The sequence below is a fragment of the Liolophura sinensis genome, chromosome 4 (assembly GCF_032854445.1).
Source record: "Liolophura sinensis isolate JHLJ2023 chromosome 4, CUHK_Ljap_v2, whole genome shotgun sequence".
NCBI lineage: Eukaryota > Metazoa > Mollusca > Polyplacophora > Chitonida > Chitonidae > Liolophura > Liolophura sinensis.
This window is the reverse complement of record NC_088298.1, coordinates 11,250,772-11,394,950: the sequence shown is the minus strand read 5'-3', so window position 1 is coordinate 11,394,950 and position 144,179 is coordinate 11,250,772. Positions and strand designations below refer to the sequence as shown.

The following is a 144,179-nucleotide window of genomic DNA, read 5'->3' as shown; positions in this document are numbered from 1 at the left end:
ACACAACCAAAAAAAAAAGAACTAACAAAGTGTATAAAGTACGAAATTAGGACGGAGTCATGCAAGAGGAGGTGTCAACAGCTTTCAATGGTGTTGGAAAAGCGCAAGGTATGTTCTAGGCGAGTGAGTGAAATCAGTATTCAAATCGAATACCACCTTGTTTATACGTTGTCAAAAATATAAGTTATATGTTGTAATAACACACATTATGTTAATGTTCCACGAACTCTTTGTTCCAAACCGATCATGAATGAAGTGTATTTCATCGTATATCTTACTGGCAATCTTCCCTCGTTAATAGCTAACATTTCTAAATCTTTTGGCAAACGTCCATCCACAAGGATTCAACCGTTCGTTCAGAGGTGGAATGATTGATTCGTCCATAAACGATATAAGGACTCTGTAATCATTTGTAAAGAGGTAAATAAACTTACAATTCGATCTTTTGCTGTATTGTGTCCAGTGAATTACTCTCTTGGCTAAAACGGTCTCGTTGGACTTCAGTTGTCAGCTGTAGGCCTATACATGGCTCGTCGCACACAGCACTGGGCACGGTCTCTAATGGCTACAGCCTCGTAAGGTACTTTTCTTGCAATCCTGTACGGCTTTGGAATGAAAGGGCTTTTGTTAATATGGCTATGAAAAGTTGTCCCCTAGTTTCCGACCTTTCACAAAACGCCTGCGGGCTGAGAGGAGCTCTGACGGGTGGAAGGGGGGAGGGGGGGGGGGGGGGGGTAGTAGAGTAGAAAGTCCAAGACCTTGGCAACTAAAAATTGGTACCCCGCCTTAATGCCACACCTAAAGCCACCCTGCGTGCATACTCCCACCCTACTGGCCACCCCGCCCGCCGGCCATTCTCTTTGTCTCCATACCCCAGCTCTCTGCACCCTCATTCTTTCCAGTAATACAAATAATAAGAGACCTCCATTAGCCCTATAAGGCTTTACAGGTCCTAACCACTAAATGATAAGCAGCTTTTTCAGCCAAAAAGATAGCAGAGATTTAAATCACAAAATTACAATATATTATATTACATAACGCAAAGATCAAAAATTGGTCTCAATAAATAATTCGCCCTCCATCTATGTTACCTTAATCTTAATCTTATCGTAATCTCACGTCGCACCGCCCCAGTGTCTTACATTTTTGTGGACGTACAGGGTACAGAAAAGGAATCGATCTATGCTGTACAGATTAGATTTATTTATTTATTTCATTGGTGTTTTACGCCGTACTCAAGAATATTTCACTTATACCACAGCGGCCAGCATTATGGTGGGAGGAAACCGGGCAGAGCCCTGGGAAAACCCACGACCACCCGCAGGTGGCTGACAGACCTTCCCATGTACCTGTACAGATTAGAGTAAATATTATATCAAACATCTTAAATATTAACTTGTTTACAGTTCACCTTAATGTCTTCGTTGATTCATTAGGCTCTAAAGCTCTCGATCTTTCCTCGTCAGCATCTGGCCGACCCTTTACCAGTGAAGCCGGGGTTCAAGCCTAGTTCCCGCCAGTTCGGGTATTTTTTTTTTTTTTTGGTATAACTAAAAGGGTTTTCAGACATGTGTGGAGGGGTGGATGTTTTATCCAGTATGCAGAAACAGCGCGGGCTCTGTCCGGTTTCCTCCAACCATGATGCTGACCGCGGTCGTATTAGTGAAGTATTAAAGACCTTTAGTTAGAACTTAGAAGTTCAATTTGTAAGTTAGAACTTAGAAGTTCAACTTGTAAGTTGTAACTTCAAACTAGAATAGGGAAATTAATTGTATTTTCAAGTTACAAGGTAAAAGTTTCATCTTGTAACTTGTAACTAAAGGTTTTATTTTAAATTTTAAATAAAAAAACTGGTAATGTATCATCCCTTTTACATCATTAAAGATAGACAAAATGAGGGAGACTGTCAAACAGATTTTACAACCTATATAGCGTTTGTTTACTGAGAAAACTGTTTGTTAACTGTATGTTTAACATTTCCGTTAACAACGTGACTCGCGCGTATAGTATGGCAGACAACAGGGACAATGAGTTCGTCCGCAGATAGATGGATGGACAATGTCATTCACTATAATTTTTAACACGTCGCAGTATTCCATGTTGTCTGATTCTGAAGAATAGACTTGGATTACATTATTAGAATTATTAATCTGATCTTTTACAGATTTAATCGTTCTTCCTTTAAAATATATTTTTGAGAACGATATATATATATATATATAAATAAATTCAACTCGCTCTGCATCTTCCGTGCCAAAACTTCGACCACCATTTTCACTGGCCTAAAGGATCTCATTGCTAAGATGTGTACTCAAAAGCCTGCAGAGTTTCCTTCCTCCAAAAATCGATTAACATTTTCCACGGTTTGAAATGAAAGAAAAACATCGGATAACATTCCTTTATTCCTTAAATTCAATTATAAGTATTTAAGTTTGAACGTGGGTTATGTAAGTTTGCAGAGTGTTTGTTTTTTTTTTTTCGTTTTAACCCCAAAAAAATTTAAAAAAACCACTACAGTCAATCCTTAAGTAAGTGACTTTGAAAACAAGATATGACATGCCTTTGTATGTGTTAACTACAATTATAATTTAATATTACAGCAAGTTGAGTTTTGGGCATGATTCAGTTCAGGGTCAGACTTCTGGCGATTTATGTGGTTTGAAGACACATGTTTCATAGGCTGTGCAAAAGTTCAGAGTTGTCACGATGTCCTCACGACCACAGGGGGTATCTACAAATATAAGCGTCATGTCTGACATTCGTATACCGTTCATAGTCCGTAAAGGGCGTTCCAAGTCGATAATCGCAAGATCCGTTTCCAAAACAACGTTTAACACTATCTCCCAAAGACAAAGGTGTGTAAGAAAGTATACAAATAGGAAATAAAGCCGGTAACACACAAGAGAGAAGCGGTCATCGGTTTTCAATGATGCCGGGTAGACTGTGGATATTCCAAGCATGAATTCCATATCAAAGTTCAAATTCGTAGTCCATGAATGAGTTCCAGGTCAAATAACAATTAAACAAGGTATCTCAGTCATGCTTTGATTGCAACTGTTCATAAAGGCATCATGCAGATGTAATGAGCATGGCTACCTTTACAGCCCCTACCCCAGGTTAAGCGGTATTAGATACACTCTGCCCCAAAATTGAGGCCAGTTTTGAACCCCGACCACGTGTGTCCTACGGATTGAAAGATAAGACCCTCTAGACTACTCTCCGCTGTCTAAATTGTTCTTTAATTTAACTTGAATTGGTCTCACTTCACAGAATAAGGCGATTACTACAATGTCACTCAGCATTGTTCATGTCTATTTTTGATTTCATGCTGTGTGTCGTCTGCTATATACCGTGATAAAATATGTCAAATCCTTAACTAGTTAAACACATTGTGCATGTCATACTTGAGTTTCGCTGAATCTTTGTAGGTGTCCTACTGGGAATTCACTGAGAGCACAGCTGATTCACCACAGCGTTTACAAAATGTGTCCGCGTGTATCACATACAGTAATTCGCACGACCTATTGTGTGGTGTTTGTTGTTAATGGGACTAACGGTTCATCAGTCTTGAGGATCCTTAAAAACACTGTTCGGAACAAATCCAGTGTGTCGCAATCAACAAATCAAGAAGCTTGGAGCATAATTGCTTTCGGCGAAAAAGAGCTTCTTATACAATAACCAACTCCGTTTAACTGTTTACTTGGCTGCACCCAGAGGAGTTAAATCGATCCAGCCATTTTGTTCGCTCAGGTGGTTTGATCTTGATGACTGGCTCGTGACCTCGAAACAACAATTTCGGCTTTTGAAATTGTATTCCAAACTATACAAGCCAAATGCTTTTGTTACTATTTAGGATAGTGAATGTTTCACATTGTTTTGTTACATAATATAATTTTGTATTACGTCGTAACTGCTCTTCTGGGTAAAAGTCATAACTACACGGATAACAAGAGCGGTATAATATCGTCACTGGGCTACAGAGACTTGGTTCTTTTGGCTCAGGGGTCGGATGTTCGAATCCACCTCTCTCTATATACTCGGTCTGTCACATGCGGAGGCTTTTTACGGTTTCCTTCATCATTTAACCTGGTGACCGTAATAATAGTGCAACAATGATTTTTGCCATAATGAGGAAAATACGAGGAAAATAACTACCAAACGTAACTTCTTTTGTTTCACCAATGTTATTGGTACACGAGGAAACCTGATATCTTCAGTCAGAAACAGAACTGTGTTCTTGAGTATGGTATAAATACTTTCATGTAAAAAGAGCCTATAGAATTAGCACAGTTTAATTTGGTGTCAGTCGGAAGACGTCAACATATTTCACAGTTTAAAAAGGAACAAAGACACTTGAATATATAAGGTACCTGGCCATGTAAACAGGACATTGGTCAACTACCAGATACTTAGTGCGGCATGACGAGGTTTTACTCTGCACTCGGAGACGGATTTCGTGAGTCACAATTCAGGAAACCGCAACTTGCATGTATATATATATATAACCCCGTGTGAACGTTTACTTGCAAAGTTACAAAACATTATATACTTAATAGACCTTGTATTGGCAATGCAGGCATGAGCGACAAACAGCTTATATGCAGCGGAAATCCCGTGTACGATCCCTTTATATAGTCTAGTCACTCCAAATATATTTGGTGAAAGTAGGTTTGCAATATACCTTTCCGAAGTGTTAATCAAGAACACGCAGTTGAGCAGTCATAAGCAATATTGTTGGAAATAGGTCAACCGGATGTCCCACACATTGGTTACAAATGTTCAATCTCTCTGTGACGTCATTACGTCACAACTGCTTTCACCGGAAGGGAGTGAAAAGTAACGTGAAAAGGGATGGTGGGACATTGGATGTGTTGGCACCATTCATTAGACCTTATGGTGGCATATGAATCCTATTCATAAAAGCACACCGTTTCCCTGTGGAATTTTTTATCACTGGGGAGAAAATAACAAACGACGTGACTTTGTCTGCTTATAATGTCAAGCCTATCGATCCAAGAAACCCCTCACGCATACGAGATCTGGGTTCAATCCCGGACTGGGGTAGTGAATTTGTAGATTGCCCCGCTTGCAGTGTTCATGGAGCATTGATGATAACAAGCGGTTGAAGAGTACAAGTCTTAAGTAACGCATAGGGAAGTTCGTCAGTAACTTGTTACAGGCCGGTGGTTTACTCCGGAGACTTCTGTTTCCCCCACCCACCATCACGCGAGTGAGAAATTTTGAGTTCAACCTTAAACAACAATTGAATGAACATATTTTCATTCAGTTGGAAAGCGGTTTGTACGTATACTGTACCAAAACTCTTCAATATTCTTTAATGAAACGTTTATAATTCTGTGTGAATTTCAAGACAATATGCTTGGAGTAAACATTGTCCTATTGACATACCTCAAGAAAGTACCAGATAGATCAATTAAATGTACATTTGAGTGAAACAAAATTACATACAGAGAGTAATTATGTAAGGCTCTTCCATATCAAAGGTAGGAATGGCGTTGGAAAAACTACGGATTGTTAACAAAGTCGTTGTTCATTTAGATCCGTGCAATATACATTTATTGATGAATTCTTTCCTTGACAAATTATGTGATAGTGTGTAGAAGATTTCTGGAACCACTAACTACAGTTAGCAGATATACTCAATACTTGATACTTATCCTATAACAGTACAGACACCGCCACAGTTAACAGATATACTCAATATTTGATACTTACTCTATAACAGTACAGACACTACTACAGTTAGCAGATATACTCAATACTTCATACTTATCCTATAACAGTACAGACACTACCACAGTTAACAGATATACTCAATATTTGATACTTACTCTATAACAGTACAGACACTACTACAGTTAGCAGATATACTCAATACTTGATATTTATCCTATAACAGTACAGACACTACCACAGTTAGCAGATATACCCATTACTTGATACTTACTCTATAACAGTATGGGCACAACCACAGTTAATAGATGTACTCAGTACTTGGAACTTACTCTATAACAGAACTCCATAACAGTAAGCCACTCCATAACAGTACACCACCGCGGTTAGCAGATATACTTAGCACTTGATACTTACTCTATAACAGTACAGACACTACCACAGTTAACAGGTATACTCAGTACTTGATACTTACTCTATAACAGTACACTCACTATCACGGTTAGCAGATATACTTAGCACTTGATACTTACTCCATAACAGTACAGACTACTTGATGCTTACTCTATAATAGCACAGACACTACGACAGTTATTGGGTATACTCAATACTTGATACTTGATACACTATAACAGTACAGACACTATAACAGTATACTCGGTACTTGTTACTTTTATTATACTCCCGTGCACAGTTCGGTCTACAGCCAAAAATATTGCTGAAACTTGTTCAAATACACAAAATCACGATATTGTAAAAAAATGAATAATAAAAAGAATATACCATAGTGAATGTTGAATATCATAAATACTTCCGCGTCTCGTGGGTTGTCATTTTCACCTCTCACTTGAAAAATATTTATGATATTGAACCGTCACAGTGCAACGTCCTCTACACTACCACGTTTATCCAAGATAATCGATACTTAATACTTAATCTATACAATGGTATAATCTAGATACTACCACGCACAGTAATAAATTATGCTCAATATTTTTTACGAACTCTACACTGTGACATTAATACACTTATCCAACATATTCAGTATTTGATACTCACTTTACCACTGTGCAGTAATCAAGTATACCGGTACCCAGCATAATGCTTACTCTGTAAGAGTATATAGGCACCACCACATTTATCGGGCATAGTAATGACTTGATGTTTACCCTGTAGTAGTCCACATACAAGTATGCCTAATCATCAATATAGTTGATATTTACTGAATAAGTGTATGCCATTACCACAGTAATCAAGTGTATTCAACTCTTGGACCGCTTCGGTTGGCTCCAAGGAGAGAAACCTAGGATCAAACCCGGACCGGGTCACACCAAAAACTAAAAACCGTACCTGTTGCTGCTTCGATTGGCGAGGGGTTAGAGCAAGGAATAAGAGCTCATTGGCCCGGTGCTAGTATAATCTGACTGGGTGAGATGCCATGTCTGATATCTTTTGAATTATACTTGAGCCACGGCAACACCTTAACGGCTTGGACTCGCCCTACCGCAATAAGACGCAGTATATTTACTAACACTTTATAATTCCTCGTTGTCATATGAGTGAAAAATTGTTTGTCATGAAAATTCAGTTCAATTTTTTGCACAGAACCACACTTGTTTGTAAAGAGAAAAATGAGACAGAAAAATGCTGGCCAACAGCGTACTTCTGTAAGCTACCTGAAGTACCGATTTTACAGTATTTCACAATGGAAAGCGTGCAATTTTGACCTTCGCATGCTAGGAGGATATATAAGATCCTCAGGACATGGAGTTTTAGAATATCACTCACATGGTTTGGTGTATCACAGACGGAGTTTAATACATCGCTGAAATGCATAATTTAGTGTACTAGTGATGAAGTTTTGGTGTGTCACTGACATGCATAATTTAGTGGACTACTGATGGAGTTTTAGTGTGTCACTGACATGCATAATTTAGTGTACTACTGATGGAGTTTTAGTGTGTCACTGACATGCATAATTTAGTGGACTACTGATGGAGTTTTAGTGTGTCACTGACATGCACAATTCAGTGTAATACTGATGGAGTTTGAGTGTGTCACTGACATGCATAATTTAGTGTACTACTGATGGAGTTTTAGTGTGTCACTGACATGCATAATTTAGTGGACTACTGATGGAGTTTTAGTGTGTCACTGACATGCATAATTTAGTGGACTACTGATGGAGTTTTAGTGTGTCACTGACATGCATAATTTAGTGTACTACTGATGGAGTTTTAGTGTGTCACTGACATGCATAATTTAGTGGACTACTGATGGAGTTTTAGTGTGTCACTGACATGCATAATTTAGTGGACTACTGATGAAGTTTTAGTGTGTCACTGACATGCACAATTCAGTGTAATACTGATGGAGTTTTAGTGTATAACTGATACAATTTAGCATATCACTGATAGAGATTAGTATAACACTAACAGTTTACCAAATAATTAAGTTTAGTGTATATCAGAGATTAGTGTATCACTCACGGAGTTAAGTGTAGCATTCATGGCGATTAATGTAGCAGAGATAGACTTTAGTTGTATCACTGATTAAGTTCAGTGTATCACTGACAGAGTTTAATGCATCAGTGGTGCAATCATGTGTTTCATTGATATAATGTAATGTATTACTGAAGGGGTTAATTGTATCAGTGACGTAGTTTAGTGATAATGTTTAGTGTATCACTGACAAGGTTCAGTGTATCACTGAGAAGGTTTAGTGTACCACTGACAAGGTTTAGTGTATCACTGAGAATGTTTAGTGTATCACTGAGGTTTAGTGTATCACTGAGGTTTAGTGTATCACTGACAAGGTTTAGTGTATCACTGAGAATGTTTAGTGTATCACTGAGGTTTAGTGTATCACTGACAAGGTTTAGTGTATTACTGACAAGGTTTAGTGTATCACTGAGAATGTTTAGTGTATCACTGAGGTTTAGTGTATCACTGACAAGGCTTAGTGTATCACTGACAAGGTTTAGTGTATCACTGAGGTTTAGTGTATCACAGAGAAGGTTTAGTGTGTTACTGACAAGGTTTTAGTGTATCACTGACAAGGTTTAGTGTACCACTGACAAGGCTTAGTGTATCACTGACAAGGTTTAGTGTATCACTGACAAGGTTTAGTGTACCACTGACAAGGTTTAGTGTATCACTGACAAGGTTTAGTGTGTTACTGACAAGGTTTTATTGTTTCACTGACAAGGTTTAGTGTATCACTGATAAGGTTTAGTGTACCACTGACAAGGTTTAGTGTATCACTGACAAGGTTTAGTGCATTACTAACAAGGATCAGTGTATTACTAACAAGGATTAGTGTATACCTGGTGTGCAGCTTGTCTTCCAGGTTGTATGGGTCAAAAGAATATGCACAAAGATAGTTTAAAAAGTGGATGTGAATAAAGCACTACAGCTCGAGGCCGACACCAACCTGCTAGGAATCTGCGCAGAGTCCTGTCAGATGATGACCACGGTAAGTCTTTACTCGTTTTTCATGTAATTTATTTATTTGACTGGAGTTTTACGTTGCACTCAAGAAAGTTTCCGCCATACGACGGCACCAGCATTATAGTGGTAGGAAACCGGCCAGAGATCACGGGAAACCACCCACCCACACGCAGGTTGCTGGAAGACCGTCACTCTTACGGCCAGAGAGGAAGCTAGCATGAACTGGACAAGCCACAGGGATCGCACTGGTGAGTGCCTCTCGTAGGCCCCTTTTTTCTGTAAGGTTGGTGATCATGATGGCATTGTCTTAAACGGCAATGCATGTCGAGGGGTTTGTTTATAGTGCTGATTAACTGAAACATTATAAAAACTCCAGGCATGACATTTCCACCAAGTCAATATAGTTAACTGTCTTACAAAGATTTGTGCATTCTTACTTTGTCAAGTTTTTAGTTTTGCCTACATTTCCGGCTTAAACCCAAATTGACTACCTCGTCCAGACCAAACTGGGGCGTTTTGGTAAGGTAGATAACTAGCTTTTTGGTAAGATAAGTCATTGTGAGAAAATGTCAAATTGCTGTGTGAGGAAATTTGGTTGATTGGTTGAGTGTTATTTCATGGAGTCCGTGATGGTTAACTGGTTAACACTGGTTAACAGAAAAATAAATCAAAATGAATTGGAAGACAGAATGTAAGAATACTCAAATGTTTTGAAAAGATAGTTTTATTGCTGTTTAACAAAATTCAAGGCAACAATGTTTTGAACAGATTAGCGTCAATCTCCTCACATTCCTTGGAAATGACATATATTATAAGCAGAGATCCACTAAATTGTATTATTATTAATGAATGAATAAGGGGTGCTCTTCAATTATCACTCAAAGTTCCTGGAGTTAATATTATACCACCCCTTATTCTAAATCCTCCCCTCTCTCTCTCTCTCTGATATAGTTTTGTAAACTTGCTTGAAGTAGATATGGAAAATGGAAAAACACATAAACATCGTAAAGCGCATTCTTTATCAAAAAACACAATGAGAATACAATGTTGTATTCAAATAACATGGGGACAAATTCACAAAACTCCAAGAATTCCTCATATTGCATAAGAATTTTTGAAATGTAAACAACGTGCACAAGCAAAATATGTACTGAAGATCAAATCGGATATGATGGAAGCGATATGAATTTGGTTTACATCTATATTAAGGCAACATTTATTCAACAATGAAACGTAATTCAAAATGTTTAACATCAAAAAGTTTTCAACATCAACAATCTGTATGTACATCTGTGAACGCAGAAGAAAACAAAACTTGTATACTTTTCTCCTGGATAAATGGAGCTAAACCGTGTCTATCTCAGAATTCCGAGCCTAGACAGTAAAGCAAATGTAATCAACGTTCCTTGCATGAAGGACATACGGGCTGAACAGAATGGAAGACGCCAAAATATTGAAACATATGCTACGTCTGTGGAGGAGTCAAGTATCACATAAATGCGGATTTGAAAGACCATTTAAAAAAGGTACATTTTTACCGATGGTAGGAATTATTTATTTGTCAGTTTATATTGTTTTAGCACCTAGTGTGTTCAGGTACCGTCACACCTTAAGGAATTGAAAAACCTAAGGTGGGAATCTCAGTGGGAATGTGGACATTTTTCGAAGGGGAACAGGGAATAGGAAATGCGGGAAGTTTCGGATGTTTAATAAGGACTGTTGGAATTTTAAAGCTTTGGAAAAGGATCTGTGTGGAAATTTTCCAATGTGTGTTAAAAAAAATAAGAGACGACATCTGGGTAAAGATTGTAGTACAATTTGGGAGTGGGGGTGGGTGGAAATTGAAAGTAGTCATCAAGAACATTTACATCAAGAAAAGTTCACTCATTTAGTATACAGGTGTAGGCAAGACCCACATATTTCAGCCAGGTGATATGTTACAGGAATTAAGGAACGCGACTGTAAATGAATGGGTAATGACCTTTTTGGAAATGGAATATTAAGTCACTGAATAATTTGACAACATTGGTGGAATAGCAGTTTTTGGAATTCTCGATTTTACCGTCATTGCATGTATTGTTCGCGGTAAAACTTTAAAAATCGTGTGGTGAGATGTGTCAGTCATTGATATGGATGTAATTGACAAACCAGGTTTAAGGTAACAACAGCACAGCGCATGAATTGCTTCTAGGAAAAGATTTCACATTTGGAGATCATAATTAGTCTTTCAAATACATTGATAAATGCTAGAACCCAGTCGATACCAACCCGCCTAATCAACATCACTTTAAGAACGTTTTGTGGAAGAACGTGATAACAGAAACCCGATGAGTTCAATGACCAGTTCTCATTATTTCGAAAACAGGACCACTTAATAGCTGACCTTCTGTCTTGCGAAACTGTAGGATCTTTGCAATGTCCAAAGTTTTGCACAACCATAAGTTGTTGTCCTATTCTGTGGGAGATTAAAAGATATCCTTAAGAAAATGGACGTTTTCACATAAGCCACACTGAACTAAACACAAACCTTCCATACAATAAAATTGCTTTCAATCAGAATTGATAATATGACTTTATCCTGAAACCAAGCATTAATTGTCATACAGAGACAGGAGCTGGAATAGGTTAAGCTGAACTCAGAGCGCAAGGTCACACAGGACTAGTACGGTATCAATCCACCGCCAGATCCAGAAGAAAAAAATTCCTACGCATGCACAGTGTAAAATATTGCTTAATATTTTGCTTAATTTACATGCTTAGTATTGCATAGTTGGACAAGATGAAACATTCGTTGCTCAAGATCACAAGAGAAAAACATTCGATGGGAAAAATGTATAGTTTTGCAAAGCTACTCCGGCTTGCAGCCCAACTGTTCAAACCTGTACAATTTGTTGACGACTTCTGTAAGTAACAACCCTTTTTCTAGGTCGTTCTACTCGGAGCGTTACGCGATAGTTCTAAAGCATATGAGCAAGCAGCCAATACACTATGCTTTTAACACAGCATCAGGTTGAAATGTAGACAGTCTGTGCCACACTACACTGGAAGAACTCTCATTGCAAAGGTTCACACCAGTTCTGTACGGTGTTGCCAGATGGACATGTAAACTCATAGCTCAATATCTCTAGACAATCAACAATGAAGGCAGGCTTGGTTTCAAGTCGCTCATCGATTGTGGTATTGTCCGCAGGTTGGTTTCATCATTTTCAGATGCCCACTCACGCTACTTAACAACGTCGTGAGAAAATAAGACCGTCTGTATATTAAAAAAAAGTTTTTCTCTGCAGATTGTGAGTCACAGTTTCTTTTGGTCAACATCGTTTGTCCAAACAACGACAACTTTATCGCATGAGAGCCTCTTTCTCGTCGTCCTCTGGTAATCTAGATCGATTGTAGGGTTTATCTTTGTAGATCTTCCAGAGATGTGCCAAAAGGTCAGCGGTCACCAGATCCGTGGAGTTCTTCGTCACTAAGCGCAGAACAAAGATACCATCATCTCTCAAGTAATGGTTGGCGAAATTCATGCAGAGCTTTTTGTCTTCACCTGTCTGGATGAGATCCAGAAGCTTCAGGTACCTTTTGCAATAGCGATTTTTGTTCTGGAGGAAAAAGACACGCCACAACCAGAAGATAAAACTGGCGATGGTAACCGTGGCAACCAACACCAACCAAAACCAGAAGAAGGCGAAGATCTTCTCGTTGAAGAGGTTGATGGGAAGAACGCACTGGACAGTGTAGCGAAGAAGGTTCTGGAGCTGTCGAATCTGGAAGTCGCACAAGGTCACACGCGGAAATCTTGGGGATTCTCTAAGATTGCCTTTCTCCGACAGGTAATTAATGACCTCGGCGCCGTACAGGTTGTACTCCATGGCGAGAAAAGCGTTGAGAAGGAAGAACTGGCCAATGACGTTCACGCAGAACAGGAGCTTTATGAACATGTAGAATCCTGTCAGGTACGTGCCGTCTTTCTTAGCACAGAAGAACATGCAGTATTTCGTCAGGCGTTGGCGCACGCGCACCACCACATTGTACTTGGTCTCGCGATTCGTCTCCAGCCACCGGTCCATGTAAATGGCGATGTGTTTGATGCACTTCTCGCGATCCTCGGGACTTCCCATCTGCGTGGCTTCGGCCAAGACCACGACCTTGTCTACGTTGACCCCTGATCCGTCGTTGAAGATGTTCCACAGAACATTCGGGAACTTAAACATGAGGGCCATGAACAGGAGAATGATGGGCACCCACTGGTAGTACTGCAGCTCCTGTTCTGTGCGCTCTGGGATGTGCACGGGGATCACCTCCTTCATGGGAATGTAGTACGTGTTGGACACCCAGCATATTGACTTCGTGTAGTCCACCCAGTGGTCCTTGAACTCAGCGGGCGCCCAGCAGTAAATCGGATTTCCCACAAACTGACTTGTGCTGACGAAAATGGCAAACAAGGCCAGCAGGAAGACGGTCCACAAGTGATTCAGGCGGTCAATCCAATCGTCGTTCGGCGTCCCTTTAAACTTGGACCAGGAGACATAGCCTCCGAAAAGGCCTCCTAACCTGCAATCATAAGAAAACAGAAGATTAACTGACGTACATTTGGATGCCATACCCATACCCCATGTTAACCAAAACATACTTTCAAATCAGCGTGTAGATAAGTTGTGGAAATGAATTTATTTATAACTTAAAAACTCAGAGATGACTTAGATCACAGAAAACCAAGCCATATTCTCTCTCCCTGTTACTCTACACGTTATTTCTCTTTCCTGTTAAACTATAAACAAAGGCTAAGATAACTCACTGTACACGTTATTTCTCTTTCCTGTTAAACCATAACAAAGGCTAAGATAACTCACTGTACACGTTATTTCTCTTTCCTATTAAACCATAACAAAGGCTAAGATAACCCACTGTACACGTTATTTCTCTTTCCTGTTAAACCATAACAAAGGCTAAGATAACTCACTGTACACGTTATTTCTGTTTCCTGTTGAATCATAACAAAGGCTAAGATAACTCACTCTACACGTCATTTCTCTTTTCTGTTAAACCATAACAAAGGCTAAGATAACTTAGTCTACACGTTATTTTCCTTTCCTGTTTGGTTTATTGCACAATGATCATGCACACAAGTTAATTACGATTTTTTGCAGGGTGATTCCTTGAATATTAATTCTAGCAGCTTGTAATGACTGCACGTGTATAATATTTATGTAGGCGATTGGCTGGACACTTGACAGCTTAGTTTGCTAATTAGATTAATACCGTTCTTCACCAGGACGCCAAATCTTTAATGTCCTTGCCAATAACTCACTGTCGTCCCTGCTCTGTTTTTTTTTTCTATGCTGCATGTCTTAATGATATTTGATGTAGAATTGTCTTTTCCCTTTCTTTTTGCTATTAGGCGAGTTTAATTTCGTTATTATTCGGCATTTTCGCCGCCCCATGTATACCTATTTATGGTCAGATTTGTTGCGGTTAGCCATCAAATTCTTCATTGTCTTAGACGGATAACAATAATAGATTCATGCTGAGTTAAAATAAAGGACATATCTATACATATACATTTGTTAATGAGTCATACGTATCTTAATTATTTTCATTCAAGTTGACACATTTACTTTATATTGCTTATTCCCCAGCGTACATATGGCTAAGCTCTTTGTTCGGCTTCCTGTATCAATTACATTTGCATAGTATGGGGCTTAATATACTTTTACGTGCTCCTTAAACATGTAACAAAAATGGCGACCATGAAGGCGTACATGCAAGCCTGCCCTTAACGCGGACACCTGCACGGCCCCAGCTGAAATGCGCATACATGTATGTACATAAACACAAATGCGGATTCTCATATAATACGTACAACAGGTTTCATACTGTGTGTATACCTGCTTTATTCGCTAGGGCACGTTTGTACTTTTCATCCATTTATGAATTCTGACTATGCAGAAAAGCACAAATCTACAGATTGTCTGACTGACAACCTGAGACGCGCGTGAAACAGGTCATGTCGTTACATGCAGGTCTACCTATGTAGGTAAAGCGTTCATAAAAGTCAATGTTTGCCGGAGGTGAAATCCACCCTGGCTGTGTCAGATTTGTTAGCATTGTATACAATTACTTACATCTACGTATATGTATGTTTTACATAGACATGCTCTACACGATACCCAGATATGCGTATGTAGGGCGATGTGTGTATGCTTAGCGTGGTTCAGATGTACCCATATTTACAGTATGGGAGACCGGCGGGCCATTTTAATAAACCTAGTAGACACGTATTGTCTTTTTTGTTGAGTGTGTCAGACTGATGTCAATTTCGTTCGATCTCTTGAGCAAGTTGGTATTGTAATTTTTGTTGAGAGTGTCAGATGGGAGCTTCATTCAATCTTCATTGGACCAGGGTAATTTACTGTGGAAAAGTTTTCACGAGTTTAAAATGAACCACCTGCGTGTTTGTGCGTCAAGCTGAAGAAAAATGCTCCAATGATAAGAGCTTCAAAAAATAATAATTAACATTTCAAACTAGCGCAACTGGCAATGTACCAAAAACTGATTCACTGACCGGTTCATAATTGATCGGTCGATTGTATTTAACACAGATGTATCGATTGCATTTTAGGGCACTAGGTGCATTCAGATCACGTGTTTCACAAACGCGAATGAACAGCGTGTAGAAAATAAACACGACGCGTCTGTACAACGCGTCATATTGGTTTTAGTCCTTGACATCTTCGTGTTTTATTACTTCGTTTTCTGAGGGAAAAGTATTACAATTTTAAATGTATAATTGTGCTTTCTTCCCTCAAAAGGATCTACTGCATATGTTTGTACTGAACAGCCTTTCATATATTGTACGACACTTTCCTTGTGCATTTGACAGTATTCAGATTTAGTACATGTATCAACAATATAAAGGCCTTTATATGTAACGAGCGATAAGTCGTCAGCCGTATGCATGTCCTATATGGCATGTAAATGCTCGTCATTCAGCATTAGCTTAAAACGATTCTCTTTGTGCTTTTATACGTAAAATATCACGGTTTGTGCATTTTTAAGTTAGATTAAGCTGAAATAAGCCGAGTGCGTGGATAAATAGAATATAGACGTGGTCTTCTGAGATGTGCACTGCGTTAAAACGCACAAACTTGGTGCCAGAAGTAAGGAGCGTGAACTTTTACACATCCGCTGGCGCAATATCATTTGACCCAAGATAATATACATATGCATCAGTGCATACTGTTGAGCATGGCCATACGGCCTACCCGTACGAATCTGCATACAAACATGCATTATTAAATTCCACTAACAGAGGGCATGTCCCAACACATATACGTATCCAACGTAAAAAAAAAACAGAGAAGCGACGATCGTGTGTAATCGTTGGCGAATGGTCACATACGGTCAGAGTTCACCTCAGTTAAGATTCTTTTCTAATTTAGCAAGGGGAGCTCAACACAAGCGCCGATTACTGGTGGTAGTTGTATTTTAGCACATCCAGCCAATTTTAACCTACTACACTAATAGCAGACGTTTTGTGTCATGATTTGACAGTTTAATAATCTGTTGCCATTGGATAGATATGTCATCAGCTGAAAATTTTTCTTCCGGGTACCTTTGCACCAGCTGAGTTTCTAAAACCCGAGTTATTGCCCTTGGCGAGAATATGGCTGATGTATTTCCCAGAGTCGCTATCTCCGTGTTGATTCACAGTGGTCACTATTTTAACATGACATGACCTTGACATAATACCATACACATTGTGCTGTGACAGTCAACAGTCAAGATAACACCCACATTATCTTTCTGATTGTTCAAACATGCACGTTTACTAGTCTAGGCAAGTTGTGCTATATTTGACATAAATCCACTCTACGTAGCGTAATGCCTGTGTCATTTCATCTGGGTAGCGGTTGTTATTTACCAAGGGTTATAAAAGGGTGCAAAGGTTATGCCCAGATTGCTAAGTTGGTCTAAATGTCCTTCTCTTTGTCGGTGACCCTCGTGAGGTCACTGGCGAGGTTCCCAGAGATAAGGGGATAAACTGTTATAAACCAGTTGACATTACGGAGGAAGACAGCTACGCAAGCACAAACGGACCACAATGACAACAATTCAAAGATGAAAACTTGAAATGACATATTATGGCGATAAATTGCGTACATAGCCTTTTTGACTCTCTTTTCTGAACATTCAAACACTGCAAAGTCGTATGCCAAGATATTTCCAAAGAAAACCTAAAAATGATCTTTGTTGGCTGGATTAAGAAATTAAGTTCAAATAGACACAAAAATCGTGATAAAAGTTCCAATATTCATATGTCGTGCATTGTAAATGTAACTTCACTTGTTTAGATTTGGTCTTACTTTACCAGCTGTATAAATCAGTGACTGTGTGTAAAACTTTGTCCTTTTCATATCATTTTTCATATCATTTCTTCATAATATTAAGAGCCGTCCTCCCAGCTGGTATTCCGGGAAGAACATGTCCTTCGCAGATTATATACATATATACCTTGTAAACTATGAACTATTATGTACTCCAAGTTGGAAAACGTGTGTCTAGAGCTCGGAGATTATAAAGGGCATTGCTAATAAACTCAGGGGCGTCCGTGGCTCAGTTGGTTAGCGCGCTAGCGCAGCGTAATGACCCAGGAGTCTCTCACCAATGCGGCCGCTGTGAGTTCAAGTCCAGCTCATACTGGCTTCCTCTCCGGCCGTACGTGGGAAGGTCTTTCAGCAACTTGCGGATGGTCGTGGGTTTCCCCCGGGCTCTGCCCGGTTTCCACCCACCTTAATGCTGGTCGCCGTCGTATAAGTGAAATATTCTTGAGTACGGCGTAAAACACCAATCAAATAAATAAATAAATTAATTTGGTAATAAATTAAAACTATAAGATGGTTTACAATCTTTGAGGTAAGCTTGCGTATATTGCTCACTGTATGGCCTCTTTCCAGCTTGTGACCACTCCAACAATAGACACCCATTGGGCAATACACAATCTTACGTCAAAGATGGCTATCATTGCAAACCGCCTATAGTCAAATCGATTTGGTCAATTAACAGCCTAAACTTACTATTCTTTGCATCTTAATTTGGAAGTCGTCAATTATAATCACTTCACATGATATAAATATTGCCATAAGACTGAGCACTGGTTGTATATATATAGGTATATATAAGGGTGTGTATTTTAGATATTTACATTGCGTCAGCTAATTGCCATCAACACATCACTGGCACAGAGTTAGCTGTACAGTCATTATCAAGAGTGTCATCTATTTAGCTATAGGCGTCGGAATCAAAATGCCGTACATCCGTATTTAAACGCAATGAGTACGTTATGCGGATTATCTTAGTATACGCCTGAAACAGGCATGATTGCAATCATTGTGCAAACTTTCCTAGCTTTAGGCTCGCTCAAAATTAGCACTTGGTAGAAGTGTTGTATTAAGCAACCTTTTGACAACGAGAGCTTCAGTCTTAACAGTTAATTAGCCGTGTAACGCAGATATTAACACTAATTTGATAGATGCATTTCAACGGCTGGGAGAAAATCTGGTTTGCAATGTATAGATGGTGAATGCGCGGTGCAAATGATTGCCTGGCCGCGTCCTTGAGTTACTGCATGGCTATGTGATAGAATGACTTTTTTTCTTAACTGCATGACTGATTAATTCGTATAACTATTTAGTGACTGATTCGTTGATTTAGCTCATTACTGTCATGATTTTATTTCAGCCCTCCATTACAATCACTCATTTGATTGATACCTGATTAATTGATTGACCTAACTCGCTTACTCAGTCAGTTAAGCACTTCTACAAATATTCGAAACTGAAATGTACAGCTGTGCTCGTGTATACGTTATCCGTGGACGTCTGTTTACCCATCCAGGTATTATATCAGAGTACTGCATTACTCTATGACCTAGTTTATTTCAAATTGTCCCAGGCTTGGTATATAATTTAACATCATAGCGAGAACGTACCCTTCTCACTGGGCCTGTTTGTTCAATGGTTTATCGATAAGTCAGGTTTAAATCTAAATAGTAGCCTTGACGTTATATAAAAGAATTACCGATATAGTCCAGACCAAAGTTAATACAGAGCTTAAATACCGAAGTCCTTCAGAACAGCTGGGCCCTGAGAACGGATGGGACTGACAGTGTAGGTGCCGAGGGCTTGTGGGGGTCATGTAATATCGCACTCTTAACAAAGAGGAGACAACCCCTTTCGATTGGTATGCCACTACCGCTGTAACATGCCTCTTGCTTGTCGTATCAAAGAGTTAAATCCTGTCATTGACAGTCCACTATAAGCAATAGCAAACTCCACTAAACCCACCAATGACAACAAAGCCTTCTCGAGAAAGACAAAAATCCACAGCAACAGCAAAACAGCAAAACCCTCTGTAACTATCAAACCCACGCATTGACAGTAAAAGTGAACATGGGCAAAAAACATTATAGCTAAATTGACCCTCCAGATAGCAGAAAAACTTCCACACTAACAGTAAAACCCACTCGAAAACAGCAATATCCGCTCAGTAGGAACAACAACAGCAAAAATGCACCGAACGGCATAGTCCACTCAACAGTGGTGGTAAACTCACTCAATGACAACAAATTGCGCCCTGCAATACCCAAACTCACAAACTGGCAGCAAGAACTGCTCAGTAACAGCCAGATTTACTCCCACTGACAGCAAAACCCACTTCCAAAAGCAACAAAGGGCACAAATCCCCGTGTAAACGAGAAGCTAAGCGACGAGTGACACAAGTAGGCCGGCATTATTCAGAACGAGATGCCTGCGGTTTTCTGTGATGTTGGAAACGCCACAGTCGATGGATTCGTCAAACAAACCATGTCAGGTCAGAAAAAAAAATAAACATAATGTCTTTGTCTCGTTATGGCTGTCTCTCTGTGTCGAAATACAAACACCTAAAATGAATTTTGGTATAAATTTAAAACAGGTCGCCATCTATAAACGTTCGTCAACAGAAAATGATGCTAGAATGTAGTCTGTTATTATAACACAATTTTCTGTCATATTCAACATAATAACCTGCTAGTCTAACAGAATCTTTGTGTTGACAATATAATATGAATGTTATATTTAACAGAACAATCTGTTGTAATAACAGAAAACTTATTTTAGCATCACTCAGACAACAGACTGTTAGAATCTACCCATTAATTTTTTAGTGTATTGCACACTCGGTCTCCCCACATCAGAAGCCTGCCAACATTAGAATTTTCACGCGTTACTGTTTCGGATGAAATAAAATAAAAAAATCAGAATTGTATATGGCAATCAAGCTGGTTACCTCTAAAACATAACGTTGGCAAGTATAGACATCCTCCGCGTAAACAAAACAAAACTGATACCAACAGAATCAACCCAAACCAACATGCACCTTGAAATCAGAGCTTTTCACCTTCTGTCAACCCAGAGAATTCAGCTAAACTGATTTCACCCCATTAAAAACCCAGTGTGAAACTGTCATGTTTTACTCCTGATTCATATTTTCAAGAGGGAGAGACAGCTGGTCTTATTGGCTAAGATGTCTGACGTCAAAGAAAATACGTAGCAGATTTCAATGTTTCTGCCCTCCAACGCTAAATGTAAATGGCGTTTCATACTTTAGAAAAAAAGATAATATAATTAAAAGTAAATACATACACATCAAGGCCCATGTCTGTTGTAATGACCTCGCCTCTTTAGAGGGCCTATGTCACAATGTAAGTCCAGTCTGAGGAACAAGACGTCCAGAGTGGGCATCTAAACTTGTTCCAACTGGACAACCACTACAATGGTCACCCTTACTGAACAGCCACGGGTATTATTATGTGCCTCAGAATGACCAAATCAGGCTTGTTTTGAAAGGTAAGACCCGAGACTGGATTTTAACACTATACCCAGGCTGCGTGGCTTCACCTATATTGGACTACACAGTTCAAGCTCTCAGTGGTTTATACATGTCGATAAACAGCTGGGTTTATAGCGTGTTGGGTATAATACAATCGACCGGCACAATGGCGGCTTGATTGTCGTGTAATCCTGACGAGTTAATCCTATAATCCTTAAGGACCATACCGTTATGTCACTTAATTTTGCCCACCCACTGCAAATGCTCGAGCGAATGTCATTAACAAATACTCTGGCTTGGAAATCGGAAATATGGCTTCCAGTTCTAAACAAATTCTTTTTTTAACTGCATGATAGAAGGAAAACGTCAGGATAGGCTTTGATCAACAGTTGCACCCTCTACCCCCACCCCCTTTAAAAAGCAATGCATACATGCAAGCAAATTTACTGGTATGTTTAATCATAGAGGGCACTGCTGCATTATGAGCTAAATGATTAACTTCCCTTTGTATAAGGCGCGAGAACCCCATTGCAGAAGCCTGTATGGACCTTTCTCACCTCCGGCTAGAGTTAAGCAATGTCATTTAGTTCGCACATATCCGGGTCTGACATTACATGCAACTTCTTGTAAATTCACGAGGCAACTGTGAACCGACTGACGGTGCATTTGGGTAGAGTATTGGGTTTAAAAGAAGAGTGACTGTTTTTTGGGCTAAATATCGGAGTTGTAGAATAGCTGGACAACTAACTATGATAGAATAGCTGCGGTCTGACTGCATTCCTACCCCCTTAACTGCCCATGTAACTGCTCGACCGATATATTGTTTGTCTAGACAACTGCCATGTAACTGATCGACCGATAGATTGTTTTTTTAAACAACTGCCATGTAACTGCTCGACTGATTGATTGTTTGTCTAGACGACTGCCATGTAGCTGCTCGACATATCGATTTTTTGTCTAGATGACTGCCAAGTAACTGCTCGACTGACTGATTGTTTGTATAGACGACTGCCATTAACTGCTCAACGGATTGATTGTTTGTCTAGACGACTGCAATGTAACTGTTCGACGGATTGACTGTCCGTCTAGACGAATGCCAAGTAACTGCTCGATGGATTGATTGTTTGTCTAGACAACTGCCATGTAGCTGCTCGACGGATTGATTGTTTAGCTGTCTAACTCACTAACTGATTTGAATTATGCTCCAAAGGCTAACTGACAGACTGATTGATTGATTGAGTAGCAGACTGACTAATATACATGGATTATTGGCTATTTGGTAGATTGTTTAACTGACTAAATGACTGGTGTACTGGTTGCCTGATTGAGCGGATTCCTGTCTGATCTGCTTTGCCGACTGGATGGATACCTTACTCACCGAGAGTATGATTGACTAACTGACTGGTTTACTGATTAGCGCACGGAACCCATGAAAATACTCCACGTCTTTAATTATATCCATACACGTGCCATTTGGACAGGCATTTTTATCGTTGATCACAAAGCTGACTAGTCACACAAATCAGTTCAAATTTGAATTACCGATTATACGGCTAGTTTTTACGTCACAGTAACAGCATTGGGGCCATACCAGGGTAACGTGTAGATCAGATACATAATCGACGTGCCTCGAAAGTGTATCGTGTTTGTCTATCCGTCAAAACTATGGAACAAAAAATTCTATCTGTATGTGAGCGCTACCCATATTGACAACTCCTACAGCCACATTAAATGTGTTCTCTCTCATACACAACTTGTCGGCTATTTACTTACACGCCCTCTCCCATGGCCAATCTTGATCACTCTTCTTTCAAAACTGGTAGAAAATCCAGGTAAACGACTAGCGCAGAAGTGGCTGGGAGCTACCTCTCTCTGATCTGCTTTGCCGACTGGATGGATACCTTACTCACCGAGAGTATGATTGACTAACTGACTGGTTTACTGATTAGCGCACGGAACCCATGAAAATACTCCACGTCTTTAATTATATCCATACACGTGCCATTTGGACAAGCATTTTTATCGTTGATCACAAAGCTGACTAGTCACACAAATCAGTTCAAATTTGAATGACCGATTATACGGCTAGTTTTTACGTCACAGTAACAGCATTGGGGCCATACCAGGGTAACGTGTAGATCAGACACATAATCGACGTGCCTCGAAAGTGTATCGTGTTTGTCTATCCGTCAAAACTATGGAACAAAAAATTCTATCTGTATGTGAGCGCTACCCATATTGACAACTCCTACAGCCACATTAAATGTGTTCTCTCTCATACACAACTTGTCGGCTTTTTACTTACACGCCCTCTCCCATGGCCAATCTTGATCACTCTTCTTTCAAAACTGGTAGAAAATCCAGGTAAACGACTAGCGCAGAAGTGGCTGGGAGCTACCTCTCTCCTTTCTGTTCTATGTCGCAATGACAGGCAATGGTCTGGTTAAGGTGTATGTGTACACACTTACAAGGATACCGGCCAGATATAGGTCAGTTAGTGTGATATCACAAGAAGACAGCGTATCTATTTCGTCTAGGTGGAAAGTGAAACTACTCTGCAGATTTTTTCAAAAAGGCAAAATTTCACTGACATGTAACAAAACATTCCATTAATGAATCCATGCTTGAAACAAGAAATGTTTCACTTTAACTCTACCATGTTATACACCTTTGTGTAACAGAAAAAAAAGGAGTAAAGTTATAATATTACTAATATTACACGCTAGAAGGCAGTGGAATACGTCTGAAAGAATTCTCAGCTGAGCAGTTACTGGTCAGTTGGATAACAATAATGCCAATTATGAGCTATTAAATGGACATCACGGGTCAATAATTCCAAATTGCCACCCTTGACATAAATAACCTGGGCAAATGATTTCAGTCTGAAAACCATTAAATGGACACGTTGGATCAAAAATTTCATTTTGACAACCATTAAATAAACACGTTAGACCAATGATTTTCCTTTCGACAACCATTAAATACACACGTTAGATCAAGGATTCCATTTTGGCAAACATTAACATCCTAAATCAGTAATTCCTGTTCACAACATAATAAACATCGTGGATCAGTAAGCCGTATTCTCAAACAGAGTAATAAACATCGTGGATCTGTAAGCCGTATTCTCAAACAGAGTAATAAACATCGTGGATCAGTAAGCCGTATTCTCAAACAGAGTAATAAACATCGTGGATCTGTAAGCCGCATTCTCAAACAGAGTAATAAACATCGTGGATCAGTAAGCCGTATTCTCAAACAGACTAATAAACATCGTGGATCAGTAAGCCGTATTCTCAAACAGAGTAATAAACATCGTGGATCCGTAATCTCAAACAGAGTAATAAAAATCGTGGACCGGTAATCCTTGTTTCCAATACACTAATAAACATCGTGGATCGGTAATTCCTGTCCCCAACAGAATAATAAACAAATATGGGCATCGTTGACAAGTAAATTCCCATCAGTACAACAAGCATCGTGAATCAATATTCCTCTCGGACAGTCGATAAATGAACACGGTGAACCAAACATCCTCGTTTTCAGACATTGAATGCTCCAAGAAATAAGACATTCTGGAGCGATATTGCCATGGGGTAGGTATTTAGAAGTCGCCGTCCTCATCGCTGGAGTAATCCACCTGTCGTTGGTTTTAAATTGACTTATGCAAGTTAAACTTCAGATCGTACAGGTATTTGCGGTGGAATTTTCTTAATTACTTCACAGAGAGGAACATGAATCGCGATCAAGGAAATGATTACGGCTGGTGCAGATATCGTCAGTATTGCACATTTTAATCTATTAGCAGCAAAGTACACAGATAAATACAAAAAACAAAATCATTGAGAAGACACCTACCGACGCCATAGAAATGTCACTTGATCAATCATGATCACGCGGACGCCATTGTAACCCGTTCACTAGTAACTGGTGTTTGGATTTAAACATTTCCAATCACGTGAAAATCATCAAATAGCTAAGGACAGCAAAGGCTATATACTGACCAAAAACAAACTTGACCATGCCGTAAACTTTGTGACTAGATTAAACAATGATTAATTCAGTGGTCTCAAACTTAATCTGTATGGGGTGTAGAAAAGCCCGACTCCCTGCATCCAATGACCTCATCCTTGAGCCAACAGGTGTCTTGTAAAAGCAACAGGGCTACCAGGCGGACTTCCCTATTACGGAATATTACTTACGGCCCTTTGTATTCCTCTTCCCTCATTGTCAACTAGGTATAATCCTGGTAGACGTCGGTCACGTAAAACTTTCTAATATCCCTGCGACGCGATCCGGCCCGAGAGTGATTGTCTAATCATTACCCAGAAAACCGTCTGATAGATTCATAAGTAGGTTGAGTTGTGCTATTTTTAATCATGATGTTAAACAATGGTTCAAAATCGAAACAAACTAATTATAGGTTACAGGCCTACTCGGTTTTGAGACTTCAAACTACGTGAAAGTTCATTATTTGTTTTTGTTAAAGATGCTAATAATAATGTTTGTGGCAATTACCAAACACAGAATCGGACAGAGTTCTACTGGAAGGAAAGAAACAACCGATTGCACGACTACATGTTTAATCAGAAAACCCCACCCTTCGAACTATCTATGCCTCTGCTGAAACAAACTGCAAATCTTCATTCTGTGACGTAGAAAGAGCCAATTAACATAATCCAGACTGACCCATTGAAACGACCGAATTGTAAGCTGTGACAGATTGTTGTTGTTGTTGTTGTTGTTGTAAAGCTATGACATGTCACATTGCCCTCAAGTAAAACCACTGACCATAAAAAAAATATCTTATTCCCAAATAGGGACCCTATAAAGGAAAAGACAGTAAAGGGTTAATTCGGTATACTTCAAAGGCAATTGCATATAGGTTTTTTTTTTCAAATATGACATTTTTTCCACAAACATGCGAAAGTTGAGAAGACGACACGATCCCGTGAATCATGTCCAATCAACGTGACGCATTAAGCTCGGCATGCGCGAGAGTTTAAGATCCAACTCGACTCAACTCTACTGTTGCGTCGGCTCCTAAGCGTGTATGCGAAAAAACAATGCGACTAGACTGGAGTTGTACTCTAGCCGTTACGTGTATGCCAAGTAAACTTCAAGCTGTAAGGCCATCAACGACTGAAACCAACTGCGCACGAGCTGGGTTCAATGGCGTCTTAAACCTTCGAGTGTGCAGAGCTTTAAGTTTCAACAGGCGTACACGTAACGACTGGAATGCAACTCCATTTGTGTCTCGTCCTTAACTGACGCAATGGCTGAGTTGAGTTGCGTTTGAATCCTGAGTTCTGGTGTATGCCGTGCTTAAGCGTGCAATGCCCATGGCAGGAAGTGACGTAATCGTTGCCGTCATACTGTTTTGTGTGTTACGAAAGTATTACAGCACAGTAACCTCTGAAGTGAACGAAATGATCAGGATGTAATTCCGAGAGTAAGATCTGAAGTGAACGAAATGGCTGGAATGTAATTCCGAGAGAAAGATCTGAAGTGAACGAAATGATCGGGATGTACTTCCAAGAGTAAGATCTGAAGTGAACGAAATGATGTAATTCCAAGGGTAAGATCTGAAGTGAACGAAATGATTGGGATGTAATTCCGAGGGTAAGATCTGAAGTGAACGAAATGACTGGGACGTAATTCCGGGGGTAAGATCTGAAGTGAACGAAATGATTGGGATGTAATTCCGAGAGTCAGATCTGAAGTGAACGAAATGACTGGGACGTAATTCCGAGAGTAAGATCTGAAGTGAACGAAATGATTGGGATGTAAATATAAGCGTCAAGCCCGACATTCATATACCATTCGTAGTCCGTAATGGGCGTTCCAAGTCGATAATCGTAAGATCCATTTCCAAAACAATGTTAAACACTAACTCCCAAAGACAAAGGTATGTAAGAAATTATACAAATAAGAAATAAATCCGGTAACACACAAGAGAGAAGCGATCATCAGTTTTCAATGATGCCGGGCAGACAATGAATATTCCAGGCATGAATTCCATATCAAAGTTCAAATTCGTAGTCCGTGAATGAGTTCCATGTCAAATAGCAATTAAACAAGTATCTTAGTCGCGCTTTGATTGTAACTGTTCATAAAGGCATCATGCTGATGTAATGAGCATGGCTACCTTTACGGCCCCTGGCCCCAGGTTATGCAGTATTAGATACAGTTTGAAAATGACGAGCGTTACATACCCTAACCGACCAGACTGTGATTCAAAAGTAACGGACGATAACGTCTTTCCTGTTAATATGTAAAGATCTCATGCTACAAGAGGCGCCATCTATGATGTTACACATTCCGAGGGTAAGATCTGAAGTGAACGAAATGACTGGGATGTAATTCCAAGAGTAAGATCTGAAGTGAACGAAATGATTGGGATGTAATTCCAAGAGTAAGATTTGAAGTAAACGAAATGACTGGGACGTAATTCCGAGGTTAAGATCTGAAGTGAACGAAATGACTGGGATGTAATTCCAAGGGTAAGATCTGAAGTGAACGAAATGACTGGGACGTAATTCCGAGGGTAAGATTTGAAGTGAACGAAATGACTGGGATGTAATTCCGAGGGTAAGATCTGAAGTGAACGAAATGACTGGGACGTAATTCCGAGGGTAAGATCTGAAGTGAACGAAATGACTGGGATGTACTTCCAAGAGTAAGATCTGAAGTGAACGAAATGATGTAATTCCGAGAGTAAGATCTGAAGTGAACGAAATGACTGGGATGTAATTCCGAGGGTAAGATCTGAAGTGAACGAAATGACTGGGATGTAATACCGAAGGTAACATCTGAAGTGAACGAAATGATCGGGATGTGAACCAGCACTTGTGAGGAACTTGTCTGCCAAAAGAGAAACATCCAGAAGCGATATCACTAATCAGTTCATAATTTCACAGAAGAAAATAACTTTTCACATCATTTCTTGGACGCTACAATAGTTCAGCTGTAGCCCTGAGATTATTCCTGGCTCACAGTTGTTGTTTCGCGCTAATGCGCTATCTTTTCGTCCCAGAATATGAAGAAACGTCAAAAAAGTCGTGTGAAATCTGAACACAGCTTTTGCGCCAGCAGTAGAGATTAAATTTCGCATATTGTTCACAAAACTCTCTACACAAAAACCGCACGCTAGGTAATATGATCAAAGCTTAACAGTAAACGACCGGCCCGGATAGCACAGTTGGTAGAGCGTCCGCTTCGGGACCAGTAGATCCTTGATCGAGTCACACCTAAGACTTTAAAAGAGGAAGTTGTAACTTCCTCGCTTGGCGTTCAGCATGAAGGGGATAGTGCAACCCGTATCAGTATCAGTAATGGCGAGGCGGTGGAAATCCGTCCTGCTACAAGGAGGCACATTACGCGTACATGCACCCTAAGGATTCCTTCGTCGTCATATGACTGAAAAATTGTTGAGTACGACGTTAAACCCCAATCACTCACTCACTTAACTGTAAACATGATATAACGGTTTTTCGACTTACGTAATTCATGGCCTGCATTTAAATCAAAGATAACTGTTACAAGGTAAGGGGCGTAACTCTCAAATGATAACATCAATTTGTTTTTGGTTGTTGATGATGCTAACGGTGAATTTTATTCGACCAGGACGTGTCTTTTTGTTACATGCACGTCAGCGAATTGGTCGTGTATAGTACAGCGTCAAAAAACAATTCAACTAAAAATTATCGTAGATATGTATAACAAACATGTACATCTCACTGTTGGCTGTGGGCGAGGAAGTTGTGCGAGCAACCCGCAGATGGTTGTGTGTTTCCCCGGAGTTCTGCCCGGTTTCCTTCCACCATAATGCTGGCCGCTGACGTACAAGTGAAATATTCTTGAGCACAGCGTAAAACACCAATTAAATAAATAATAACGGAGTAACAGCACCGATAAAATAGATAAATGTTTCAACAGTTAATCGCCATTGTCGTATGATACGTGAAATACTGAGTGCGGCGTAAAAACACCAATCAAATAGATAAATCAATCAAAACGTTGATCACACTCAACTTTACTCGCTCTTCTTTCGCCAAAGACATTTTATCTTTGTTTATCAGTTGAAGTTTCTGTTCTAGTTCCGTTGAACAATTTTCCCCTTTAAATTCAAGGTATACACGTGTGTGTCTAACACATACGGCTCTTGAGAGTCCCACACGTAGAGAGCCTCTATAAAGGTGATTTCCTCAGACAGTCCCATATGTTGAGATCCGATATAAGTGTAACTTTTCCTCTTATGTATCTATGTATGTATACATATGCCTGTATGCCTGTATGCATGTATGCATGTATGCATGTATGTATGTATGTATGCCTGTATGCTTTTAACGTCGAACAACACTTTTTCAGTCATATGACGCCAAAGAGTCATTATAGGCATGTGCACATTGTGTTTTTTTGTGACAGGGCGAGTCCATGCCGCCAACGAAGTATCATGACGAGGGCACCTGACATAACACCCACAAGCAATACATTATACTGACATCGGTCCAACCAGTACTGTTTACTTGCTCTGACCTCCCAGTGCTGAGCGCCATGCGAGACAGCAACAAGTACCATTTTCAATACTTTGGGAAAACGCGTCCCGTTGGGGGCCTCTCCAAACGTGACGTTTTCCTCGTAGTAACCCTCTATAAGCGTGGCATTTTCTCTTGAGCTCCCCTTCATAGAGACCCTCTAGAAACGTGACATTTTCTGATCCGACAAACACTTCACAGACAGAACGTTTTTTACGGGTTTGCTCAAACATAGCATGTCTCAAGTTCAGGACGATTTTCTTTGCTGTTCAGTTGAACAGAATACTTTCTCAATGAACATTTTTTACTTTATAGAAAGTTCAGCTCATTTCGCACATGTAACTTTTGTTCTTTAGAATATCCAAGAGTATTTCAATTATATGTACACGGCGAAGGTAACATTCAAAACCGGCAAAAATCCAGGGAAATCACTGCGCGCTATAAGCAATTGCGTACATGTGTTATCCACCTAATTGGGTGGATTTCTGGGAGAGATAATTTCCAATCTATGAGAATAATATCTCCCGCTGCCAGGTGTTGGTCGGCCCGGTGTTAGTATCCTGTGTCTGGGTGTCTGGTGTAATGGGATAAGCCAGATGCTGGTCGGCCCGGTGTTAGTATTCCGTGACTGGGTGCCTGGTGTAATGGGATAGGCCATGCCCGGTGTTAGTATCCAGTGTCTGGGTGTCTGGTGTAATGAGAAAGGCCAGGTGCTGGGCGGTCTGGTGTTGGTATCCTGTGACTTGCTGCCTGGTGTCATGGGATAGGCCAGGTGCTGGTCGGCCCGGTGTTAGTTTCCTGTGTCTGGGTGTCTGATGTAATGGGATAAGCCAGATGCTGGTCGGCCCGGTGTTAGAATCCTGTGTTTGGGTGTCTGGTGTCTTCGCCAGAATGTTCCAGTGATGCAGCACTATATATGTGCCTTTAACGGAAATGACAAATACAGCTACACGAGGAAATACTGTTTTGTGCGACAGTTTCTTCCAGCCTGTGCCCTATTTTCCTCTTTTGATTGCAAATGATATTGCCAGCACAAATGCTCTTTGGGCAAACACCAATTACACGGCTCAACAGAGTACATGCTTATTCAAGGTTGTCTGTTGTATACATGCATGGTTTGGTTGTCCGTTTCACGAATAACACGGCTTAATCATTTATTTATCTTTTTTAATTTGTGTTTTACGCCGTACTCAAGAATATGGGTTAATCATTGTTTCAGTAGTATTAAAACGATGTCCTTGAAGAAGGTCGGTCTGGTCCAAAAATCATTCCAAAGACACCAGATATGATACCTCAAGCAGTCTGGTTCACTGATACGGACCAGTTTCCATTGCCACACTAAATTATGATACCGAAGACACCAGTAATGACACTCCAAGCAGCCTCAGTATGGCTCACTCCATTACCGGGCGGTCCCCAACGCCTCACTAAAGTATGATATCAGAAACATTAGACATGACACCCCAAGCACCCACAGCATAACCTGCTGACACTGGTCTGGTATCAGTACTATTGTTATTCCTTGATAGTATTTCATTTAATTATAATGTCAAAGACACTAGACGTGACACCCTGTACGGTCACGATATAGCCAGCTGACACCGGCTCCATTAACTGTTGTGTTTTTCAATCAAATTCTTGTTTATTACGGATCGACTGGTGTTTCGTAAAGAAGCTTGCCTTAGTCACACGCTTGCATTATAGAATTATCTGAAAAATCTAGTGCAGGTAATATATTCTTACTTGGTATAGATAAAAAGGCTTTTTAGGTCATTGTCGTTGTTGTTAATGTTTATTAGTGTTACTCGTGTTATAATCGGCAAGCTATAAATTATAGAGTTGCAATGACTATGCCCAAAGAAGTATTACGTCATTGCTTAGGCTGGTGATATTTGTTTGTAATATTTGTGTAGACAGGTTAGATGAAAACAATATAGTTCCACAATAACAACTACAGCAAGTAGGGCAAGTTAGAACATATCTGAATCAATGTGAGCGGAATGTGAATAAATATAAATGGAATGAAAACAATTTCCAATGGATAAGAACCTGACTGACTGATGGATCGATCAGTTGATTGATTAATTGATAGATTGATTCTGAACAGATCAAAAGTTGCGGTGAAACTGCAATTGCATTTCATCCGCACCAGTTTATACACTGGTCCCATGCACTGCATTCAAATGATTGTAGAGGTTACCTTTATGATAAGGAACTAGAAAAAAGATTAACGTCTTTTAAAATTAAAAATAAAATTGAGAACTTTAAGGCACAGGATTCGAACTTTCAGGCGCCAGATTTCACCTTGAGCTCATTGACCATATATACATATATCTTGATTTACACAATGGATGACGTCCCCACGTGTTTCCTTGGCGGCTGACATTCGAAGGGTGCATGTAAATCCATCACCTGAACTTTTGACAGGAGAGGACACAGCATGAAACTAGCTGTCAAGACTCAACATGGCGGCCGTCAAAACAATGTACCTGACTACAGGTGGGCTAATTGATTCCATTCAAAGTTCACTTTATTAAGTTCATTTTCAAGGGGATGGATACTGATAAAGGTATACTTACATCGACATCCTGTGGGTGGGTAGTCCTAGGTCTCGTAACGATTGTGGGGCGACGTTTTGGGGTCAAACTCTGTGATAACAAGGAGTGCGACTTCTCCGATTTCCCTTATGTTCTTTAAACCGTCCACAGCGTAGATTCTTATACACCAGGTACATGTAAGCTGGTCGACGGCTCGAGACGAATGAACCCACGTGACGACACGCCCATTCTCTTACGGTCGGCTGATTGACATGCGTCAGTTCACGCCCCCTGGCCAAATAAAGAAGCTCTAAAGACAATGTTATTTGTAGTCTTCACAACTCAAAGTTGGCTTCGGCTCTCGACTACATGTAGCTCTCATTTCCACCGTCCTGGGATTATTTATGGCCGTGTCTGGCAGCCGTCTGTTATCCCGGTATTATTCAGGCTTACGTCATGACACTGACCGTATCCGATTGTTCAATTAATATTTCACATGTCTTTTGAACCTCTTATTTTTTACTCCCAAAAAATGACAAACTGTGTAAGACAGTCAAACGCTATCCCGTAAAATGTAAAGTAATCTGAATATAAATAACAAGAAATTACCGTTATTGTTATCATTTGTTTGTTAATATTGCTCTAACAGTATGATTGTATATATTTCTGTTTGTCTTATTAAATTGTTGTTTATTAAGAGACAACTATTTGCAACAAAACAAAAGCAGCTAAACCGAGATTCGAACTCACCAATTGGACCATAATGGTACACAATTCAGCTGGTTTACAGGCTAATTTACGAGCTAACAACGGATTGTATAAAGTTAGTAGCCTGTTTAATTTTTGATGCGTTCTAGAACAGTATGAGTATCAGGCACAGCTTAAATATCATTTGAATACTAAGTGATGGGAATTTTTCGTTCTCCTATTGTTCTTATGGAAAGAAGTGGTAAAAGACACTCCCTTGTCTCGTCTTACATAAAGTTCGCGGTAGACCTCTTGCCTGCCATCAATATGACGTATGTAACACGTGAGAATGTTCCTCAGTAACTTGCCAAATGTTGGTGGCATATTCTCAATTTTTTTCCAAACTCAAAAATGAAGAATTCAAAAGTATGGCGTTAAATAACAGTCCAATGATTACGTCTCTAGTGATCTGACAAACATCAATGACCATTGCTTCATTTTGATAAACGCCATCAAACCAGACATACTTACTCACAACAAAATGCCAGTGAAAATGTTTTTAGGTACCCTCATGTTGAAAACTGAATATTCAAAAGTATATTCTCTCAGTTTTTATTTTCATTTACAAAATTATTTTGAAATTGAACTAGCCAATTCGTCTCTGACACCTCGACGTCAGGGCAAGTCTTCAGTCTATCAGATTATGCGAAAAACTCGTCACAGAGTTTAGTACAAGTCTACCGGTCTCACCCAGATGCCTTACTTCATGATAGTTTCGCAGTCATCCGTGACAAGTGTCCTAATTTCACGGATACGTCATGGTTCAGTAAATATCTTATCTCCATTTTTCTCTGTTTAATAATGTTAGGCTATTTTAGTCTCACGAAAGTTCATGGCCTTTTGGTGTAAGCTACTCAGTGACGGCTGCTGGAAATACACTGTACTTGTGTGTATAGTGCCCAGGCCTACTTCAGGTGTACAAGATCTAGTCACATACGGTATATCAAAAGTACACACATTCCTTAACATTCACCTTTTCAAGCTTACCATCATATCAGGCTGATACGTGATCTACCGTAATGGTGACAGTACTGTACACCGAGTATACGTGCTAAGTATCCATATCATCCCGTGCAAATATATATTTACCTATTCAATTATTTCACTTGTGTTTTATGCCGTGCTCAAGAATATTTCACTTATACGACGGCGGTCAGCAGTGTAATAGTGAGAGGAAATAATCCGCAGGTTGCTGGCAGACCTTCCCACTGTAGTGCAAGGAATAACATTAAAGATTCAGCTTCAGTTACATATAATCGAGGTAGTGACATCCAACGGACATTTTATAGGCCTACACACATCACCTGGTTACAGCTTCAGTACCAGTACACAGACAAACTTTGCGTATACATTAGATTTGATACTTATCGCCTGACTCCAGTTTTACAATCGCACCTACCACCTTTTTCATCCGCCATCTTTCAAAAATGGTTGTTTTGGATTTAGGCCTGACTCTACAGAACTGTGTATGATGTGTAATCAGCGAATCGTATCAAAACGACAGCGTTTCTATACAGTCATGCATATGTATATATCTTTGAATAATATGATCTCATCAGATGTATCTGAATTTGTCTACCTACTGTCGTCAACCCCCCATATCAGCTCAGGTGTGTCGACACCGTACCGAGTATACTGCAATGTCACGTCGATTCAGTTCATTACATACACCACGCACAGACTCATTTGAAAATGCAAATTGCCCTTATTACTATTCCAGTTGTGTTTCACATTTAGTCCATAAATCATTTCAGATAAGGACATTAGCATAATATAATAGGAGCAGTCATGAGAATACAATTTGCCTGTTATATGTTTTATTTACTGAATACGAATTTGCTGTGCATACAGACTTCGGACGTTTTTAAGGTAACAAGTCTTTGATCGGTTATTTTTTGTTATTTTTTGTGCAAAGGAATTTCCCCCGTATTCAAGTATATTTCCTATATAATCCGGCGCCGATCAGATTCATGGGTCAGAGTTTGGTGGAAAACCGCACCGGATGAACCTCCTGACATAAATTCGCAGTCAAGTCAGCTGAGATTCTTTAGCGATCAGCAAATACGACCAAGTGTCCTGTTGTGCACGTGGTCTCTAAACCGAATGAATGAATGAATGAATGAATGCTTGGGGTTTCAAAGCTGTACTTAACAATTTTTCAGTCATATGACAACGAGGAGTCATTAGGTGTGTGTACATATACTGTGTCTTCTTGTGGCAGGGCTAGTCTATGCCGCCAAAGTGCTGTCGCCATGCTGAAGACACCAGACACCCACCCCGCCCTGTCATATTAAAATGACACCAGGCAGACCAGTCCTGCTTCCTTGCTCTAACCTCTCAGTGCTGAACGCTAGCAAGGCAGCAAAAAATTACCATTTTTAAAGCCCTTTGACATGATCTGACCCGGGGTTAGATCCCGGGTCTGCCGACGGCGAGGCAGACGTAATAACCATTAGGCCAACGAATCAGTCATTTCTAAAAATGAAAAAAAATACGAGACCGTCGTATTGGTTTATTCATTTATGTATTTTGTTGGTGTCTTACGCTGTACTCAAGAATATTTCACTTATACGACGGAGGCCAGCATTGCAGTATGAGGGAACCGCCATATTAGCAAATATTCCTGAGATAACAATATTATAAACGACAGCTAAGCCGCCATGTTGTAACGGCGAAGAACGGAAACTTCACTCTCTTACCTTGGTCAAACATACAGTCTCAGTATTTGAATGTCAAAAATTTGCATATTGTAATGGTTATGAATATAATGTAGTAACGAGCCGGATTTTTCGATCACATACACATTAAGTTGACGGACAAGACGAATGGTAATCGACATACCCAAAGGCTGCAGTATCGTTGGACAGATTATAATATATACATCTCATTGTTAATACGTCACGTGACAGTTTGTGCGTGTTTTCCAAAGTTAACCCTCGTGATTGCCATAGTAACGAGTGATCAAGGTAATAAATGTGCTTTTCTTATCATATCCATGACTCATTAACTCTGTATATGAGCATAATAACTGGCAGTATATATGTGTTTTTTTCTTTTCTTTTCTTTATAGAATACGTACCTTTTCTTCCTTTACAATGTGGTCTGATCTCTTCTAATGCATCAGATATTTGACAATTTTGTACCTTAAAAAAATAAAAAAAGCAATTTGATGAGAAAAAGAAATGAATGATGAGCACCGTAGAGGAAACACTTTAATCTTGATTCATTGATGTACACTTAAAAAAAGAGACATATTCAAGGGGTCTATCGATAACTGAAGAGATATACCTGGCCCGGGAAGATGGATAATGAACGTCCAACGAGACGGATAAATTAAGCCGGGAAAACGCATTTATCACTAATGGGTGGAGTTAGTTGACGCATGGTAGGCGGAGATATGCTAATTAATCGATGTTGACACGAGAATGCATGTATGCAAGAAACGCATCGTGCGGACTGGTACAAGTGTCTATGGTTACATAATATAGGCCTCTGTGTTGTATAACATTATTAGACAGCAGCGTATATTCTTCGGATTTTTGGAAGTAGGAGCGCCCGGTCCTTCAGTTAAAATCGACTTTTTCCCAAATGCATGGTTCAGTAGTTTCACAGTCACACAAGTCTGCCGTGGGAAAGACAACCATGTCTTGGGGTCTGCTCATCAATATTCAGATTATATGTACAGGTTTTAGAAGATAGACCAAAAGAAAAGAGACAGTCCTGTGGAAAATATTGCCACTTTTCAGCAGTTTTTCTTGAAAGCGTGTGGTTGTTGTTGGTTTAAAGCGCCACCATTTTATATCCCTATTCCCTGAGCATGTACAGAACTAACAATGTAGTATGGTCTCATAAGGCCGTCAGTCGAAACTGAGAGTTAGACAAGAATGTCCGAGCTCGTTTAAAAAAAATAACTTTGTCAATTGACCTTGGCGTTTGATACCATGGTTCATCTCCTAATCTTCATTTTACGTACATGTAGTTGATTCTAACACTGCACTGGTTCATTGCTGCCTCTGGTATATTAGATGAAAGGTAGATTTTATTTGTAAATAGCACTTCTGAATCGCATTGAATTGTCTACTAAGCAGGCTTATTAGTAATAGTCCTTCTAAGGCACTGTTTAGAAACACGGTACTGTTGGATGTACAGGCCACTTCCCTAAATTTATTTATTTATTTATTTGATAGGTGTTTTATGCTATATTCAAGAATATTTCACTTATACGACAGCGGCCAGCATTATGGTGGAAGGAAACCCACGACCATGCGCAGGTTGCTAAAAGATCTTACTTGTTTCTGGTGATACGGACATCATGCCATATAAAACAGGGAATGTGAGAGGAAAAAACAAAAGTCGTGTCTGCGACAACTAAACACAGAAGCGCTTATATTTAATAGAATAAAGTTTTCATATAAACTAACCCATTTCCGGTTTTAAAACAAAACATTACACAATAATAACATGGTTGGTATTCCATTATATGTAGAGGCTACATGGTATGAATTGAATGCAAATTTACGACCTGAAGCACTGTATATTGTTACGGTTAATCATGTTGTATAAATGTTGTAAATGTGCACTGGTTTTGTTGGTAGATATGTAGATTTTTTAATGGTATATGTGGAAATATACTAGTATTTTGGGTGTAAATATTAAACAGCACATCTTGTAAATCTACAGTGAAAAGAACTGGTCACAAAATTGCCAGCACTTTTCGCTGTAAAATTACAGTTAAATTTGTTACAGTGTAGTCTTTCTATTATTACATCCTTCACCGTGACAGAGGCCCATGGTTCGTTACGAATAAAACTGTGGTCAAGATACAAACTGAGATTGCGGGCGGAGGTTCGAATTCTAACAATGCCACAGTACATGTCTCGGAAGTGAAATGTTTTAGCTCACAGTAACGTGTCTGTAGATCACGCTTAGACGTCTGACTGTTTTGTTATTTCAATAACGACGCTGCTCTTGAGTGTTAAGAGAGCGTTACATATAATTACTACCTATCAGGTGTGTCTAATAACACCAGTGAGTATATAAATAAAAAAGATAAATTTTAATAAATACCGATGCTAATACCAGCATGGATCGTGTGAATACCGAGACTGATCATATAAATGCATGTGTCGTAGCTGATCTTATTAAATACCCAGAGTGATTTTATGAATATCGTGGCTGATCTTATGAATAGTAATCCCATAGCAATCTTACGAACTTATGAATACTGATAGTGATCTTATGAATTTGGGAATACTGTGACTGATCTTACTGAATACGCATAGTGATCTTATGAATGCCGTGGCTGATCTTATGAATAGTAATCCCACAGCAATCTTACGAACATATGAATACTGATAGTGATCTTATGAATTTGGGAATACTGTGACTGGTCTAACTGAATACGCATAGTGATCTTATGAATACCTTGACCGATCTTACTGAATGCCCAGTGAATGATCTTATGGATACTGCTGCTGATCGCATCGCTTCCGTCGGAATGATTTTATGAATATCGGCCTATAAAACGACTGTTTTATCTTCTTGTGCGTAAGCAAAGATATCTACATACCGTTCATCAGAAATCGAGAACGAACAAACAATTTTTCTTACAAACTTTCACCACTTTTAAACATGTAGGTATATGCATCATCGTGTATCTCAAATTCAGAATTCACCCGACAAATCTAAAAATGTGTCAACCGCTATAGTGGTCATAAATAAAATGACAAATATTTGCATAAGCCTTTGTCATGCACCACCAACGGATATTTCAGTCTTGTCATAGCAATCATGCTGCCATCACCACTACGTGAGCAGATGTAATGAAAACACAAGCTGGGACTGGTCACATCCATGCTCTTGTCTAGACACCGAGTTCCCACCATGCCCGGCAATGGCGTAGCACGAGCGCCGTGCACCGTGTGAACCCTCCCAAGCCGGATGTTAGCCAGCACGCGCACTCCGCTTAGCAAACGCCCCACATTATTGCATCATGCCGAACCAAGGAGCACACAAAAAACGGGTCAAGTGTCAATAAAAAACGACTTGTAAACAAGTTAACATTCACGTGTACCTTCGCAAAGTTGTTAAGTTGCCACAACTGAATTGAAAGTGTATTGTTGTGTGTTGGATAGCTGTCAACATAGCCGTTTGAAAGGTGACTTAAACACAACAGTGTGTGTCCTCTTCTCTCAATGCTTAATGCTAGGCACCTAGAACTTATTGCGCAACACCACACATCGCGAAAAAGCATCATTAAGAACACAGGTTTTGACATGATTGAAGTTTTCCTGTTTTGGATTGTGAATGTAAACCAAGCCACAATGGAGTGAAAGTAGACAAACAAAGTTTAATTGATACATGGTTTTTGTTCTTCAGATCGGGGTTGAGATACTGCAAAACAGTGATAGGCGTATATTCATGAATTTAAACGCGTAGTAATGAGCAAGAGTGTGACGCGAAGCAAAAATAGAGCAGAAGAATGAATTCAGTGAAAGTAGACAAACAAAGTTTAATTGATACATGGTTCTTGTACTTCAGATCGGGGTTTAGATACTGCAAAAGAGTGATAGGCGTATATTCATGAATTTAAACGCGTAGTAATGAGCAAGAGTGTGACGCGAAGCAAACACAGAACAGCAGAATGAATTCAGAAGGACTTGTACTGATCATCAGTGCAGATGGGTTGTTGAATGAAATGGTTAACAAGTAAAGGAATGGAGTTTGCTAATTATCCAGCTATATACATTATACAACGTAAATTAGTTCAACTGGATTTTGTAGTTTGGGGGAAACCAGATTTGGGGTATTACAGCCTAATTCCTTACAGCCGGTATGTGCACCGTTGAGGGTAGCTGTCTGTCGCCGCAAGATACATCAGCTATGTCCCCTTTCTCGGTCAGTTCTGATATGTTCCAATTTTACCCTTAGGCTATTGCTTTCTCCTGTTTTTCATGTATTTGTGTGTGATCCTGTCTTACTGGCCAACTGTTTCAGAGGCCGGAGAATTTTCATTGGGTAAAGGCTCAAAAAAATTTTAATACAATTTTTTGCTCGGTGTGTTTTAAATAAAGCCGAACCTCTTTCTTTCCATGTCTTGCTTAAGGCCTTAGGCCAACAGTTTCTCTTAGAATACAAAATCCACTTAAACCGATCTTGTTTGTAATGTTTAGCTAGGAAACATATAAATATACTAAATGGTTATACCTATAATGAGTCAGACAAGCGAGTGCTGATTAATGTTAAAATCTCCACGAAAGACAAATGCCGTTAAATAAATGGTTTGGTCATTTTTGTCAACATAGGCAGTGATATACGAGGCAGTGATACAGGAGGCAGTGATACAGGAGGCAGTGATATACGAGGCAGTGATACAGGAGGCAGTGATACAGGAGGCAGTAATACAGGAAGCAGTGATCCTATTATCATGTTTACGGTTAATTATTTGCCTCGCAGAGGTGAGAACGGCTTCTGGGATAAACTAGGCGAATAATGAATCATTGTATTTACACTAATAGCTCTGTAATTATCATAATTATGATTACATGTGTTATTTGACTATTATCATTTGACACTCATTCTGTGTATTCGGATGAATCTGCGCATAGCAAGCTGCCACTGTGGTAATAACAAGTGCCTGTAGAAGAAATCGAGTTCATAATAACACACATTTAGATTATTTGAGTATAATCTATTCGTATCCCATTTTGACAGGAGGAATTCCGATCACAATTTAGATAAACATGTCCGGTATTACATGGAAAGGTGCAAAAATGCACGAGATTCTGTTATTTGCGCAATGACAGAGCCTGGGTGAGTGAGTGAGTGAGTGCTTTGGGTTTAGGGTTGTACTCAACCATTTTTCAGTCATATGACGACGAAGGAATCCTTAGAGTGCATGTAATGTGCCTCCTTTGTTGCAGAACAGATTTCCACCACTCTTTTATCTAGTGCTGCTTCACTGAGACGACTTACCGAAGGTAAGTAAGTCTCCCCGCCCGAGTTATTATACTGATACGGGTCAACCAGTCGTTGCACTATCCCCTTCGTGCTGAACGCCAATCGAGAGAGTTACAACTTCCCCTTTTAAGGTCTTAGGTGTGACTCTACCCAGGATTGACCCTGGATTTACCGCCTCCCGAAGCGGACGCTCTACCAACTGGACAGAGCCTTAGGACAGGCTTCCAAGGTTGAAGTGTGGCCGACAAACCATAGCATGGATGGATCTGGATTTATGCCCTGAATACAAAAGTCTATCTGAAGAACATTTGAGTTGATAGATTTTTTTTTTACAAAATTCGAACCAAAATAAAATCTAGAATTCATTTATTTATTTGATTTATTTAACACCATTCTCAAGAATTCTCCACTTCAGTATACGAAGACAGTTCTACAGATGGTGGAAACTGAAATGCTCTCGATAAACCACCGACCTTTGGCAAATTACAGGTGAACTTTGCCTTGTGTGACGTACACATATGCACACTATATAGTGGTGGGACACACTTAAATGATCTTACACTTAAAATACACTTAAATGACACTTAAAAGAACGTTACACTGCGCAAAAGATCCAACGAGTGTCGTCGCCGCTTAATGTCACAGTGACCTCACAGCATCTATACCAATACCCTGCTCAAGGCCAGATTTGAACCCGAAACTCTTGCACAATCTTTAGGGACTAGAAATGGTTACAACATCATTACCTAACAAGGCCTTCATGCGCTCTCCCACACAACCTGTATAAAAGCAGTTAGGTGGGGCGGGGGGGGGGGGGCATAAGACTAACACTGCAAAATACATAAGAGCTGAGAGCAGTGGTATTACACGTCTGTCCTACACATCTAACCCACATGTACTCTGCCGTGTGGGCTTGAGAGAGGGAGCGCTGTGTGATAGCCCAGGAATGCTCACAGGACGTATGTGACATGCTCCACGTAACAGCTCGCACAAAGACGACCCTTTGTATGAAACATTTTTCCAAGTGGACGTCTCATACGACAGCTTTCCTCACACAACACGTTTCTTTCTGTTTTTTTATTCCTATTTTTTTTAGCTTTCCGGATTATCTGGATTGTAAACCACATGATCAGTAAAACGAGATTTGACGACCTGCAGATGTAACTAGTACACACTAGTACACATCACAAATAAATGTTTCGTTTTTAAACATATTTCTGTTGCAGTTTAGAAATGTCCTGGTGCTTCTTTATTGATTTCTCTTGAAATGAGTGCCATGCCTCGCTGGCCAAGCGCACTAATGGCTTCTGTCTGTAGCCCAACAACTCTTAATTCATGAGGTCATAATTTGAAATTCAGCTCTCATGATTTGGCTGTGGTTTTAGGCGTTTTTACGTACCTGACAGGGTGCAATGAGGTTTTTTTTGTGAGTTCTGCCCGATATTCTCCAACCATTATTCTGACTGCCTTCACATAAATGACATATTCCAGAATACGACATAAATTGAACAACAAAACAAACACGTGCATAAACTCGACCAAACGCAAACTTATATTGAGCATGGTGTAATTTACACCTTATCATTGAGTCGTGTCCGATATAATTATGTATACATCAGTTCTCACTCGTTTATTTGATCTTCAGGATTAGTTGTTTTACGTTGGGCAATGTGGACAGAGATTGGCTACACTTCGCTTTGTTATCGAGTCATATTCCGCTATTGGACTGTCAATACACACTTGTATTATGGACCTTCTGGGTGTTATAACCAGAACACTTTCGCAATGTGTGCAGAATTCAGTTGCTGTTAAATACTGATAACTTAACATATAAACAGAATATTCCGTAAAATAAACAACGCACAAATGCACTCTACAAATGACAAATAGAGATGCGCTTCGAATTTATTTATTTATTTATTGATTTATTGATTGATTTATTGATTTATTTATTGATTGATTTATTTATTTATTTATTTATTTATTTATTTATTTATTTATTTATTTATCTGTTTGTTTGTTTTACTGTTGTTTAACACTATACTATAGATTTTTTCACATACCATGGTGGTAAGTTTTATAGGTAGATGAATCGGAGTGCCTGGAGAAACCACCAACTTTAGGCACGTTACTGACAAACTTTCCCCACGTATGACGGATATGATATTCACATGCACGATACCGGTGTAAGACACGTAATTTCAGCGAACGTCATGCTGCCCAACTGGCCACACACGTGCGTCGTCGACCGTTTAATGTCGCCATGCATTAAGAGAATGACACATGCAGTGAGAATGGGGGGTGGGGAATAAATGTACAATAAGACTTTTCAATTATTTACAAAACCTGCAGAATTGCCTACCCCTGGTTTTAAAATCTCTAAACCACACTGTGTCAACAAAACAGCGTTAATGGAAATGTTAAAAGCTTATACAATTTCCCGAAATTGCGTGTCACAAGTGCAAGCCTTTCATTGTTGTGGGTTATAGCTTGCATTATAAAGGATTAATACTCTGACTGAATTCAATGTTTCATCGGGAAAAGAAAATGGGAAAATGTATCTGACATTTGACTAAGGACTGCCTTAGACGGTTACCGCTTGGTAAAAAATGTTTCTGGGGTTATGGTACCTTTAAAATTATTTGTAATTGCGTTACTATGTTAGGAACTGGAAGATATTTTCTCCAGTTAGAACGATTGTATTAGTGGTATATATGTAAATTAATGTATAGTATGAAAAGTAAAACTGGGTTAAGAAATGCTCCTCCTGGAATGAAGGCTTAGAGCATTTTTCACAACGGTTCTATAAAAACGTAAAAAAATTTAAAATGACACTACAGCACATTTTGGAGATTTTCGCCTGAAACATAAGACGTATAGCTCAAAATATGAAAAAAAAAAGTCCGAAAAAATAAAAAAAATAAAAAACACCAGACGCGGTTTGATCTGTTTTTACCCTCATCCCTCCCCTTCGAAAAGCCACAACGCTAACCGTTGAGAACGTAACATGACTGTAAGACCTTCCTAAACTAATGGACGGATCCAAGCATGCTGTCTAGAACAGCATGGTACAGCATGATAAAATGTATTAAACGAAATCAACACCAGGATAACATAAATACTGGAGTTGAATTTACTGGAGAGCAAACTCATTCACCTCTCCTTTTGCGGTTTCCTTTCCAGTGATAAAAATGGTGTCATGGCGTTATGCAGGGGAGAGCTTAATTTTAGACAAATACCTTAACAGATCGTATGCTAAGTCCGGTTGTACTCGCAGATCAAAGTTCAACAGATTGTCTTCGTTAGGAGCTGGAATATCCGGTTTATCGCACATCATAGATCCTGAAACGTTGTACAATGGTGGGAAAATAGTACTGAACACGATCAACGCTTCAGAAAACAACTGGTCTGTTAAAGAAACAGCTGTATGAAAGGCGTTATACATGATTACACGACAAAATAATCTATATATATTCACCATATATCTACCTGTATTTTACAGGCAATACTGTATATATTCTACAAATACAAAGTAGGGCTACACACAAAATACTCCACAAATACAAAGTAGGGCTACACACAAAATACTCTACAAATACAAAGCAGGGCCACACAAAAAATACTCTACAAATACAAAGTAGGGCTACACACAAAATACTCTACAAAGTAGGGCTAAACACAAAATACTCTACAAATACAAAGTAGGGCCACACAAAAAATACTCTACAAATACAAAGTAGAGCTACACACAAAATACTCTACAAAGTAGGGCTAAACACAAAATACTCTACAAATACAAAGTAGGGCCACACAAAAAATACTCTACAAATAAAAAGTAGGGCTACACACAAAATACTCTACGAATACAATGTAGGTCTACACACTAAATACTCTACAAATACAAAGTAGGACTACACACAAAATACTCTACAAGTACCTGCTGTAGCTGTACATAATTGACTTACCATCGATTGGCGTGTACTCAGTTTGGTTGTAGATTTACATCAGTTTGTAGGCTCCCTATATTTGATTGATATTTGAACAACACTCAGGCTGCGAAACAAAAACAAAAAAAAATCTTTGGCAACATGCTGTACTTGAGCAACACCTAGTGTATGTGACTACGTACTTGGGTGTAAATTTATAGTCAGAAGAGAGCTATTTATCTACAGGAAAAGACACTATATCTCAAACTGCCAGCAAACTTTATTTATTTTTTTTATTTGATTGGTGTTTTACTCTGTACTCAAGAATATTTCACTTATACGACGGCGGCCAGCATTATTGTGGGAGGGAATCGGGCACCAGCCAGCAAATTTAAAATAAAGATACAAACGTGTTATTACAATTTACATTAACCAGATCTTTAGCATAACTTCAATAATTTGTAAATAAACATGAATAGCAAAACATTTCATAGCCATCAGACTTGAAAAATAGACTGTATAAGTAATTAGAGTCTTGTCTCGGGGAAAAACCGCAGTTTCTTTATTAACACGAGGAAAATGTAATGATATATATCGGTAACGTTCTCTGAATTTTTTTGTCTTTAACCGTTGATTATAATTACAATCATAAATCTTAAGCAAAATATTAATCTTAAACTAGAACACTGTCTGTGTATAAAATCGGACATGTTTCACATGTACATGCCATGACCGACTGACACGTTATGTCTGTATGTCTGGTAACCACATTGCCAAGTTCCCTTCGTGTATGTCCACTGTAGAGATAACTATGACTTCTTGTCCAAGCTACAACTCTTGTTTTACATACGCAATTTTCATTTTGTTGAAAACACTGATGCAGAAGTGGCGATTTGCCCTGTTTTCCGTAGTTGTCATGGTAACCAGACTGCAAATTACCTTATATTTGTACTATATATAAATAGGTGTATATTCGTTCGAGCGTATATGCGGTTCACCTGAACTCTTGTTCACATATATTATTATTGATATAGGGAAGCACACGACGTTCAAATATTTTACTGTATGTCAACATTACATGGATCTCAAAACAGCCAGCATCTTTGCAAGATTTAGGTACGTGTATCAACTTACGCACTTAAAATATATGGAGCACACAAAAAACTTCCTCCTCAACAGAAGAGTGCCTTTATTGTCTTGCATGGCCGTACACGCTAACAGGTTATAGGTAAAGGGTTTGTCTGTCAACGCGACAGAAGAAATATCAAGTTGTGAGTTTAAGGTTATTTGACATACATGTAAACACACTTCTCTACCTCTGGCAAGACGTCCACGCAATCTCATCTTGTTATGTAGTGTACAGCTATGACAGATTTGTACAATGCGGATGAGGTTCTCAGAGAAAGCCAAGAGACGTATTGTATCACACACAAATTTTACATTCCGTAACAGTCTAATATTTCACCCGAGATATTAGGTCAGTTTTTAAAGGTAAATAAATACTAATTAAGCTAAAACTTACATTTTGTTCATTAGAATATCATCATATCTTTCGAACAAATCTGAAAACACATTTAACTCTCAGAATTAGGCAAAATAAAAAAACTGGATCATGAACGAAATGTTAGGTCATTTACGGTACATAATGATACAGTGTTCGTACATCTGAGGTCAAGGAGCAAATGTTTCTTCGGAGATGGGTTGGAGTTTAGACAGTGCTAATTGTCAGTTGGTCTATAGGACTAGGGCCCTACGTCACAAAAGTTTGAGCGGATATGAGCAAATGAAATTCCGCAATAGCGATATTGTTTTCTAAAGTAGCTTTTCTAGACAGGCGAGCTTTCATAAGGCTTCTTATCTGAAGAAACAATACAGGCATTGTAGGGTAGTTGTCCAAGAGCTAGCTGAGATATATTTGACATGAAAGCTATAAAAGCTTTGACAATTTGGTTGGGTAGAGGTAGCCTATGTCACGACAGACACCCTTGTCTTAAGTGCAGCCAGTGATGAGTACGGCTGAGGGGCTGTTTCTAATTTCCCCCACAATTCAGTTTTATTTGACCTAGCGCCTATATATGGCTGACACCAATGCTACATAGTGAAGAAAATCACACTTCTTATGAGCCTGCAATTTAAGATTATAATTTTATGGTGTTATGACCATTCAAAACAAAGACTAAATAGCGCTAATTAGCCTAAAGATTTATTTGACATAAATCTTATAACATTGAAATCAGATGTAAAATGTGTAGCATGGTCTAATTAGCAAGAATCACCAACTTAAGACAAGATCATGTTGTGGAAAGATCACTTAAGACAAGGTCAAAGGTCATTTTGCACCGAATGACCTTTGATTCTACTTTCATTAACAAAGATTTTACAGAAATGAAAATTGGTAGAAAATGTGGGATTTGATCTCGTCATCAATAATCACCAACTTAAGACAGGATTATGCATTGGAAAAGGTCACTTAAGACAAGGTCAAAGGTCAATTCGCACTGGAAATCGTTTTATGATACGGGCACATTAGCATTTGCGTTGTACACCCTGACATCAATGTAAGGTTGAATAGCAATCGCTAAAACCGCCAACACACAACATCTTTATAAGTATGTCATTATAAGTATATAAACAGAGCATAACGGCACTGAAAATAGATATGAAAAGGTAATTAAAAGGTCATGAATAGCTTGTTGAATAATAGGATTTTTTTTTAGATATCAACGATTACATTTATGTCGTGCCAGGTTAACCGCAGGCGAGATTAAGTAAAATAGACAGAACGATTAAGGCGGTATTAATAGTTCAACTTTCCATTCATGACCAAAATTATGTTATGTTATTGTTCAAATACACATGATTGGCTTAAAAAACGAAACAGGGGGTTTCGCTCCATGCGCACAACGGGGTTTCGAACCGCGACCTTCGGGCTAAGCGCTTTGTCGTGAGTACCTCATTATTAAACGGCGAGTCTCAAGAGTGTCAAATATGTGAAATCCCCAGAGCGGCATTTTGGATTGTCAATTCACCACCGATTTTCCTCGCTTCGTTTGACTGGGCTTCAGATTTGACAACAAAAGCCAAACTGGCACAGTAAGCCGGAGATTAGGGTCGAACCTCCACCTGCTGGGACAGCCGTAGGTGCCACACCGATGAGTCGGAAAAGCGCTGTCACATTATAATGAAAATTTTGATGTTTTATTACTTGGGTGATTCAGTAACTTCCTATATGTGGAACAATAATAAGTACAAGATTGCCAGAATCATGAGTACAGTATGAAAGACAGACGAATGATAGCGAAATGGCGACATTGTTCGTGACAGAGCACGACAACCACCCCGACTGTTTCAAGGCAGTGCATGACTTGTAGATTTTTTTACCCAAAATGGCGTCCTGAGTTAGCGAACCTAAATCGTATTACCCATAACCTGAAATCTTGATGACATACATGAATGTGTTCGTGAACAATGACTTAAAGGTATTTTCACATTTAGCCAAAATTTAGTTTAAAGCCTTCTCTACAATTATGTGGTGCCAGTGGCAGTCCTTCAGTAATGTTTTAGTCTAGAGAAGTGGCGTATCGGTGGCCCTAAGCTCACTACACTATATACTATAAGCTAAGTCAACACTATAACATTGTATAGGCAGATGAATACTGTCTGAAATGAAGCTGGTTTAAACGTCACATTTTGTTATAGTTTATATACACAGATATAATAGTGATCAAATTAACATAGGTTAAGTGAGTACGATAATACATTTTGTCATAGTTTATATACAGATATAATAGTGATCAAATTAGCATAGGTTAAGTGAGTACGATAATACATTTTGTCATAGTTTATATGCAGATATAATAGTGATCAAATTAAAATAGGTTAAGTGAGTCCGATAATACATTTTGTCATAGTTTATATACAGATATAATAGTGATCAAATTAACATAGGTTAAGTGAGTACGATAATACATTTTGTCATAGTTTATATACAGGTATGATAGCGATCAAATTAACATAGGTTAAGTGAGTAAGATAATACAATTTGTCATAGTTTATATACAGATATAATAGTGATCAAATTAACATAAGTTAAGCGAGTACGATAATATAATTTCTATAATATAACAGACCACTATATAATTAAGTCTCCCCATCACAATGCTGGCCGCCGTCGCTTAAGTGAAATTAAGTCTAACAGTTAAGACCAAAATGTGTGTAAATATTCCGACCACAAAATGGGTTATCCTTGTGCGATACGTCTTGTGTTTTATTCACAAATATATTTGGTGCGCAACATAGATACATGAAGGCATTAATTCTGTATTTGTTTGTTTGTTTACTTGTTTGCTTTTCTGAGTGTTGCCATGAAGACTATAATCTTAAAGAAAACACTGGCCAGTCCTCACTAGTAACAGTTAAGCCTTATTTCCACACCATCTTCTACCTGTATTGTTTATGGCCTCTGGGTAATAACATTAAGATACATATCTATTAAAGCACATAAAGGCAAGCCGGACTATAAATTAACTTAATATTCCCAGTCTTAAACGGTATAATGGATATACTATGTAGTATACGTGTAACAACCCGAGCGTATATGAGGTTGGCAAATATATGCATAGAATCGCTGTCTCATCAGCTAAGTCTACGGTACTGTGTACAAACGGTAAATGGCCTAAAATTACGCTCACACCTAAGATGCAAATTTTGTCTCATTGGGACACTTTTATGAGCCTTGTAAAATATGGAACGTATTTTGAGGATTATTTGGAAGGTAAGGGGATATTTTACTGGAACAAATGTATGTTTCAGCACCGAAAGTAATATTTTATGCCATTTATTTGCTTCTGAAAATGTCCTTTTGACGGAGCAAACTATTTGATAATTTACCTTGTACAGACTGGTGCTTAACTCCCTTCATTAGGCTTACCCACGCCTAATCTTATATCACTCCACGTACACCATGCAATGTTCGTGTCCCATGATCTGGTTAATATGTCACAAAGTCCATGAGGGTTGGGATATAGGTCTATAGATCTACACGTTCGCCATGATGACTGCGTAGCCTAACAGCTAAGACTTGAAAAGCTATAACTTTTATGTGAATAAAATTTCACACGCAAGGTCGGATCTTACATATGACAGATTGACATATGTTCAATGTGCCTTATCTCTATCACATTACAACAGACGTCCTTACAATTTTTTGCCTTCGATCTCAGCTGCCTTATTCACGTGTACACGTAGGACTAAATGTATATTAGTTCTAAATAAACGGATTATTGAACAACCCTCCAGTGGTTTTTCATTTTCCGTGAATACGATATTTTATAAAACCTACGTTAAAAGCAATAACACTGTGATAATATTGTTAACGGAAAACAGCAGTGTAGTAACTGTATTATGTATATAAGCCTAGAGTGTTAACAACCACACAACCTGAGCTCTGTATAAACAAAAAGAGAACATCATAGCCTACGTTCTGTCACACATAACACAGCCTAAGGCATACGATGGTTGTTGATGGAACAAAAACAAAACAATGCAAACGTTTAAGCTTTGAATCATGAGCTCTGCAACATAACATGACACATTCAAACAAAATGTCATTTAAATTTAAAGATCAGGAGAACAGTTTCGAAAGTTCAGTTTTTGTTAGTTCAGTTGCACTAGGCTTCCCTCGTCGAACCTGTTTGACAGGATGAGTTCCAGATTTAAGAACTAAAGGGACGTAATTTATAAGATTTATAGTCATTAGAGTTCTGTCCCTTGATGCATTCCCTGATCGCTCGTGTTCATTAATTTAGCTTCAAAGTTGTTCTACAGGCGCCGATAGCACAGTTGGTAGAGCGTCCGCTTCGGGAGGCGGTAGATCCAGGGTCAATCCTGGGTCGAGTCACACCTAAGACCTTAAAAGAGGAAGTTGTAACTCCCTCGCTTGGCGTTTAGCATGAAGGGGATAGTGCAACGACTGGTTGACCCGTATCAGTATAATAGCTCGGGCGGGGAGACTTACTTACCTTCGGTAAGTCGTCTCAGTGAAGCAGCACTAGATAAAAGAATGGTGGAAATCTGTTCTGCAACAAGGAGACACATTACATGCACTCTAAGGATTTCTTCGTCGTTATATCACTGAAAAACTACAACGTTAAACCCCAATCACTCACTCACTCACTCAAAGTTGTTCTTGCCTTATTATTTGTATTGTGTCATAAATGGCATTTTGAACACTAAACAACTTGTGTTGTTCGATCGCTTCAGCATGGTTAGTAAAACTCAATCTTGAGCATTTTAATCGTATGGCACAGCATAAATAAACGAAAATGATGGGCACATATGTAATGTTGTATAGCCTGCAATTGTCCTTCAGTTTACACCATATTAATTGTCACGTGCATCAAAAGCGGTTCATATCCTCAAAAGTGCCAAGCAGAGCAGCTATAAATCTGGTATATACTCATGAGTACAGCAGTAACACTAATCAAATACATAAATGTATAAATAAATAAATGTAAATCTGGTCTTTTGTTGGTGCTTTACGCCGTGTTGTTGCCACTTATTATACGTCCGCCGTCAGCATTATGGCTAGAGGAAAGCGGGCGGAGGCTAAAGACGGACCTTCCCATAAACATGTACAAACGAAGAGGAAGCCATGACTAGCGTGCACAGGCTGGACTCGAACTCACAGCGATCGCATGGGAGAGAGATTCTCCAAAAATCCCACTACCCTAGCACACCAACCACCCGGCCACGGAGGCCCCCAAAAAAAATTTCAACCAAAGACTATACTTCTGGTTACTCTAATTAGGATTCTCTCACCTGGATGACTAACAGTTACAATACATTCTCACAAGTTAAGCCTTCGTTAGTAAAATAATATGTAATCTGTGCATCAAAATAGACATTCGTGCACCAGCCGTCAACGAAGCTGGACTTTCCAGGTCAATAATCGCAAGGCCAGTTCCCAAAACGACCACAAACTACCAAAGAACTAAGAAAGTATATAAAGTACGAAATTAGGACAGAATCTTGCAAAGAGAAGCAGCCAACAGTTTTGAATGATATTGGAAGGCTAGGGTATGTTCTGGGCGCATGAGTGAATCAATCAGTATTCAAATGGCTCTTTTTTTAGGGGAAATCAAGAGATCATCTCATTTCATTTAACTATATATTGGAAAACTTATTAATGGTGTTTTGTAGATTAGAAACAACTTACCTTTTTTTCTAGAGAGGAGTTTTTTTTTTCACTTAGCTAGTTTTTTTTTTTAGAGCGAAGTTATATATGAATCTTGTAATATGAGCGACGGCTACCCCTTAGGTTCTTTGATGTAGCACTTTACGGACACAGAAACAGTATCATCTGTGTCGTATGACATATAATGTATACCAGATGCTACTTTTCCAACATTTTAACTGGTTATCGTAAGTAAATGTTCACTAGATGCAGCATTTAACGCAGCAGCATACGGGTTAGCCTTATCAGTATCCGAAAATTTGTTTTCGTTTTGATATAGATTAGCATATAACACGTAGTTAAGAGTTAATTTTATTTATATTTTATCTTTTTATTTAAGTTTTTTTTTAACTTTATTTATCGCCTGCATTATATTCGCTTGGTGTATAAGCGATGTTTCCCCTATACCACGGTGGCTATAAAACCGTGTTCACGATGGTAATTCTGAAATATCTCACAAGGCCACCTCACTCACTGCGACACTTTATCTGCACAGCCTAAAGTCGCCGACGATCCAAATGGCGATAGCTGGTATGGAACCCAGAGTATGGGAGCCTGGTGGTCTCTCCCATTTTTTCTTTGACTTAAATGTAAATATCCGAAGCGACAGGTGTGTAGAACTATCAAAGAGAATCGATTTGAATATTTAATTAGAGTCTGTCACACAGTGTATCGATTAATCTATATACCTATAAGCATGCAGGTAGGAATTCGCTGTAACGTATACTGTACGGCAGTTTATGTATGAATGACAGCATGGCTAATGGTCATGTTTGGCTTACATGCCATTCTAACTATTAACTGAATAAAATTGAAAATGTTTGGATTTAAGGTGGACAAATCATAATTAAAAGGTTGTTTTATCATTAATCACGTTAATCTGTGCGATCTTCCAAAATTAACAAGGTTGGACCTACGTGAGATGGATTCAAACGCCTTAAGCTTGAAGTCGCTACAAGGGCATTGTTTTTAAAAAAAATATTTATTTATTTATTTGATTAGTATTTTACGCCGTACTCAAGAATATTTCACTTATATCACGGCGGCCAGCTGTAGGGTGGGAGGAAACTGGGTAGAGCCCGGGGGAAACCCACGGCAATCCCCAAGTTGCTGAAGGACCTTTTTAAAGAAAATAGATACCGTAATAAATATTATTACGGAAGTGGAACAAATAACCAGACACATTCGCATGATGATAGACCTACTGGGTCAGACTTGGGTTTGAACGACCAGCAACAGGCGCAAGTGCTGTGGACGAATGGGGCCTCATACATGCACCAACGTCATCGCACTGTATTATATTCACTGTTGGTTAAATCAACACCCCCGAAATCGAAATCAAAAGAAGAAAAAGACTTACCAAAGCTACAGAAACCACAGCGAACAGTGCTTTCTAATCAATCCTTGGAGTATGAACGCGACTTTCCTGATCTGAATTGTCCATTGGAGTTTAGTTTAAATATCGAAACGGTTGCAACTTTTTCGTTTTGATTTTTTTGTTTGTCACCACTGCGTTCCTTCACAAATGTATAGCAACAAAAGCAGAGAAGGAAACACATTGTACTCTACACAGAAATTTCCACGTTCACATTGCACATTTGTTGATGTGCGGTATGCAGGATCCAGAATATGAATATCTCTATACACGTTAGAAGGGAACTTCCCATCACATCTGTCTGGCGTCATGGACTCGCCTTTAGACTTTCGCGATAGCAGACACAAACGCACAGGTCAGCCGCACGGCCGAGTCAAACCACTTTCATAGGTGGGGTCGTAGGTTCAGACACCAGGTGTGACGGAGACAAGAGGCTAGGTATTTTCCGCTACAATGCGCCCAGCTGTTCAACAACATGCTATGATCGGCAATAACGGAGCATCGCCACTCAATTACCTTTATACTCCAGACAAAAGCGTGAGCTAACGGCATATGGCTAAACGACGTATGTGGTATTCAAATATACTACAGTACCTGACTATCATATATTTACATACTAAGATGTGAAGAGCAACGTCGGGAAATTTCCAAACAATAAACCATGTATAAATCTACCGGTTTGACATTACAGTTCAACATTTTCAATTATAGACCTATAAGTAATACGGAAATCAAAAACATTATATTTAATGACAAGTTGTGATATTTAGCAATATGCCTACTAATACGCGTATGTGCACTAATGAACTGCATTCTTCAGCATTACTAGAGTTCCACCATGCACGAGGTCGCTGTAATATTGCGTATGTGGTGTTCAAAGGGAACAGAATCGACGCTGATAGGCTGATAGTGGGGAATAGGATTTCCTTTGTCATCTTGGTTAAGCCATGCAGCCTTGGTCACGCTTGAATAAATCTGCCCTTCGTAAAATTCATTTTAGGCTAGGTATATCTGAAGCCTGCCAGTATCCCTTTAAAACCATAATCATTCATTCATTCTTTCAAAGCATTGTTGTACAACGGCCATGACAAACAGGTAAATATCTCGCTGTCCAACACGTCTGGATGAAGTATTTCAAGTAATACTCAAAAGAAATTGATTTATCCTGTGGAAAACTAGTGCCCTATTCATACCTGACAAATCTTAACATTTAATTAATTTATTGATTTATTTGATTGGTGTTTTACGCCGTACTCAAGAATATTTCACATATACGACGGCGGCCAGCATTATGGTTGGTGGAAACCGGGCAGAATCCGGGGGAAACCCACGACCATCCGCAGGTTGCTGCAGACCTTCTGGCATGCAGCATGCAAGACTGGCAAAATGTGACTAATCGCCCTCTTGCCTTCGGTAATTCATCTCAGTGAAGCAGCACTAGACAGAAGAGCGGTGGAAATCCGCCCTGCAACAAGGAGGCACATTACATGCACTCTAAGGATTCCTTCGTCGTCATGTGAATGAAAAATTGTTAAGTACTACATTAAACCCCAAGCACTCACTCACTCACTCACCAAGCGTCGTCAAAAGCTGTGAGAAGCACCACTAATTCTGATTCTTATTTTAAGTCATGGCTTAATTACATTTGAACTTGCGGTTTCTCACTAGTTGACGGACTGGCATCTTGGGTCACATTGGTAGTTTGCATCTTGGGCCACATGGATAGTTTCTGTCTCGGGCCACATTGGTAGTTTTTGTCTTGGGCGACATTGGTAGTTTGTATTTTGGGTCACACTAGTAGTTTGTGTCTTGGGCCACATTGGTAGTTGGTATCTTGGGCCACATAGGTAGTTTGTCTTGGACCACATTGGTAGTTTCTTGGGTCACATTGGTAGTTTGTGTTTTTGGTCACATTGGTAGTTTGTGTCTGTTTGTTTATTAGATCAATGTTGAACGAAATGTTCAAGAATGCTTCCATGAGTAACACAACTGTCGGGTAAACGTAGGTCAAGGACACCGAGGTGCCTGGAGTAAACCATCGACCTTCATTAGTTACCTAACCAACTGACTATTGACTTAAAGTCGCAGCAAAAACAGCGACAGCTGGATTTGAACTTGTGACCTGAATGGTCAAGCATATATCACAGGTGAAATGTGGGATATTGTACAGATATTAGATGCCAGTTGAAATAAAAAATACAATCACCAAGTTAAGTAAACAATGACCATATAATTATATTGCACAAAAACTGATGACAGGTTTGATAAGTAGATAAACAATAGTAAATTCCAACAAGGGCATTGTACACATATTTGTGTTGTAAATTAACACTGTAAAAACTGATGAATATTAACAAGTTTCAAAAACAGACAAAAACATACTGCTTTAGAATTGAAACATATATATACTCCAGATAGAAATTATGAAAGTTTACCTTAAATTATGTAAAAAATATATTATCACACAAACTATTAATATAGCTGAAGAATGACAAGTTAACTTATACAAAAATACAGAATGAAAACTGCAACAACATTTAGCACCTTTGTGAAAACTGTGAAAGTTCACCTTAAAAATTTGTAAAAATATATTATCACACACTATATAGTTGAAGACTGACAAATGAACTTATACAAAAATACAGAATAAAAACTACAGCAATATTTAGCACCTTTCAGATCAGTCTCAGGAATTGCGCCATATGGCAGTCGCATTGCCTGTGTGCTTTCTCCTGTACTGCACATAGCCCACAGGTAAACCACAGAATTTGGTATAGGGCTTCAAACATTGTAATAAAACAGAAGTTCATTCATCTTGTAAAGAGTCCAGTTTGCCAGAAGAAAGAACGTAGCCTTGGCTGACTGCCAGTGGTATTGGCTTCTTTATCATCCTCTCCAGTGTCCTAAGGAAATAAAATAATAAATAAAATAAAAAAGAATTTTAAATGAGTTTCCAGAAAATTATTATTTACATAACTGAAGAAGAAAAGATGAATATACATATGAACTATATGATAAATTCAAGTAATGCCACTATTTTGCAGGGAAATATTTATTTATCTATTTATTTATCTGATCGGTGTTTTGCGTCGTACTCAAGAACATTTCATTTATGCAACGGCGACCAGCATTATGGTGGGAGGAAACTGGACAGAGCCCGGGGGATACCCAGGAACAACTGCAAGTTGTTGTAGGGAATATTTTCTTTTGAGATATTAAGATAAAAAACTGAAAACATGGGCATGCTTTATGGAATGAAGTTAAGAGTGAGAATCAGATGCGAGTTGGGTATCATGATGTTATGTAACTAAACGAGTGATAAACGAGCGATAAAAGAGCAATGTAGCGTAATACATTTCTGTATAATGTAATATAACCAACTGATGTAATAAAAGCAATCCCAAATTTTTGTTATGAACATTTCTCTGTAAATTTGAGATTATCATTTTTCAAACCGTTTATCTAGCATAATTGAAACTTTACAATTAAAGTTCTGTTACAAAATTTAGGATTATTGTGAGCTTATTCCACAAATTAGAAGAATATGTGTGCTCTTTGAAGTTATTTCGAATAGGAATTTAAAATGTGGCAGTGCCTAATGGAAATACTACCCGTACATTATTATAAAAGTTGGTGTTACAGGGTCCAGTGTGGACAGAGCGAGCGAGATGACTTATTACTGAGCTAGAGTAACGAAAGCAATGATAGTATATCATGACCATTGCACGTTAGGTTATAAACAAAGTACAGAGCAGCAGAAGCCAATTCCACAAAGCGATTTTTTTACTTATTAAAGCCAAAACCTAAAACGTAGATACGACATACTGGGATCAGTTGTTCAATAGTGTCTTAAAGTTAAGCCAGGCTTAAATTTTAATACCAGTCTCATCCTAATACAAAGTCAATAGCTCTTTAGTCTGGACAAATATTAATACCGGGCTTACATCCTGATACACTTTTGATTAATTATTTATTCATTTGATTGGTGTTTTACGCCGCACTCAAGAATATTTCACTTATACGTATAAATGAATAAACAATGTATTTATGTTCATCATTTAGTTTCTGTGGCCTAAAAATAAGTGTTTAAATCGTGTTTAAAATTTCCAATTTTAACTCAAGTCAACACATGTTTTGTGGAACTGACCCTTGATATACGTACATGTACCAGTCAGGAAAAAAACACAGAGTGAAGGAAGAGATGGCATAAAGCATTTCACAGACTGAGCTGATCAATTTACCTTTACTGTTGTCAAACTGTAAAGCAATATTAAATACAGAACCAAATACAACTCCTGCATATTTAAATTTGGGTGCCTTTTTGAGTTCCACTATTTGGGACGAATTTGAGAAAATGCTGAAATATACATGCATATAATATTTACCCAAATATTCAAAAAATTAACAGGGACTAATACACATTTTCATCACCAAAGATGAAAATAAAATAAAACACATTTTAACAATGTTTTTATAAAAGGCCCTTTGGGTCGTTGGGGAAATTTTGGGCATCATGCACCATTATTACAGGTACATTTATAAGAAAATGTTTGATTTTGATTTTATTTGATTGGTGTTTTTACTCAAGAATATTTTACTTATACGACGGCTGCCAGCATTATGGTGGGTGGAAACCGGGCAGAGCCCGGGGGAAACCCACGACCATCTGCAGGTTGCAGACCTTCCCACTTACAGCCAGAGAGGAAGCCAGCATGAGCTGGACTTGAACTCACAGCAACCGCATTGGTGAGAGAAAATGTTTGTTTTTGATCCTCAAGAATCCACCCCCGCACACCCACACCCCTTACCCTCCACCCCTGGCCACTCTCCTCCTCCCAAACAGGTGTAAGTAATTCACAAAGGGAAATAAAAATATAACGAACAACAGGCAAAAAGCAAAGAAAAACAGAACAAACACACCACACAGACTACATTCTCCACACAAAGCAACACAGCCAGAACATGATGGATAACAGAAGGCTTGACATCTACCCACAATGCACTGACGACATTCATCAATTTAATAATGTACTCACACAGGCCATTGTTCGAGCGGATCACCTATAAACTTCAATCAAGTGAGAGTTTAGTCATTTTATTTACAAGCATTTACTTCATTCGTGTTTAACATTATTTACACCACTGTTACATATTAAATTAATTTAATTTAACTTCTATGATTTACAAATCAAACGAGAGATACAGACATATATATATAATTGATAATATTAAGCAATTTTTTTTTTTACTTTCCATCTTCATTATTAAACAAAAAAAAAACAAATAGCAATAGAAAAACTACATCACACATGTACACTTAAACATGACAAAAGTGACACTTACACTGAGGGTCACAACACAGTGTTTTTTCCATCTGTGTATAAAAAGTGTTTTTTCCATCTGTGTATAAAAAGTGCTTGTTGTTTGTGCCGACTACTTTAAGAACTCTATCTATCCTAAATGAGCAAAAATTTCAACCCAAAAAGCGCATTTCAGGAGACCGATAAATATCATAAAATGTGACTTTTTCATGCAGAAACTTCCATTTTCCCCCATACAGTGTTAAGCTACCTGCACCTTCCCAACAAACCTCACACATTTATTTATTTATTTATTTCATTGGTGTTTTATGTCGTACTCAAAGATATTACACTTATATAATCAGCATATAATTATGGTGCGAGGAAACCAGGCACAGCCAGGTTGAAACCCACGACCATTCGCAGACTGCTGTCAGACCTTCCCAAATACTTATTCTGCATATAGTCAGATATTTAAATCTGGCAGCAATGCCATCAAATAGCTAATCTGTAAAAATGGTAGAAGACACACGAATGCAAAACAGCTCAAAACATAAAATACTGAAGTTATGAATTTGGTAATTTATGGTAATTAATATGCACACAAGGCATCAGAGATGAGACATCCTCATCATAGCATAGTGCTGAAGGTACTACCCCTAACATTTACCTTGATTCTCATACACGTATGTCTGTAAAACTTCAGTCCAATACACGAACTTCTCAAGATACTACCCCTAACATTTACCTTGATTCTCATACACGTATGTCTGTAAAACTTCAGTCCAATACATGAACTTCTCAAGATACTACCCCTAACATTTTACCTTGATTCTCATACATGTATGTCTGTAAAACTTCAGTTCAATACATGAACTTCTCAAGATACTACCCCTAACATTTACCTTGATTCTCATACATGTATGTCTGTAAAACTTCAGTTCAATACATGAACTTCTCAAGACACTACCCCTAACACTTACCTTGATTCTCATACATGTGTCTGTAAAACTTCAGTCCAATACATAAACTTCTCAAGATACTACTCTTAACATTTACCTTGATTCTCATACAACTATGTCTGTAAAACTTCAGTCCAATACATGAACTTCTCAAGATACTACCCCTAACATTTACCTTGATTCTCATACAACTATGTCTGTAAAACTTCAGTCCAATACATGAACTTCTCAAGATACTACCCCTAACATTTACCTTGATTCTCATACAACTATGTCTGTAAAACTTCAGTTCAATACATGAACTTCTCAAGATACTACCCCTAACATTTACCTTGATTCTCATACATGTGTCTGTAAAACTTCAGTCCAATACACGAACTTCTCAAGATACTACTCTTAACATTTACCTTGATTCTCATACATGTATGTCTGTAAAACTTCAGTCCAATACACGAACTTCTCAAGATACTACCCCTAACATTTACCTTGATTCTCATACAACTATGTCTGTAAAACTTCAGTCCAATACATGAACTTCTCAAGATACTACCCCTAACATTTACCTTGATTCTCATACAACTATGTCTGTAAAACTTCAGTCCAATACATGAACTTCTCAAGATACTACCCCTAACATTTACCTTGATTCTCATACAACTATGTCTGTAAAACTTCAGTCCAATACATGAACTTCTCAAGATACTACCCCTAACATTTACCTTGATTCTCATACAACTATGTCTGTAAAACTTCAGTCCAATACATGAACTTCTCAAGATACTACCCCTAACACTTACCTTGATTCTCATACAACTATGTCTGTAAAACTTCAGTCCAATACATGAACTTCTCAAGATACTACCCCTGACATTTACCTTGATTCTCATACACGTATGTCTGTAAAACTTCAGTTCAATACATGAACTTCTCAAGATACTACCCCTGACATTTACCTTGATTCTCATACACGTATGTCTGTAAAACTTCAGTCCAATACATGAACTTCTCAAGATACTACCCCTAACATTTACCTTGATTCTCATACATGTGTCTGTAAAACTTCAGTTCAATACACGAACTTCTCAAGATACTACTCTTAACATTTACCTTGATTCTCATACAACTATGTCTGTAAAACTTCAGTCCAATACATGAACTTCTCAAGATACTACCCCTAACACTTACCTTGATTCTCATACACGTATGTCTGTAAAACTTCAGTCCAATACATGAACTTCTCAAGATACTACCCCTAACACTTACCTTGATTCTCATACATGTGTCTGTAAAACTTCAGTTCAATACACGAACTTCTCAAGATACTACTCTTAACATTTACCTTGATTCTCATACAACTATGTCTGTAAAACTTCAGTCCAATACATAAACTTCTCAAGATACTACCCCTAACATTTACCTTGATTCTCATACAACTATGTCTGTAAAACTTCAGTCCAATACATGAACTTCTCAAGATACTACCCCTAACATTTACCTTGATTCTCATACATGTATGTCTGTAAAACTTCAGTCCAATACATGAACTTCTCAAGATACTACCCCTAACACTTACCTTGATTCTCATACACGTATGTCTGTAAAACTTCAGTCCAATACATGAACTTCTCAAGATACTACCCCTGACATTTACCTTGATTCTCATACACGTATGTCTGTAAAACTTCAGTCCAATACATGAACTTCTCAAGATACTACCCCTAACACTTACCTTGATTCTCATACATGTGTCTGTAAAACTTCAGTTCAATACACGAACTTCTCAAGATACTACTCTTAACATTTACCTTGATTCTCATACAACTATGTCTGTAAAACTTCAGTCCAATACATAAACTTCTCAAGATACTACCCCTAACATTTACCTTGATTCTCATACAACTATGTCTGTAAAACTTCAGTCCAATACATGAACTTCTCAAGGTACTAGCCTTAACATTTACCTTGATTCTCATACAACTATGTCTGTAAAACTTCAGTCCAATACATGAACTTCTCAAGATACTACCCCTAACATTTACCTTGATTCTCATACACGTATGTCTGTAAAACTTCAGTTCAATACATGAACTTCTCAAGATACTAGCCTTAACATTTACCTTGATTCTCATACATGTATGTCTGTAAAACTTCAGTCCAATACATGAACTTCTCAAGATACTACCCCTGACATTTACCTTGATTCTCATACACGTATGTCTGTAAAACTTCAGTTCAATACATGAACTTCTCAAGATACTACCCCTGACATTTACCTTGATTCTCATACACGTATGTCTGTAAAACTTCAGTCCAATACATGAACTTCTCAAGATACTAGCCTTAACATTTACCTTGATTCTCATACATGTATGTCTGTAAAACTTCAGTCCAATACACGAACTTCTCAAGATACTACCCCTAACATTTACCTTGATTCTCATACATGTATGTCTGTAAAACTTCAGTCCAATACATGAACTTCTCAAGATACTACCCCTAACACTTACCTTGATTCTCATACATGTATGTCTGTAAAACTTCAGTCCAATACACGAACTTCTCAAGATACTACCACCTAACATTTACCTTGATTCTCATACATGTATTCTACACTATGCAGTGAATTGTGTAATTTATGGTAATTAAAACTCATGCAGCAAATCAATGATGGAATGTCCCCTCTCATGGTTATTGTGCTCTACATGTGTGGAAAACTTGAGCTCATTTCATGCAGTTCTTTTTAAGATACCACCCTAACGTTTTATATAATGTTGCTTTCCTTATTATTGGGCAATGAAGCTGACGCTTGGGGATACAACATCAGCTAAGTCGGTATTTAGGGCAGGTGCACTAAAAGTAATCCTTTTTTGAAAGCCTGGAAATTAACCAACCTACCAACTAATGTAGTTTTGTCTCCAAAATGAAATTGAAAAGATTCCTAAACCGCAGAGAAAGTTATTCTTTACAGTGTGAAGTGTTGCAGACTTGTGTGTCCAAGTGCATGTCCATGTATGTGAAAACATTTGGGTGATGCACAGTGCATATGTTTAATACATAAACACATGTACTTTTTACAGTGTACAGATTTAATACAGGCATACCTTTGAGCCATGATGCGTCGTTGGTTGACATCCAGGTGGATAAGCTTGGGGTATTCTGGTTTCAGTTTTTCAATAGGTTTTATGGGCTAATTAAAAAAAAAAAGGATAGAAAAAAAAACATTCATTTATAACGCACAAGTAAAAAATTACCACAACTTTTATATGCCGCAGAAATTACATTATTTGTTAAAAACATTGTCTTGTTATGACAATCGAAACATTCTGTTTTAATCGATAAATGTAAATTTGAGAAATCTTCATTTATTTCTTTTGTCAGGTTTATCAGTCCTATTCCACTAATTTTATATTTTGAAACATTCTGAGAGAACTATGGGGTCCAGAGAAATGATCTCCACAGTTTTATGAAGGTTGCATTTTTCATGACCCAAACAAATAATTTTCATACTAATTTTTTTGCATAAAGTTCACTCAAACAAGTGCTTTAATGGTTGAAAAGGTTGAAGATTTACAGTTCTTCATCTGCCAATCAAACCATGACAAACAAATTATCCCACATCACTGACTTACTGGCAAATGTGCAGGTATCTGTTCAAACTCCAGGCTCCCTATAATGGGCATTTTGGTTCCGTCCAGCGACTTTGGCAATTCTGGACAGGATCGTCTCTGGCACATCCACACAAATGGAGCCACCAGTTTCTTCCTTTCAATCTTGGATGGTTTTGCCTTGATCGGTGGCAGTGGCATTTTGCGCTTCTCTTGCAGCAGTGGATGTAAGAGGACAAGTCCAGTCTCCATGAGGATAGTATTGAACCTGAAATCAACGCACAATTCAATTTTTATTTCCAAAAAAAACAAATATGTATACTGTTCATTTATGTGTGTTTATTGTTTTTTTTTTTTTTTTGAAAAGTTATGACAAACATATTTTGCGCAGATAATCTGGCAGTGGGGAACACTGGCCTCATTCATTTATTTATTCATGTTTGGGGCCTCCCTGGCTGAGTTGGTTAGCACGCTAGTGCAGCGCAATGACACAGGAGCCTCTCATCAATGTAGTTGCTGTGAGTTCAAGTCCAGCACACGCTGGCTTCCTCTCCGGCCCTATGTGGGAAGCTCTGTCAGCAACCTGCGGATGGTCGTGGGTTTCCCACGGGCTCTGTCCAGTTTCCTTCCCCCATAATGCTGGCTGCTGTCGTATAAGTAAAATATTCTTGAGTGCGGCGTAAAACATGAATCAAATAAATAAATAAATAAATAAATAAATTATTCATGTACTGCAAATATTCAAGATTATTTCACTTATAAGACAGCGGCCAGAATAATGGTGGGAGCAAACCGCACAGGATGCCTGTTTCAGGCTAAAAGGACATTATTTTATTAATAATGATAATAATTTATAAGTACTAACAATATATCTACAAGTAGCTCCTGAACTTAACAAAAACTTTAACAAACCCATACTAGTACTACTAGTAATTTTTATTTGGGAATATTAGTTGAAGAAATCGGCAGCGCCCGGAGTGAAGTCAAACCAACAATCTGTGTCAAGAGCATGAAAATGCTAAACTTTATCACAAGTGATGCTGAAATTTTCAGTTTAGAGCGAGCTCAACTCATATAAACACCGTACTGATGAACGCCAAGTGATCACCAATCCATGTCATGTTAGAGGACAAAAATGACCAAAAACCAGGACTGTTAACTCAGAGCTTATACGTCTACCATGGATCACAGATTTATTTATCTATTTGATTGGTGTTTTACGCCGTACTCAAGAATATTTAACTTATACGACGACGGCCAGCACTATGGTGGGTGGGAACCCAGCAGAGCCCGGGGGAAACTCACGACCATCCACAGGTTGCTGGAAGAACTCCATGGATCACAGAGCTATATCTACAAGAATTGTCATGTTTGATCACACAGATGTGATATTTTTCACCTACTGTCATCAAGGGACATTGGTTCATGTCATGCTTTTAGTACATTGTGTCAAACACCTTTATTAAATAAAGTCACATTTTGTCAAAGCCTGGTGTACAACAGAACATCAGATCACAGGCAAACCTTGCTACATATTGTCAAACTAAGTGCCGGCAAACTGTCACAAACTGTTACCAGATAGTTCAGTGTGTGTCACATTTTGTCACAGCCTGGTGTACAGCAGGACATCAGATCACAAGCCAACCTTGCTACATATTGTCAAACTAAGTGCCGGCAAACTGTCACAAACTGTTACCAGATAGTTCAGTGTGTGTCACATTTTGTCAAACCTGGTGAACAGCAGGACATCAGATCACAAGCCAACCTTGCTACATATTGTCAAACTAAGTGCCGGCAAACTGTCACAAACTGTTACCAGATAGTTCAGTGTGTGTCACATTTTGTCAAACCTGGTGTACAGCAGAACATCAGATCACAAGCCAACCTTGCTACATATTGTCAAACTAAGTGTGGGCAAACTGTCACAAAATATTACCACATATTTCAGTGTGTGTCACATTTTGTCACAACCCGGTGTACAGCAGAACATCACATCACAAGCAAACCTTGCTACATATTGTCAAACCAAGTGCCGGCAAACTGTCACAAAATATTACCACATATTTCAGTGTGTGTCACATTTTGTCATAGGTACGTGTGCACTGGAGGCAAGAGGATCTTAGTAGTACTTGTCAAACACTTTCATACACAAAAAAGGTAAATGGCTTAAGCTAAACCCTCATACAGAGCAAACCACACTTCTATTATGACAAACAACTTAAACTTGGGGCTCATTAAGCGTCTAATGGTAGTTTTGCAACAAAATAAGGTTATTTACAGCGAAGTCTTAAGTTTGTTAACATTTGATTTGATTTTGTATGTATCACACAGAAGTTTTACGCTTGCATTTTTATACTTACTTATACATGAAGCTGAATCAATAAACATGAACAGGTGTGATTTGGTAAAAACTAATATAACTTAAAATATGAGAAAACAGCAAACTTATTTATTTCATTGGGGTTTTACTGTGGACTGAAGAACAGCAGTCAGGGTCAAGGTCACAGCCCTTGAAAGTTGCCTTAGTCAAAACTAGTTTAATTTTGTGTTTTACAGGCCAACCAAAGCCAAAACATTAAAAAATCAAATAAAACTGAAACTCCAGCTTTCTATTTGTTTGATCTTGATTTTCCTATAATTTTCCTTTTTTTCTGAGATTTCCAATTAAATAAATATATCTACAACAGGAAAACTTGCTAAGACAGCCAACGTTTGCCACAAATCACATCATATTTAAGTTTCTTTCTTATACCCTCCTGCGACATTGCGAATGGGTTTACTTCTGCCCATAAAACAAAGATTTCAATTGGTGTGGCCTTCTTTTAAAAGATTCACAACAGGCTCTTCCATGGAAATGTACATGAATTGTAAGGTCAAAGAATCAGAGCAAACTGGTTCACTGGACAAAAAAAAAACTAATCTTAAGGTGTAAATACTGTAAGAATAGCCAATACTCACAACTGCCAGATTGAAGTAAACAGGTCCATCTTTTCCCGCTGGAGCTCTTCCAATTTGTCCTTATACAAAACTATGTTAGAATGATACCGTCTCTTAACACTGGCCCGGTACGCGATCAACTTCTTACGCTTCACTTCGATTGTGTCTTTGTCTTTTATTGTCTTCTGCAAATCATCTGTACAAAACAAAATTTAAAAAATATTTGATTTGCTTCACTTATGTCAATAATTAAAATCACCATGAACAAAAATGTGATTTAAATTTCATCCTTCTCAAAGATGCTCTTTTTTCCTAATACTGAGAGTTCCATCAACCTTGAGGTGTATTGAGATCTACACTTTTAAAAATATAATTTTCAGCACCAAAATTCAAATTTTTATGACCTTTATTTTAGCTCTAAATATGCAAAATTTAGCTTCTGGTAAGATTTTTAGAGCAAGTACACTGTACAAGGCCACCAATGTCATCTCCCTTTGTTCACATTGCTGAAACAGTGTGCCTGTTCATTGGTCTTCTACACTGACTTGAGCAGTCTCTTGCAGGATAAATTTGTGACATGTTTACTCATTGACAGGATACAGAAATATATGGTGTCAGTAACCCTCGTATATTTCTTTATCCTGCATCAGGACAAAATACTCCGCTTTCCATTGGACAACAACGGTCACGTGGGGTACAGATACATTCTCGAATTCCGCATATGACGACAACCATGTCTGCTGAGTAGGTTGTCTCCCTTCGTTGAGGTCCAACAATGGAAACATCGCTGAAGCAATTCACCTATACATCGGTCTTCTGCACTGAATTGATGGGCCTTTGCAGGATAAATTTGTTACATGGTTACTCCGTGATAGGATACAGAAATATATGGTGTCAATAATCCCTATATTAGGCTTGGTTGACACTTGGCCCAATATGAGGATTACCGACACCATATATTTGCGTATCCTATCCCTGAGTAACCACATAACTAATTAGATGCTTCCATTCATTGTTAGTGTTACCACAGGTATCTGTTTCAATCCTGCTCATGGTTTCTACATATACATATACCTATCAACTCACCAAGTATGTCATTAAACCGGCGGTAATACACATATTTCTCCAGCAAGTACTGAATCTTCTTTTCTGGTAGGTCCATGCCATGATGAAGAATATCAAATGCAAACTGGACAAAACACAGCAAATTATAATATTATAGATATGATACTTAAAGGTGGAGAAAACATAAAAATGACATAAAGTTCAGATGAAAGAGAGTGAAAAGTTATTCCTAAATGTGATCTTCAATATTCGTCGCATCCTTATTTAGAACATTATTATGCAACAACGATAAATACCAAAAGTTTGTCCCAAATACTCACCATATAAAAATATTTTCAAATACCCTTTTCTCTTGAAAAAAAATCCAGAAAAATATTAAAGATCATATTTGCAAATAAGTTTTGACGCTCTTACATCTGATTTTGGCATCATTTTTATGTTTTCTTCTCCTTTAAACAAGTACAAACATTATATACAATTCCATTTTTTAATACATGAAAACAACGTAAGAATGCCTGTCTAATGTATTTGTGAAATATCGCAGCGTGATGACCCAGCAGTCTCTCACCAATGCAGTCGCTGTGAGTTCAAGTCCAGCTCATGCTGGGTTCCTCTCCGGACGTACGTGGGAAGGCCTCCCAGCAACCTGTGGATGGTCGTGGGTTTCCCTCGGGCTCTGCCCGGTTTCCACCCACCATAATGCTAGCCCCCGTCATATAAGTGATATGTTCTTGAGTACGGCGTAAAACACCAATCAAATAAATAAATATTTGTGAAATGTGAAATAAGCCTTACAGAATTATGTTGTCTTAGGCCTACTACTTACATGCATATCTCTCTCACGTTAAGATTATCAGAGTTTGGTGTCTCAAAGACACTGAGACACCCCCCCTGGCTAACCCTACATGTATGCTTCCATCCCTCAACATTTCCAAAAAGAAAATTACCTTATAAACAAATGACAAGTTGTCATGTTGCTTAGTCTGGCTTCATCTAGACTACTTCATGGGCCTTTCATGAACATACACTCATTATTTATTTATTTATTTGATTGGTGTTTTACGCCGTACACAAGAACATTTCACTTATATGACAGCCACCAGCACTATGGTGGGAGGGAGTCCGGGAGAAACCCACGACCATCCGCAGGTTGCTAGCAGACCTTCCCACGTAGGGCCGGAGAGGTAGCCAGTCTGAGCTGGACTTGAACTCACAGCGACCGCATTGATGAGAGGCACCTGGGTCATTACGCTGCGCTTAGCGCGCTAACCAACTGAGCCATGGAGGCCCCAATATACACTAATGACACATCTCAATCAGAAGAGAATACAGCGTACACGAAAATCCATTACTGAACTTAGAACCTAAACAGGAGTAATTATTTTCATAATTATCTGATTGTAACTTATGCAAGTAGAAGTTTACATGATCGGAAGATGTATGCTAAGTTTCATGAAAATAGGTCCAGTGCTTTAGGAAGTGTTGCAATGACAAAACATGAATACATGGAAAAGCACAATTACGCAAAGTGCTACATGGAGGTAATTAAAAAAAATGGAGGTAATTAAGAAAATGAAAATTATTATGAAAATAATTATCCAATTACCATTAAACTTAAGCATGCAAAAGTTCAGATGATAGGCAAGATATGTGGTAAGTTTCATTGAAATGGGCACAGTAGTTTGGGATGAATGGACAAAATCGTGTCCACGGAGGGACGAACAGACGGTCAGACGGGGAGATTCCAGTATACCTTCCCTTAACTTCGCTGAGAGGGCTTACAACAACTCAGAGCAATACATTCACAGCAGTTTCATTGTATGTCTACGATTCCAAAATGACAGATACATGTAAATACTCACAGAATAGAGATTCCTTGATATTTTCTGTTCCCTATATGCCTGGTCTAGGATACTCAGGTTTCTTCGCATGGTCTCCACACTCAAGAAGAGATCACTTATACCATACTGTGTCTTCGGAAAAAAAACAAATAAATTAATACCATTACTGCATTACTACACATGTGTACCCACGGTTTTCATGGACACCATGTCAGTTCAAAGTGGTGAATATGTAACTGGAATTCTTACACTGTTCTCTTCGCTCGGTTCACCTTTGTCTCAGTAAAATTCTCACTGCAGCCAAATAGCCTACAAAGAGCTCTTACCAAGGGGATCACGAGTTCAAATCCAGGTGTAGTTAATTTGGCTGCAGCTCTAAGTCTGCATATTTCAGCAAGGCTGAAATATCATCGATGTGGGGTTTAATCCATAGGCCAAATCATTTATTCATTGTAAGTCAGCAGGTATACATGTAGTTAATACATGAAGGCATCAGACGGATTCCAAAAACCGATTTTGATTCATTACTTCAAACATAAAACCTCAATATAATACACTTCTATGATCCAAGGGCTTCAAATTTCTCCCAACACTTGCTTATAGACGTTTTCTCTAGTAACTTATGTAGTATAAAAGAGAACATTTAATTAACATTTCTAATTTTGATTCAAGAGGTCAAGATTGGCTCAATAGTTTGTGGGTTTGGTTTAAAGCAAAGGTGAATGGTTCACTATGGTTTAATCAGGACTGCTTCTCAAAAATTGTGTTAAAACACCAATCTGGTAGTGCTGAAAAATTGTTGAGAACAGTATACTACACAACTATTATTCAAATAATAATTTATTCAAATAAATTAACAAAGAAACTGCAGTACTTGAGTATTACCTAATCACTTTGCCTATCATTTGCAAAACTAGACAATCAACAGGAAATGCGAAAGCAAATGCACAACAAATTAAATGGCCTGGGAGCTGTGTGATATCTTGCTCATAATTAAATGAATACTTCGACCGTATTTTAACCTTTGTTTCCTTGTTAGACTGTGGTTTAATCTCACTTTCATCATTCTATCAGGCATATATCCTCTCACTGTAGCAGAATGGACCCAATGGGGACAAATTTATGGTGCTGCCTCACTGAAGCACCATGCCAAAGACATGATGCTTGGTCCATTCCTCTTATGCTGAGCGACAACAAGGTATTTTTTTTATTTATTTGCTTATCTGGTGTTTTACACCGTACTCAGGAATATTTCACTGAGACAACGGCAGCCAGCATCATGGCTGGAGAAAACCAGACAGAGTAGGCTGCTGGCAGACCTTCCCAGACCCACGTACAGCCAGAGAGGAATCCAGTAAGAGCTGGACTTAAATTCACAGCAACTGCATTGATGAGAGGCTCCTGGGTCATTACGCCGTGCTTGCATTCTAATCACCTAGGTCACGAATCCCCCATCCCCTCACCACTCCCGCCCCACCTCCAAATGAGATCGTACCAAGGCTACTGGTTTTAAAATCTTAAGCTGGTGCAATCTGCATTGAGTTTTATCATGACATCTCTGCTCATGTTCAGTCATTTTCCTGTACAATTATACCAGAATGCATTGGGACAAGTTTGACCATACTAAGAGACACCCCAATGAATACGACATAGCACCAATCAATGTGCACACCACCATAGATGGGTGAATGTACGTCTATCATTTGTGGACTTCTGCTTTTATCCAATAGGCAATATTTTTACTAACCGTAGTTTCCATCTGTGATCCTGGTTTCAACTTCGTCACCATCAGCTGTTCTCGGTCAGCTACTTTCTTCTTAGCCATGTTTTCAAAATCTTCATTTCTAAAATATAAAATTATTTCACTGATGCAAAATTTTACAGGAACAAACTTCACGCAGAGCTGTTAGTGGATAAGGGATTAGATTCTGCACATGAAGTTACATCTCAGACTCAGGATATACAGGCTTCCCTCCACTGCCCAATGCACCCGGTGATAAAGGGGATCAAATCTGTCTGGTTCAAATTACCCCAATCCACAACTGGCCACTTTGTCCAACTTTGGCAGCTTTTACATGGCACCAAGGGGATGTCAGCATACAACCAATCAAATGCATTTTAACATCATCAGGAGGCTTTTCAGGCAGAAGGTTTCCACTGGGCACTCTGGTGACCCCCGAGCATAAATCTGAAAGCTGTCACGTTATAAGTCAAAAGTTCTTTGCTGTGTCTTTGTACATTTTACGCACATGAACAGTTCTTTATTTATCTGTATTTCACTGGTGTTCTATTTAACTCTGTACTCAAGAATTTTTCTCTTATAAAAATGACAATCATAAGAGCAGAAGAAAATGGAGTGCAAAACGTAAACTATGGACCTTCACCAGGTATCTGACAAACCCCAGATATAAAACCACAGACGAAGCAGCAACAGTTCGAAGTGAGTGAGTGAGTGAGTGAGTGAGGGAGCGAGCGAGGGAGCAAGCGAGTGCTTGGGGTTTAACATGGTAATTTTTCAGACATATGACGACAAAGGAATCCTTAGAGTGCATGTAATATGCCTCCTTGTTGCAGGATGGATTTCTACCACTCTTTTATCTAGTGCTGCTTCACTGAGACGCAGAGAGTTTTACCGAAGGCAAGTAAGCCGCCCGACCGAGCCATTATACTAATCTACCGCTCCCGAAGCGACGCTCTACCAACTGTGTTCTCAAGGCCGGTCAGCTGGATTTGAACACGAGACCTGGTAAATCAAGGGCCTGATGACACCAGAGAGTTTTTGACAGCAAAGATTTACTATACTATCTCCACATGAATAATCATAGCACCAATCAGACGATTTTATTGTTATAATAAATTGAGAGATTATTTACTTATTTGATTGGTGTTCTATCTTGTGCTCAAGAATATTTCACTTATACAATGGCAGCCAGCATTATGCATGGTTGGAGGAAGCCAGGCTCTGGGAAACCCATGACCATTCAATCGTTGCTGAGAAACCTTCCCATGAACAACCAGAAAGGTAGCCATCGTGAGCTGGACATGAGTGCATCAAAAAGAGAGGAATCCTCAGCAATGCATGGTGTTTACAGATGTCTATCTAGAACTTACAGTTCATCTACTTCTTTCTTCACTTTAGCAAACATCCTCCAGACACATCTGTAACGCTGCATTAACTCCATGTAACTCTTATCCTTCAACAAGGCAAAAAAACTTACATATTAGACTAAATTTTTACCAATACTTATTGTAATGATTCAATAATTTCAGATGAAATTTGAGCAAAAACAAATTTATTACAGATGCTTCATCATTTAGAACATTCAAGTTATTATTATTATTATTAAGAATGATACATGTATATGAATAGGTGGTCCGTAATACACACCATACAAAAATTATTTCAAACGTCCTTTTCCTTTATACCGAAAAATCAAGAAAAGAAAAATATTTAAGGACTAAATTATGAAAGTGACGACTCCATTCCTACCTTGAAAATCATTTTCTGTGCATTCAGACTCATTTCGTGCTGAAGTTTACGAACACCAGACCCTTTCAAATGATTGCGAACCCTTCCCATCGAATATGTTACATCTATGACTTGTCTTTTGGCTTGCTCAATATTATCAAGTTCCATCTGAAAAGTTAAAGGACAAAACAGCACTTGGTTAAATCAAGTTAAAGGACAAAACAGCACTTGGCTAAATCAAGTTAAAGGACAAAACAGCACTTGGCTAAATCGTATTCCAATTGAAAGAAGAATACTCAAGCTTTATAAAAAGTATCATACTTTATTATTCTTATGAGATTTCACGGAATAAGATGTAGAACAAAATTATAATACTGCACAAAATGCTGGTGTCAGCTGAGGCAGCCATCTTGAGAATTTTATCCAATCAGATTGTGCGGCTTAAAGCTGTGATGTAGCCTTTACCCATTCACTCCATGAAGTGACATATGATAATATAGAACTACTGCATAACACAACATTTTGAGATCGTTCACAATGATTTAGTTACGTGTGTCCAAAGGGAAATTTCAAAAAGTGTTGTGGGGCAGGTCTGACTCATTCACATGAATCAACACAGATATAAAACCAGTTGAATTACAAGCCTTGTAATATTTAATGAAAGTATTACAAATTATGTCAGACAGTAGCATACCACTTCAGCCCAAACTGCATTCATCTTCCCAAATACATTTTTTTGTCTTTCATTTTAGCGTTTAGTCAGCAGTTTCTACATAACAAATATCAGAATCTGTGCAAAATTCATTAAAGATGCCAAAGGGGTATGAGACTGACAAGATATCTCAATGGACAAATTTTAAAATTAATTAAATTTTATGATGTAATTTTTTTTCTCTGAATTTATAATAACTGAAGAATTAAAATATTGCTCCTCCGTCAAACTTGCATACAAGGGAAGTTTTTTCTGTTTTCTTTTATAAAATACAGTAAAATAAGTGTTCAAGCTGAGGTGCTTTCTCTGACGTCCACGTAAGGTCAGCGCTGCTTTGATCTTAGAAGTCACCGCTACAAAACTGAAGCATAAAATCCAGCGACAGTCGAATGCCTACACGTAGATCAGCCTCATTGCTGATTTGTTTCCATCTGTTTCAGACTTGAGCATGAATCTAGTTGAACGATAAATCCTATCCTATTTTTGTAAATATTTTATAAAGGTCAAAATCAGCAGCACAACCCCTCCGGAGGCTGCGACCTGAGCTAGGAATACCTTGTAAATACCTAGTAGTACCTTGTAAATGATTTAGTACGCCTACAATATCAGCAGTTCAAGAGTGGACGAAATATCCTTCCAGAATGTCCAATTTCCAAGAAAACCATATCTATCACTTGGGCCTTCATCACCGAAGTCCACAACTTTTATCTGCCATAGGCGAATGCAAAGACTATTAAGCCGAAAACACCTTCGACGTTAGACAGCCAGAGTAAATGTGACGTCACCTTGCTCTCGATAATAAAGACATGCCAAAGCTGTGTCAAGACAAAGTTTCACAAAACTGTTACTACATTGAAAAAAATCTAAAAAAATATTAACTGACGGTTTAAGATACTTTGAATGGTAGTCTTGTAGTGGACATAAAACACCAGTCAAGTGCTGTCTTTCACTTTAAGAACATGAAGACGAGGTTAAAATGTTCGGATACTACACGCCTACTTGATGTAATAACAAATATCACAGGACATAATGGTAAATGAATATGTACTTCACATACTCCCTGTTTAAGATCGAGTCATGCCACATACCCACTGATCTCCTCTCCACAACAAACCATCAGAACCTATCCATTCTACACTCTGTCGAAAGACACCTGGTACTCTGATTCGAGTGAAAAGTGCTGTAATCCATGTTTCAGAACTCACAGACTCTCCATAAAGAAAGTTTCAGAGATCAATTTTGTCCAGAGACATCAGCCAAAATCAGTGTCCAGAACAACATAAAATGTCACATAATTCATAGCTCTATCCATTACAGCCCACAAGCAAGAACAACACAAAGTAACACAGTCCTTGCCTCCAAATAAGGATCAGTTAAAAGACATAATGAATGATTATGGCAATCATGAAAGAATGAATATGGCAATCATGAATGCATGAATGATTATGGCAATCATGAATGAATGATTATAGCAATCATGAATGCATGAATGATTATGGCAATCATGAATGAATGATTATGGCAATCATGAATGCATGAATGATTATGGCAATCATGAATGAATGATTATAGCAATCATGAATGCATGAATGATTATGGCAATCATGAATGAATGATTATTGCAATCATGAATGAATGAATGACATAGCGCCGCCATGTTATGAATTTTAACCATCAGACAAACCAGAGTTTTTTTTGTTATCTTAATTCTCTTCTAGGAAAAGTCTGCATACTCATCAAAAAAAACTCCCAGGGTCCAGTTGTTCAGGGGTATTAGGACTTAGTACCACTTTTAACATTAGTAAAGACTAAAAAAAAAAATACTTAAACGTTTCTGAGGACAACGGGTAGTAAAAACTAAAGCCTGGATTAACTCTCATACACTTCTGACCAATGGACCAGAAGTTATTCAACCATTCAGAGTTAATTTCTGTAAAGTTTTTTCACATGTGTTGGTCTCACCATTTATCACTGGGGCTTCCGTGGCGTAATGGTTAGCATACCAACGCAGCTCAACACCCAGGTACCTCTTACTAATGTGACTGCTCATGCTGACTTCCTCTCAGGTTGTACATGAGAAGGTCTGCCAGCAACCTGCAGATGGTTGTGGGTTTCCTTCAGGCTTTGCCTCCCATCATACATAGTGATATAGTCTTGAGTGCAGCGTAAAACTCCATTCAAACAAACTTTTATCCACACTTTATAAATCTTAATCTGTTCTGAACACCTGAGGGTCTGTTATCTCGTAAACCATTTTACCCCATAGTTTCCACTCGGAGAAAACAGAATCTCAACGAAGTTCAAAGACCTAATATTCACAGCTTACACTCATGAAAAGAATGTCTTTCAATGACCTTCAAAGACGTAACATTCAACTTTTTCCACCACTTTCAAGAGCCTTCCATTTCAAATACAAACCTTCAAGTCGAGATTAATAGATACCAGTTGGTAGCGTTTTTGTCAGCCATTTTAGAAAATAGTTGAGAGTTTGCTTACCCAAAATGAACACTTATACAAATACTTTCAAGACCTTGAAAAACTTTCAACACAATTCAAACCAAATGTACTTTCAAGATCTTGAAAAGCTTTCAACACAGTTCAAGTACTTTCAAGATCTTGAAAAAATTCAACACAATTCATGTACATTCAAGACCTGGAGAAACTTTTGACACAATTCAAGTACTTTCAAGATCTTGAAAAACTTTCAACACAATTCAAGTACAATGTACTTTCAAGATCTTGAAAAACTTTCAACACAATTCAAGTACTTTCGAGATTTTCTATAACTTTCAACACAACTCAAGTACAATGTACTTTCAAGATCTTGTAAAAGTTTCAACACAATTCAAGTACTTTAAAGATCTTGAAAAACTTTAAACACAATTCAAGTACTTGCACGAATTTCAAGGACCAGTGGGAAGCCAGGCCTCGGGACCACAAAGCGATTTTAGATTTGAGTCAAAATTTTAGTCATTAAATTTGTCATGTTTCTTTCCATTATTTTAGCTGACATTTGTTTTACATTAATTCAGTACCTGGAATTAAAGCTGTCAAGCAATATTTTGCCTTTTTCACATCAGAAATAACAATTTTAGAGTTTTGACTTAAGCCTAAGACTGCTTTGCGATCCCGAGGCCTGATACCCAGTTGAAATTTCAAGATGCCTTATTGCACATAATATAAGGTGACCTTTAGAATATGCCAGACTTGTAGGTCAACAGAGTTTGCCAATTTCAGAACACAACAACACAACTATGGGGACCTGTCAAACACTCTGGAGCAGGGCCCTGACCCTGGGACAACAATGGGGACATGTCAAACACTCAGGAGTAAGGCTCTGACCCCTGTACAACAATGGGGACCTGTCAAACATTTGGGAGCAGGGCCCTGACCCTGGGACAACAATGGTGACCTGTCAAACACTCAGGAGCAGGGCCCTGAACCTGGGACAACAATGGAGACCTGTCAAACACTCAGGAGCAGGGCCTTGACCCTGGGACAAAAATGGGGACCTGTCAAACACTCGGGAATAAGGCCCTGACCCCGGGACAACAATTGAGACCTGCCAAACACTCGGGAGTAGGGACTTGCCACCGAGATCACAAAGCGATCTTAGACTTAAAGGCCTCCTAGAGTGTGAAGCCTTTTACGTCTTAAAGCTGGGTTAAACGATAAGGATCGAGAATTGCTTTCCTACATTGTAAACAAAATCGCAATGTATTAAAACCGCTGTCGTTATTTTCAGAGAATAGTACGGAAACAGAAGTCTTTTGTCCTTTCAAATTTTGCCTCAGGTAAGACGGCATGCAAGAACACTTGGCCTCACTGACGAACAACAAGAAAATGACGGTGTCACATTAAAAACAGTATTGTGTTACAATAGAAACTGATACATGGTAACATTGTGGACAATGCGCTACCATGTGGTACAATCCAAGATCCTTCACACTAGCACCACCTCACAGGATTCTAAAATATGCCACCGTCCCATTGTCTATGTGTCTCGTTCAATGGATCAAGAATTGTTTACTAAAACTAACGGCGGTATATGCCCAAACCACATCAAGAACGGTTGGTAAAAGTTGAAAAATAAATAATTTTGTGATAATAGTTATAGCTACCGTCAGAGCTTTGACATTTGTGGCTGGTCCCATGTCAACTTCCGGGATGTCAATTCTTAATCGCATTGACACGAATGCTTGTGACAACACTTTTGCTACACCATCTGCAACTGAAAAAAAAAAAATAAAATAAATGAATTAAATAAATAAATAAACAAGTTACATCCAATATCAGCCATATAAGTTACAGGAAACACTGTCATTTTTATGCGACCTTCACGACACATCATCATCAGGCAAAGTTCAGAAGCACATATAGACCGTAAAATGATACTGTTGATACCATCAGTTAAGTTTTTCTGAAAAGAAATTAATCAGACTTCTCTTAAAAACTCTTAAGTTGCCCTATAAGATGGATGAATCAATCAGAATCAAGCAAAATGTGTCGCTAGAAGTGCAGTGCATGTACAAACACCGTTTCATGATGTTTTACCCAATTCTAGTACTACATCAATATACTTTATTTATTTATTTATTTATTTGATGTTTTACATCGTATTCAAGAATATTTCTCTTTAATGACGGTGGCCAGCATTATGGTGGGTGGAAACCGGGAAAACCCACAACATTCCACAGGTTGCTTAGAGACCTTCCCACTTACGGCCGGACAGGAAGCCAGCATGAACTGGACTTGAACTCACAGCAACCCCATTGGTGAGAGGCTCCTGGGTCATTATGCTACAAGACAGCTACCAAGCTTGACCTAATAAATTTTTGCTACCCTGGGACTTTTTTTGATCACCAAATATAATATATTCATTTACATGATTGGTGTTTTATACTGTTCTAAAGAATATTTGACTTATGGCACCCAGGATTATGGTGGGAGGAAAACGGGCTTGTGGGTAACTGCGCTATGCTGGCACGCTAACCACCTCAGTCACCCCAACCCTAGGTATGACATACTTCTAATTAGTATTAGAGAAATGGTGATACATAATACTATAACTGATTTTCTTATTAGCAAAATCTTACAATCTGCGACTTTTACAGACATCTGAGGGAGAATCTTTTGAGGATTTGAGGACAACTGAAAAAACAACAACAACAAAAAAACAACATAAATATGTTTGACAATTCAAAATAAATTTGACACTTTCAGGTACATGTACACTTTTAGTTCATTAATTTATTTATTTATTTATTTATTTATTTGATTGGTGTTTTACACCGTACTCAAGAATATTTCACTTATATGACGGTGGCCAGCATTATGGTGGGTGGAAACCGAGCAGAGCACGGTGGGAAACCCACAGCCATCCGCAGGTTGCTGGCAAGACCTTCCCACTTACAACCAAAGAGGAAGCCAGCATCAGCTGGACTTGAACTCACAATGATCGCATTGGTGAGAGGCTCCTGGATCATTACGCTGCCCTAGCGTGCTAACCGAGCCACGGAGGCCCCTCAGTTCACTAATATTCCATGCTCTACTCTGGAACAGTTCACTTTCACACAGCTTGTGGCCAGGCTTGCAGGGATGAGGACGCCTGTACCAGCACACCTCCTTATTCACACAGTTGACATACCTCCTGATGTAATGTCAGCCAGATCTGATTCTAAAGGTGATGACCTCACCAGCTCATTGGTCAATAGTCACTGTTTCTAAATTGGGACATGTTGTCAGGTTTTCAGAAGTCGCTTTTCATCAGACTTTTGTGAAAATAAATTTATAAGAAATTATGATGTGTAGAAAACATTGCCGTAAGGCAAACTGAGGGATTAATGTAAAAGATAAGTTTGATTTAAAAAATTTTGTGAACATGGGATCATGCAAAAGATTCACTTTAAAGGAGAAGAAAATTTAAAAACATAACCCTATAGGCTGCAAAGAGCACATCTTTTTCTATCTGGTGGTGCCTGCTGCATAATTTTGCCATTTTTCCTCGCCATGCACGTAAAGTTTGAAAACAGCAAAGCTGGCATACATCGCTGAGTCCACCGAGTCCTCCATCTTGAACACCTTGTAATTTATGCTGGGGGTGTGTTGCCTCTCAGCCAATGAGAGTTGTTAAAACTGCCGGCTTGTTCATGTAAACACGGAACCTACGTCCAATATTCTGGTTTCCCGATTGTCAAGCAGAAAACGAACTGTACTGTTAGCTACCTTCTGGGAAGAAGAGTTCTACCGGAAATGTACACACTGCGCTTCGGCAGTTTTCGATGGCAATTCTCCTCCTAACACAGAAGACTTTAGGACTAGTTCTTAGACGAAATGGAGATGCACACAGTGGTTTTTGGCACTGACTTCATTTATAATTTATCAACTTGAGGTACATATTAGAATTTTTATGGCATGCACCTGCGAGGAAATGCGTACTCTTTTCAATGGTATTTCATTGATATTTAAATTTTCTTTTCCTTTAAGTGAACAAAGAATTTTTCAATATTTATTACATTATTCAGCTACAACAAAAACTTTAATTTCGTTAGTTTGATGCATTTTGCTTTGTGTTTCAGGCGTACATCTTCAAATTCTTCTAAATACATAATTAACTGCCACAAATAGACACATTTCACCCTACAGAACTGCATGTACAAAGGTGACAGTATATTGGAGTTAAAATAAATACTCCGAGAGGGCAAACCGAAGATTATAAACAAAGACAAGCTTATTATAAAGGAAAAGAATTAAAAATATAATAATTAAAATAAAGCTATTCCAATCAATATTACCATCATCCAAATTTATCAGCAAAGAATAAGGCAATGCCCTGCTGAACCACATTTCAATCAAACGCAGCAAACTCAAAGTTTTCTAAACAGTATCATACATTATTATTCCAATGAGATTTCATGGAATAACATGTAGAACAAAATCACAATTCTGAACAAATGGTTGGTGTCAGTCAAGGCAGCCATCTTGAAAATTTTATCCAATCAAACACGTTGCTATCAGATTGTGCGGCATAAGCTAGGACGTAGCTTTTACCCATTCACTCCATGAAGTGACATATGATAACACAGAACCACTGTCTTGTGGGGCACATCTGTATCTTTTACGGACCACCACAGACATTAAATCAGTTGAACTACAAACCCTGTAATATTCAATGATGGTATTACAAATTATATCAGACAGTAGCGTGTCAGCACAACTTGCGTTCATCTCCCAAAATATATTTTTTGTTGTCCATTTTAGCGCTAAGTCATCAGTTTCTAAATAACAAATATCAGAGTCAGTGCAAATTCATTAGGGATGCCAAAGGTTAAAGGGAATGAGAAGACAGCATCTCAACAATTATTAATTATTCAAATCTTATAATATAATTTTTTTCTCTGAATTTAGTACAACTCAGGAATTTAAATTTTGTTCCCTCGTCTTTCTCTCATACAAGGAAAGTTTTTTCTATTTTCTTTTATAAAATACAGTAAAATTAGTGTTCAAGCCGAGGTGCTTTCTATATCAGCACTGCTTTCCATTATTTCCATTGGTTTCCAAATTGAGGATGAATCTGTTTACAACAATCCTACTGTAAATCACCAGCACAACCCCTCAGGAGTCTCCGACCTGAACCAGGAATACCTCAGTAGTGCATCTGCTGCTAGGCTCTTTAAACAGTGTCACAGAAGTTCCTTGTAAATGTATATAGTAGGCCTACTGTGTCAACACTTCAAGCCGTGGAAGAATAATCCTTCCAGTATGTCCAATTTGCAAGACAGCTATATTTATCACTCAACTGGGCCTTCATTGCCAAAGTTTGCAACTTATATCTGCTATAGGCTATTGCTTAGACTATTATATGGAAAATACCTTCGACATTAGAGAGCTAGAGCAAATGTGATGTCACCTTTCTCTCCATAATGGAGACATGCTGAAGCTGTGTCAAGATGAAACTTCACTAAACTTTTACTGGCTTGAAAAAAATCTAAAAAAATATTAAATGCCAGTTTAAGATAGAATGGCTGTCTGTCAGTGGACATAAACACTAGCCAGGTGCTGTCTTTTGCTTTAAAATGTATTGTTCTGTTTGTTTCTGCATGATCAATGTGATATTAATAGATAAGGAGAACTGATAAATAAAAAATAATTTAACTTAAATTTTTTAATTCAAAGATTACCTGAGGGGTAACAATGCCTGCAAACTTCTGCAAATTTATCGCACTGTCATGCAAATTTTCTCGTCGCAAGATCTGCAAAACTCTGTTGGAAAAATGTTGCATTGTTTGCAAAACATGGATAGCCTCCCTCTGAATGCTTGGCAAGCTAGGAACTCTCTCATTCTTATCACCAGGCACAGCGCTGTGGGGGGTAAAAAAAAGGAGCTGATTTACAAACTGACTACATGTTCTCTAACTTAGAAAATTGACGCAGACTATAGAGAGCACCACATTCAGATTGTATTGAGGGCACCGTATTCAGACTGTATTGAGGGCACCACATTTAGACTGTACAGGGGGCACCACATTCAGATTGTACTGAGGGTACCACATTTAGACAGTACTGAGGGCACCATAACTCAGATTGTATTAAGGGCACCACATTTAGACTGTATTAAGGGCACCATATTCAGACTGTACAGAGGGTACCATATTCAGATTGTACTGAGGGTACCACATCCAGACTTTACCAAGGGCACCACGTTCAGACTGTACTGAGGGTACCACATCCAGACTGTACAGAGGGCACCACATTCAGATTGTATTGAGGGTACCACATTTAGACTGTACTGAGGGCACCATAATTCAGACTGTATTGAGGGCACCACATTCAGACTGTACAGAGGGCACCATATTCAGATTGTATTGAGGGTAACACATCCAGACTTTACCGACTGCACCACATTTAGAGTGTTCAGAGGGCACCACATTCAGACTATTGACGGCACTGTGTTTAAACTGTATAGAGGGCACCACATTCCGACTGAATTGAGGGCAACACGTCATCCACCCATTACAGAGGGCACCACATTTAGACTGTACTAAGGGCACCATATTCACATTGTATTGAGGCTAGCGCATCCAGATTTTACAGAAGGCACCACATTCAGACGGTATTGAGGGTACCATAATGAGACTGTAAAGACAGCATCACATTCCGTGATGGTAGTGTAGTCTGGAGACGGGCATTGTAGTTAGAGGAGGGGCAGTGTAGTTAGGGGAGGGGCAGTGTAGTGAGGGGACGGGCAGTGTAGTAGAGGGGTGGCAGTGCAGTGGGGACAGTGATATTTATTTATTTATTTGATTGGTTTTGTGCACCATACGCAACTATACAACGACAGTCTGCATTATGGTGGAAGGACTATCTGCAGGTTGCTGGCAGATCTTTCCACATACAGCATGAGCTGGACATGAACTCTCAGCAACCACACTGGTGGGAGGCTCCTGGGTCATTGTAGTGGGGGGAATGGCGCGCAGTGTAGACAGGAGATGAGGAGTGTAGTGGGGGGAGGGGCTGTGTAGTGGGGGGGACAGGGTAGTGGGGGGGGGGCAGTGTATTGGGGGAGTGGCAGAGTAGTGGTGGGAGGGGCAGTGCAGTGAGGGGAAAGGCACATAGTGTAGTCGGTTGTGTTGTGCAGTGTAGTTGGGGACAGGGGCAGTCTAGTGGGGAGAGGGGCAGTGTAGTGGAGATAGTGTGACTGGATGGAGGGTGGGAGGAGTGGAGAGGGGGAGTGGGGTTTTGTGTGGTGGAGTTAGTGGGGCAGTATAGTTGGGGGGAGTGGAGCAGTGTTGTTGGGGACAGGGGCAGTGTAGTGGGGAGAGGGGCAGTGGGGCAGTGTAGTCGAGTGTGGGACAGGATAGTAGGGGGAGGGGCAGTGCAGTGACGGGAATGGCATGTAGAGTAGTCGGGAGAAGGTTTTGTTGTGGGGGAAGTGGGGCAGTGTAGCGGAGTTAGTGGGACAGGATATGGGGGAGGGAGGGTGGGGCGGTGTAGTAAGGGACAGGGGCAGTGTATTGGGGAGAGGGGCAGTGTAGTGGGGGTGAGGGGCAGTGTAGCGGAGGAGTGGCAGTGTAGTAGGAAGAGGGTCATGGTAGTGATGGAAGGGGGCAGTGTATTTGGGGAGTGGGGCAGTGTATTTGGGAGTGGGGGCGGGGGAGTGGGGCGGTGTAGTAGGGGGAGGGGCAGTGCAGTGAAGGGAATGGCACATAGTATAGTCGAGAGAAGTTTTGTTGTGGGGGAAGTGGGGCAGTGTATCGGAGTTATGGGGACAGGACAGTGGGGGATTGGCAGGGTATTTGGAGGAGTGGCAGGGTAGTGGGAAGGCAGTGTAGTGGAGGAAGTGGCCGTGTAGTGGGGAGTGACGCGCAGTGCAGTCTACAGAAGGTAGGGTGGAGTGGTGGAGTGTAGTGTAGTCCACAGAAGGTAGGGTGGAGTGGTGGAGTGTAGTGTAGTCCACAGAAGGTAGGGTGGAGTGGGGGGGTGTAGTGTAGTTGGGAGAGAAGCAGTGTAGGTGGGTGGGGGGAGTGGCAGTGTAGTTGGGAGAGAAGCAGTGTGGGCGGGGATGGGGTGTGTAGTGTAGTTTGGGAGAGGTGTAGTGTAGTTGGGAGAGGAGGCAGTGTTTGTTGGTGAGGGGTTGGGTAGTGGGCAGTGTAGTCAGGGGAGGGGCAGTGTAGTAGGGGGAGAAGCTCACAGTGTAATCAGGAGGGGGGCAGTGTAGTAGGGGGAGAAGCACAGTGTAGTAAGGTTGGGAGCGGGGCAATGTAGTGGGCAGGAGGGTTAGTGTAGGGCAGGGTTAATGTAGTGGGGTGGGGCAGTGTAGTGGGTGGGCAGGGTTAATGTAGTGGTGGTGGGGCAGTGTTGTGGGTGGGCAGGGTTGTGACCCTGACTGCCTCACCCATAAACTAGAAATCTCAAGCTTAAGTACAGCCCACACGTAGCTTAAATGCGTAGCAAACAAATTACAAATGAGTTCATGGATGATTGCACACGCCCTTCATTAAAACACAAAAGTGTGTATATTTTCAGTACCTTGTTCTTCCATACAGAGCGAGCTCCTGGTTCCTGGCCAGCTGAGTGGCTAATGCTGTCTTCAGACCTGCCACCAGGTTTTTGTAGTAAGTAGTTGAGTCCCCGTCAGCGGGAGGTTCTGCAGATTTCTGACAAAACCAATCACATACAATCTTTGTTTACACATTCTTACAATTTAATTCTAAGTTTTCTAACTTTCAGAACTGAGAACTAAAGCAAGATCGGTATCATGCAACAAGTTTGTCTCTTTTTTTAAATTGTACAAAGTGAATACAAGATCATCTTACTGGTCTTATTTAAAAGAGCAGAAAATTTAAAAACATGACACTATAGGCTGAAAAGAGCACATCTTTTTCTGTCTGGGGGTGCCTTAAGCATAATTTTGCAATTTCTCCTCGCCATACAAGTAAAGTCTGAAAACAGCAAAGCTGCCATAAATCGCTGAGTCCATCACATCCTCTATCTTTAACACCTTGTAAATTATGCTGGGGGGTGTGTTACCTCTCAGCCAATGAGAGTCGTTAAAACTGCCGGCTTGTTCGTGTTAACTCGGTACCTACGTCCAACATTCCGGTTTCCCGATTGTCAAGCAGAAAACAAACTGTACTGTTCGCTACCTTCTGGGAAGAAGAGTTCTACTGGAAATGTACACACTGCGCTTCGGCAGTTTTCGATGGCAATTCTCCTCCTAACACAGAAGACTTCAGGACTAGTTCTTAGACAAAATGGAGTCACACACTGCGAATTTTGGCGCTGACTTTATTTCTAATTTATCAACTTGAGGTACATATTAGAATTTTTTTATGGCATGCACCTGCGAGGAAATACATACTCTTTGCAATGGTATTTCATTGATATTTAAATTTTCTTCTGCTTTAACTCTGATCTTAAAGAATAGGAACAGAACCAATCACTGTTTGGAAGGGTAGATGTAGGATGAAAGCTGTAAAAGTAAAATTTTATAATCCTTATTTGCTCCTAAAAAAACACTTTTTCAGGTGAATTGATAGGGCAAATACAGCAGACATCTGAGCCCTTCACTTGTATAAGGAAGCAGTAAGCAGATGACGAGGTGAAAGATAACATGGGAAGGAATAAGGAAAGATCAGATGATGTTCTGAGAATGTCTCCTAATAACTGGAAATTATATTTAAATTATTTATCTGATTGGTGTTTTACGCTATACTCAAGAATATTTCACTTATACGATGATGGCCAGCATTAGGGTGGGAGGAAACTGAGCAGAGCCCGGATGAAACCGAAGACCATCCGCAAGTTGCTGACAGACCTTTCCACGTACGGCTGGGGAGGAATCCAGCATGAGGTGGGCATCAACTCACGGCAAGTGTTTTGGAGTGCTAACCCCTACAGAGGCCCCCAGAAAGTTATAGTACGCACGACAACATAAAAACATACCGCACAAAACCTGGTTTTGGATTTATGAAGCCATTAAGCAGAATTTTATAATAACTCCCACGTTCTTTAGACAAAACAGCAAATACCCAGATGTCTGCCATTTAAAATCGAAAATGGTGTAAACAAGACCTGTTGTCTGTCACAATACATCTATAGTTGTACTGCAGTTGTCCAAACACGTTTTCCAAATTGTTATTTAAATATTCATCCTATAACGTTCCATCAGTGAAACTGTATGTGAGCTTAAAGAGTGTCGGTGCACTGCACCAGTGGTTAGTGGTGTCGGTGCACTGCACCAGTGGTTAGTGGTGTCGGTAAACTGCACCAGTGGTTAGTGGTGCCGATGCATAACACCAGTGGTTAGTGGTGCCGGTGCACTGCACCAGTGGTTAGTGGTGTTGGTGCACTGCACCAGTGGTTAGTGGTGCCGGTGCATTCCACCAGTGGTTAGTGGTGCCTGTGCACTGCACCAGTAGTTAGCAGTGTCAGTGCACTGCACCAGTGGTTAGTCGTGCCGGTGCACTGCGCCAGTGGTTAGTGGTGCCGGTGCATAGCACCAGATGTACCTACCTCAAGCCAAGCGTTTGCATCAGCATTCATCTGCATTTCTTTCTTTCTTGCCTCTCTCTCTTTCTGAGAACCAGCAAACATCGGACTGGGTGCTAGGAAGGAAGAAGAAGCCGAATTCAAGAGGACATTTTACACCTAAAAACCCTAGATCTCAATAGTAGAGTACGTTTTCTCTGACAATGACAAATTGATTGTAAGCTGTATTGCCCGCTGCTCTCTCGTAATGCCAGAGCCATAACTACGTTACCAGTTTGCCCACAGCTTGCCATCACAAATACAAAAATGAACAACACATTAAACAGCTTCAACTCGAAATTATTCAACGAGGGAACTGGTTCCTCAATAATGTTTATAGAAGTACAAGCTCAGTTTGACCCTAACTGCGGAATTTCCATGGCACCATTAGAGGCAGCACATCGTAAAGAACCGGCCCCAAGATCACTAAGCCATCTCGTAACACCATGGGTCAGTCAGTCAGGTTTTGACACCTTATCTTTTAACACCATGGGTCAGTAGGTAAGTTTTCAACATCTTATCTTATAACACCATGGGTCAGTCTGTCAAGTTTTTGACACCTTATCTTGTAACACCATGCATCAGTCGGTCATGTTTTTGACACCTTATCTAGAAACACCATGGGTCAGTTGGACAAGTTTTCGACACCTTATCTTGTAACACTGTGGGTTAATCTGTCACGTTTCAACACCTTATCTTGTAACACCATGGGTCAGTCGGCCATGTTTTTGACACCTTATCTAGAAACACCATGGATCAGTCGGACAAGTTTTCGACACCGTATCTTGTAACACCGTGGGTTAGTCTGTCACGTTTTCCACACCTTACTCTTGTAACACCATGGGTCAGTCGGCCATGTTTTTGACACCTTATCTAGAAACACCATGGGTCAGTCGGACAAGTTTTCGACACCTTATCTTGTAACACCGTGGGTTAGTCTGTCACGTTTTCCACACCTTACTCTTGTAACACCATGGGTCAGTCAGCCATGTTTTTGACGTCCTACCATTTAACTTAGGCCTGCCAGTAGGCTATTTACCTGAAAAGGGGGTTGAGTATGGAAGATGACATTTAATTTCAGCCGGATGCAGTAGCTATTGCAAACATCTGCACTTGTTAAAGAACACCTGAAAGCCTGAAACTCCCTTACCTGCTAAGCCCATTCCCCCTGCGGGATACATTTTCCCTAAGTACTGACTGGCAGGCTAAAACAGACAGAATAATGACAATGTTATGGAATTCAACCACATTAAAAGCCTGTTAAAACATCAATTGTTTCCATCAGTATCATTCAATTATTTCTTTATTTGATTGGTGTATGACTTATACAACGACAGCCAGTATTATGATGGGAGGAAGCCAGCAAGGAAAATCCATGACCATTCACTGGTTGCTGACAGACCTTCCCACGTGCAAGCATGGCCTGAGAGAAAGCCAGTATGAGCTGGACTTGAACTCACAGCAACCACATTGGTGAGAGACTCCTGGGTCATTTTGCCGCACTAGCATGCTGACCACTTCATCAGCCGTGGAGGGCCCTTCCTTCGGTATTAACGCTGATCATTGTCTTAAGGTAACCAAATTAAACCTACTATATTGCCGAATTTATAAGGCATTTAGTGAGCGAGGGAGTGCTCATAAGTCGTACTTAACAATTTTTCAGTCATATGAGCTGGACTTGAACTCACAGCAACCACATTGGTGAGAGACTCCTGGGTCATTTTGCCGCACTAGCATGCTGACCACTTCATCAGCCGTGGAGGGCCCTTCCTTCGGTATTAACGCTGATCATTGTCTTAAGGTAACCAAATTAAACCTACTATATTGCCGAATTTATAAGGCATTTAGTGAGCGAGGGAGTGCTCATAAGTCGTACTTAACAATTTTTCAGTCATTTGACGACGAAGGAATCCTTAGAGTGCATGTAATGTGCCTCCTTGTTGCAGGACGGATTTCCACCGCTCTTTTATCTAGTGCGGCTTCATTGAGACGACTTAATGAAGACAAGTAAGCTGCCCCGCCCGAGCCATTATACTGATACTGGTCAACCAACTGTTGCACTATCCCCTTCAAACTGAACGCCAAGCAAGGAAGTTACAACTTCCTCTTTCAAGGCCTTAGGTGTGACTCAACCCAGGATTGACCCTGGATCTACCACTCCTGAAGCGGACGCTCTATCAACTGTGCTATTGGAGAGGGTTAAATAAGGCATTTAAGGGGCAAGTAGGGCAGTCCCCCCTCAATCCGACAAAGCGGGGGTCTTCCCGTGGTACATAACACAGTAGGAGTTCTGTACTAAATCTCTAACATTATAAGAAATGGTGTACAGATATTTTGTCAAGGCTGAAGGAGATACATACCGACATTTCACTCTGATCATGTCGTACGTCTCTTAGAGCATTTGAAAAAGCACCAAATTCTCCTATTAGTATACCTAAAAAACATACATTGTCATGGAAATCATTTAATTTTTTCATTTTTCCAAAGATCAGACTACTGGCCAACAATGAGGTCTCAAAAGTGTAATCTGCGATTGTCCCATGGGTCTGTCACAAAAGTTACATGGTCAGATATGCTAGAATCGTGTCCCATGGGTCTGTCACAAAAGTTACATGGTCAGATATGCTAGAATCGTGTCCCATGGGTCTGTCACAAAAGTTACATGGTCAGATATGCTAGAATCGTGTCCCATGGGTCTGTCACAAAAGTTACATGGTCAGATATGCTAGAATCATTCCACTACTTGCCCAAGGGAGGTTAATCTCCCCCTAATCCTTATTTAGAAATGCATCAGGTTCACATATACACTGACAAAAAAAACAACTTTAGGTCATTTGTTTTAGCTGCAGAAAGATGCATTTTAGAAATGTACATACATCAAAGCTTACTTGATTACTTGATGCTGGCTTTGACACATTTATTACATTTCAGACATTTTGGGGGAATGGGTGGATACCAAAGTAAAGAAGGGTTCGAGCTGTTATTTTTAGTGAAATTGTCTGGTCACTTTTTTCTTTTTTTCAAAAGTTTAAATGGCTGGATTAGTTTAAATGGCTGGATTACTTGATTACTTGATGCTGGGTTTGACATATTTATTACATTTCAGGCATTTTGGGGGAATGGGTGGATACCAAAGTAAAGAAGGGTTCGAGCTGTTATTTTTAGTGAAATTGTCTAGTCACTTTTTGTTTTCAAAAGTTTAAATGGCTGGATTAGTTTAAATGGCTGGATTACTTGATTACTTGATGCTGGCTTTGACATATGTCTTACATTTCAGGTGTTTTGGGGGATGGGTGGATACCAAAGTAAAGAAGGGTTCGAGCTGTTATTTTTAGTGAAATTGTCTAGTCACTTTTTGTTTTCAAAAGTTTAAATGGCTGGATTAGTTTAAATGGCTGGATTACTTGATTACTTGATGTAAGAAGGGTTCGAGTGAAATTGTCTGCATGGATCAAGATCGGAGCAAAGCTGAGAGTTACGCCAGTATGCCCAGACCTCTGTAAATCTGGCCCCCCCCCCCCCCCCCCTCCCTACAAAAAAAAAGTGACTAGACAATTTCACTAAAAATAACAGCTCGAACCCTTCTTTACTTTGGTATCCACCCATTCCCCAAAACGCCAGACATGTAAAGAAACAGACATGATTGTGGTGAACCAAGAAAATAGCTGAAATTTACTATCATAGCCCAAAAAGTCCGGGGTCCAGGGGCCGCCTAGGCCCCGGAAGCTAGAAAAATCTGCGGAAAACAGGTAAATTAATCGAAACTGAACAAAGAAAAAGCGGAATTCCGCTAAAAAGCGGAAAAAAATCATGTCTGAAGAAATATGTCAAAGCCAGCATCAAGTGATCAGGTAATGCAGCCATTTAAACTTTTGAATCAAACAAGCCAAACCAATGTCTGACATGTTTTGAACTCAAACTGCCGTCAAATCCCCACTGGCTGTTCAAAAATTTCTTCCGACATAACTTTTCGTTCTGAATTTTTCTTTGCTTTATCGACTTAAAATTTTAGGGTACTATAGAAAAATTCAGATTTCAATGTCAAGCTAAAAAGTAAACTGAATGTCATATTTAGCAGTGTGAAAGAGCAGCATTATCTAAACAAGGCCTTCAGATAATACCGGTAGCTCGCCTGATCGAGCAGTGTTCAAGTCATGTGATAAATTCAAATATTGACCTCTCACCCACAAAACAGTAGAATGACTGACACTGTCATACACAGATTTTATCCTCTAATTACGCAGTGCTAATATCTTGCCGATAAATCAAAAAGACCAAAATTATTACACTATCACAACTATGACTGTTTATCGTATGCAATAAGGATTGCAGAGCAGTGACTTCATGTGTTATGGAGCTGTAAATCACTGTGATGGTAAAAAGGACACTGTGGGGAGTTAGCGCACAACTTCACCACAAAGGTCTTTGATATGCTAATCACGAACTGCATTTGGCAATCCATGTACTATGGAAGGTAATTGCAAACCCTGAGAATAGCTGAGCAAAATGTTGAGCTATGAGGTAAAAAGACTTCCTTGGTCTTTGATATGCAAATCGTTACCGATAATTGGCTATCTGTGTACTATGGGTGGTAACTGCAATCCTCTGATTAGCCACTGCAATCCTCTGATTAGCCACTGCAATCCTATGATCGGCCACTGCAATCCTATGATCACCCACTGCAATCCTATGATCGGCCACTGCAATCCTATGATCGGCCACTGCAATCCTATGATCGGCCACTGCAATCCTATGATCGGCCACTGCAATCCTATGATCACCCACTGCAATCCTATGATCGGCCACTGCAATCCTATGATCACCCACTGCAATCCTATGATCGGCCACTGCAATCCTATGATCGGCCACTGCAATCCTATGATCACCCACTGCAATCCTATGATCACCCACTGCAATCCTATGATCACCCACTGCAATCCTCTAATCCTCTTGACACTGCCACCGACAGTATCTGATGCCCCTCTCCCTACACCGACCCCCCCCCCAACCCACCCCCACCCAAACCTTGTCCACAAAAAAAAAAATAACAACAACTACATCACATCATACCATCATCTTGTTCGTCCTCTTCAACATAGTCTCCAGAGAAGACCTGGAAGTTGTACTGAGACGTCTGAAAATCGTATCTGGACGTCTGATCCATAGACTGATCATACGGATCCAGGTATCCTTGTTGCCCGTACATTCCTTGTTGTCCGTACATTCCTTGTTGTCCGTACATTCCTTTTTGATCAAACCCTGCTTGTTGATCGACCAATCCCTGCTGACTCGCACCTCTGCTTTGATCCACTGGGAACTGAGGGGTGTAAGGATGCTGTCCCGCCTGCACCACCGGGGATTCATACTGGGAATCTGGGGATTCCTCATACTGCCCGCCAACTTTTTGGGGATCATAGGCCTCTACCTGATCTTGTGACCCAAGTCTTGGACGACCTTGATGTGCTGGCACAACACCCCGAGCACCTTCAACAAGTACATTTAAATACTGGAGTGAGTGAGCAAGTGAGTGCTTGGGGTTCAACATCGTACTTAACAATTTTTCAGTCCTATGACAAAGAAGGAATCATTAGAGTGTATGTAATGTGCCTCCTTTGTTGCAGGACAGATTTCCACCGCTCTTTTATCTAGTGCTGCTTCACTGAGACACCTTACAAGCAAGTCAAGTAAATCACCCCACCCGAGGCATTATACTGACATGGGTCAACCAGATGTTACACTATCCCTTTCATGCTGAACGCCAAGCGAGGAAGTTACAACTTCCTGTTTTGAAGTCTTAGGTGTGACTCGACCCAGGACCTGTCACAGTGACAATAAGTTTACAATCACATTCAAGTCAATATCCAGGCATGCATGTCTATGTTTGTAAAATCTGCACATTTACTTGGCCTTTCCATAATCAAAACTCAGGATTTTAAATACTGGAATATTATAGTTCATCAACACAAGATGAAATCAGGACACGAAATTGTTTAATTTGTTTAATTTAATCACCCTTAATACTGATACTATAACCAAGGAAGTATATACTGTCTTTTCATTTTTACTTATTTCTTATTCTGACTGTACATTTATCTACCTTCCATTTATTTTTGCTTTCTTCAGTTTTGCAACCTTTGTAATATCAAGATCTGGTCTTGGAAATAAAAGGCTGACTAACCGACATAACCTTGACCTTGAAAGTATTTTTAACGAGCCCTGAAAGAATTTTCAGCTTGATTACAAACTCGGACCATGCTTATATTCTTACACAGTACAAGCCTACATGTATACACCGAGCTGTTCTAATCTTGAAAATTAAATTTACTCTTGAAGACTGATTTTACCCCTTCTTGCAAAATGGAATTTAACCTCAAACATCTATAAAATTTCCGTAATTAAGTTAACTAATCTGGGCAAATATAAAATAATAAGATCAGTTTCATCCTTTTAAAATGCTGCACACCTCTGCCCTTTCTTCCCTGACCATACTGATCCCAGGCCCGTACTGTGCGAATTTGGCCCGTTTGTTGTTGTGGGGAATTCTGTATTCTTTCCAGCTCACTCTGCAACTCATTAATCTTTGTCTCCAGGCCGTTAACTTCTTTCTCTTTGAGTTTCCATTTCTCCTCAAGTTCTTTGGCTTTTTTCTTCATCAAACTGGAGCCTTCAGCCTCCTCCTGAGATGACAAACAAAATTAGGAGAAATTATCAAAAGTAAGGTCATTTGGGGGGCAAAATTCTAAAAAAAAATTTGACAACTTATTCTTGAGCATGTTCATTTGGATGAAAACAGAACAATGAGGAACTGGTAAACTCTGACAGCAGCATCCAGACACCATTTTACAGACAAACATCAAACGTTTTTTCCCCATTTGATTACTTAAAGGATGCCACATTACAGGCAGCATGATATTACATTACAGACAGATATATCGTAACATTGCACATGTTGAGCTGCAATCCATTTTCATGTAACAAATTTGTCCCCTTACACTCACATCTGTCCTTTTACACACCCATACCTGTCCCCTTACATACTTCCACCTGTCCTCTTACATACTGATACCTGTCCCCTTACACACTCGCATCTGTCCTCTTTCATACTCACACCTGTCCCCTCACATACTCACACCTGTCTCTTTACATACTCACACCTGTCCCTTTACACACCCACATCTGTCCCTTTGTCTACTCACCTGTCCCCTTACATACTCACATCTGTCCCCTTACATACTCACACCTGTCCCCTTACATACTCACACCTGTCCCCTTACATACTCACACCTGTCTCTTTACATACTCACACCTGTCCCCTTACACACCCACATCTGTCCCTCTGTCTACTCACCTGTCCCCTTACATACTCACACACGTCCCCTTGCATACTCACATCTGTTCCCTTCAGTTCCGACACCTGTTTCGTCAGATCTATCATTCGTCTTTGCATTTCAGTGGCCTCTTTCTCTAGTCTCTCTTTCACAGACTTGCTGTTTTCAATTCTCTGTTGAATAAACAAACAGGCCACATGTAAGTAAAATGTTACATCCTTCAGTGTGAAGCATTGCCAATCGACAGTTTTTTGCCAATAAACGGAGTGTGCATGTGTGGTGTGGTACATATGCCTTATATCACAGAAAAACCTTAAAATGGTGATGGGAGACACTCATCATCACTCAACTCACTCATCACCCAAGCTTCGCGATACCACATCACCACAACAGAGTGGTCTCCCTTTGTATCTTGATGTCGTCGCCTTGTAACACTTTTAAAATGTGAAGACATAGACATGTACATCATAAAAAAAATAATTAAACAGGATTAGATTTATCACCTAAATTATGGTACTGGATTGGGATGGGATCTATTGTTGAGCAAAAAATAATGATATTCCCTTGATAGTTTTGTCCAAATTTGAACACTGCTATGTTCATTTGTTTATTTATTTATTTGATTGGTGTTTTACGCCGTACTCAAGAATATTTCACTTATACAACGGCGGCCAGCATTATGGTGGGTGAAAAGCAGGCAGAGCTTGGGGGAACCCACGACCATCCGCAGGTTGCTGGCCGACCTTACCACTTACAGCTGGAGAGGAAGCCAACATGAGCTGGACTTGAACTCACAGCGACCGCATTAGTGAGAGGCTTCTGGGTCATTACGCTGCGCTAGCGCGCTAACCAACTGAGCCACGGAGGCCCCACTGCTATGTTAAAGGTAGGCAAGTAGTTCTACCTTGGCGTAAAGTGGCGTCATCATTCCGCACTGGGGCGTTGCTGTTGAGAACGGTGTATTTTACATGCATCTGGCGAATGGCACTTGATTACTTCAGGCAGCCTGATTCCCTTCACCCACAAAAGAAACCCCTTCTTTGCATATAGGAGAAAAATTCTTGACTATGACATAAAAATAAATACATGGACGTAAAGAAACTCTGAGCTGATGTTCAGCACGTGGTATAATATTGTTACAACCCTACGAAACTATGATACTTTTATAATATTTCTCATCAGAGATGCAACAATGGCCAACCTTCATTCTCATTCATTTCTTTATTTCATCGTTTCATTGTTGCCATACTCATTCATTTATTTATTTCATTGTTTCATTGTTGCCATACTCATTCATTTCTTTATTTCATTGTTTCATTGTTGCCATACTCATTCATTTCTTTATTTCATTGTTGCCATACTCAAGAATTTTTCACCTGTACCATGTTGATTTCTACTGTGGACTTTAACAGGAATCCAGAATGCCCAGCGTAGACTACAGGCCTTTCGCAATTTTCTGACTAACTTTTCCACATGTGATGCATGGAGATATGCAAGTCATATCCGTAAAAGACAAACATCTCCACATGACACTCCACAAACGTCCCCGCGTGTGCTTATTGTTGTCAATGTCTCAAAAGCAGTAAGAGTGGTGAAATGTATTGTACAAATCTTGTTTCCAAGGCAGGATTTGAACCCGCACCTTGAGTTGAACAGAAATATTTCTGATGGCTTGTTTACCTTCTTCAGATCTGTGAGTACTTTCTTCGTCTGGAGGTGCGTTGCATTTTTCTTCATCACTGCCTGCATCAGGTGTCGATACTGACGAAATCCAGTGCGTAGAGCTGAGGCATGGAAACACAAAAAACAAGAGACGACATTACAATATTGCTGCTTTTGCTTCTTTTTAACGTTTTCCAAATCCACATTTTCTGACAATTTAAGAGTGCATTACAAGTTATGTCCTATTTATTGATACTGTACATGTCATAATCTATATCCCGTCATAATTCTCAAAAATTTAATTTTAATTCAAAATGATAGGACAGACATGTGAACAAGGGTCCATACCATAACCTGGAAATCTTCCTCTAAAGCGTGACTTCCCCTTAACGCATAACTGAGTAATACACCTAACCTTCTTATGTCAGTTCCCACCATTTGGCCAAAACAAATCTAAAAACTGACAGATCAAGTTGCCAGAGAAACTGTGAAACTAGCTTGACAGTGAACAGCATTCATGCAGTTATGGCCCACGACCAAGATAGGCATAGCCCCATCTGGGCGCTTCGGGGAGGATAACTCAGAGATACAATTCAGTGGGCCATACATTACACGCAAGTAATGGACAATGTCACTGAGTTATCCCCCCTTGGAGAGCCACACACAAACCTGATAAATAAATTTTGTCTTGATTCCCTTTTTGCATAAATTGATGTAGAAATTGTGCAGTAAATTTAGAGCCTGAGAGCAGTCACCTGTCTTCAGTCCAAAGCACAACTTTTATACTCAAGGTAAAAAATATGTTGTCTCAGTTGCTTTCAAACAGTTTACAAATGCGTTTGTCTTCGGAGACTCAGAAGAGTCAGGTACCGTATCTAATTCTAATATCTAATTAAAACCTAATCTGTCAACTTTTTACATCTTGCTTAAAGTGATACAGAACCGACACTGATTGACTGAAAGTGGAGAGAGATTCCTGGGTTCAATTTTGCAGCCTTGATCATGCTTGAATAGCTGTACCATGCCTAAAATAAAGCCTAGGGAAGGCATAGCCTGAGCTGTCTATGTCTCAAACCAGCCAATCAGAATCGGTTCTATATACCCTTTAACATGTTTAAGGGATATAGAATCGATGCTGACTGGCTAACAGTGAAGATAGGATTTCCTAGGTTCAATGCTGAAGACCTGGTCACCCTTGAACAAATCTGGCATACCTAAAATTTAGCTTAGGTTTGGCATACATGTAGCCTGGACTATCTCTTACATTAGCCAATCATCCCTTTAACTGATGAGTTTTATTATCAACCTTAGCCAAATATCTACCAGTATACCCCCTAGAATGTAGTCATGTAGTCACCAGTGGTAACTAGAATCCAGATATCCCCCTTCCGTTTCCCAGAATTTTCAAAAATAAAAGAAAGAAAACTAAGAAAACTTTCAAAGAAACGACAGGATGTCATGTTGCTCAGTTTGGCTTATAAATTATATTATTTTTACATAGGGGCCTCCGTGGCTCAGTCGGTTAGCGCGCTAGCGCAACATAATGACCCAAGAGCCTCTCACCAATGCGGTCCCTGTGAGTTCAAGTCCAGCTTATGCTGGCTTCCTTTCCGGCTGTACGTGGGAAGGTCTGACAGCAAAGTGTGGATGGTCATGCTTTTCCCCCGGGCTCTGACCGGTTTCCTCCCACCATAATGCTGGCCGCCGCCGCATGAGTGAAATATTCTTGAGTACGGCGTAAAACACCAATCAAATAAACAAATAAATAAATATTATTATATAAACTTGTTTCTTGGACCCTTTATGTTGTGCATTGATTGCAATACATGTGTTTTTTCACTTGGAATGGAGAATGCAGCAATCAGAAAAGACTACAGTGCACATAAAAATCCATTATAGCACCAAGCACTTGAACAGGACTAACTATGAAAACAATTACCCGATTGTATTTAAACTTCAGCATGCACAAGTTTATATGATAGGGATGATGTATGGTAAGTTTCATCGAAATCGACGCAGTAGTTTGGGAGGAGATGCATGTACAAAATCATGTCTACAGACAGACAGGGTGATTCCGGTATACCCCGTCCCCTTCCCCTAGCTTTTTCCCTAACATTTCCCCAACTTTTAGACCTGTTTTAGACCTGTTAAAACACAACTTTTGGAAGCTGTCGTGTTTTCACAGTGATATTTTTTGTCTGTCCGTCAGCAACTTTATGGAAAAACTTCTTTTGGGTTTGGGCTAAGTGTTGTGCAAAGCCAATCCGTTATATTTTGTTGTTGTGTAAATGTATATTTATCTTTAACCAAGCAAAACCAGTATTGTTTAGAAGAGTGATGTCCCTTTGCTGGAACTCTTTTTTTTTTTTTTTTTTGCAGCAAAGGGAGGCCGCGATGGACACGTAGTGGGTGTCAGGTTCTGTAACTCATGGTGAAGCCACGTAACTCCTCCTGGTGAAGCCACGCAACCCCTCCTGGTGAAGCCACGCAACCTCTCCTGGTGAAGCCACGCAACCTCTCCTGGTGAAGCCACGTAACCCCTTCTGGTGAAGCCACGTAACCCCTCCTGGTGAAGCCACGTAACTCCTCCTGGTGAAGCCACGCAACTCCTCCTGGTGAAGCCACGCAACTCCTCCTGGTGAAGCCACGCAACCCCTCCTGGTGAAGCCACGCAACCCCTCCTGGTGAAGCCACGCAACTCCTCCTGGTGAAGCCACGCAACCCCTTCTGGTGAAGCCACGTAACCCCTTCTGGTGAAGCCACGTAACTCCTCCTGGTGAAGCCACGCAACCCCTCCTGGTGAAGCCACGCAACTCCTCCTGGTGAAGCCACGCAACCCCTCCTGGTGAAGCCACGCAACTCCTCCTGGTGAAGCCACGCAACTCCTCCTGGTGAAGCCACGCAACCCCTCCTGGTGAAGCCACGTAACCCCTTCTGGTGAAGCCACGTAACCCCTCCTGGTGAAGCCACGTAACTCCTCCTGGTGAAGCCACGCAACTCCTCCTGGTGAAGCCACGCAACCCCTCCTGGTGAAGCCACGCAACCCCTTCTGGTGAAGCCACGCAACTCCTCCTGGTGAAGCCACGTAACCCCTTCTGGTGAAGCCACGTAACTCCTCCTGGTGAAGCCACGCAACGCCTCCTGGTGAAGCCACGCAACCCCTCCTGATGAAGCCACGCAACTCCTCCTGGTGAAGCCACGCAACTCCTCCTGGTGAAGCCACGCAACCCCTCCTGGTGAAGCCACGCAACTCCTCCTGGTGAAGCCACGTAACCCCTTCTGGTGAAGCCACGTAACTCCTCCTGGTGAAGCCACGCAACGCCTCCTGGTGAAGCCACGCAACTCCTCCTGGTGAAGCCACGTAACTCCTCCTGGTGAAGCCACGTAGCAAGTTTCAATACAACACGATAAACTGTTAAACGATAAACGAAAACGCCAGGAGAACCCATCAATGACAGACTGACATGCACACAGACTGACAGAAAAGGGTTAAACGTGTATTTATTTTATTTATTTGATTTGAGTTTTACGCCGTACTTAAAAATATTTCACTTATACAACGGCGGTATATCAGGGGGAAACCCTCAACCATCCGCAGGTTGCTGGAAGACCTCCCACGCACAGCGGAGAGAAAACCAGCAGGAGCTGGACTTGAACACACTGCGACAGCATTGGTGGTAGGCTGCTGAATCACTGTTCCACCCTGGGATGCTAACCCACTAAACCTGCAGTCCCTTCCACTACTCACGGGGACCAAATATTTCACAAATATAAATCATTAATAATTTTACATGTATAGGTGCTCACCGTTTTTGTATGCTGGATTTTTAAACCATCGAATTGCATCCTCAAACACAGCACCAACATTGTTGATGGCAGCATTCCACTTTTCGTTTGACTTCAGCAATGCAGACTCTGAAATATTCAACCACAGTTTCAATCATTACTCAAAAAAGCTGATATTACCTTTTCTCACAATGTAACCTCAATATTTCCACTTGCGAGCAATATATTATTGTCATAATCATCTAGTGAAATTATGGTTTCTGACTTCAAGTAGCCAATCAACACAAAGCTTTCAAAGTAGCAGAGTAATATTCTGAACCAGTTAATGCCCTCAATCTTATTTCAGCAATGTCAATTGGTCAACGTCATAGGGCATTAACCAATGACAATCACGTTCACAAACTGTGACAATTTTTATGTAAAATAGCTGGCTATGACCTTTCCACTCAGAGCCACGACCTCGGCGATTCCTTTTATGTAAACGGTAACAGATAACAGGTGGTCACAGTGAATGGATGATGGACAAAATTCAAAGACAGAAAGCACCGACAACGGAAAACAACACTTTCTGACATGCAGAAGAGTTGCTTAGACAGAGGAAAAACAACTTCTTGGGTAATAACTGGTGTGTTATTCATTAACTGACAGTGTGTAAAGGTCAAACCATTTTCAGCCCAAAATAAAATTTTTAGAAATAAAACATGCAGAAATAAAATTTTGAAGGATTGTTCTTTTCATTAAAAAGACATTAAGTCTGTACTGGTATTCATGTTTCTTTAGATATAACTTCAGTCTACAGACTTCTGAAGTTCTGACTTCAGAATAAACAGCCTGTTGAAGTAAAACCATAGCATACCACCGAGATGAATTACTAGTTTTTGCTAAAAATCTCACATACCAGTACTTAACTAAAAAGTATGCGCACATCTGCAGGTTTCCCTTCTTGTCACTTTTGAAGTCTGAATTAATGAAGTAAACACCATAGTGAAAATTGAACTGAATAATTCCACAAATCTTAAGAGTGAGTGAGTGAGTGCTTGGAGTTCAAACGTCGTACTTCACAATTTTTCAGTCATATGACGATGATGAAATCCTTACAGCGGCATAGTGAAGACTAATCAAACTAATGACGAATGAACTCCTACTTTGTTATATACCAACCAGAGTTTGTATATATTTAAACCATAATTTACCTTCCCTGCTGTTAAAAAATTTAGCTGGCCCGTCGGGCTTTTTTAGCAACTCCCGTCAGCCTGGCAAAGATTTCACTTCGTTATTACTACTACCTGTGGTATATGATTCAATACTGGATATATTTTCGCTGGAATTTTTTTTCGCGGCAAATTATTGACTGCGAAATCCACGAAATTAGTTCCATGCAAAAATTAAGTACTTCACAGTATTTTCTATGATTGTCTTAACGACTGGTCACTTTTCCTGTCATTGTCACCTTTATTGTCATGGTCACCTTTATTGTCATGGTCACCTTTATTGCCATGGTCACCTTTATTGTCATTGTGTTTTGTAACACTGATCATGACATCCACTCGACAAAAACTTGCTCCCCGCCCGGCTCCATCTTTGACTGCTACCACGTACCAGAGCAAGCCGGGTCAGCGGTGCACATGTACACAACTGCGGGAATGATCTTCCCAGAAATTTAAAATGTATTTTTGAAGATAAGTGTTTTTTTAATATGTAAATAATATGCTTTCGAATAAAACGGCTGATTTCTTTTACTTGTCAGCTATGAGCATTAGTCATCAAGAGGCTTTACACCACCTATGTTTGGTAATGTTTGTGTCCCATTTTTAAACAGTACAAAGGCTTCTGATCTCACATATATTCGTGACTACGAAAAAGACAGGGAAACTCGATTCTTGATGACCTGGCGTGTTTCAACGACTTAAAAAGTGAAAAGTTGCGTAGTGTGAGAAAAATGTTATAAAACTCGAGTGCCTGTGTTACAACGGATTTGACTCTCGTCTAAAAGTTTTCACAATCACAGGCCAGAGGATAGTGATTCTGAAAATTAATAGACTGGAGTGATATCCGTCGTAACACACGGTTTCTCGTTGTATAACCTCTATATATTACATCACATATCATTTCTTATCACCAACAATTTATTTATAGTTTTTGTGAATGTCTCAGCCGATTTTGAATTTATTTTCCAGTCAAACCGTTTCCAACCTTAACCTTACCTTCAAACACTTGAACTTTCACAGTTTTACGCCCACCTCTGTGAACACCAAAACAATTACAATAACGTTAAGAGAAAGAAAAGTAAAAATCCTATGCATAAATTATCCCATAATAAACCCAAAGAGATCTACACAGGCTTAGATGGTTAAAGAGTTGGACATGAAACCACACTGGTGAGAGCCTGGCACGCTAACCACTTCCACAACAGAGGCCCAGCCTGTCGATTTAAGTTAGCAGATTTGCCGGATACCTATAGTACAGGTGCATGGTTTACTGCAGGCATCCTAGTGTCTGCCACTGATAAACCCTTACTGCCATCAATAAGTCAAAAAACATTTCCTGAGCAGGGTGTTACAGTGGTACAAATCAAATAAATAAATAAATGAACTCACATGATATTAATCAGACGGGAAGGGAGGCAGCCCAGTGCCTCCACACCACGATGACTGATACATTAATTACGTACACTTTTTACCTGACTTACATGTTCATTGTCAATTCCATTTTATGATCCAGTTAGGTCTTCAGACTTTACAAACAACGTGGAGTAAAGAAGTGTTCAAACTTGCATTGGGAATTCTAAAATCTATTTTTTGTTGATCATGTAGGCCAAGCTCTCTTCACTGTGCAATGATCCATCCGTCTCTAGTTGCCCCTAAAATGGCTGACGACTCATACACAGCAATCTAGGGCGGCAGAACTTCTGATGTGAAGCTACGCGATCCATCGTCCTATCATATGCTGGTGAAATACGGCTACAGCATAGAGAGTCAAACCATAGCAGCAACGACAGAGTGATAGCTGGCCAATGATCACAAGTAACCGGTGAAATACGGCTACAGCATAGAGAGTCAAACCACAGCAGCAATGACAGTGTGATAGCTGGCCAATGGTCACACGTAACCGGTGAAATACGGCTACAGCACAGAGTGTCAAACCACAGTAGCAACAACAGAGTGATAGCTGGCAACTGGTCACACGTAACCGGTGAAATACAGCTACAGCATAGAGAGTAAAACCACAGCAGCAATGACAGTGTGAGAGCTGGCAAATGGTCACACGTAACCGGTGAAATACGGCTACAGCATAGAGAGTCAAACCACAGCAGCAATGACAGTGTGATAGCTGGCAAATGGTCACATGTAACCAACGAAATACAACCCATCAATTTACTTCAGTTAGGGTTTTATTCTAACTGTTCAGGTGCATGTTTAAGTAGTGGTAAACTTTTCTTACGAAATTAAGCAGAATGAAGTAAAAGAAAAAAAAAACAAAAAACATTTATTCGACATCACGGGTCTAGAACTTCTCAAAATGTTGTGTTGTCATCACGTTTAACATACACTAAAAATGCCAAGAGACCCAGGCCTCTGGGATTATCAGTCTAAGACCAATAGACCACTCAGAATTCAGTGAAAGGTACATGTACATTTGGGTCAAAGGTGACATTTTACGTCATATATTGTCACCGACTCTCTTATGGTAAGAGTTTTGCCCTTAAGGGCCCTTCAGCACATGGCCTCGGATCACGAAGCCATCTTAGACTTGGATAATCAAAATTTCTAATCACTCCAAAACTGTCACCCGTTATTTCTTACAGAACAAGGTCAAAATATTTCTTGATAATGTAAACTCTGCCTGGGTAAGTTAATGTAGAACAAATTTCAGCTAAATAACGGAAAAGAAGGCACAGTAAGTTTAGTGATTGAAATTTTGACTAAGATGTCCGTGCAACGTCAACAAATTTGACTCACCCGTGAAATAAGCCCGTTTTATTTATAAGCTGATGAAGCATATCCAAGAACTTTGTCACGGTTTCATCATAATGATTCAGCGCATCCCTGAAAACATGAGCAGTTCCTTTTTTTTTCATCCACATTTATTTCATCACCCTAAGATTAATAAAAACCTGGCTCTCTTCATGTCAGGATGCATGAGAGAATTCATGAATTTGTTGAAAACCCAAAACTGAATTGAAATGATAGTGGGTATGTTTGCCGTTCAAAAGTTGAAGTGTGCATTTATAATGCAAGATGTAAAAAATTAAATTTGTGAGTGTACATTTACGGTGCAACATCTTAACGCTGCAAACTGTGAGTGTACATATAGCGAGATGTGAAGAGTGGAAACTATGAGCATAAATTTGTATTACAAGGTGTCGAGAGTGGAAACTGAGTGTAAATTTGTATTACAAGGTGTCAAGAGTGCAAATTATGAGCGTAAATTTGTATCACAAGATGTCAAGAGTGCAAACTATGAGTGTAAATTTGTATTACTAGATGTCAAGAGTGCAAACTATAAGCATAAATGTGTATTGCAAGATCTCAAGAGTGCAAACTATGAGTGTAAATTTGTATTACAAGATGTCAAGAGTGCAAACTGTGGGTGTAAATTTTTATTACAAGATCTCAAGAGTGCACACTATGAGTGTAAATTTGTCAAGAGTGCACACTATGAGTGTAAATTTGTATTACAAGATTCAAGAGTGCACACTATGAGTGTAAATTTATATTACAAGATGTCAAGAGTGCAAACTATGTGTAAATTTTTTTTTACAAGATCTAAAGAGTGCACACTATGAGTGTAAATTTGTCAAGAGTGCACACTATGAGTGTAAATTTGTATTACAAGATTCAAGAGTGCACACTATGAGTGTAAATTTGTATTACAAGACGTCAGGAAAAACCGACACCACCTGCATTAACCAACACTAAAATCTAAACCTATTAAAGTGCGGGACCATTATTTGACCCTCTCCAAAACCAGAAATCAGGATTTTACTTTCCATGATTTCTAAGGATGGAAAAAAAATAATTTCAAGCACTTCCAGGAATCAAACTTTTTCCAACGATTCAAAAAGTTACAGCCTGTGATGACAACTACAGGTACGTTAAGTTTTAAACAAAGCTACCTAACAGTAAATGTACTCAACTATAAAAAAAAACAGATATATTTTGACACAAATTGACATCAACCAATTTTTGTGCCCAGACTGCTTGTCACTCGATTCTGGTTACCACGGCAACACTCACGTCACTTGGATATAATTCTCCTCATGCTCTTCCATGTTGTATTCTTCATCAAAATCATCCTCTTCTTCCTCGCCTTTCTCTGCGTTATCAAATGTAATCTGCAGGTAAAAATAACCCCAACCATTCTCACCAATTTTCTCATTTGACGTTTTTTTAGGCCATACTAGAAAATGTTTGGTTCACATAGCAAGACACACCCCATCTGGAAAACTATGGTAGGTTGGTTGGACATTTTTTTTTTTTTTTCACTCTATACATTTTTGCATGAAAAGTTAATTGCACTGGAAATGACAAAATAAAACATTTTTTATAAGAAATGACTCAATAAAAAAGAAAAACTGAGTAGCACCTCATTTCACTAGGTGGGTAGAGTTACATAAAACAAACATGTTTAAAGATGGCCTTTGAGATAATTTCACCACTTTCACGTCTACCCAAATTTTTTTGTGGCGCAAACTTGGATAATATACACTGATGGCTGCCTGCAAACTGTTAATTCTAATGATATGTGCACTGATTTGGTAAACTACACTCAAATAAATTAAGCAAGTTTACTGCAATGACAAAACAGCAGTTCGAATATACTGAGAATTTTAAATAAAGTTCTGCCCCTTGCATTATTTCACTAAGCTGACGAACTGACGTATGGATAAACAAGTAGGAGCCAAGTAGGAGCTGTCCACGTACAATACGCTGAGAAACCCCACAGAACACCCGAGCTGCTGGTGGACTCTGTTAATTGACAGTTGTGTAACAGCTATTTTGACCACAGTGCCCGCATTCCAAGGACGTTTTGATGAAAAAAGCACACAATTTTGACCGCTTACAAAAATCTCGGCCGCAATTTGTGTAAGTCAAGTTAAACTTGTCTCAAGGTTTCAAAATTGCGGCACATTTTACATCTACAAGTGCACAGTTTGCAGCTTTACGTCATCAACCAGTACTGCCCTGGTTCCAGGCACATTCGGAATTCTGCTATTCACACAAACATAACCCACTTACATGAAAAAAATACACGTCACCTGCATTGTACAAGTGAAAAAATTATTGAATATGGCGTCAAACGACAATCAAATAAATAAATATATTAAATAATTCAATAAAATATTCCCGTTTGCCTGGAATAATGATAATTATATTCTGTTTTAAAAATAACTCCAACTGACATGATTGCTGCCAACCAAGATGAGGACATTACTGTTAATTGTCAGTCTCTATATTAATGGCATATTAAATGTTTTATCCCATACTCAAGAATCACTTCACTTATATGACGCCAGCCAGCATTATGGTGGGAGGAAACCAGGCAAAGCCCGGGCAAAACCCACTACCATCTGCAGGTTGCGGCTAGACTTGAACTCACAGTGACGGCATTGGTGACAAGCTCCTGGGTAACTGTGTTGGCGTGCTAATCACCTTGGAAGCAAATTAAATTGTTAAAAATTCTTACTACTACTATTACATGTAGTAAAATGAATATCCTTACTACTGTTACATGTGGTAAAATGAATATCCTTACTACTGTTACATGTAGTAAAATGAATATCCTTACTACTGTTACATGTGGTAAAATGAATATCCTTACTACTGTTACATGTAGTAAAATGAATATCCTTACTACTGTTACATGTAGTAAAATGAACATCCTTACTACTGTTACATGTGGTAAAATGAATATCCTTACTACTGTTACATGAAGTAAAATGAATATCCTTACTACTGTTACTTGTGGTAAAATGAATACCCTTACTTCTGTTACATGTAATAAAATGAATATCCTTACTACTGTTACATGTAGTAAAATGAATATCCTTACTACTGTTACATGTGGTAAAATGAATATCCTTCAATTCCTGGTACCTATTTGGCATGTTATGGCTGTAGAAATTGTCAGTGCCATATAAGTGCCACAGGCATTTGTGTGAAACGTTTTGTTGTATTTCCAATCTCCTCATCTTATTTTTTTCACAATCCTTAACTCTTCCTCAGGACATCCATGTGTAATAAAATATTTATGCAAAATAAAGTTTCGATGACATGAATGCACTCATAATGACCTCAAAACTTAGCATCAGAGGTCAACGAGACCATATCATCCCAAGGCCTGATTTGTGCACACCATTAGCTTTGAAACTCAAACATATACTTGGATGATTTTATAAATCTTCACCACAGAAATTGCTCCACTTTTTCTATTTATTCATTTGACGGATGTTTTATGCCGCACTCAAGAATATTCCCCTTTTTCTATAACTCAACATGCTACCTGCATATAACAATGATACAACTGTACAGCATCTCTTTGTTAATTTTTCTCAAAAATTAGCAAATCTTAACCAGATTGAGAAAACTGACCGCCTTAATGGCACAGCTACATTCTTGTCGCTATCATACAGCTTATAATTAGCTTATTAATGCAGTTTTTTTGAGGTATTATTCTTTCAGAGATGTGCTGAGGAAAGAATTCTGTTTCACATGATATATATATACACAAATCACGAATGCTGATTGTATAAAACAGATGTCAGACAGTCCATTACAGTTCTCATATTTAAAAGCCATAATCAGCTCATCCTTCACTCAAAATCTACATAAATATCTCACTTATAAACACACTCAGACAAAACTCGTGTACAATCTGGTTACATGTAAATAATTTGTTGGCAAAACAATGAGTAAACAGGAAGGGTTTTCTTCCCGAGAACATTATTAGCCAAATATCACACGCATATGGCTATTTGTCACAAACAAATCACATTGCCTAGCCATTAAAGGTCATGTTTTTAGGAGTGAGCAGAGCTGTGGTTCCAAATAGGCGGGATCTCGGCTGAAAATGGCTAACGGCGAGTTTCAAGTTTAAAGCAGCATGAGCTAGTTGCCGACCTATACCTACCAGACAGATTTTAATTTTGTAAAATGATCTGGAAAGCCCAAGGGCAAGTTGTCCAAAAGTGTATTAAAAGAGAGTTAAGCCAGGCCTGGATCTTAATACCAGTCTAGGCCTAATACAAAACTAATGGTACTTTAGTCCAGACTAAAGTTAATACTGGCCTTAACTGCTAAAACACTATTGAACACCTGGGCCAAGGATATACCTATATAATTTAAGAGGTTACTCTGAAGAAATTTGCATATTTATAGATACAGGAAAAACAGGTATATGCACAGGAGATAGTTTTGATGATATTGTGTATTTTATTTATTACGCAAATCTTTAACTTCAATTTAGATCTCTGGACATTTCTGCGACTCTCAATGCTGGATGTCATGTTATCCTACAGTCTATCGCCTAGAAGTTAGTTGCTGCTGTTGTGAGGTGTCCTGCATACGGGGAATACTGACCTGCCTCCTTTAACAGAAGAGATCCCATTTCACGTGTCAAAAACTAATTTTGTTTTGATGTCATAGCTGCTGCCACGTGTCTATAGGGATGTAATTCAGACAAGGCCATTTGAACGAGCCATGAGAACAACTTACTCAAATAAGTCATTCACGGCACTTTCCACTGATAAAAAAAAGTGATACAGTTACAACAAATGTACACAGATTAACAAATATAATTTCAAAAAAAAAAAAAAAATACATTGGCTAGGCTGGAGCTAAAAATGGCATTTGAATGTTATATCATGGAGACTAGATTTATGGCAGTTTACCAGTTTGTGATCTTTCCACAACCAGTCGTTTACTTGCGTCAGTAGATTGAGACGGCACGCACAATCCTCTATAAAGTCCATCACCTTCTCCTTCACAATTTTCTGCTGAGACATCTAAGGGTGAAAAAACAATAACACATAAAATCTTTCCACTGTATTCACTTTCATGTTTGGAAAAGCTGTAAAATATAAAACAAGAAAGGTAATCCACTAACAAGTTCATATATTTAAATGATCCCAGTGTACTTACTCTAATGAAATCTAGCAACAAGATATGTTTCAAAAAATACGTGGATAAGCTGTAACAAAACAAGGGAGGTAATCCACCAACAAATTTATATTTAAATCTTGCCAGAGTATTATATATAAAAAAAAATTAATAATTGAGCAACTTTTTTTTTTCAGCTGAGCGGTGTAAATAACACGAACTGAGAAGTATCGTGAGCCCATGCAAGTTTAGTTGAGACAAGGTTGAGGCTCTCACAAACTAATGCAGCTAAAAAATATATATGACTTTACAGAATATGCTAACTGGAAGGCCAGACCCCAATATGCAAGATGTTCATACATTCAAATTTAGCAACTACCGCAGTATCACACCTTCAGTTTTAGTCACTTTAGCCTGCCACTTTGTCCAAACCTGTTTGATCTCGCAAGAATATTGAAACACCCCCTAATTCGGTTTATAAGCCGAATAGCTGATTCCAGTTCCCATGATTGAGAGCAAACAAATCCACGCGCCTGTGTTAAAGCACTATGACCCTCAGCAGTTACAAGCATAGTTCAGCAAAATCCGTCAATTTCATTCCACTCATTGGGACTGACACTTTACACGAGTTCAAGGATATGTCAGTTTCAAGTCGAAAATTTAGAAAAATACACTTTAAGTAACTGGATTGGAGTTGAGTTTCAGGCTGTTGCTGAAGACTGTAATGATCATCAATAGACGTAAATGATCCCGCGCTTTTGCTTATCCCACCTGTGGCACCTTACACACCAGTATCCTGAAGCAACACTCAAAACTGACAGTTACTTCTGGCTTATTGAAAACTGTAAAGCAAGGGAGGTAATCCACTAGGACTGATATAACCACCAAACCCTCAACCACATGTCAATGTGTATTTCTGGTCTTACTTGCATGTGTAAATTTAAATTTTGAGGTTTGACTTTTTTAATTTGTATTACAATGCAGAGGAACCTACAGTTATCGAATGAAATAAGAAACTTCCACGTAAACTTTAATAAACACAAATTCATAACTCAAAGAAATATGGATTTGTTCTCCTGGAAAAATTGGATTTAAAATAGAACTTCTTCGAAACAATTTAAAATTTTTGAAGAAACAAATTAAGCTGCATGCACAGATCATTTAACACATATCCAGTGTGTTCCTCTCAACTGCTATCTTCAAAAAGCGACAGATAAAAGAGTGGAGTCACTGATATATTGACAACCTTTTGTAGCAGAGACAAAACTGAGCAGCAATTCAGTTTTTCATATCAAATTATTTATTTATTTATTTATTTGATTGGTGCTTTATGCCTTACTCAAGAATATTTCACTTATATGACGGCAGCCAGCATTATGGTGGGAGGAAACCGGGCAGAGCCCAGGGGAAACCCACGACCATGCGTAGGTTGCAGGCAGACCTTCCCATGTACCTCCGGAAAGGAAGCCAGCATGAGCTGGACTTGAACTCACAGCGACTGTATTTTTCATATCAAATGGAATGAATGTTCAATAATTTTGCCTAAGTCATACCTCTGGATACAATGGTTTCATACAATAGCTAACAATTAAGGGATGAGGATAGTTCTTAAAATATATAAAATATCTTTATTAAAATATTTAAACAATATGGCATGACGTAGGCCACTAAATTATGATATTACCACGTTCATGTCCAATGATTCAGGTGTAAATGTGCACTCATAGCAAGTGTATACTCACACGCAACAACTTCTCTCGGAGTGGAAATGACTTTGACTTCTTACCATCCTGTAAGCATGTTTTTTCATTTAATATAAATAAAATAACAATTTAAATTTAATATTTAACATGAGTTTTGAAATGACCTTTATATTCACTATGTTGTAGATTCTTCATTGCAGAACCTCAATGTTTTTTGCATTTTAAATTCATTGTTAAAAAAAAAGTCAAACACAAAAAGATAAAAATCATGAAAACTGTATTTGGAATCTGCATGAAATGGTCTTTCAGATGTACTTTATGTAAAGGCAGTTTTCTTTATAAGAATAGAAATTTCTCAGTTCAATTATACTCATCTTCTTGTAATCAAGCTTATTTATTTCATTGGTGTTTTACGCTGGTACTCAAGATAAATATTTCACATTTTTACAACGACGGCCAGCATTATGGTGGGCAGAAATGGCAGAACCCGGGGGGAAACCCATAACCATCCGCATGTTGCTGCCAGACCTTCCCACGTGCAACCGGAGCTAAAGGAATGAGGTGAACATAGAGATCTACTGAAAAATACACAATATTACTAATTACAGGCACTGCCATCTTCAAATAGTTGGAGTTCACGGTCCAATTATTAGAAGATCGTACAGCCTGTGTATTTGTATATATAGTTTATCCTCATTACAAAAATCATGGTTAAAATCAACCGAAACCTTTACGGCAAAATTCCGAGGCAATACTATTTGAGAGTTTTCTTGTCTTTTAACACTGCATGCATGAACTTCATCAGCTGCACTAAAATATATTAAAAAATGTTAAAAAAACAACCCATACAGTACCTCATCCATTTCAACATTTCTTATGACCTGTAAGCAAAGAAAGAACAACACTTGAAATGTAGACATACTAACCACAAAAAAATGTTATTTTTCACACTAATCTGCCATTTTCAAATGTATCTCCCTATATGACAAAGAAGTACATGTATATAGGCCTACTGCATGTAAAACAAAATTTTGTCCATCACTAAGTCCTTCATTTTCCTTGATTCTAAGAATTCTAATAGAGTTTATTTGAGAGGTAGGATGATGTCCCACAGGAAAATGTTTTCACACCAAAAATGATACTTTATGAATTACTTGCCTCAAATTTTTTTTTTTTTTTTTTAAAAGAAACTTTGGAAAAGTCCTCGATAAGCTGGAATTAAAAAAGTCCAGATGAACACCCACCTTTACGACCCGTTCTTGGATTTTGGTCACCTCTTCCAAGATTTCTTCTTTCTTTCGTCTCTGCCGGCTATTTTCCAGCTGGTTGAACACACTGTCTGCCGTGAGAGATGACAAAATCTTGTACTCCAGATCATCCAAATCCTCTGGCATCAGTGGTTCCATAACCATCGAATCGGATTTCGGAGCTGGAGTTGGAGCTTTTATTATTTCTGGTGGTCCTTTCTGCGCCCTAACTTTTCTCTGGATTACGCGATTCGGGCGCTTCACAGCAAAAACTGTCACAGAAAAGAAAATATACATATATATACTGTTATACATACTATTAATGTATATTTATTTTATTTATTTGACTGGTGTTTTATCCCGTACTCAAGAATATTTCATTTATACGCCGGCGGCCAGTGGGATGAAACCGGGCAAAACCTGGAGGAATCCACCACCATCCGCAAGCTGCTGACAGACCTTACCAAGTACGGCCAGAGAGGAACGAAGCATGCGTTGACTTGAACTCACAGAGACCTCATTGGTAAGAGGCTCCTGGGTCTTGCGCCATGCTGGCGTGCTAGCCCTTTCATCCACGCAGGCTCCTTTACTTCTGTAGCACTACATGAGACTACTAGAAAATTTCAACTTGTCAATTAATTAATTAATGAAATAGCTGAGTAGTCCTACGTGTAATAAAGGCAAAAGGATTAACTGTTGAACATCAAACATTTCCCCTGCTCTGTTTTTAAGCTTGGGAAAGGGTACACATGCACGTCTAACTCTGGTATTTCAGAAATTGTGTAATTGTTGCACTGTTGCAAAATGGTTGTTAAGCACAATGTTCTGACACACATATATACGCACACAAGCGAAACACGTCGGTATGCATTTCATCAAATGTTCACTCTTGTAAGATTGCAATCTGCAATTGCGCGGGAAACACAAAACTTATCTCGCGACCGGCGCTGAAGACAGTGTGACCGCAACTACTGAAATACCAGCTATCAAAGTCGATTTATTTTGAAACGATCAGATACATAAAAGTACCTCTTTTCTTCAATACACGTCCCATTTTCCTCCCGATTCACTCTTTATGTGAAGCAGTAGGGGATAACTGTCGCCAATTCGTGCGCCAAATGAGAATTCTGCGCCTGAAATCTTCGACAATGTAGGCTCTGTCAATGGTCTTGTAAACTTTACCACGTGTTTCCACACAATCGTTTGGATGACCTCTGCAATTGGATTCTTTCAAAGTCGTGGTTAGCGGGGAAGGGTTGTGTAAATTTCTGTAGTGTTTCCAGAATCTGTAAATCTGAAACACTATTTTCCATTACAGTCCATTGTAGAGCCCTTAAAAGAGAATTTTTATCTTAAATAATTAATTATGGACATATTTTATAAATCAAAATAAGATATTGCATGCACGCACCCCTATCAAAAAGTAGACTGCTCTGTCCATTTATGGAAGCTCAGCCACAGCGAAGGGTCAATGTTTGTGACGTCACGAATATTTGAGATTGTGCGTCGCGTAAGAATACATGATTCATAATGGCTTTTTTCACTCATTAAATACTCACAACTTACATCATTGTTCATTAAATTGTATTCTTTATTAACAACAATACAATTCCAACGCGAGTTATTTTGCATCGATACCTTAGAACAAAGAATAATAGGCCATGTTTTTGAGGAACTACATTTCATAGAGTGCAGGGATGTCGGATCTAGCAGCAGTTGTTCGTTCCATTATGGCCGCACACTGATCCGAATAGAGATTGTAGTTATTCTTCAGGCGAATCCAGGCGATTTCTTTTACTTCGATCGCTAGTGAACCGATTGTCACACATACACCTTTCAGTTTCACACCTAGAACCCCTGGCTTAGAAGACATCGTCTCAGAATCCGTCTCGTTGGTAAGTATGTTAATTTTAGGCAGCGCGTCGATTCGATTTTTTCCTCGCCTCTCCTCAGGCAAGCCTGCGATCTGACGTACACACTGTATAACAGTGCGTTCGGTTGTACCACAACTCACGTAGACAACACTTGTATGTCTGTCAGTTTGTTTATTTACAAAACAGCGATTTGATCTGCCCAAACATCTCTGACTTGCAGAGGCTAACTGATAATCGTCCACTGTGGTAACTGGACTTGTGTTCGTCGAATGTTGATCTTCCTTGAAAAGTTTTCCTTTGTCTGAAAATTTATCAAATTACGTCAAATACACCGATACTAAACGTGTTTTAGACCTTAGTATCTAAGCTTAGTTGCCAGCAATTTATTACCGTATCACTGGTTGACTCTTTGTGAATTGTGATTTCTGAAGATGATGAGACTGTGTGATACACATTATATGTTAATACATGCAGAATAAATCATATTTGAAGAAGTAATGGGGGGGGGGGGGAGGGAATAAACCCATCCAACTCTTTAAGGGTGCTGAAATTGTTAACTGTCTCCTGTTATAAAATACCTTCACAGGTATATCTCTTTAGACTGCTAAGCCTCCTAAGTTTTAAAGGCGACAGCATGAGCATGATCAGTGAGATTTAAATTGAACCGTTTTACTTGACACTTCCTTATTTCGGAATCAATATAACAAGGTAGGCTAAGTATTTGTCAGCCCACTGTCAGAGTACATGTATACAGTCAAATATGTTGTTATTGGCATAGTCGTCTGGCCGTGCAGTGTGGCAACATGGAGTTTGAGAATCAGCTCCAAGAAGATACCATTTTGGTTGTTACATGTATTATATGACCCAAGTACTTTATACCCCAATCAAAAACAACAAGAACAAAAAAATCCAGCGAAATTGAAATGCAGAAATCCCTTTTTTTTATGTGTCAGCAGTTTGAATGATTAGAAACAAGTGGTAATTTACATGTACATGTGTTTATAGATATGCATATTTTTATCCCAAATTTTTTTTTTTTGTTATTGACATACATGTATAGAAGAATGTAGAGTAACCCTAAATTTATTGAAGCTAAGTGTTTATTATGGAGAAGAGGAATGGAATGTGAGTACAAGGAAGTGAAGTAACAAATTAAAAAGTGAAAATGCCGTCAGTCACTGGGAGCAGGAAACGTGGCAAACAAGGTACATCGTTGAGAACTTGTATGCATTGTATGAACAAGGTACATCTGCATGTACAAGACCAAGGGTGTGTATGAGTTTCATTGAGAAACGAAAAGTATTATACTCTCATTCAAACTGTATGAACGATGCACATTTGTGAGAACCAAGGAGTGTACAGACGAAACACATAAATTGGTGTGAGAATGTATGAACCAGATTCATGTGAGAACAGGATGGCATGTGAACTTGCCACATCAGAGAGAACAAGGGAGTGTATGAACAAGGCACATCAATGAGAATAAGGGAGTATGTGAACCAGGCACATCAATGAGAACAAGAGAGTGCATGAACCAGGTACATCAGTGAGAACAAGGGAGTGTATGAACCGGGTGCATCTGTGAGAACAGGAGAGTGTATGAACCAGATACGTCATTGAGAGCAAGGGAGTGTATGAACCAGGCACACCAGCGAGAACAAGGGAATGTATGAACCAGACACATCAGCGAGAACACGGGAGTGTATGAACCAGGTACATGAGTGAGAACAGGGGAGTGTATGAATCAGGTGCAACGGTGAGAACATGGGAGTGTATGAATCAGGCACATCTGTGAGAAAAAATTTTTGTATGAACCAAGTGCATTGGTGAGAACAAGGGAGTGTATGGACGAGGTACACCAATGACAACAGGAGAGTGTCTGAACCAGGCATAGCAGTGGCAACAAGAGAGTGTATAGACCAGGTACATTTGTAAGAACAAATTGTTGTATAAATCAAGCACTTGTATATCAGTGACAACAAGGGAGTAATTAACCAGGTAAATTGGTGAGAACAACGGAGTGTATGAACCCAGGACATCAGTGAGAACAGGGGAGTGTATGAACCAGGTACGCCAGTGAAAACAAAGGAGTGTATGAACCAGGTACATTAGTGAGAACACGAGAGTGTATGAACCAGGCACATCAGTGACAACAAGGGAGTGTATGAACCAGGCACTTCAGTGAGAATGTGTGTGTGTGAACCAGGTACATCAATGAAAACAGGAGAGTGTGTTAATCCAGCACATCAGTGAGAACAAAGGAGTGTATGAACCAGGTGCATCAGTGAGAACAAGGGGCTGTATGAACCCGAGACATTGTTAAAAACATAAGAGTGTATGAACGAGGTACATCAATGAGAACAGCAGAGTGTATGAACTAGGTACCTCAGTGAGAACAGGAGAGTGTATGCATCAGGCACATCAGTGAGAACAAGAGAGTGTATGAACTAGGCACAACAGTGAGAACAGGAGTGCATGAATCAAACACATCAGTGAGAACAATGGAGTGTATGAACGATGTACATAAATGAGAACAAGGGAGTGTTTGAACTCGGGACATCAGTGAGAACAAGGGGCTGTATGAACCAGGTACATCAGTGAGAACAAGCGGGTGTATGAACCAGGTGCATCAGTGAGAACAAGGGGCTGTACGAACCACGTACATACATGTGAGAACAAAGTTGTGTACGAACATAAGACCCCTAGCAAACCATGGGTTGCTACATGAAATTCTTTTATTTTTGTAGATTTTTATCGTGAATTAATAAAATAGAAAACAATAAGAAAACAGCCTGACAATGGAGTTAATAAATGGTAATTGAAATGGTAAGTCTCTTGGCTTTGAACAACTAATATTACATTATCCGTTAGTATTTATGATGGGCCTGCTGATCCACTCATTACACAATACACCCAGATGTGTCTGGACGTGTGGATCGATGCAGTAGATTAGGTTTAAGTGTTGTATGCAATGCATCAGGAGTCTTCAAGAGCTCAAAATAATAAAGATGACCTCGGTCAGTTGAGGTCATCACAGAGATGACCTTTTCACAACTTGAAGATAGTTAATGACACTTTTTGTTCGGATCATCTTTCTCATAAAACATTTTGGCTCTTATAGATGTACCTGTACCCAGGAGTTCATAGACATCAGAATATTAAATACCCTATTAGAAATGTTGAGGTTTTTATTCAGATCTGATTGCCCTGTAATGGTGCCATAGTGAGGTTTTTTTGTTTTTTAAATATCTAGGTACCAAAGGCCAAAATTAAAACATTGTTTGCTTGATGTTAAAAGCCATTTAGCAGAAGGGAAGAACAGTCGTAGAATCCTGTTCGTATGATACATCACAGTTAAACTTCCTCAACATTGATCAAAATGCAGTACTAAATTATGTCACCCAATATTTGGCAATTCTCAAAATAAATATCCCTAGATCTTTACAATAAAGCTATCAAGTAAACATTAGTTTAGCATTTTTATGAGTACATTATAAGTCAACAGTTTGTGCTAGCATTTTTGGGGGGAGGGGGAACGTGAAAATATAACCAAATTCCTGTCCAGCTGATACTTTTGACCGAGTGAAGTGGAACCTCTGCACCTAGTAAAATAAAATCCAAATCAGTGTACTGCCTTGTCTAAAAGTATGAAGAGTGTAAGCCCCCAAGTGAGCCTCAGCTCAGATCACCTGCTTTGACCTAATCTACACTGTCCAGAAGGTTTCTTCATGAGGAAGAGGAGAGCCAAAATCATGTTGTGTTGCGTGAAAATTAATGGATGGAACATATCAGCTTTGTCTTTGTATGTGAACTTTCATGCTCCTGCCCTTTCTATTGTCACTACCATTGTTTCCACTTCACAAAAATGTATCAGTAAACAGATACATTTTCTACCCATTAAATCATCTGGCAGTGGTGATATCAATGACAGTTCAGGAAATTACACCAATATATTCCCAGCTACATGCTCGTTAGCATCGAGTTTTGACGTGGACAAAAGCTATCCACTCACCTGGCTAATCTTTTTTAAATTTTGGGATGTCCTGACCAGTATTTTTGTGCCAACTGAAGGGGCTCATGTGGGGGCCTCTGATACATGTGAAATGGGATTAATACAAAACATAAAACGCAAAACTGTTCGGGATTCTTTGATAACATGTAGGGTTAAAATGAAAATCTTCTGTTTTGATCGTGTTCCAGCAGATGTTATGATGTAATAAGATCTCAGTTTTTCCCCGTGATTGTACCAGTGAATTAATTTAATTCACAAAAAATAAAGTAGGGAATCTACGTAAGTGGGCTACGGCTATATCTTGAGGAACTTGTCCTTGGAGGTATAGGCCTGTGTCCACGTTCGGTCAGTGTTTGTAAACATTTCACATTGGTTATAACCAGAGCCACAATTATTACCAATTCAGTTTCGTGAAATAAGGTGTATTTTTAAGGTACATGTATAGCGTGGCGAAAAGAATTGGATCACAGAGATTTACATATTTTGCTGTCGAAAAGTTTTTTTTTGAACATTTTACAATGTTTGTCTCACAAAATGAGTAATTGATTTGAAATCTTAATCTTCTATGGAAACACAGTGTCACTGGTGATCAATTCAGTTAGATAATGAAAAATATGGCAACACTATTTTACAGGTATCCAAATGAATACGGGTGAAAACACTTCACAGGTAGGCCTATCTCAGTATACAGGTATCGGATATGGTATACCGGTCAAAGTGTATAAGGCTGGCTATGCTCAACAGCGGGAGAGGAAATTACATATCTGAGAAGAGCACCCGTCACCTGTAAACAGAGTGACATTTCAAACGATCAGCAACAACAACAAAAAATATGAAAGAAGCAATTAAAGGAAATAAACTAATTGGCATCTGTAAAAACCGAAAAAACAAATTTCTGTTGGGATTTCTTGAAGGGACGGTCACATAACATCAAATGAGATCCTGGTTCGATCCAGTCAACTATTTATATGAGTGGCGTAATACATAAACAAAGAATATCAAATATAATTTAATGATTAATATTTTAATTAACACTATATCCTTGTTAACATCAATTAAACCATGTTTTTAAAAACAGTACATATACATGACAATTCTCTGCACGAATTTTTCCTTCAAATGGGATAAAAACTGATACTTTAAAAATGAAGAAAACATAAAGCTTGTGAAATGTTACAGCCCTCTATCTGTACACTGATTGTAGATATATATAATAGAGAGTAAAACACATGGTAGTGTAATTCTCTGTAATCAGAAGCTGAAATTATAATATGGATATGGGATGCCAGTACGCGTTCCTAGAGAGTGACATACATAGAGGAAAGTAGGAGGTGATGTGCGACGGGTAGTAGAGATTATGATGTGGTGATTGCCATATTGGTGCAGACTTTACAAATACAAACTTATACAAATGCGCTGCGCTCCACCTAATTCGCAATAAGTAAATCTAGCTCCTCTAGCTTATAGCATACTTTTGAGTTTTTTGAACTCTGTATGCAGTATTTTGAATCTCAAATTACTGTTTAATGGCAGTTAAGGTCGACATTATGAATCCCTGTGTAACCCCTTGTGTAAAAGGTCGAACACAAAATATTAGCAGAACCCCTTGCGTAAAAGGTCGAACACAAAATATAAGCGGAACCCCTGTAAAAGGTCGAACACAAAATATAAGCAGAACCCCTGTGAAAAGGTCGAACACAAAATATTAGCAGAACCCCTGTGAAAAGGTCAAACACAAAATATTAGCATAACCCCTTGTGTAAAAGGTTGAACACAAAATATTAGCAGAACCCCTGTGAAAAGGTCGAACACAAAATATTAGCAGAACCCCTGTGAAAAGGTCAAACAAAAAATATTAGCATAACCCCTTGTGTAAAAGGTCGAACACAAAATATTAGCAGAACCCCTGTGAAAAGGTCGAACACAAAATATTAGCAGAACTCCTTGTGTAAAAGGTTGAACACAAAATATTAGCATAACCCCTTGTGTAAAAGGTCGAACACAAAATATTAGCAGAACCCCTGTGAAAAGGTCGAACACAAAATATTAGCAGAACCCCTGTGAAAAGGTTGAACACAAAATATTAGCATAACCCCTTGTGTAAAAGGTCGAACACAAAATATTAGCAGAACCCCTGTGAAAAGGTCGAACACAAAATATTAGCAGAACTCCTTGTGTTAAAGGTTGAACACAAAATATTAGCATAACCCCTTGTGTAAAAGGTCGAACACAAAATATTAGCATAACCCCTTGTGTAAAAGGTCGAACACAAAATATTAGCAGAACCCCTGTGAAAAGGTCGAACACAAAATATTAGCAGAACTCCTTGTGTTAAAGGTTGAACACAAAATATTAGCATAACCCCTTGTGTAAAAGGTCGAACACAAAATATTAGCATAACCCCTTGTGTAAAAGGTCGAACACAAAATATTAGCAGAACCCCTGTGAAAAGGTCGAACACAAAATATTAGCAGAACCCCTGTGAAAAGGTCGAACACAAAATATTAGCATAACCCCTTGTGTAAAAGGTCGAACACAAAATATTAGCAGAACCCCTGTGAAAAGGTCGAACACAAAATATTAGCAGAACCCCTGTGAAAAGGTCAAACTCAAAATATTAGCATAACCCCTTGTGTAAAAGGTCGAACACAAAATATTAGCATAACCCCTGTGAAAAGGTCGAACACAAAATATTAGCAGAACCCCTGTGAAAAGGTTGAACACAAAATATTAGCAGAACTCCTTGTGTAAAAGGTTGAACACAAAATATTAGCAGAACCCCTGTGAAAAGGTCGAACACAAAATATTAGCAGAACCCCTGTGAAAAGGTCAAACACAAAATATTAGCAGAACCCCTGTGAAAAGGTTGAACACAAAATATTAGCATAACCCCTTGTGTAAAAGGTCGAACGTAAAATATTAGCAGAACCCCTGTGTAACACCTTGTGTAAAAGGTCGAACACAAAATATTGGCAGAACCCCTGTGTAACCCCTTGTGTAAAAGATCGAACACAAAATATTAGCAGATGGTTTACAGGATTTTAGGTAAAGTGGTTATCAGAGCTTTTACATGTATATGAAGAATAAACCAGCATCAATTAATGTCACTCCTTCAATTAGTTTTATAATAAATAAATTTTAATTTACTGTATTTCAGCTAAAGTTTTCTGGTGACACATTTTGCTTGAGTCTCATTGATTCAATCACTTTACAGTGCCACATAAGCCTTTTAAGTGAAGTTTGAAAAATTTCTTTTAAAAATTTTTTGGGGTTTGCATGAAAAGTGTCAATTTAAGGCGTTTATATATGTCTCAGAGTGGATTTTTACAGACCAAACAGTGTTCATTGTGTTTAATAAACTAGAGTGCCTGTGTATAACTTCTGGATACTTACTGGTAGTTGTAATTCTTTGAGCGGGATCCCCTGGTGATGAAGTCCTTAGTTACATAAGCTACTCTCCGGGGTCAGACAGGAGGGGTTTCCCCAGCTTTCTCTAGACTCTGTGCCATTGGTGAGGTCAGATAGTGCATCCCTGGGTCATTGTGTGTCTGCCAAGTAATACCGGATCTTATGGGTGAAGATAAGTGTGCGTTAATACGAGCGTACGCATCCTTGTACACTAGGACAAGTCAGTAGCATGGGTTCGGTATACATGTACCTGGCCTGGAGCTGTTTTCTCTGAGGGGTTATCAATGTAAGTTAAAAACTTGAATTTATTTGAGTTTTCAAAATTTGATTGGAGATTTATATTCAAATAAGGACCATCTGTTACATGATGTCAAGGTATTTGAAGCTTGTTCTTGTCTCTCTTTTATTGCTATGATCACATTGAATTTCACAGTCAAATAAATCATTGACAGTAATATTGCTCTTTGTAGGAGTAACAAAAATCAATTGCCTTTATGACAGTTGCCTTTATGGTTAGACAAGGAGACATCACGCAGGATAAAACAGTACCTACTTTCATATAGAGTAAATTTTTGGTTTCAAGATAAGTTTTGAAATATATTTAACCAAGTTGGTAGACTATTCTTTTGGTCCCAAAACTTATTACTCTGTATTTCATTTCACCCTTTATTGAAATGGTTTACCCGCTTCATGGCATGATCGTATATGTGAGTCCCACGTTTCGTCAGTGGCCATGAGAAGGAAAGGTTGAATATTATCTCTGAACAAGCAGCTCAGTACTTCTTGTTAATGCAGTTATCTCTGGTAGCTAAAAAAAATGTGGTAGGTGAAAAATAATTGGTAGGGTTGGCTTGAAATAGCTAAGGATTGTCTGGTGAAGCATTTTTCCATTTGGGCCCACAGTGATGGTTGCAACTGATTAGTTCCTCCTTACCAAGGAGGTCTCCAGTTCAATCCCAGCTCTGGCTGCTTTTGTAGCAGAAAGTCCAGATGGTGAACTTGTGAGCACCTGGCAAGAAGCAGTGGTTTACTCCAGGAAAACAGCTTTCCATCCCCCATGAATATGAACACTGGTATTGAGAGTTAAAAAGTTCTTGAGTTTACAACACAATAGATTTTTCAAGCTTCGGGAATTTAGGAAATAGTGTTTATTTTTTGTTTATTGTAAGTACCATAGTATTTTGCATGTGCAAGAATAAAACAAATGAAGCCTTTTACAATTTTACTGATTTTTTGTGTTTTTATTGCTTCAAAGATGGAATAACAGTTTGTTACATGGCCTTGTAAGAATACTTAAATCCCCGATTCAAGGCTTCATGATTACACAACTCCACACGTGTTCATGCGGGTATGTTAAATTTAACGGCAATATTTGCATTGTTTGAGTGGACATTGTAAAGCTGCGGTCGCTGTGAGTTTAAGTCTAGCTCATGCTGGCCTCCTCTCCGGACGTATGTGGGAAGGTCTGGCATCAACCTGCGGATGGTGGTGAGTTTCCCCTGGGCTCTGCCCGGTTTCCTCCCACCATAATGCTGGCCGCCGTTGTATAAGTGAAATATTCTTGAGTACGGCGTAAAACACCAATCAAAACAAATAAATAACAGCGTAGAGAAAAAGTATTCACCATTGGAAATTGAATGAATAAAGCCAGTACTAAGGTAAAGAGATTAGAGCTTTGTTATTACTGACTAGACTAGCATGCATATACTTGATGTGCAACGTTACTTCAGCCTTAGGTGTAATGTTTAAGTTAGTGCAGGACATTCATAATGGCAAATCTTCCAGCTATTCACATCATTAAAAAAAAAAAAAACTATGTTATTTACATGGCAGTTTTGTCCTGTACCAAGTATTTGGCACCTGTCAAAATGCTGTTTGCTGCAGGATATTTTCCTTTTTTCTCCACCCCCCCACCCCCCCCCCCCCCCCACCCCCCAACTTGTCATACTGGATGTTTACCAGCACAGTTTACACACATTTGGTTTCACTTTATTGCCATCACGTTAACATTCACGTTCAAACTTAACATTAACAAAAATATATTACTCTGTTGACTAGTAACAAAAAGCAGTTGTCTTTACAATTTGCCACATTGGTTTATTACAGACTTGGCCAGTTTTGGGCAGTGCACATGTTGTCATAGTGCAGTTTGGTCCAAGGCCTAACTTTGTTGTGTCATTTAAATTATACTGTGTAGTGTTTTCATTGCCAGAGTTTACGAATCCCAGCTCTTGTGCATATAAAACCTGTTTGGGGAGGCCTGTTTGTATTTGGGAGTACAAGCAAGCTATGTGTACATAGGGAGTCAGTTGAAAGTGACGCGGGGTCGCCAGGTGCAGTCTACTAGCCCTCTTACCCAGCTCAGCAGAGCAGATTACATGCTCCAGTAGAAGGGGGACAGCCCCAACACTGTCTACACACAGCAGCATAACTTACATAGACACTGTTATCTTTTGAAGAGGTTTGTACAGGGTAAGCCCTGGAGTTACTTGACCTACTTTACAGCCTGTTACAGTGACCTAGTTTTGAGCTATTTATAGACCGCGAGTATACCTGCAGCATAGACCAAGCTGGACTTACATACACACATTCCAGTACTGTAATATACAGCTGTTTGCTTAGAATGTGTTACAGAGTACAGGCTGCTACCCTAGCCCTGTAGCTGCTGCAGAGGTAGACATGCTTATACAGCTTTTATTGAAAAACTATGATCATTCCAGTCTGGTAGGTGGGTATTTTTAGCACCTTGATTGTCTATTTATAGACAACATAGCTCTGAGTGTTAATCTGTTGTGTACTTAGCAGTATGGTTCATGAGTTGGGCATTTCAGTAAGCTTGAGCGCATACATGTACATGTAGTAGAAGTCAGAGGAATTGTCAGTGGACACAGTGCATAACACTGCTGCTGATGTGGGTATAAAATCAATAACGTCTGCTCACTATAGTTACATACACAACACTGTATCACTACTGACTATAGTTAGGTACACAACCCTCTATCACCACTCACTATAGTTACGTCCACAACCCTCTATCACCACTCACTATAGTTACGTCCACAACCCTCTATCACCACTCACTATAGTTACGTCCACAACCCTCTATCACCACTCATTATAGTTACGTCCACAACCCTCTATCACCACTCACTATAGTTACGTCCACAACCCTCTATCACCACTCACTATAGTTACGTCCACAACCCTCTATCACCACTCACTATAGTTACGTCCACAACCCTCTATCACCACTCATTATAGTTACGTCCACAACCCTCTATCACCACTCATTATAGTTACGTACACGAGGCTCTATCACCATTCACTACAATTACGTACACAACCCTCTATCACCACTCACTATAGTTATGTACACAACCCTCTGTCACCACTCATTATAGGTACCTCCACAACGCTCTCTCTGCTCACTATAGTTACCTACACAACGCACCAAACCATTAAAAATATATGGACCCAAGTTAGCTTTCACGGTTATGGATGATTTCATGAACTTATGGTATTTTATGAATACCCACACAGTCAGGTATTTATTTATTTATTTGATTGGTGTTTTACGCCGTACTCAAGAATATTTCACTTATATGACGGCGGCCAGCATTATGGTGAGTGGAAACCGGGCAGAGCCCGGGGGAAATCCACGACCATCTGCAGGTTGGTGACAGACCTTCCCACGTGCAGCCGGAGAGGAAGCCAGCCTGAGCTGGAGGTGAGAGACTCCTGGGTCATTACACTGCGCTAGTGCGCTAACCAACTGAGCCACAGAGGCCCCCCACAGTCAGGTAGCTTTCAGTCCACTGAGTGTATATGGTTAAATGACATGTATATGCAAACGACCAGGTGGACATGAAGTTATTAACACTCACTCAGTGGACAGCTAATGTGATATGTGTGCATTATAAACACCCACTCACTGGACAGCTAACGTGATACGTGTGCATTATAAACACACACTCAGTGGACAGCTAACGTGATACGTGTATGTTATAAACACACACTCAGTGGACAGCTAACGTGATACGTGTATGTTATAAACACACACTCAGTGGACAGCTAACGTGATACGTGTGCTTTATAAACACTCACTCAGTGGACAGCTAACTTGATACATGTGAATTATAAACACACACTCAGTGGACAACTAACGTGATACGTGTGCTTTATAAACACGCACTCAGTGGACAGCTAACGTGATACGTGTGCATTATAAACACACACTCAGTGGACAGCTAACGTGATACATGTGAATTATAAACACACACTCAGTGGACAACTAACGTGATACGTGTGCTTTATAAACACACTCAGTTGACAGCTAACGTGATACGTGTGCATTATAAACACTCACTCAGTGGACAGCTAACGTGATACGTGTGCATTATAAACACTCACTCAGTGGACAGCTAACGTGATACGTGTGAATTATAAACACACACTCAGTGGACAACTAACGTGATACATGTGCTTTATAAACACACACTCAGTGGACAGCTAAGGTGATACGTGTGCATTATAAACACGCACTCAGTGGACAGCTAACGTGATACGTGTGCATTATAAACACACACTCAGTGGACAGCTAACGTGATACATGTGCTTTATAAACACACACTCAGTGGACAGCTAAGGTGATACGTGTGCTTTATAAACACACACTCAGTGGACAGCTAACGTGATACGTGTGCATTATAAACACGCACTCAGTGGACAGCTAACGTGATACATGTGCTTTATAAACACACACTCAGTGGACAGCTAAGGTGATACGTGTGCTTTATAAACACACACTCAGTGGACAGCTAACTTAATATGCGTGCATTATAAACACACACTCAGTGGACAGCTAACGTGATATGTGTACATTATAAACACACTCAGTGGACAGCTAACATGATACGTGTGCATTATAAACACACACTCAGTGGACAGCTGACATCATACAGGTGTGTTCTAAACGCACACTCAGTGGGCAGCGGACATGGTACAGGTATGTTATAAACGCACGCTCAGTGGACAGCTGACATCATACAGGTATGTTATAAACACACACACAGTGGACAGCTGACATGACATGTGATAGACATATAAATTCTGATAAAAAAATATAATTCCAGTACATGATTTCGTTGTGTAAATTGTAGTAGATGTACATGTAGGTGTGTCAGCTAAGTTGGCATGGAAACCGACTGATTTGTGACCTGTGTACATGAAGATACATATGTACCAGTACAGGATAGTTCCGACCTACTAGGTTAAAAGTCTATTAATAAAAATATGGTAAATTATTTTAATACCAAATCTCAGTTGTATGTGATTTTATATATATATATATATATATATATATATATATATATATATATTATTTTATATGCATATTTTATGTATATAAATTTTCTAGAGAGAGACAGCTGTAATAGTTATGGCATTATAAGAAAGAGAAACTCAATTTATTTTAGGAAATAGATTCCAGCATCCATTTTGCCAGCAACTGGACCACCCAACAATTTGAAACATGTCAAAATGAAAGTTTATGAAATAGCAGTTAGTGATGTTGTTTTTGTTGTACAGGGTTGTGTGCAGTGACTTCGGCAGCTCAAGGTCGTGACATTTTAACACAGCCACCAGTTGTGTGGGCAGTTGTTTGTGATTATACACTGTACAAGACCAGCTGGTACATACATTTTACTTGTGCAGTTATATGCAGACATATGTACTACTACACTAGAATCTGTGGATATCTATAGACTATATCTGTATGTGCGCAAATAGTGCAGATACATGTGTTGTTCGGGGGTGTTCAGTTGCAGTATCAATTGCAGATGAATCCATTTTGATCTTTCATTGATAAACTTGGAAGTTCAACTCCAAAGGATGCCGTTTTTGTTTACTGATTGCGATCAAAGCTTTTTCCTTGCAGGTGCACGCCATAAAAAATTCTAATATGTACGTCAAGTTATGTACAAATATGTACAAATTATAAATAAAGTCTGCGCCAAAATCTGCTGGGGGCGACTAGTCCTGAAGTCTTCTGTGTTAGGAGGAGAATTGCCATTGGAAACCGCCGAAGTGCAGTTTATACATTTCCGGTAGAACTTTTCTGCCTAGAAGGTAGCGAACGGTACAGTTCATTTTCCGCTTGACAATCGGGAAACCGGAATGTTGGAGGTAGGTTCTGAGTTTACACGCACAAGCCGCCAGTTTTAACGACTCTCATTGGCTGAGAGGCAACACACCCTTAGCATAAATTACAGGGTGTTAAAGATGGAGGACGCGATGGATTCAGCGACTTATGCCAGCTTTGCCGTTTTCAGGCTTTACGTGTATGGCAAGGAAAAATCGCAAAATTATGCAACAGGCACCACCAAATAGAAAAAAATGTGCTCTTTGCAGCCTATAGTGTCATGTTTTTACGTTTTCTTCTCCTTTAACTTTGTTGTAGCGACATGCATGGCTCTCAGCCATACAGTAGTTCCACAGGTTTTCTCTATATGTAATTATTCAGTGAAAACCCTGATTTAGCATTCAGTATTTCAAAATAAATTTAGGTAAATCATTAATCAAAATGGAATTCCACTTGAAACAGAATTAACACAACTCTTTTTTATTTGCACCTTTTTTTTTTCCTTTTGTGGGGATATTTATATATATATATATATATATATATATATATATATATATGTGTGTGTGTATGCAGGTTTTATGGACCTAATTGTTAATTACACCTGAAAATTGCCCTTCCTGTTTATGTACAAAACTGTTAAAGGATTATCGTGATAGTAACACAAACTGGCCCAAGGAATTATCTAGAAATTGATGACACAGTTGCTGTGACCAGGACTTGGGTATTGCGGCAGGGTGATGAATTCAGAACGATCTGATCTGAGAATGTAAAGAATCAATATCCTTTTGTGTCAGGCTGTGAGGCCTACGAGTCTCGGCTCTGTGGCTGGCGAGAGTGGCTGGAGTGGAGGTGACATAGGGGCTGCTGATGCAGAGGCGGTAGTCTCCATGGCTAGGCCTACGTCTATGTCATGTAGCCCGCTCGAGCCTCCCCCAGTGCTTCCAAGCCTGAGATATTGATCTGGTCTAAAACCCGGCTCCATGAAATCCAGACAAAGAGAAAATCGCAGTATCTCTGCAATGTGTCTATAGCTATAGAACAGCCGGACTGACAGCGCTGTAGTCTGTCTGAGGAAGCTGCTAGCTAGGCTGATCGGAGTAGCGGACGACTGGGCGCTTATCGCGCGTGTTCGTCACTTGGCGCTGTGATCGGGGATTAACTGGGAAGAGGTGATGTTGTGAGGATAAAGCTGTTAGGCTGAGGGTATGCCAGTGTGACACAGGCAGAATGGTGTGGTGTTACATAGACAAACATCATTCTCACGTCATAACTAGTTAGTCTGTGTTAATGCACATGTGGGATGTACATGTAGTACTGGTCAGGTCACAGTCGTGTATATTTGTACATCACATATTGAATGTACGCTGTACATGTATGTATAGCCCAGGTGAAGCTCAGACTGTATCCACAGAACATGTCCAGAGCTTTATAATATATATATGTGTGTGTGTATATGTACATATTGCTGGCCTGTCTGTCCTTTCCGGGACACAACATGCACGTATATGAATTAACTATCAGAATGTAGACACATGTACAAGCCTGTTCTATAGAAGTCTGAGAATATCTATTTATGTTGAGTGATGATCTTGTTATGGACATCTGTCAATCCCAGGTTGATTCAGGGGAGATGAAGATGTCTGGATTGGGCTTAAGGTTTTTTATTTAGCAGAATACATGAAGATGTAGGACAGTATTGTAGACGTAAGAGCTGACCGCAGCTAGACAAGCCATATGCACTGAACATGTGTGGGTACATCGGGAGTTGTTTTTGTCTGATAAACATCGTATATGCATGTTTCTTTATACAATATTTCGGATCAGTGATTAATGTGTTACATGTATTTATTTGATTGGTGTTTTAATGCTGTGCTCCCGAGCTCTTTCATTTTTTCAAGGGTATATTGAAACAAGGCATGGCTCATTGAGTATGGTGTTCGAACCCAGCCACATGACACAAAGGGTGTGGGTTCAACCCCGGCCTTGGACAAGGAATTTTACTTTCCCATACATGCATAGTGACAAAATACAGCCTTTAGTGTTTGTGGAGTGTTGTGAGCAATGTTCTGTTTGTTGAAGACCACCTACTTTACACTAGAATGGCAAGTAAATTTATACATAACATTTGAGAAAGTTTGTCAGTTTGTCCAAAAATTTCCTGAATTTTAATGTTGTTCATATATGTTACGTGTTTTTCAGACATGCTGGCTGACAAAGGATAAGTTTTGGGTAGTGTCATCGTGTCGTTGTCGTTGTAGCCATCGTCATGCCCAAACGGAAGATCGAGGAGGTCGACCTGACCCCACCGGGGTCTGAAGGTGATGAGAGTAGCAACAGTAGCGGAGGTACAGACAGCAGTGTGGATGTGTCTGTCAAAGGTGAGGGAGAAAGGAGAAGGAACTTTTAACAAACGGCTGTCTCAGGCCATGGTACATGAAGTACTACTGTAACTCTGGTCATTTTACATAGATGCTGTTTTTACATGTTGCTGCTCTGACGTGCCGGCTCTGCCTGTATCCATTGTAGGAAGTGTAATGTGTTTGATCTAAAATTTAAAAGTTAAGCATACTCATTTTTCCTGATTTTGAGAGTTACTTGGTCTTACAAAGGTGCTTTGAGGTTTGTGTGGAAAGTAAGAGGATAGCCAATGTAAAAAGTTGTGGCACCTCATGTTATATTTTATAACCTTTTGAGGTGAACACAGTAACCTGAGCGCCGTCCCACTATTTGAAATACATGTAGTTGTCATGTGTATGTGGGTCTGTTGCTAGCTCCTATAGTACAGGCATCTGTGACTGTCACAAGTTTGCTGACCTTCATTGCCACAAGGCACACAAGTTGTGGGTTCAGTCTGAGTCGCAGACAGGCAGTTTGTCTCTAAGGGTGTTGGCTGTGCTGCTTGCATTCATTGGAGACCGCTTCTCTTTCATCCAGATGGAACGCAAGTTTGAATGTCAAAAGTGGGAATGCGATGGTGTCAGTGAAAAGTTCTTGGGTATTGGGTGAAAAAAAATCAAATGCAATAATAAAAAATTGTAAAATTATATGCCAACCAATGTTTGATGAGATCTGCTTGTTTATTTTTATTTTCAACAGGATGTTTCCAGAAATCCAAAAAGCCAAAACATTCCGTGAATTTTGAAGGTGTGAAAGTGTATTACTTCCCACGTATTCAAGGTTTTACCTGCATTCCCAGTGAGGGGGGATCAACTCTTGGTAAGTTACTTCCCTCATATTCAAGGTTTTACCTGCATTCCCAGTGAGGGGGGATCAACTCATGGTAAGTTACTTCCCTTATATTCAAGACTTTACCTGCATTACCAGTGAGGGGGGATCAACTCTTGGTAAGTTACTTCCCTCATATTCAAGGTTTTACCTGCATTCCCAGTGAGGGTGGATCAACTCTTGGTAAGTTACTTCCCTCATATTCAAGACTTTACCTGCATTCCCAGTGAGGGGGGATCAACTCTTGGTAAGTTACTTCCCTCATATTCAAGGTTTTACCTGCATTCCCAGTGACGGGGGATCAACTCATGGTAAGTTACTTTCCTCATATTCAAGGTTTTACCTGCATTCCCAGAGAGGGGGGATCAACTCTTGGTAAGTTACTTCCCTCATATTCAAGGTTTTACCTGCATTCCCAGTGAGAGGGGATTAACTCTGGGTAAGTCTATGTACAGTACTGTGGGACCGTTTTTCCTCTGGCCCTCACCAAAATGTGAAAATTAACATGTTTTCTAATTGTAGGTTTTTGTTTGAATCCATCTGGAGTAATTGGTGAGAAAGGCATTTGTTAAGTTGATTTCTGGCTACGTGTAACTGTGGTTGATATTGGATTTTGCGCTGTGAGATATTCTTGACATAGTCAGAAGTAGGAATTTGCCTTATTTTTTCATAAACTGGTCTGAACAGTGTAAAATCAGTTGGCTGATTACATGCAGATCTACATGTGGGAGCCATCACTGTTGTGAGAGGCTTACACAAAATTCACAATAACTTTTGTCGGTGTCTCATTTTTCACTTTTGATCAGGCTTGTAAGGGAGCAGACTTACTGACAGGTAATTTGATGTTGGTTGTTGGTTTTTCAGGTATGGGAGACAAGCACACGTATGAGGAAGATTTCACTCTGGGAGAGTACTCCAAGGAGCAGAGGCGCATCCACAAGATGATCGTGGAGGAACAGAAGCAGCAAGGTAAACTCGTGCACCTCCTAAAGCCCTCCAAGCCAGTGACTCTAGAGGAGAAGAGTGACTCCGATCACGACTCCGACAGTGACTCTGAAAGCGACCCCGAGGTGGACGACTACTACTTCCTGCAACCAGTCCCCATCCGCCAGAGGCGCTTGTTGCTGCGCCAATCAGGCGTCAAGAAAATAGACGGCCAAGAAAAAGAAGAGTGCAAGACGATTCGCACATCACGTGAAGTGTGCGGCTGCGATTGCAAAGTGTTTTGCGACCCTGCCACTTGCGCCTGCAGTTTAGCGGGGATTAAGTGCCAAGTGGATCGCTTGTCATTTCCGTGCGGTTGCACGAAGGATGGTTGCGGAAATCATGCAGGTCGCATCGAATTCAACCCGATCAGGGTCCGAACACATTTTATTCACACGCTCATGAGGCTGGAGCTTGAGCGGAAAGACGCTGAAACAAAAGCTTTGAAAGCCCAGCGGCAGTCCTTACACAATGGCACAGCGCAAACGCAAAAGGAAGAGCAAGCGAAAGAGCTTGTGCCGACAGAGGAGAATCTGGATGAAGACCAGTGGGAATACAATAGCAATGAGAAAGGCAGCTGTAGAGATTGCCAGAATTCTGAAATCTGTCATGTCATGATGCAGGAAGCGCAGGCGCAGTATGCCAGGACTTTGGAAAATGAGCAGCGCTGCCTGCCACAACAACAGCAACACTTCACGCCAGACTTGCACGGGGTGAGTCTTCAGAACATTGCGCCTCAGGCAGGCGGCATCGCGTCGCCCCTTCCCCGGGTTCTTCTTTTTAGCGACAATGAGGAGGAATTTTACACGGCAGACAACACGACAAGCATGTTCCATTTTAAACAGGAGGAAAGCTCATACTCTGAGAGCAGTGACTGTTCAAGTGAAAACAGCATTGATAATAGCAATAACTACAACAAGTCATATCAGAGTCTGTCAACTTTTGACTCCAGCACAACAGCCAACGGCAGCGCAGCGAGTTTCTGCACAGATAATGGAGGATCTGTCACCCAATCAGAGCCTCAGAAATACATTGATCTCAACAACTCTCCTGCTCCAGGCATGTTTAAGCTTGAGCCAATGGCTGGTGTTTTGAATGGCGTTCGTCCTGCAGAGTTTGCAGAGAGTGTCCAGTCAGCTGTTTTGCCAGCTTGGCCCGAAAACGGTGAATCCGCGAACTATGCGCCATGCACCAAGGCGTATCCCCCGCCCACTGAATCCCACCCCTCCCAGCCTCCTTTCTCATACACTACAATGACAGACACAACTTCTGATCAGTTGGCTGAGAGGTGCCCAGGAATATCCACCCACATGAAGAATCAAAATCTGAGCAAAGACGTGAACGGTGAATTAGCTCCCTTTACGCCAGGTTCCACAGGATCCCTGCACTCTGATTCAGATGTCCTATGTGGTGGTAGCCTGGACGGTTTTCCTCTAAGCCCTCCGCAGACCACAGACAACACCTGCAGCGGCATTGGCAGCGACTCGTCCAGGTCACCTGTGTACACAGAGGTCAACGGTAACCCACTGGGTGTCGCGGAAAACGATTCCGCTGACCTCTCAAAATCGCTGTTTAACTTCGAAAAAAGCGACAATCATCTTCAGACTCCAACATCTGTCGACATGAAAAGTGTGGCATTATCGGGCAACCTTGGGATTGAGTTTGCCTCAGAGATATCAGTCGCGCATGACTCCCATTCTGACTCCCAGGGAAACTTCACAAGTGCTAGCCTAAAGCCCATAGACGGCAAGCCTAATTTTGGTGAGCTTATTAAGGAATCATTGGTTGAAACAGCCATTGCTTGACAATTTATTTTTTTTTTTTTTTTTCACATTTCTGAAGATGGATCAAATTTTCATGCAATTTGCTAAAAGATTTTCGTACAATATTTATATGGATCACAAGTCTTGTCAGAAAATTTTGTAATGTTTGAGGAGTGAAAGTGTACATTTCCATGACAACTGGAATGAAAATGGCGGCCGTTGAAATTACACTGTAATTTTGTTCAGGGTATTCATGTCGGCTCCTGTGAAAATTTTCAACAAAATGCACAATGATTATTCTTGTGCATCGGCAGCATCACAAGATTTTGCATGCTTGCATTTAAGAGGATTTCGAAAGGTCGCAAGTTTATTTTAGACAGCGAAGAGTGCTTAATTGACACAGTTGGAATGTTGCCAAATTGAGTTGTCTTTCCTTGAATGGGAGCAAAGGGATTGTGACTTGTGAAATGACCCAGTACTCAATACTCATGGTGTTTTCATGGAGAGATATTTTATAAGAGAATCCCAGCTAACAGAAGTGGTTTTCAGTTCAAATGTTGAACGTCCTCGTTTTACATACTGTATACATGGTTTAATATTTGACAGAACAATCATATGGAGAGTTTATCGTCAGATATTTTTATCGGACCTGAGCAGAAGTCTTGTTGACCTGCAGGCAAGCTACTGAGAGAATGATGCTGATATTGTCATACACATTTACGTGTTCTTCTGAATGAATTTCTTTTTTTTTTTTCTACAAAAATCATGATAATCAAAGATTCAGATCACCTCCACATTTTATCTACATTTCATCCAGTCGCATATCAAACTGATGATGATTTCAGGTTTTTGTTTTTTTTTCTCGTTAGTTTAAATTAATTAAGTGTCAACACAACCAGGATGTGTGTGGTGACCATGTCAGTTTGAAGACAAAATGAGATCCATTTTTGCAACAATCAACAGTCCAAGAGATAAAATGTTTGCCATTCACAAGCGTTTCTTAAATTGCCAAAGTTATTACAGTTTTTTTGGTTAACTCTTTGAGTAATGTTTGTTTTATTTAAAGATCTACCCACATACATGTGCATACATGTAGTCATTGTTGATCTGTTTTTCTGGTGGTATTTTACATATCAAAAGTCACAACTCCCTTGTTAAAATGATGGCATGCAGTTTGTTTTTTGTTTTGTGGGGGGGGGGGGGGTTGTCCTATTTTCTTTCCATATGTGCTCAACTCTGCCCGTAGAAGTACATGGCTAAAGGTATCCTGCAGTGTTCTAAAGTATTTCTCAGTGAAGGCACTGTTTTAATGATAGGAAAACAGGAAGATCAATAAAAACATAAGAGTTCAATAGCATGATCCCCTGAAAATTTTACCGTATCCTGAAGTTCACATATAGTACATACATGTAGTCCTACCTGATACTGTATTGCTTTGATAGGCTAATAGGTGTACCTTGATAAACAAGTGTGCTGGCACTCTTATAGTAAACGGAAAACACCTGGATGAATTTGGTTGAGGTGGCTGACACGGTGCCTCAAATGCATATGTCGATCTACAAGAACAAGGGAGATAATTCAGGTGATAGTTATTTCTGGTGATGTTTACTTGAGCTGGAAGAGTTTACCTTCTTGATTTTCTTTTTGTTAGCTAATTAAAACAGAAAAGTTAATTTCCGGTGATTCTCTTTGCTTTGTTTTGAAATACTGTACCAAATGTCTCAAAGCTATGCTTATCTAAGAAGTTAAGAATTTAAGAATAACTTTCTGTGCATACCTGTAGGACCTCCCTATCCCAAAAATGTAATTCAAAGAAATTATGTAATCATGCAGAATAGTAGCTATTAGAAGAATCTCATTTATCCCAAACTTTCAGGTTTATAATGTATGTCAGTGACTGCGCTGTTTTTGTGGTGATGTTGATTTTTAAACTTTCTGATGTCTTAAGTTTATGCATTTTGTCTTGCCATATTTTTTTTGTGAGCACTTTTATGCTTATATCATATGATACATGTACAATGCTTTTAAATTTCCATGACTTGTAGAATAAGTCATGTAAACTGTCATTCTTCCCGTCAAATTGCCATGCCAACAGGGATAGTCCATTTTGGTAGAGGAGTGTACATGTAAGTCCCCTTATGCTAAATCGTGGTTGTTTTTAAACTTATCTATCTTTTGATTTCCAAGTTTGTGAGTAAATGCCAGTAAGTAATTTATGTAATAATTTAGATTTAATAATGTTCCTGTTTCTTAATCTAATTAGGGTTGTGAGTTCCATTATGGTTCCACTTATCAGATGAAAAGATGTAAGGGTCAAATGTAGACGTGATAACTTGTGTGATATTGTACTGCTGTTCGTAATCATTTTTGATTTTTTTGATTTGATCTTTTACCAAACTGCATTCATATTCATCTGAAGATAAATAATCATGTTCTTTCTCTCTTCCCCCTTTTTTTAAATTATTTTATATGGGCGATATTTCATTTATGGTGTATGGTATGAATTAATTAAAAATATAAAACCAACTGGAAGTTTAGAAAATTAACATTCACGTCTTGAAACAGAATTACCTCTGTTTTTTTTTTTTGTTTTTTTTTTTAACATCCATTTTGTATTTATATTGCCATGTAGCATATATATTTAAATCATTTTCGATCAACATCATTTATTAAACATTGGCCATCTCCACATTTTTAATGCCTGACGATGAAAATAAATGAACAAAGTTCATGAGGTGAAATTATAAATCATGATCATTATCACCTTGTTAGTTGTAAATGGATGAATTTATAAGGTGGAGCTATTTTGTATAGAGTCATGAAATATCTGCACCAATTGTTACCTTGAGAACAGATTTACAAAACAAAACTTAACTGAGTATGCAGGTGAAGAGGGTCTGCTGGGCCACTTGTTGTTGTTGTTACCGTCATTGTTTTAAATTGTGCGAAAATAAGCGCAAGTTGACTACAAATATGCCCAGTTAGTCAAAAAAAATGAAATATACATATATTTGAAATGTAATTATGAATTTCTTGCAAAAATGTTTGGTGCCATTTACTTATTAGTTTTTTGAAATGATGGTTTAGGAAGGAGCATGATTTTTTGCTGCAGGCCTGCACATTGCAACATTGCAGGTGTCCATACATGTAGTTGTGCATCTGTGTGCAGTAGTGTTTACAAACTAAACACGTTCTGTTCCTGAGCATGATAAAAGTCAAACTGCTTGTGCATTGAATTGAGACTGTGTTAAACATGCCCACTTGTATTTGTCAATGTCTTCATCAAAAACTTAAAGGGAGCTCTTTAAAGCTAAGTCATCATTAAATACATTTAGAATTAGACACATTTTAAGCAATATTGATTGATTTTTGTACAGTCCATGCATATGGCCACTCTGTGTAAACGCATATATGTACGTATTGTACATATATATACAGTATATACATATATATATATATATATATATATATATGCCATTGCTTAAATGTATGTTTTGACATGTGGAAATGGCAGTATTTATTCACGGTACATGTAGTATGGCAAAATGGCAGTATTTATGAATTGCTGTTTTGTGACATTGTGCAGTAATATTTTGCACATGTACTGACAGATGAAGTTACATGATGGCAAATCTGCATTTACATGGATGTCTTTATTGGTGGGTTTAAACGGCATGAATAAGCTGACATCTACTTCCATTTCTTATAGGGGTCATCCATATATTACAGTTCTAAATTTTTATTCGTATTTTGTGGATGTCCCTGTAATAAGGCCCTAAAACTCACAATATGGTCATTTTTTTCCTAGATCTGAATTTGTGTATCTGTAGGCTAGTTATCATGTCTTTATATATATATATATATATATATATATATATATATATAATCAAGAGAGATTTTTTTTCTTTGAGGTAATGTTGATATGTTTTCTAATGGTTCTGTAATTCTTGATATATACTTTAATTTTCTCTGTCAACGCGTTTAGGGACCACTCAGCATCTGGCGAACGATGTCTTAAGTACGACATACTAAGTGTAAACCAATCAAAAGTAGTCTTTTAGAAAACTGGCTTCATCTCTCCGGTGTGTTCCATGTGCTATTGTGATGTAAGAAGGTATCTCATTGGTTCTGTTACCCATAAGTGTACTATACATATGTGGCTTTGTCTCATTGTTTCATTGGTCAGTTTGAATCCTAGCTAATATAGTATTCATTGAAACATCAAGTTTGATTGACTGACAGAAGTAGCCGTAGCATTTTGTGGACCATGTATATGATTATGTGAGTCAGTTTCCATTCAGAAAATATGCCTGTAGATGTATATTAATGTAATTTAATTTAAGATTATTTTTCATAAATTAAAATGAACAGTCTAGTCAGTTAGTTTGTATGTGCAGCCACTGAAGAAACCCACAGACTTGCAATCAGGACCGCCTTAACAAAAGATCCCTATTTTGCTTTAAAATCAGCTCTTTTATTACCATGACAACACACCTTTGAGAACATTTGTAGCCGCCATATTGGTTACCAGTTAGGGCCCCAATACCAAGAAAAGTGTTTAATAACCTGTATATGTTTGATGATCGTAAAGTGCATTGTTGGTGCCCTGGAACATGTGTAACTAATGTTTGCAATATATCCAGCATGGCCATTGGGCCATTTGGTGCGAAGTTTAAAATTGAAAACATATGTTTGTGGTGACTCATAATTTAAATTTTTAATGTGATGGCTAGTTTCTATTTTGGCTTAAGAAATTTTTCTTTACTTCATAAGATCATAGATGGATGTGGTATAATGTAAATGTCCACACAAATTCTCCAAACACATCACAAATTTCATTATTGATAAAAAAAACTAATCTCATTGCGTAAGGTGCGTTGTTAATATTTGAAATCATCCATTCTTCACAAACGTCACGACAGTGGCATTTCAATAGCCAGAATTGACAGTGGCATCATGTAATTGTACTGTGTTTGTCACAGAGGTGTCATTTCTCAGGCATTTTTTAGGTTTTATGTTACAGTATATGTCCGGTGCATGTATCAGATATTGACCTAATACGTATGAGAACTCTGGCATACATGTTGACACATCACTGTATACATGTATGTGTTGACAGTTAGATGTCCACATGTTGATGAAACATTGTGTTTGTACACATGTGCTTGTTTCGAGTTTTGTATACATGTTGACAACTTTAAACACATTGACACAGTTTTGGACACCTGTTGACACTGAAGACATATCGACAGCTTTAGTAACATGTCAACACAATATCATGTTGACAGTACAGATAATTTTATGTTGAAAATCAAATTAATGCAAGAATATGTTGCATAAATAATGTGAAAAAAATTGCCCATTGCTACATTTTCCATTGCGAGCAAACTGAATGTGAAAGTACAGTATATCATTTGGCGGCGTCATTTTATATTGAAAGTCTGACAGCACTCTTTTATATACATATAATAGCAAATGTGTTGGCACCTGGCTCTGTGCCAGTGGTTCGTGTACAGCATTTTGCACAGACTGACCCAGCAGTGTCTGGCATACAGCATTTTTTTGATGTATTTGTGCTTGTAGTATTTTGTAAGCAATTTATTGCATTCTTTCGGTGTTGTACTGATGTACAACAGAAAAGTTTTGTTTTCAGTTCACATACAGGCATTGGCAAATGTCCTGTTTACAGTTCACACACAAACATTGGTAAATGTTCTATTTACAGTTCACACTCAAGCATTAGCAAATGTTCTGTTCACGCACAAGCATTTGCAAATGTTCTGTTTACAGTTCACACACAAGCATTATGTCCTGTTTACATTTCACTCCCAAGCATTGGCAAATGTTCTGTTTACAGTTCACACACAAACATTGGCAAATGTCCTGTTTACAGTTAACACACTAGCATTAGCATATGCTCTATACAAAATACACATAGGCATGTACAAACCAGCCTTGGCAAATGTGCGCATGCAATCATTAGCAAATGCTCTGTACACTCGCAATCATTAGCAAATGCTCTGTATAGACGCAGTCATTAGCAAATGCTCTGTACACTCGCAGTCATTAGCAAACGCTCTGTGTACACGCAATCATTAGCAAATGTTCTATACACTCGCAATCATTAGCAAATGTTCTGTACACTTGCAATCATTAGCAAATGTTCTGTACACTCGCAGTCATTAGTAAATGTTTTGTACACATGCAATCACTGGCAAACTTTTTTTTTTGTACACACTACTCATGCTAGCATTGGCAAGTGTTTTCTGAGCCATGTGAAGCCCATTTGATTGTGTGTCACTTTTTGTAACATGCAATCGGCTGGATACACTTGAAAAGTGACATTGTTGGACACATACTCATACATGTAAGTTAACTTCAGTGTAGGCAGATATACTGTACGTGTAGTTGTGCTAAACACTGCATGCATTGCCATGGTCGGTCATTATGTTGTGCAATTTACAGAGTTATTCGTATCATGCCATAAGAATTGTTTCTTCAGTTGTTAATGTTCTGTACAATGGCACGTCATTGACTAGATATATACCTGTGTACCTGTTGAAGCCTGTCTTGTCTGTTCTTTCTAGCCAAAGATGCTGAATTGAGTCTTTAACTCCTTCTGTTGTTGTAAAACCAGATGTGCAATAAAATGCAACTTTGACCAGTGAAATTTGCCTTACGTGTTGCTTGCGTTTGTACTATTTGCTCAGATCATTGTTTTTTTTTTTTACTTTTAACCTGTTTGGTACGGTTATATATAAAGCCACCTTTGCCTGCATTACTGCAAAGTTGCAAACTTCTGCATAGACTTAAACATGTATGAAATATATATTTTTTTTTTTAGAGTTATATACCATACTTAAGAATATTTTACTTATATTTGTTTATTTATTTATTTGATTGGTGTTTTACGCCGTGCTGAAGAATATTTCACCTATACAACAGCAGCCAGCAATATGGTGTGAGGAAACCGAGAACAGCCCAGGGGAAACCCATGACCATCCGCAGGTTGCTGTCAGACCTTCTCAGGTACAGAGAGGAAGCCAGTATTTCACTTAAATGATGGAGGCCTGTGAAATGTACATGAAACAATTTTTCATCAGTCATTGATGTAGATGAAATCACATGTTCCATCATAATCTCACTGAGGTAGTTCAGAAGCTTGCCTTTCAAAACCCTGTTTTAAACTTCAACAACAAAGTGACATCACAGGGTAATATGATTTATTTATTTATTTGATTGGTGTTTTATGCCGTACTCAAGAATATTTCACTTACGCGACAGCAACCAGTATTATTTCGGGTGGAAGCCGGGCAGAGCCCGGGGGAAACCCACGACCATCCGCAGGTTGCTGTCAGACCTCCCCATGTACGGCCAGAGAGGAAGCCAGCATGAGCTGGACTTGAACTCATAGCGACCGCATTGGTGAGAGACTCCTGGGTCATTACGCTGCGCTAGTGCGCTAACCGAATGAGCCACGGAGGCCCCCAGGGACAATATGACTTCGCGGCTACACAGTAGGGTAGGGCTACTTGCCAATCTCTCAATGTCACGTCTCAAAGAGTCATAACATTGTCTGGAAATGTGCATATTGCTGGCGCACACATTGCAGTTTTAAACCTTGGACAGTAAATGTGTGCATTGCCCTGCCCTCACTGTTTATCAGGGGCCTAGGTGCCTGTAAGCAATGGATGACACCTCTGTGACCCTTTACACATTCACTGAAGACCACTTGTCTTTTAGCAATATTGTGTGCATATCTTTAAGTCACAAGTAGGGAAGGCTGTCAGTAACTTGCCAAAGATCGGTGGTTTCCCCAAAGCGCTTATGCATTTAAGTGAAATATTATTCAGTATGTCGAAAAATCAAATCGATCAGATACAGGTTTGATCATCCAGTGCTTATTTATGTGACATCGGTTTCACAGATGGAGTGAAGACATCATTACGCTGGAATGTTGGGCATTATGGGATTGGAACTGTGGGTTGGAGTTGATTTAAATATAGAAATGATTTATAACCAGCCAAACAGGGCATGAATTCAAATCATTTTTCTCTCCAGGAATTAAATTTCTTTTAAGACTCCAGTAGAAACATCAGAAGGTTCAGTTTTTATATGCATGATTATATCTCTGAACTCGGAAATGATACATTTTATGATCTTACCGGGGGCCTCCGTGGTTCAGTTGGTTAGCGCACTAGCGCAGCATAATCACCCAGGAGCCTCGCACCAATGCGGTCGCTGTAAGTCCAGCTCCTAGCTTCCTCTCCCGCCGTACGCAGGAAGGTCTGAAAGCAACCTGCTGATGGTTGTGGGTTTCCCCCGGACTCTGCCCGGTTTCCTCCCACCATAATGCTGGCCGGCGTGGTATAAGTGAAATATTCTTGAGAACATCATAAAACACCAATCAAATAAATAAATAAATAATCATATCTTAGATGTTTGCCCCCACCTTGGCCCCACCCTTAATTAATCCCACTAAGCTCTGCAGGTTGTTAAAGCCTCATTCACATGGTGGGTGCGTCTTACATTGTCAAATCAATTCAACTCTTCGTATTCAACCAGCTGAATGAACATACCCTATAATACTTCAACCTTTCCAACTGCCACTGCTGCCAATATTTTGAAACATTCTGAGAGAGCTATGGGGTATAGAGAAATAATTTGCACAGTTTTATAAAGTTGCCTATCTGAGGGGTGGGTTGTCATAGTGTGTCCACCACATCCCTCTGTCTGAGGGGTGGGTTGTCATAGTGCATCCACCATATGCCTCTGTCTGAGGGGTGGGTTGTCATAGTGTGTTCACCATATCCCTCTGTCTGAGGGGTGGGTTGTCATAGTGCATCCACCATATCCCTCTGTCTGAGGGGTGGGTTGTCATAGTGTGTCCACCATATCCCTCTGTCTGAGGGGTGGGTTGTCATAGTGTGTCCACCACATCCCTCTGTCTGAGGGATGGGTTGTCATAGTGCGTCCGGCCGTATCCCTCTGTCTGAGGGATGGGTTGTCATAATGCATCCACCATATGCCTCTGAGGGGTGGGTTGTCATAGTGTGTCCACCACATCCCTCTGTCTGAGGGATGGGTTGTCATAGTGCGTCCGGCCATATCCCTCTGTCTGAGGGATGGGTTGTCATAGAGTGTCCACCATATGCCTCTGTCTGAGGGGTGGGTTGTCATAGTGTCCACCATATCCCTCTGTCTGAGGGATGGGTTGTCATAGTGCGTCCACCATATCCCTCTGTCTGAGGGGTGGGTTGTCGTAGTGTGCCCACCACATGCCTCTGTCTGAGGGATGGGTTGTCATAGTGCGTCCTCCATATCCCTCTGTCTGAGGGATGGGTTGTCATAGAGTGTCCACCATATGCCTCTGTCTGAGGGGTGGGTTGTCATAGTACGTCCACCATATCCCTCTGTCTGAGGGATGGGTTGTCATAGAGTGTCCACCATATGCCTCTGTCTGAGGGGTTGGTTGCCGTAGTGCGCCCACCATATCCCTCTGTCTGAGGGGTGGGTTGGGCATGTCTTTGAACCCCTCAAACACATTAGTTGTTGGTTCAACCCCATCCTCAGGTAGGAAATATTTTGAGATTCTTTTGCCTTCCCTTGTTTTGGAGGCATTGATGACAATGAGCATGAAGTTTGTTAGAGGTAACTTCCCTGGGCTTCCATCAATGGTGATGTAAGGTACTTCCTGTCTCTGTGATCTTCCCATAACAGCAACTTGCCACCATTGTAAAAGTGAAATTTTCTCGAGTCCGACAATAAGTACCAGTGAATCAATCAAGCAAACAATCCAATCATGCAACACAAGCTGTAGAGGATTTATCTAAAGAAGAAAAAAAAAAAAAAAAGACAGTTTCCTGGTGCTATCTTCAGTTATATTACAGGTTATGAAATAATTAATATACATACATTTACAAATATGTAACAAAATATTTACACATGTTGAACACATGTACATAATCACAGATCTACTAAATATACAAACTGAAGGTCTCTATATAAACACAGTATGGCACATGTAGTACTGTGCATGTGAATATTGACTATTCACAAATGCTCTTAAAATGTCCCCTCATTTCTTTGACACACACTGCTCTTTACCTTAAATTTGACGCATGATGTTGCACTGCGCGTGTACATCTGGACATCGCCTATTTCCTTAACACTAACACATGATGTTGCACAGTGCATGTACATCTGGACATCGCCTATTTCCTTAACACTGACACATGATGTTGCACAGTGCATGTACATCTGGACATCGCCTATTTCCTTAACAGTGACACATGATGTTGCACTGTGCATGTACATCTGGACATCGCCTATTTCCTTAACACTGACACATGATGTTGCACAGTGCATGTACATCTGGACATCGCCTATTTCCTTAACAGTGACACATGATGTTGCACTGTGCGTGTACATCTGGACATCGCCGATTTCCTTAACAGTGACACATGATGTTGCACTGCGCGTGTACATCTGGACATCGCCTATTTCCTTAACAGCAACACATGATGTTCCACTGCACGTGTACATCTGGACATCGCCTATTTCCTTAACAGTGACACATGATGTTGCACTGTGTGTGTACATCTAGACATCGCCTATTTCCTTAACAGTGACACATGATGTTGCACAGTGCATGTACATCTGGACATCGCCTATTTCCTTAACAGTGACACATGATGTTGCACTGTGCATGTACATCTGGACATCGCCTATTTCCTTAACACTGACACATGATGTTGCACAGTGCATGTACACCTGGACATCGCCTATTTCCTTAACACTAACACATGATGTTGCACAGTGCATGTACATCTGGACATCGCCGATTTCCTTAACAGTGACACATGATGTTGCACTGCGCGTGTACATCTGGACATCGCCTATTTCCTTAACAGCGACACATGATGTTGCACTGCGCGTATACATCTGGACATTGCCTATTTCCTTAACACTGACACATGATGTTGCACTGTGCGTGTACATCTGGACATCGCCTATTTCCTTAACACTGACACATGATGTTGCACTGTGCGTGTACATCTGGACATCGCCTATTTCCTTAACACTGACACATGATGTTGCACTGCGCATGTACATCTGGACATCGCCTATTTCCTCAACACTGACACATGATGTTGCACTGTGAATGTACATCTGGACATCGCCTATTTCCTTAACAGCAACACATGATGTTCCACTGCACATGTACATCTGGACATCGCCTATTTCCTTAACAGTGACACATGATGTTGCACTGTGTGAGTACATCTAGACATCGCCTATTTCCTTAACAGTGACACATGATGTTGCACTGTGCATGTACAGCTGGACATCGCCTATTTCCTTAACACTGACACATGATGTTGCACTGCGCGTGTACATCTGGACATCGCCTCTTTCCTTAACAGCGACATATGATGTTGCACTGCGCGTGTACATCTGGACATTGCCTATTTCCTTAACACTGACACATACGTACACTGTACATTTAAACATGCCTTACTCTCTTGAACGGTACAACTGTTGTACTGTACTTTACATTTGAACATCTTTCCTTGCACAAATGCTTCACTGTACACTTGGACATCTTTCCTTATACAAGCATGGCACTATACATTTGGACATCTTTCCTTATACAAGCATGGCACTATACATTTGGACATCTTTCCTTATACAGGCATGGCAC

General features: G+C 39.4%; 4 protein-coding genes across 8 annotated transcripts; 1 reads left to right on the top strand and 3 right to left on the bottom strand.

Annotated features, from left to right (window-relative positions):
• Positions 1-10,915: 10,915 nt before the first annotated feature.
• LOC135464683 (innexin unc-9-like) lies at positions 10,916-32,325 on the bottom strand. Of its 2 annotated transcripts, none has more exons than XM_064742175.1 (2): positions 32,128-32,325; positions 10,916-13,694 (listed from the first exon to the last, which is right to left on the bottom strand). In XM_064742175.1, exons 1-2 carry the CDS (start codon positions 32,133-32,135, stop codon positions 12,485-12,487), a joined length of 1,218 nt encoding a protein of 405 aa, XP_064598245.1. In that variant the 5' UTR covers positions 32,136-32,325; the 3' UTR covers positions 10,916-12,484. The 2 variants fall into 2 exon arrangements, with proteins under 2 accessions (XP_064598245.1, XP_064598244.1); XM_064742174.1 differs by lacking the exon at positions 32,128-32,325 and adding an exon at positions 22,785-22,910.
• Positions 32,326-55,731: 23,406 nt separating this feature from the next.
• On the bottom strand, positions 55,732-72,230 carry LOC135464935 (uncharacterized). 4 transcript variants are annotated; one of them, XM_064742520.1, is made up of 9 exons: positions 72,148-72,230; positions 70,784-70,880; positions 69,058-69,168; positions 67,217-67,319; positions 66,152-66,326; positions 63,218-63,461; positions 62,690-62,775; positions 58,363-58,394; positions 55,732-56,229 (listed from the first exon to the last, which is right to left on the bottom strand). In XM_064742520.1, the coding sequence occupies exons 1-8, from the start codon at positions 72,216-72,218 to the stop codon at positions 58,388-58,390; spliced, it is 894 nt and encodes a 297-aa protein (XP_064598590.1). In that variant the 5' UTR covers positions 72,219-72,230; the 3' UTR covers positions 55,732-56,229; positions 58,363-58,387. The 4 variants fall into 4 exon arrangements, with proteins under 4 accessions (XP_064598590.1, XP_064598592.1, XP_064598591.1 ...); XM_064742522.1 differs by having other exon boundaries at positions 58,363-58,387; XM_064742521.1 differs by lacking the exon at positions 55,732-56,229 and having other exon boundaries at positions 58,323-58,394.
• Positions 72,231-72,499: 269 nt separating this feature from the next.
• Positions 72,500-109,052, bottom strand: LOC135464417 (uncharacterized). Its single transcript, XM_064741843.1, has 18 exons — positions 109,047-109,052; positions 107,913-108,026; positions 104,260-104,357; positions 102,982-103,068; positions 101,227-101,264; positions 99,044-99,151; positions 95,255-95,358; positions 93,637-93,747; positions 92,710-92,923; positions 91,317-91,730; positions 88,607-88,680; positions 87,397-87,451; positions 86,232-86,323; positions 84,246-84,373; positions 81,398-81,578; positions 78,314-78,368; positions 77,339-77,448; positions 72,500-72,673 (listed from the first exon to the last, which is right to left on the bottom strand). The coding sequence occupies exons 1-18, from the start codon at positions 109,050-109,052 to the stop codon at positions 72,500-72,502; spliced, it is 2,163 nt and encodes a 720-aa protein (XP_064597913.1).
• A 3,769-nt stretch (positions 109,053-112,821) lies between these two features.
• LOC135464752 (cysteine/serine-rich nuclear protein 3-like) lies at positions 112,822-133,657 on the top strand. Its single transcript, XM_064742291.1, has 4 exons — positions 112,822-112,965; positions 128,703-128,881; positions 129,600-129,719; positions 130,593-133,657. The coding sequence occupies exons 2-4, from the start codon at positions 128,770-128,772 to the stop codon at positions 132,515-132,517; spliced, it is 2,157 nt and encodes a 718-aa protein (XP_064598361.1). The 5' UTR covers positions 112,822-112,965; positions 128,703-128,769; the 3' UTR covers positions 132,518-133,657.
• The last annotated feature ends 10,522 nt before the right edge of the window (positions 133,658-144,179 follow it).

What these genes read in the sequence shown, in the direction of transcription:
- LOC135464935 (XM_064742519.1), bottom strand. Translation starts at nt 72,218, where the DNA reads ATGGAGTTAATGCAGCGTTACAGATGTGTCTGGAGGATGTTTGCTAAA. An exon ending in AAGAAAGAAGTAGATGAACT is followed by an intron (nt 70,881 to 72,147) that starts GTAAGTTCTAGA and finishes TTTATATTTTAG; the next exon opens with AAATGAAGATTTTGAAAACA. An exon ending in TTTACTTCAATCTGGCAGTT is followed by an intron (nt 63,462 to 66,151) that starts GTGAGTATTGGC and finishes CGTTGATTTCAG; the next exon opens with GTTCAATACTATCCTCATGG.
- LOC135464417 (XM_064741843.1), bottom strand. An exon ending in AGGGGGAATGGGCTTAGCAG is followed by an intron (nt 86,324 to 87,396) that starts GTAAGGGAGTTT and finishes CTTCCTTCCTAG; the next exon opens with CACCCAGTCCGATGTTTGCT. An exon ending in GCTCTGTATGGAAGAACAAG is followed by an intron (nt 81,579 to 84,245) that starts GTACTGAAAATA and finishes TACCCCCCACAG; the next exon opens with CGCTGTGCCTGGTGATAAGA.
- LOC135464752 (XM_064742291.1), top strand. Translation starts at nt 128,770, where the DNA reads ATGCCCAAACGGAAGATCGAGGAGGTCGACCTGACCCCACCGGGGTCT. An exon ending in TGTGGATGTGTCTGTCAAAG is followed by an intron (nt 128,882 to 129,599) that starts GTGAGGGAGAAA and finishes TATTTTCAACAG; the next exon opens with GATGTTTCCAGAAATCCAAA. An exon ending in TGAGGGGGGATCAACTCTTG is followed by an intron (nt 129,720 to 130,592) that starts GTAAGTTACTTC and finishes TTGGTTTTTCAG; the next exon opens with GTATGGGAGACAAGCACACG.